We start from the raw sequence: 144,179 nt of genomic DNA on the forward strand, positions 1-144,179 counted from the left end.
CGACAGAAACATCAGTCCTACAAAATGTGCTGCAATTCGGCCGAATCCCTAGATTAATGGCAGGTTTGCTGCACCCATTCTATTAACTGTGATGACTCAAGTTGGTAAAGTTACATAGTGTGTCAGCTTCACTGAAACTGATAAGGACCCAAATGTTGAGTCATAAAAATCACTTAAGTTAAAGATACTCAGAGTCTATGCGTTTACCTGAATTCTAATTGCGGTTTCCATAATGGAAGCCCCTGTGCCCCTCCAGTCCCCTAGTTCAGGCAGGATAGAGGGAGGGGGATGCTGACGTGTGGGGAGGAGGTGACTGAGATCTAGGCCAGTATTAGATGTGTGTGAGGCTTCCCAGGGAAAGCAGATAGCTCTCTGAGCAAAGGGGAGTCATAGGCGACTCTCTCTCTCTCCTTCCCTCTTTTCCCTGCAGCAGGCTTTGCTTCCTTTTTGCTTCTTTACCAATTCCAACTTCTCCTCAATCACAACTGCTAAACCCACCCAAAACAACCCTTTTCATTCAATCGACCTAAAGAGATTCTTGTCAGAAGAAAAGGAGCAGGAGTAGAAAGTAGCTTCCTTTCTCTTAAAGGGCTAGCGCAGTTCTACTTCCCCGATCACACTAGCCCATTGACAAGAAATCTACTTTTGGAATATGTTCACTTCCTTTCCATTCAGTGCCGACAGCACGTTTCGCTGACAAGGCACTCGTTTCCTTAACTCCTTAAAAAACTCAAGAGCTAACGCCCCCGCCTCTATTCAATGGTTTGCTCCTGTTTCACCAAGACTGGTCCTTAGGGAGCTAACCGGAGAGAAAGCGCAATACAGAGCGTTGGTTTGGCAGTGACACATTCGGTGGGGGAAATCTGCCACTCAGACCTGTGTAGGAAAGCACTTTTCTGAGTGAGTGAACTCGCTAGTTTGTACGAACTGACTCTGGACTCGTGATGGTTCTCCCGTCACTTTGCCTTGTAGTAGCGGCGGCGCTGGTGATAGCGTGTGAGACTGCGCCTGAGCAAGTAAGTGACTGTGTCCAACCAGTGCGTAACTGCCTGCTGAAACTTATCCTAGGGCACATAGGGAAATACACCTTCAAATGTATAGTTATCATTAACGTCTATGATGAATGTGTAATAGATAAATGAATACACTTTGGGGTGTATCATAGGTATAGTAAGTGCAATGCCTCTTGCTTTTTTTTTTTTTTTTTGAATTCTAAAAATAATTATGTAAGGCAATTCTCTATAAAATGAGTGGCTTAAAGGAATACTGTCATGGAAAACCATGTTTTTTTTTTTTTCAAAACCAGTTAATAGTGCTGCTGCACTGAAATCCATTTTTAAAAAGAGCAAACAGATTGTTTTATATTAAATTTTAAAATCTGACATGGGCCTAGACATATTGTCAGTTTCCCAGCTTCCCCCAGCCATGTGACTTGTGCTCTGATAAACTTCAGTCCCTCTTTACTGCTGTACTGCAAGTTGGAGTGATATCATCCCCCTCCCTTTCCCCCCCCAGCAGCCAAACAAAAGAACAATGGGAAGGTAACCAGATAGCAGCTCCCTTACACAAGACAACAGCTCCCTGGTAGATCTAAGAACAGCACTCAATAGTAAAAGCCAAGTATGAGGTATGAGACCTGTTGTCTAGAATGTTGGGGACCTGGGGTTTTTTGGATAAGGGGTCTTAATTTGGATCTCCATACCTTAAGTCCACTAAGAAAAAAATTAAAAATCAATAGGATAGTTTTGCCCCTCATAAGGATTAATTATAGTTCAGTTGGGAACAAGTATTGTTTTTTTATTGCAGAGAAAAATAAATACTTTTTTTTAAAATTGCCTCATTAATTAAAAGGGAGTCTATTGAAGATGATATTGCTGTAATTTGGAGTTTTCTGTATAATGGAACCTATATCTGTACTTGAAGGCACAGGGATGTCCTTCGTGGGTTGATGAGCCAGTCACAGGCCCTGAATAAATGTAAACACATAAATACATATTATTAATATGAATTTAGAGAAGGGGTCAAATAGAGTCCAAACAATTGCATTTATTTCAGCCCTAAGGAAGGCTCTGCACAGACACAAATATTCACAAATATCACCATTGATGTGAACCTTAGTCAGTGCTATGGTAAAAACTAGCAAGTTCATTGAATTCATGGCTCATATAACCTGTGTGTTGATAATATTATGTCAAGCAATATCCACATGTGTATACTGTATGTCACTACCTGTATCAGAGATTATAACTGCAAAGACAGTACCTTTAGAGATAAAAGGCAAATGGCAGTTTTCTCTTGTAATGCCCCTGAACAGGGCAGCCCATTGGTATTTCAGGGGTTAAGCAATATGACATTTCCCTTGCTTCCTTTAAATGTATGTTTTGTCTACCGCAAAGCCAGCATTCCATCCATTTGCTGTGTAATGACTTTGCTGCAGCACAGAATTTTCAAGAGTTAGCAGATGACAGGACCTTAATGTAAGGGTTAGCACATTGCTATGCTTATGTGTAAATACAAAGGAGGGCAGCAGCGATTGTTACAAGTGTCAGCGATAGGTTGTGGCCCGTTAGCTTGACAGACTGGAGGAAAACGGTCCCACTGTTTGACAATTCTGACAGTTATGGCTGGATTCTATGAGTGGTGTAGGGGGAAAAATCTCTGGATTTTATCTTAAACTCTCCTTGCAGTTGGTTGGGGAAACTAAAGAAAGACCCAATGATAAATGAAGTCAAGGTAATAGAATCCAGACCAGATTCTCCAGTATTAGACTTACACCTGATTCTAATTTTCCTGCCTAAATGCTTTTGTGACATTCTTTATTACTCTCCAACTGCTATCAACATTCAAAGGCTTGCCACAGAGTACAGTCTTCTTTCCTCTATAACTGAATGCCTTGTTTCCCTGTTGAACAAAAATAGACCCAGACCTGCTCTTAGAAAACTGAGGCTTTACAGGCCTTTTTGGAAATAAAATCAAACTTCTGTCCTAGTACAGTATGGCACCTGTTATCCAGAATACTCGGTAACTGGGGTTTTCTGGAAAATGGGTCTTCTATAATTTGGGTCTCCATACTTTAGGGGGCCCATTTACTTAGCTCGTGAAGGAATAGAGGAAAAATTGTTTGAATTTCGTATGGTCGAATATGGCTACTTCGACCTTCGACTACGACCTTCAACTTCAAATTGAACGATTTGAAATAAAAATCGTTTGACTATTCGACCATTCGATAGTCGAAGTACTGTCTCTTTAAAAAATTCTTCGACCCCCTAGTTCACCACCTAAAACCTACCGAGGCCAATGTTAGCCAATGGGGAAGGTCCCCATAGGCTTCCTAACAATTTTCTGATCGAAGGAATATCCTTCGTTCGATGGATTAAAATCCTTGAATCGTTCGATCGAACGATTATTCCTTTGATCGTTTGATCGTAGGAATAGCGGTAAATCCTTCGACTTCGATATTTGAAGTCGAAGGATTTTACTTCGCCGGTCAAATATCGAGGGTTAATTAACCCTCGATATTCGACCCTAGGTAAATGTGCCCCTAAGTCTACTAAACATAATTTAAACATTCAATAATTCCAATGCGATCACCTTGCCTCCAAAAAGGATTCATTAGATTTTACTTAGAACCAAGTACTGTTTTATTATTTACAGAGAAAAAGAAAATCATTTTTAAAAATGTGAATTATTTGCTTAAAATGAAGTGTATATGGGAGATATCCTTCCTGTAATTTGGTACTTTCTGGATAACAGGTTTCTAGATAATGAATCCTATACACAGGGCCGCTCCGGCCATGAGGCAAGGTGAGAATCTTGCCTCAGGCGGCACGGATCGGCCAGTTACCAGGGGCGGCAAAAAGCCGCCTCTGGTAACTTTAAGAGCCGAATTTCCGTTTTTTAAAACGGAAATTCGGCTCTTCTAGCGCAGCGAGCGCAATAGCGCTCACTGAGGGGCGGCATTGGGGCTGCTGCCTCAGGCGGCAGCAGCCCCTGAAACGTGCCTGCCTATACATTTACTGATAAAGAAGTAGGTAAGGAGTGGTATGGAGCAGGGAGCTGGATCCGGGAGCTAGTCAATTGTTGCTGTACTGCAACACCAAGAATCTATGCTGTATATAGTTCATCATGTCCCTTTATGCCAAATAGCTAAATTGTAGCTAGGAGCAGTGGTTCAGGCCTCCCATAATTGGTAAAGGCCCCCCTACTTCCAAAACAAAATAACCATTTTGATAATAAACCATGTTGCATCATTTATGCCATAATTCTAAGAAAATCTGGAACAGCATATAATCTATCAATGAAACACACATCCTAATTAGCCTTTAGGTTTGTCTACCAGAAATGACTACGGCACCGAAGAAACATTTGTCCCTTAATCACCCAATTGACTTCTCTCTGGGCTTCATATCAACAGCTATATTTGCTTTAGCTCATGCACATAGTTCAAATTGCAGTTAACTTTCAGTACTTTGTAGACAAAACCATTACAACCTACAGTAAATGTCTTTTAGATTTATTAATTTTTTAAATTATTTAAGTTTTTGATTCTTTTGATATTCAGGTTTGAATATTGATTGCTCTCTTTTTTTAGATTCATTATGTCTCATGCAAATGTAATGCATTGTGCAAAGTGTAATTTTCAATATAAAGTCAAGTGCAAGTCACATGGTGTCCACTTCAACCAACTCTGTGTATCAAAAGTGTAGAATTTTCAGACACAGGTCGCGGAGTCTTTATCCACAAGTTTTCTCTAAAGTGTGTCCACTGTATCCTGCTCGGATTCAGCAATACTGATGCAAAATAGCTGCTCCCCACTAGTGTCCTGAAGTTGCTAGAAGCATGTAGTTACCTCCATCTGCAAGATACTAAAACATAATTTAAACTTTCATGTTACAATGAATACAGCAGAGAAGACCCTTTAGCCTGCATCCAGAGGTATAATGCTGCAAGTTAGAACTTGAGAAGTCATAATTATATATTCATGGCCTTGTTGTGCCCTCCAATAAGTTGCACTGGATGCGATTCATTAACCTTCAGAAATGTATGTTTCTTCATACACAAACCATACCTCCCAACTTTTTTGCGGAACAGTTCCGATTTTGACAGCTCAACCCGCAGTCCTGGATTGTTACGGAAATGTCCTGACTTTCTCTTTGATCTCGTGCATTGAACAGCCAGAAAAAAATACAAAGTTTCTAAAACTTAATTGACTTTTGTCAGAGAGCCCAGAATATGTGGCAGGTGCACTTAGATACATTACAATTTAAGATAAGCAAAGAAATAATTGTAACAATTTAAGATAAACTGGTCTCTTGGAAAAACTGTGACTTGCAATTTAAAGAGCAATTTCAACTTCATTGGCAAAAATGTAATAACATAAAACCTGACCCTAAAGCCCCTAGAAATGTGTTCAAACTTTACTTAACTGCCACATTTTGTAAAATGCACATGGTAATTAGAGGGTGTCACCATAAAATGGGCATGGCCAAACATTTTTCGGCGACAAAACATTTTGTCCCTCTTTCTATTTACAAAATGTTGGGAGGTATGCATTAGTGTCTGAAAACATTGTCAGAGCCTATTTCCAGTGACCTTTGAATAAACAGGATATGATTGTTTTTTCTGCAGAACCTGTAGCACCCACAGGAATATTTGCTTAATTAATCATAGGGTGTTGCTGGATTTTGTGGCACAACCTGGGCTTTTACTCTTTATCATTAAAGCATTTGGACTATTGGTAATAACAGTATATGTGTATAAGCACAGACCATACAATGTGCATCACTGTAAAGAACATAAACCCATCACACTGAGAAAAACTAACTGGCTACTGTGTTTTTTTTCAGGCTGGAAATGTAGAACTCACCCATATAGGTAAGATCATTACATGTTTTAAAAAAAATCTTTTGTGCAAATATATATATATATATATATATGTGCAACATATAAATCAGAAAAGGTCTGTTTCACAGTCTGTTGCTAAAGTAACTGTAGAGAAATGCAATATACTGTGTATAGAAAAAGACATACAGCAAGGCCTTTCATGAGCATGGTACATTCGCTATAAATGATGCATTGACCTTTTCTTTTATTAAATGACTTAATACATTTACAAGTACTTTGAATGAATGTCTAAACATTTTTCAATAGTTATGTCTAAGCCATGAATTTTTTCCTATGTGCTGCGTAATGCTAATTCTAATAGTGGGCCCTTTTGGGGTCAGTGTGTTTTTAGTTCTCTGTGGTGTGGCACACATCTAGCAGTACAGCAATGCTGTAGGTAAATATTTGTTAAAAAAAATACAGCCATTGATACAACAGGCATTACTGTGTGTGTATGTGTAGCTGTAAAATTCTGGGGGTGAGGGGTTTGCTTTATAAAAGTCATATCATAGTACTGAGTAGTTCCACATTCCAAACTGTTTTAACCTTAATGGGTTCCTTTAACCATAATGACTTGTATCTGATTCTGTTATGGGCAATCTAAGGTGGCGTAAATACAGGAATAATTAGCAGTTCTTTTTTACAAATAAAATATATACAGAAACCTAAAAGAAAACAACAAAGCTTTATAAATAACACCTTTATAAATACTCTCCCTATTGTTTTCTCTCCACCTCCTCCATAGGAAAAACATTAAAAGGGGCTGTTTACCTTTAAATTAACTTTGACTGTAATGTGGACATTAAGGTTGTTATTTACTAAAACTCAGAATTTTCTCATTATTTTATTAAAACAAAGTCAGCCAAACCCCCGTAGAAAAACTTTTTTTGGATTATCACTAATTATTCGGATTATCGTACGAAACCCATCACAGATCATGTCTTCCAACTGTAAAAGGGACATCTGCCATTGACTTCTACATGACCTTTAACAAACAAGGGAAAGTTGTGCTCACCACTAATTTTTAAAACCATTAGGCGGGGGTGCAATGAGGCTGTGACAACAAAATACATGTGGTCAAATACAAGAGGTCCTCTGCACCCATTATCAATATATTTAAGACATTTTGTGCATACAGCTACTAAAAATGCCTTACCCTTAAAACAAAAATGTATAATAAAGATGAATAGAATTCTTAATGAATCAGATGAAAATTGAGAGTAGGACTGGCCAGATATGCAATGACTTTGACATAGTTGGCAAGCTTAGATTATTGCAATATATGGACAAACAATTAGGCATTTTTTAGTAGCTGTATGCACAAAATGTCTTAGATATATTGATAATGGACCTCTTGTATTTGTCTTCTACATGACCTTGACAGGTTTGAAATGAAGTTTTTCCAGCGTAGCCTAACATTAATCTATGTGGACCTATAACAGTCATCTGTTATAGATCCACATAGATTGATGTTTGGCTACGCTGGTTAAAAGCTAAATTATAAAGATTGTCTCCAGGTTTTCAGCATAAGTTGCAACAATACAATTTTGTTAAAATCTTTGTATTTGTATAATGAAAGTATAAACATAGGCGGAGGGTGAGTTTTGTGTTTGGGAAGGCTTAAGTTCACCATACTCTGGCAGATTTAACACTAATGTCAGATGTGGTAGATTAGATGCTGCTAAAAAAATTGAACCCTCACAACTACCTCTCGCACCTCCCACTGACTTCACTGGAAACTGTGCAGAAGCACAGGTGGAAGTGCTTTTCCAACCCAAACTGCTCAGGATGTGTTTACATTTATTTAATTTTCCTCATCCATTATAAAGGGGTTATATTTTTCATATGGTGCCCTGTTTTAAAAGGAAGGGGCTTTTTCATTACAATTTATAAACTGAAAATGTGCTGTAGACACTGGTTGGTTTATATGCCTGGTGGAATTTTCGATTGAAGCATGCTGTTCTACAATGGTTAGCTTAAATGAGTTTTAGTTACTTTTAAACAGAGGAGGCAAAGGGCACTGACACCCCAGGCACATTATAAAGAATAAGATGTGGTGCATATTAATAAAACAAGTGTGTTATATACAGTAAAACCCAGTGAATATTGGCACACCAAGAGCTGTACATAAATGTAGTCAGGCCCGAATTGGGATTCAAAATAGCCTCTAGTGTCCAAACAGTCAATCCCACAGCCAATTTATTAGTAACTGACTAAGGGAACTTACAGCAGCCCCTCCACAGTTTGCAAGTTAAGGTCTGACTTTAAGGCAGTGGTTATTGATATCTACAGTGGGTACTGACACACATTTAGGCTAACACCTCACACTGTAACATTGCCAAAGAAACACAATACTGATTTTTTTCCAATATATTTTTTTTCAAACAAAGCTTTACACTTTCCCTTGTACAAAGGACACACACAAAGGGCACATTTATTGCCCCTTTTGCTCTCCCATACCATACCTCCTTTCATTTAATTTACTCTTACTTCTATTACCCACTCACACCACAATATCTTTTTTCTTTTACATATTTTCTGTAATTTGCTCCCCTGATCATATTTTCTATACCCACTGACTGTTTTCACTGTTGCATTTCATTCTCTTTGTACCTACTGCAAAGTGTGTGTGAGTGTTTCATGTATCCCTCATTCTTCTTTGGGCAGAATATGAAAGCCCCTATTCTACATACCTCTCTTGCAATGCTTTTGTATTTATTTAGGTCACCTTTAGTCCTGTGTTAACCTTTCCAACTAAGTATATGCCAGATATACAGCTTAAACAAAGCTCCAAACAAATCAGTGTTTGTGGGAGAGGGGATAAAAAGAAGATAAAGGCTGCACCACACCAAAGATTCACTTAGTGAGGAGGAACACAGGCAAAAGATTATCTATCTTTCTAAAGCTGGCCATAAACGCAAAGATCTGATCATACAAATCGACGATTCGTACGATTTTCGGACCGTGTGTGGAGAGTCCCGACATTATACATCCAGCGGAAATCAGTCGTTTGGTCGATTGGACAGGTTAAAAGATTTCTGTCGGCTGTGGGTAATATCTCTGCGTGTATTGCCGATCTTACAATTTTCAGAGGGAGTCTGTCACCAGCTTTGGTCGCACAAAACTTTCGTATGATTGCTGTCAGGGGCAGAACATCAGCTGATCTGTTCTTTTGTACTTTATTTGATCGGAATGGTTAGTGGCAGGTCGGGAGATGGGAAAGTCCGATCGTTCAATGATGCGTACGATCGGATCTTTGCGTCTATGGCCAGCTTTACAAGTCTTCACTGCCGAAGTGCCTTCAATTCCTGTAATCTCCCCAGCCCCGCCTACTTCTGTGCACTTGATTAGTCAATTCCGCTGACTGCAAAGAACGCTGCCCTGTGACTGGAAAAGCTTAAAGCAGAAAGATCCAATCAGAATGCAGCTGATTACAAAAGTACCGGGCTTTGCATAAATGAGAAGTTTGCCGCGACTATACTGTTTAAAGTGTTTTAAGTACTAAGTAATACATTTATTAGGTGCCATCTAGGTTTGGGGAGGCTTAGCCTCTCTAAGCCTTATTGAAAACCAGCCTATGAGTACAAAGGAATGTATAGTATTTCCCATAGTTATACTCAACTTATTATTCTTTCTTTCACTTCTGTGAAAGTGTTACAGACTTGCATTGTTAGCCTTGCCTAAGTTTTTATTATTCACAGGCAGTTTTGCTTCCCTCAGCTTTTCTTATTTCCTCCCATAAACCTTCTGTAGTGTCATAAGTAAGAGTGCACCTGAAAATAACATTTTAGAACAATGTAAACAATAATGAAACAAAGCATTGAAGTTTTGAATTTCTTCAAACTGTTATGCTAGAAAAAAGCATTCTTTTTAAACAAACATTTTTATCATTTTTTGCTTAGCTTTTTCGTTTGTCATTCTGACCTCTGCCTTGTTGATAGTATAAGTAGGAGTCCAGCAAACAGATAGCAGCTGATGAATAACAGGCTGGAGGTCTGCAGAACAAAAAGTTAAATAACTTTAAAAGCCATAAAGAATAAAAAAGCGAATATAAATTGTTTTAAAATACCAATTTCTATATCACACTTAGGAAGTTATTTATGAAAGTCTAATTTTTACTGGTCGGACTTTTAAAAGGAAAAACACATTTTTTTCCGGAGAAAAAAAACCCTCAAATTTTCCGATATTATTACACTCTGATGGTGTTAAAAGTCAGAATAACCTGCAGTTGGAAGATTTCCTAATCTGCACTGGGTCCTGGGTTTCTTGCAGTGATCCAAAGATTTTGTGGCTTTCAGGTGATAATCAGAAAAAATGGTATGATTAGGATTTTTTTTAATGATTTAACCACACCATATTTTTTTCGTGAAAATTTATTTTTTATATGCTTTTTGTAGTTTGTATGTCTTTCTATTAGTAAATAAGGCCTTTCTTCTTCTACTGAGTATGTTAGTGTATGTGTTTTAACAAAAGTCAGATTACTTGAAGTTTTATATAGCAATAAATTTAAAGATTGTCATAAGGTGGCCATAAATGGGCTGATAAAAAGCTATCAATATGGTCCTTCCGGACCAAGTTGGCTGCTTATTGACCTGTCTTTGGCCTCTTCAGCAGGCCTGTCCAATCAATATCTGGGATTTTTAAACCTGTCCTATCAATATCTGGATGATTTTCGGACAGATATTGATTGGGCAGGCTTAAAACTGCAGTTGAGGCTAGGACAGCATTTGCTTATTGATGTGGTCCTCATCCCAATAGACTGCATTTACCGTTGTTGAAATTAGATCGTAAAGAAGAAAAGTATTCACATATTTTAAAACTGAAACTAGTCTTAGCAATTTAATTGTCCAAAAAATAAAATTATAGCTGTTCAAACTAGCAAGTGCAAACATAGATAAATAGGGTCAATTGCTTCTTTGCCGTCTTGCTGGAATTTGTTCAAAGAGAGGAAAGTTCAGTGGCGTAACTACCAGGTGCACCCCTGAAGAGGCCAGTCGCGATGGGGGGGGGGGTGTCATGCTGGCACTAAGCTACTATAACTTTTTCGCCTCTAGGTTCCTGTGTGTCATCATTGGTACGCATTATTCTAATGTGTGGGAATACCGGGGGCATGTCAATATATGTGGCTTCCTCAGGTGCGCACATTGATCTGGATGCTGTGGCTATGGAGCGCCAGTAGCTGTGCAGCGGAATCCCTGTTGCTGTCACTATGGGCTCTGCCAGGAATGGAGGTGTCACTTGTTACAACCAGTTGGGCGAGATCTGCTGGAGGTCAGAAGACAAGGTGACAGCAAGCAGGCAGGAGGGCACAAAATGCTGGCGGGGAAAAGTACATGTATATCTAGTCAGCTCTTCCATATGTACAAGAAAGAAAGTGATATAGAGAATGACAGAGATTACATATAGGGGCTAAATAAAAATAAAACCAACATAAAGTTCAACATAGATATCAGGTCAGGACCGGCATGGGTGGCTAAAGCAGAGGGTTGTATGGAAAGCAGTGAATGTTGTGGGCTCACAGGTGCAAAACTACAGGCAGAAACGGGCATAAGTTTCCTTATTCAGCTGCAGCCCTCGTGCAGTTGGGTACATACAACAGAACCGCCTGCCCTCTAATCCATGTCTATTGAATAAAGCACTTTGATGGCCACAGGCTAGTCTTTTGTTTGTTGGGGAAGGTCAGGGGTGTTTTTGCCAAAAAGCAAGTTGAGAAACTTTATTAGGTAATGCTAGGAAACACATTTCCATTTTTTAGAGGGGATCTCCGCTTTAAAAAAACTGTCTTTTTTTATTTCAGTTCTGTTCTAAAGGGATTCTGCCATGATTTTTATGATGTAGTTTTTATTTCTAAATTACACTGTTTACACTGCAATTAATTCACTCTACAATATAAAATGTCATTCTTGAACCAACAAGAGTATTTTTTAGTTGTAATATTGGTGTGTAGGTGCATCTCAGGTCATTTTGCTTGGTCATTTGCTTTCAGAAAGAGCCAGAACTGCTTTCTGGCAGCTTGTTGTTTCTCCTACTCAATGTGTCTCAGTGGGACCTGCATTTTACTATTGAGTGCTGTTCTTAAGCTGGCCATAGACGCAAAGATCCGATCGTACGAATCGTGGATTCGTACGAATTTCGGACCATGTGTGGAGAGTCCCGACATTTTTCGTCCGTCGGAGATCGGTCGTTTGGTCGATCGGACAGGTTAGAAAATTTCTGTCGCCTGCCGATAATATCTCTGCGTGTATTGCCGATCGTACGATTTTCAGAGGGAGACTGTCACTAGTTTTGTCAGACATAAGTATCATACGATTGCTTTCAGGGGCAGAACATTGGGTGATCTGTTCTATTTGATCGGAATGGTAAAGACTTTGATCTGAATGGTTAGTGGAGGGTCGGGAGATGGGAAAGTCCGATCGTACGTTGATTCGTACGATCGGATCTTTGCGTCTATGGCCAGCTTTAGATCTACCAGGCAGCTGTTATCTTTTGTTAGGGAGCTGTTATCTGATTACCTTCCCATTGTTCTGTGGTTAGGCTGCTGTGGGGGGGGGGGGGTCATATGACTCCAACCAGCAGTAAACAGTGTCTAAAGTTTATCAGAGCACAAGTCACATGACTGGGGCATCTGGGAAACTGACAATGTGTCTAAGCCCCATGTCAGATTTCAAAATTAATTATAAAAAAAATGTGTTTGCTCTTTTGAGAAACTGATTTCAGTGTAGAATTCTGCTGGAGCAGCACTATTAACTGATGCGTTTTGGAAAAAATTCCCACAACAGTATCCCTTTAAGCCAGTAATGGTTGTGGTCCAGCCTAGGGCTAAGGGGGGCCCAGTTGTAAGTTTCCACACCAGGGCCCTTGGGTGTCTAGTTACGCAACCACAGACACCTTTTACCATACAGTCTGCTGTCACTAGTTTAACTAGAAAATAAATTTTCTTGAAATATGATTTAAAGGGTTTTAGTATGATGTAGAGAGTAATATTCTGACAATTTACAATTGGTTTTCATTTTTTATTATTTAAGGTTTTTGAGTTATCTGCTTTTTATTCAGCAGCTCTTCAATTTGCATTATAAACAATCTGGGAGGGTCCAAATTACCCTAGCAACCATGCATTGATTTGAACAAGAGACAGGAAAATGAATAGGATAGGACCTTAAAACAAGAAATTAAAATTTAGCAATAACAATACATTTGTAGCCTTACAGGGCATTGGCTTTTTTTATGGAGTCAGCAACTCCCATTTGAAAGCTGTAAAGTGTCAGAAAAAAGGCAAATAATTAGAAAACTGTACAAAATAAATTATGAAAACCTAAGCAAAAGTTGCTAAGAATTGGCCCTCAATGGCAGTTGTCCCGTTTACAATTGGAAGATATCATGATCTGCGCTGAGTTTCGTTCAATAAACCGGAGAATTTGAGAATTCACTATATAAACAACTGTTCTACAAACTGTGGGTTATATGCTTGATATGGCTTGTACACCCTGCATTACAGAAGGGTTTCTTGTAATACCCTACAGTAGACTTTATACTACACAGTACAATAGCGTTTTTTAAAAGTACTACTTTGCAACTTTGTGTTATAAAATAGCCACACGTGCACATGGTATTTTATTAAAATTCCCTAGTTGGGTTCTATGAGTCATGTGACAGAAATGACATCAGAACTCACCATTTATAAGGATATAATTTACAGGATATTCATGGCTTTTGTGTATTATAAGTGGATAATATCCTGTCTGGTTTGCATCAGATGCCATACGCATCACCAGGTTTTAAAAATATACACTGGTTAAAATTTTGACCTTAAATATTTGTAAATTATTATCATAGAGGACATTACGGGGCTGCATAGGGAACATACTAGGTAATAACAGGTAGTTCTCAGGGCTGGAATTAGGGGTAGGCAGAATAGGCACGTATCTAGAGTGCAAGAGTAGTGGACGATGCTAGGGACATACCTCTTCTGTTGCCTATACCTAGTCTGGGCCATTGTTCTTTGCTGTTTGCTGGGCCACAGTTTGTAACTGTTTCATTTCTAATTTGAAAAGCACTTTTATTATACAGCTTTTTTATATCTAGATAACAGGGCCCCTTTAGGCTAAGGCCACACTAGGCGATAGCGCCGCGATTTGACTCGCGGCGACTTTTCGCCGCGACTTTTAATCCGCAATCGCTGGGGAAACTTTTGCGCTGGCGTCTATGGGAATCGCGACAAATCGCCAGCGTAAAAACACACGCGGCGATCTTTTTTCTATTGTCGCTCGAAATCGCCTAGCGAGGCAATTTCGAGCGACAGTAGAGAAAAGATCGCCCCAGCGATTGCTTAAAAGTCGCCGCGAGTCAAATCGCCTAGTGTGGCCTTAGCCTTAAGGAAACTGTATCTTGTAATAGAAATGTTTATCATTCCAGATTACAAAAAAAGAAAGACTGTGTTTAACCTGCAAAAAGTTAATTTGAAGGTGAACTTTACCTTCCTTACCTATAGAAGTGGCATTCCAGGTAAAGACTGGTTTCCAGTCATACCAGTATCTTAAAACTCTGAAATCCTTTTATATTGTAAGGAGCCAACTTCTATAAAAAGCCAGCATTTAATAAAGGTTAATAAAATTGTATTATTTATAAATGCAGTGTTAATAAATAAGCCCTGTATGTGTCCATTGTGACTGTAGTCACTGGCTAGACATTTATCTGATCCTAAGAGCAATGATACATGGTGCTATTTGACAATACTGAAAGCTGTCTCTTTCTAAAATACTCACATTGCAGACATTTTTGATTGATTTTAGTGGACACAATTTTCAGCATTGTCTATGGCAGGGTATTTTCTAGCATTATGCAGCTGAGACAAAATGAGAGCAACATATAGCACCATGTGTCATTGCCCTTATAATTCACTTGAACATGTGCATTTGATTAGGCTCCACACATAATATTGAACCTGTGCAGTTGCCCATTGGCAGCCTAAAAAATTTGGTGTTGAGAATATTCAGCAAATATTCCCTCTTTTCAAATACACATTCTTAGGCTATTATTTTGTTATACAGCCTGGCTGCTCTTTGATGTTGCTGAAAAACCAAGAACCCATTATCTCCAGGGAACATACACATTAATTAGGGTTGCAACCTCACCCCTTTAAAACCGAACACATATGGAATACACAGCCTGCATGGCTAATTAGCAATTCAAACCAGTGCTAAGCACCCTGTTCTCGGTTCTTGCTTCTGCCTTAACAGCCACCTTTCACCTCGGGAGGAGCCCTCGGCTAATCGGATGCCGCCAGGTCTTCTTAAGAGAGGTGCCAAAGGGTTCTGTACAAGCAAAGGGGCACGATGGTAAAGCACAAGTCTTTTGGGCAGAAGGTGCAGTCGAATCAGGCCAGGTCGGGGCAGGCAGAGTACAAGCGGAGTCAGACAGGCAAGGGTAAAACCAGGAGATCAATCAGAAGAGATTCGGATATAGAAGAGTCAGGCAGGGTCAGGATTTCAGAAGTCAGGATTGTCAGTAGCAGGCAGGGGTCACAACAGTTAATCAGATCACAGGATACAGAAGCTTAAACAGCACGGAGGCACCAGGACTCACAAGGAAGAAATCTATAAAGGGCAAAGACAAAATACAATTTGTCCCTTTAAATATGTTTAAATTTCGCACTATTGCACCTATAAAGGAGAAGGCACGCTGTGCACGCCCATAGGAACCGCCGCATCAGAGGAGGAAAAGCCCACTAGGCCCGCCAGCCCACTAGGCCACCAGGGTGAGTAATCCTCACATGGGGCAGACGGGCAGATATGGGGAGATTTAGTCGCCTGGCGACTAATCGCCTCTTCTGCGGAGTGACAATCTCCCCGAACTGCCTTTCTGTCTGCCTGTTGAATGAAGAATCGCCTGCGCTAATGCACTCGCGGCGCTTCGATTTCCGAAGTTGCCTCACAAGGAAACTTCAGATAACTTTGGAAATCGAAGCGCCACAAGTGCATTAGCGCAGGTGATTCTTCATTCAAGGAGACTCATGGCTGCACATTAACCGTTTCAGTCTGCAGCATGCATCTAAATGAATTGCTAATTAGCCATGCAGGCTGTGTATTCCATAAGTGTTTGGTTTTAAAGGGGTGAGGTGGCAGCCCTAACATTAACTGTCCAGATGTTTATTTTGACCAGTAAGCCCACAGAGACTAACAAAAATAACAAATACATCAGTCCTGTAGTCCTGTCCTTTACCCCTTTCTGCAGTTTGGCAAAGATTGCCATTTATGAATTTGTTGACTATTCTCTATCTTACCTGGTGCTTGACTCACTGTCGCTCAACTTTGTTTGGTGATCTGTTATATCTATGATTGTGCTGCTCTTTTGCGCCGCATGCTTTACCACTGTCACCCAGTTACACCCAATAATCTGTGTCGGACTCATGCTGCTAAACATTTGGCCTATTTCATGATCATTCTTTGTTTCTAAATAAAGGCTAAATAGATGGAATAATAGATTATAGTATTATAGTATGTAAAGAAATGAGACTAGGAGAATAGCGGTTGAGTGAGGAGAGGAAGAATAATAGTACTGAGAGTGGGCCACTGATCTAAGGTCTTTTGGTGGGCCCCTAGTCATAGGTTTTTGGGTGGGCCCCTGTTGTCCCAGTCCGACAATGCCAATACTGGTGTTGGCTAGTACTTAGATATGAATCAGCCCCATCAATTCTTCCCACATAGTTCTCAGACTACCTGAAAATTTCAGTTTGCCAACACAGTATTGTACTATTAGTACTATTCTCAACTGGGAGGTACAGTCATTACACTACAACAGAATCTTTAATTGACTTACGGGGGAATGTAATAAAAATCGCTAACGGAAAAACTATTCGCAATGCGAAAAGTTATGCCTTTGCGCGAACAAATTTTGCTTTGTGCGAATTTAATATAGCTTTTGCGAGCCCGGAAACTGTTTAGCGACCACTTCCGACAGTGAAAGACCGTTTGCGAATTTTATAGTTTGCGCCAATGCGCAGTCAATGTAATAAAACTTCTTACTGAAAAAGTCGTTATGTTTGCTCCAAAAGATTACGACACCTTCAAGCACTTCTTATGAGTGCGCAATTAAAATTCGCAATGCGCAATTAAAATTCGCAATGCAATAACAGTTTAAGGAACAATATTACATTGCGAGATGTGGATTTTTAGTCTTATTGGTGCAAATTGTTTTGCACTTTGCGACTTTTATTACATTCCCCTGTTAATCTTGTATATTTTCATGTTAACTTATTAGTGATTTCTTTGTGTTTCTCATCATTTTTTATTAGATTTTTTTTTATCATACACATACTGTACAGTATAATGAACAAGAGTATGCATTTTGAAATTTTGACTTTGGAAAGTTTGTATTTCCCTACCAGATATTTCTCTCTGTCTCTCTTTTTATTTAAACATAATTGTGGAATTACACATAGAGACCTTTTCCTACAGAGGTCCCTGTCACTGAATAGACTTCATTGTAACTCAAGACTCTCTTTTTTTCTCACTCTCTTCACATTCATGTTTATTTATAAGTATATTAGATATAAATGATGCTTATTGGCCTTAGTTAACCTACCCATTCCCCCTGTGAAGCCAGATGTGGTTTACTCAAGTCCAAGATGGAAAATACTGAATTCCTCATCTTTAATTAAAAAAGGAATATGTAGCTACAGTAACATGTCATATATGTGTCAGAGCCATGTCATGTTGCAGTTAGGTTCACTGAACGATCGAAACATTAACTAAATAAACCTTTTTATGCAGTTCCATGAGTGCACCATTTTTTTCTTTATGGCAACAGGGCCATCATATTTGACTGACATGGAATATTCTTGCTGATTTTTGAGTTTACCTGTAAAATCCAAGTAGCATTATGTCCGACAGTGTGTTTTTTGCAATTTTCTTTTCTTTCTTCTTAATAAAGATATAGCAAGACCAGTAACTCTTTATCATTCTCATTTGCCTTTTATCATTCACTTCAGTAGCAATTTAAATTCACTTGTATAGATTTAAATATGTAGTATATTGTGTAAACTTTTAGTACACTTTATTATGGGTACCAAATACACATTTTATTTGCCTCTATAAATTAGTGGTCCTCGCAAACAACCCGTAATCTGAATAAAGAGTCATAGATCTGCTTGTTGGGTAGATTATTGGCCAAATTGCCCACTACAGTTTCAAATTTGATTGTTTAATGGAGAACAATCAGATCAGGCAAGAGATTACACTTCCCAAATAACTCATCTGTGAATAGCTTTTCCTACATGTCCAATTAGAATTTGGTTCATTTGGACACACTGGTAAAATTGTAGGTTCTTTTGGCAGAAAATGGGTTTATTTAATTCTGCATCCGCTATATGAAGCACACAGTATATTGATGTTTAGTAGATATATTTGTGAGCATTAACCAGATATGAAATTTAGACTCAAGCTAACAAATAAGCATTTGTATTTTTTGCCCTCAGACTTATTAAAAGGAAAAATAGGAGAATATGAAGTTATAACACCCGTGAGCACTGATGCCGAGGGACGTCATATGTCTAACATTGTTTCAGTCAACCACAAGAAAAGGTTTACAAGAGATGCTTCCCAAGTGCAACACACAATTTATTTCAATGTCACTGCTTTTGGAAGAGATTTTCACCTTAAACTGAGACCAAATACAAAACTCATAGCCCCAGGAGCTGTTGTAGAATGGCATGAAGACCCAGCAAATTTCAGTAATGGATCCCATACTGGGAATCAGACCCCCGATTATTATACCACACAGCAAACATGGAGAAAGGAATCTTTATGGACTAATTGTGCTTATGTTGGAGAAATAACTGACAGTCCAGGGGCTTTAGTTGCTCTTAGCAACTGTGATGGTCTGGTAAGATGTTTTCATTACACAAATTTTTAATGCTCAATTTTCTTTCTTTACCTGTACTTGCATAGATATGCATAGTATTGTTATTGTTTAACATACACCGAATATTTCACCACAACAGAAGCAGACATGACTACATTTACTAATTTTCTAATGGTGTCACTAGTGAGTAAGTTAGGCATAGATACTGGTGAACTCAACTTACAAAAATGTCTTAAACACTGCCTCTCTGGGAAATTTTGGGTAACCTCATCTGTTACAATAGTTTGCTTTCTATCATTTAGCTCAGTGGAAATAAAGAAGCCAAGCTTTACATTTTGCTTAGAGGACATAGTGTGTTAAATGCGTCGTGACTCAGGATTAACGGAAGAAACTGTGTTATCTAAAGTCATCATGTTCACAATAGTGAATGCTTTAATTAGATGGGATGCTGTGATGCAATTTTCTGTGTTAAATGGGATAAGCGGGATATATGGGTTTAGTAATTCTATGTAAAAATGACAAACCAAAGTGGCTTCATCTGTAGTTGCTCTACTTTCCAGCAGACTCTAACATATTATCACAGGTTAAAAAATACCTGAAGCACTAGCCTACAATTTCCAAGACTAGGTTATTAAAGCATCACTGCTAAATTAAGAGAGAACAAGGAGAACATCATTAAGGGAGTTATTTAATAAAGTATGAATGCTAAAAACTCAAAAAAAACTAAATTTTTTGAGATTTCTTATACCACGAGGCTACAAAAAGTCAGAATCTAAAAATCCTCCATCTCAGAACTTCTGAGGTTGTATATAAGTCAAGGGGAGTAGTCCCTATCCTATTTGGTAGTTTCTGTGGTTTGTGCTGGAATTAGCCTGAAAAAAATAAATAATACATCCAAAAAATTCAGGCTTTTCAAGAAATCAAAAAAAAATTACAATTTGGGTTTTCACTCAATTTTATTGAGTTTTCCCCCGATCCGATTAAATCAAGGTTTTTTAATAATAAATAAGGTCAAATAGATTCTAGTTTGGTCTGACTTTTTAAAATCTAATAATCAGAAAAATTCAGATTTTGATAAATAACCCCCCCATGTGTATTCATATATGGGGTGCTTTTGATGCTAAGATAGGGGAGCTAATATAGTTCACTAGCTCTCTTCTTCTAACTGCAAGCTTTAGGCTGGGTACCTATGCAGAATTGCAGCCAAAAACTTACAGCAGCTTGCCACTTGGTGTGAACAGGGTGCTGAAAGCTGCTTAAATGCCCATATTTGAAACTTCCAAAACTGGCTTTTAGGAGGAGGCTCGATAGTATTGGGAGGTCCTACCCTTCCATAGCTACACTTCCTTGCTCTTTGTGCTGTGGTGAATTGATGCATGAAACCTATATCTACTAGATCCAAACATCTAAAAGGCACTTATTTTTCCTTCTGATAGTTCACGTTTTAGTAATAATGGCAAGCAATTATTGTTATCTTAAAATGTTACCTAACAACAAAGTGACTGTCATGGCACTGAGATCAGTCTCACAGGAAAATAATTTTGCATAATAAAATAAATATGGGCTGCCTAGTTTGGATAGGGAGTGGAAAATTAGTTTTAGGGAAGATACAAGCTCTTTTAACTAGGAAAGTATGATTCCTAGTCCAGCACTCGTTTGCTTCCTTTAGGAGACAGTATGACTCATTTATGAATCTTATTGCACCAGTGAAGTAACCAATTGGCCAATAGATTTAAACAATCCCATATCTGCTGCTACTTTGTAAATGGTCTTCCTTTGATATGTTTCTGTGTTTTTTGCATGCCATTATATTTGTATTTAGAACAAAATGCTGCAGAGTATCCTCATGAAGTATCATGCAGAGTATCCTTTCCACAAAACACACACACACACACACACACACACACACACACACACACACACACACACACACACACACACACACACACACACACACACACACACACACACACACACACACACACATAATGTGTGTAATAATTAAAATGTTACTTGATTTATCCACCTCTAGTTATAAACAAATATATTGTGGCATACTTATCATATCTGTCTCACTTATACAAAGAGCGTGCAGCTGTAACAATAGGATTCATCAGTACTTATTCACTTCTGTTATTTGTGCCTTTGAGAAAATAAGTTTTAGATTGGGTATGTGCATCAGTAGGACCATCCTGTGAGCACTGAGCATCTTATGATTCATAGCCACTATGGTTCGGCAGGAGGATATTGGATAAACTGAAACTAATACCTGGATATCTGTTGCATCATACATCCATTTTTGATTTACTATTGTTGCTTTTGAAAAGCAACTTCCAGTTAGGTATAGATACATTTTTACATTATATGAAGGTAACCATATGTATATGCAATTTACATGCATTTTGCATGTAATTAAAATATCGTCAGGTGTATTTAGCCCAAATACACAAGTTATGAAAAGGAGCCTAATTTATATATCTGTAAAACATGCTAACCTTAAAGGAGAATTCAACCGTTACCTAAAAAAACCCTACCCCACATAAACCCACCTCCCTCCTCCCCCCAAGCCTAGCTGCCCCCCCCGGGGAACTGCCCCATACTTTATACTTACCCCTCGGTGCAGATTCAGCCATCTTCCGGGTCTTAGGTAAGCTTAGTGGGGTTTTTTTTTGCTAAACGGTTAAATTCTCCTTTAAAGGGGTAGTTCACCCTCCAGCAACTTTTTTCAACGGCATTCTATTATTTTTATTTTGCCATTTTTCCAAAATTTCAATAAAGGAAAAGCATCTGAAAAAATCCTTTGTTTCTGGTGAACTATCTAAAAACAACTATATATATATATATATATATATATTCTATACATTTCAATGTTTCTTTTATAATTATGTAAAAAAGATCATTCAGAAACCAGCAGACTCCATAGGAAAAGCTCCACCATTTAGCATTACATGTCTCTATTTTTTAATCAGACCAGAGGATAACTGAATGTACAAAGCTTAGAAGCACAGGCTGAAAAAAAATGTTTTATTGATGATAATTTCCCTTTCAACAGCAATATTTAAAAATGTGCTCAGTGCAATTTCCATGGGAGACAAATGGGGGCCCTTTAAATTACAAAAAGGTACTGTCTAGCTCAAGGTTTTTTGCTGAAATCAAATGTAAATCAGTGCCAAGTATCCTGGAAGACACTTTGGCCTGAATTTGTATGCCACACTAAACAGTATGTCTGCACAACAGCAGGGGCAGGCAAGTATTTACTCTGGTAACCCCGCGGTCTACCAGGATAAACACGTTGCATTCCCAAATACACACTGCTTGAAAACTCACATATGCTACAAATACTAATTCAATCAGAGCTGTAGAAAAAGTAACACAACAACAGCTGTTTTGTGTTCATTTAGTTACAGTAGAAACTCCCTTTCCCACATCTGAAAATACACTGGAAACTAAACTTCTTCATTGGCTCTTATTAAAGAAGACTTTATGTGAAACTGCCCATGCTCTTTTTGCTTCTTAACCAGGGGCGTAACTACAGAGGAAGCAGACCCTGCGGCTGCAGGGGGGCCCATAAGGTATAGGGGGGCCCCACGAGGCCCTAATTAATGAACAATTTCAACATATATTGGTAAAACAGGACAACCTCTGGATATGTTGGGGGCCCTAAGATGAATTTGCTGTGGGACCCAGTAACATCTAGTTACACCACTTCTCTTAATCTTTCATTTAGAGCAAATCTTACTAATTCAGTGTGACAGTATATTTACAGTAATTATCATTATTTGATTTCTGTAATTTTCCTATGCACTTTACGGCCTGTAGCATTCACTAGGGTAAAGGATATATATATATATATATATATATATATATATATATATATATATACATATATATAATCCTTATTTTTATATTTAATAATAATATTATTATTATTATATTTAAGTACGATTTCCTTTTTCTCTGTAATAATAAAACAGTACCTGGTACTTTGGTACTTAAAGTGGACCTGTCATCCAGACACAAAAAGCTGTATAATAAAAGTCCTTTTCAAATTAAACATGAAATCCAATTTCTATTTTTTATCAAAGCATTCATAGATTTTGTAAGCTCATTTATCTCAGCTGTCAATCAAGTATTGTCTGCCCCTTCTCTATGCCTTAGGCCATGTATTGGGCCCTTAATGCATAATGGAGACAAACCGGTTTTGTAATTGAGCTATCTATCTGGTATACAGTTTCTATGTGTCTTAGCACAACCAGAAAGACCATGCTAGAGATTAATAAGGTGGTTCACCTTCAGGTTAACTTTTAGTATGTTACAGAATGGCCAATTCTAAACAACTTTTTAAATGGTCTTTATTATTTATTTTGTATAGTTTAGGAATTATTGCCTTCTTCTCCTGACTCATTGTAGCTTTCAAAAGGAGGTCACTGACCCCTTCTAAAAACAAATGCTCTGTAAAGCTACAAATTTATTGTTATTGGTACTTTTTATTACTCATCTTTCCTTTTCATATTCTGTATTCTCATTCAAAACAAAGCATGGTTGCCTGGGTAATTTGTGTCACATCATGGATAAACACTAGTGTCCCAGTGCCACTGGCAGCCATGCACACCCAAGCCATCACACTGCCTCTGCCGTTTTACAGATGATGTGGTATGCTTTGGATCATGAGCTGTTCCTTCTCCATACTTTATTTTTGCCATCATTCTGGTAGAGGTTGATCCTGGTTTCATCTGTCCAAAGAATGTTTTTCCAGAACTGTGCTGGCTTTTTTAGATGTTTTTTTTTTTAGCAAAGTCCAAAGTCCTGAGGCTTATGAGTGGCTTGCACCTTGCAGTGCACCCTCTGTATTTACTTTCATGCAGCCTTCTCTTTATGGTAGACGTGGATATCTACAGTATATGCCTACCTCCGTAGGTTCACTTGTTTGGCTGTTGTGAAGGGGTTTCTCTTCACCATGGAAATAATTCTGCGATCATCCACCACTGTTGTCTTCCATAAACGTCCAGGTCTTTTTGCTTTGCTGAGTTCACCAGTGCTTTCTTTCTTTCTCAGGATATACCAAACTGTAGATTTTGCCACTCCTAATATTGTAGCAATTTCTCAGATGGGTTTTTTTCTGTTTTTGCAGCTCAAGCATGGCTTGTTTCACCTGCATGGAGAGCTCCTTTGACCGCATGTTGTCTGTTCAGAGCAAAATCTTTCATGTACAAGCACCCCCCCTCAAATCAACTCCAGGGATAGACATAGCAAAGGAATTGCCCACACCTGGCCATAAAATAGCATTTGAGTCAATTGTCCAATTACTTTTGAACCCCTTGTCCAATTACTTTTGAGCCCCTGAAATTAAGTGATTGTTTTAAAAAAAGGCTTTAGTTCCTCATATTTTTATGCAATCTTTTTGTTCAACCCACTAACCCCATTAAAGCTGAAAGTCTGCAGTTCAACTGCATCTGAGTTGTTTCATTTAAAATTCAATGTGATAATCTACAGAACCAAAATTAGAAAAAAAAAGTTGTCTGTCCAAATGTTTATGGACCTAACTGTATATATACCAACCCTAGGTCGTTCCTCGAATCTTAGTTATTCATGTCCCCTAATCTTTCAATTACTGTCATATATGTGTGAGTGTGCAAGGTCTGTGTCTACTCATTCATATCTCAGTCACTAGTCAATAAATCACTGTTTATGAATGGCATACTGTGTAATAATTTCTTAATTACATAGCAATTTGTAGCAAGCAGATGATGAATTGGAGCATTAACAGCAAAGCTCCTGCAAGAGTTGATGTTTGCTCTTCAATCTGAATCATAGCTTTACAACCTCTAAAAAAGACTTCAAACAATGAATTCAATAACTCTAACCAGCAGGGTGCTTAGGCATCTTCAAAGCACCCAATAAAACTTAATTGTGCCTTTCTCTAAAATATACACTCCTCCATTTTAGGGGGTAATCCAACTATATGAATACTCGGACATGCTCTTCCAATTGCAAGTGAAAACAACATACACATGGAAAGAAAACGTTAATCGTTTCAGTAAATTCTTAGTTCCAAGTATCCAAAGTGTCAAAATTTACCAGACTAAAATGCAGTCTTTTAAATAATGTCAATGGCCATTAAATTATATGTTTCTTTTGTCTATGTCTTCCCACTGCAAGCAGCCATATGGTACTCAACTTAAATTCTTAGCTGAGCATGTGAGTTTCACAGACACTTTCCAAGATGGTAACCCCTGTGACAAGTTTGAAGTCCTGGATCATTGCTGCTATTAAGAAGCTGAAACTTTAGACTGGTGCAATAAGTTCAGTATATAAAATATGGAATTTTTAGCCATTTTTATTTTTAGGGTTTAGTTATCCTTTAAGTGCTGTATGTGCAGTTTATATGATTTAGTAAATTAATACATATCTTATACAGGTATGTATATGGTTTATACTGTAAATTTTAAAATTAATAACTTAAATGTCAGTCAGTCATACAAAAGAGCTAGCAAAAAAGGTTTAGATTCATAATTTTATTCTAACCAGCTGTGGGGACAACTGGGCATTTGTTTTATGTGTTGTATAGAAGATTCAGTTATAGCTACAAACTCTGTCTTTGTACTGGCAAACTTGCTTTAATTTGTGCTAATTTTCTAATAACATTTTACATAGCAACACAGCAGCAATTTATGTTGTATTCAGTAAATAATTTACAGACATTTGATGCATGTGAACTGATAAATGTGTCATTAAATGGATTAATGAGTCACTGGTTTTAGTGATCGAAATGAAAAAAAACCCCACAATAACTCCTTATTCATAAAACCTAGGATCCAGGCATTATAGACGATTGGATAGATAGCTCACATAATAAAATGTTGCTAGATGTTTTTTTTTATTTATTTAAGAGTTCTTGTAATATCAAAATAGTTCCCTTTTTGGTCATAATTACATCAAGAAAAGCCATCTTAATAAAAGCTATTGGTATAGAAACTCCTTTGCTAATTAAGGTTTTGGCAATTATTGGACAGAGTCTAATGTTGAGAGTGGTGCCAAAGTAATAATCTTTGGTATTCTCAAAGAAAAAATGACGTTTTTAATTTTAATGAGACGTTAATCTCTATAAACAAGCCCCCTTTTCTTTTAACAGGGTCTGGCTTAGCACTTAATTAAAACATACTTATAGCTCCTACTTTAATATACTTTCTTTTATCTTAAGATTTGCTTTAATGCAAGTGAAAAATAAATAGGTAACAAGCACTGAAAAACTATTTTCGGGGACACTTTTGGTTTAGAAGAATTTCTAAAAAAGGAGCCCTATATAATGAGCCAACTGGGCATAATTAGACTATAATATTGTATGATAAAAACCCCTTAATGACTGCAACTTACAGAGTGAAAGGAGAGCTCCTTTTTGGTTATAAGAAAAGTTTTGTTAATTTGTCTCAGTTTAAACATGAAAGATTTCTAAAATGTTTCTGTAACTGTCACAACTAAGGACTATCTCTGGAAATTGAGGACTGACTTGGCAATTAGGAATATGTACAACACAGTAGAAAACATTTATTGACTAAAGTTGTATATAGAGTAAAGCAACTTAACAAATATTTATTTTACTATTTGTTTTAATGGTTTATGTTGGAAGTTGCCCCCATTCCAATCAAAATACAGGAGAAATAATGTGAGCTGAACTAGACTTCTTGGAAATTGGAAAAAAAAGATGTCTGTCTGTTTATGCACTTTGTGCTGGCAGTCATAAAGGAGCCTTTTAGCTTTTTATTAAAGATGTTTAACAATGCCAAAATGCAAAAAAGGCTCATATATGACAGCAGGTACGATATGCAAAGTGTAATATTAGATACAATGCAACATTTTTCTTTACCCATAAACAGTACTCTTTCCCTCAATTCCAGCAAGTGTTTAATTGGCAAGTGCTGAGTTGTGCTCATAGAAATAGCGTCCAGAACACCAAAATTAATGTAACTGCTGGTATGCAGCTTACCAAATCAGACACATACAAAGTTGTCAGAGTGAGTCATTTTCAGCACTCTGCGCTAAATTAGATTTTTTGTGTGCTTCACTGGACGCAAGTATGCTTTGTCTGTTCATACAACCTACATAGAGAACACTGAAATTGCTACCAGCTTTAAGGCGGTGGTAAATCCAGAGTTTCACTGCATCAAAAGTCTAATTTCAGAAGAACTAGGCATGATGTGCTGGTGTATAGGGAAATGCAAGAAACAGCTTTGTAATTGGGAGCCTACTGAATCAGGAATAGTAAAAACAAACTATAACTCTACTGTAACTATACAGGGAGGATATACATTGGCCAGCCTCAGGGTTATTTGACTGAATGAATGGGCAACGGTGGATGATTTTGGTATACAAACAGTTGACCTAAATGTATTGATCCAAATTTGTGCATTCAAACTTTGTTACCCGTACAGCCTGTACAGAGAAGCACATGTATAGATTATTTTATCTGGAATGCTTGCAACATGGGGTTTTCCAATGGAGGCTTTATTTGGTATATAGATCCCCATACCTTAAGTCTGCTAAAAATAATTTAAATGTTAAAGGAACAGTAACACCAAAAAATGTAAGTGTTTTAAAGTAATGAAAATATCATGTGGTGTTGCCCTTCACTGGTAAAACTGATGTGTTTGTTTCAGAAACACTACTATAGTTCATATAAACAAGCTGCTGGGGAATGGCGGAAATTGAAAAATGGCTATATGGCACAGGTTAACTGATGGATAACAGATAACACCATTAGACAGACAGAGTTTATATGCTATCTGATGTGTAACCTGAGCCTTTTCTCCTTCGAATGGCTGCCCCCATTGCTACACAGCAGCTTATTTATATAAACAATAGTAGCGTTTCTGAAGCAAACACAGCAGTTTTAACAGTGCAGGGAAACACTGCATTATATTTTCATTACTTCAAACAATTTTATTTTTTGATGTTACTGTTCCTTTAAATAAACCCAGTAGAATTGCTTTCACACCGATATGGATTTGTGCAGTTAGCATCAAGTACAAGGACTGTTTAATTATTACAGAAAAAAAAAATGGAAATCATTGTTAAAAATTAGAATGATTTGCTTAGCATAGAGTAGACTCTGTGGGAGATAACCTTCATGTAATTTCAAGCTTTCTGGATAATGGGTTTCTGTTTAAGGGATTCCATACCTGTACAATAAAACAATGCCATAATAATACTGAGGTTTCTGACAATTTTATTATATATTATCTAACCTTATTTTAGTATAATATGTCTAGAATGCTTGCAACCTGGGGTTTTCCAATGGAGGCTTTATTTTGTATATGGATCTCCATACCTTAAATTAAATTTTTTATGCCACACTGTTTTTTTTTTAAAACTGATGCTAATTGCACTGTTTTTGAATTAATAAATAATGTCCTTTTGTGTACAATATATTGTTAGTTAGTCCCTAAGCTCAGGTAACTGACAGCAGCACAGATCATGTGCAAAGAATCAGCATAAAAGAAAATGGGGAGCTAGTGGGGCATCTTTGTAGGAACAGATCTTCACTGGTATAGGGCTGTAGTTGCCTTGGGCTGGTACAGAAGCCCAAAACCAAAAGTACAACATTTCTGCCCTAAATCTTTAGTTAAACTTTGGTAAGTCATAATAAGTAAGTAAGTCCAGGAAAGAAGAGGGACTTTAAGCCCTACAATCATTTCACAATAGAACAAGGAGGGGGTTACATAATAATCTATGGAATTAAGTATTAACTTTTTAATTTTTTTTATTTAATTATTTTATTTGTCACTGAGAAATGCAATTGTATTCATCTTTTGTATATATGATTTGGAATTTTTAGTGATTTGGGGTCTGTGCTGTGTAGTGTCTATGTCTAGCCTCTTAGCTGCCAATCGCTCCCTCTATGCTTTTCTGCTCCCTACTGGATTTGCATATTGATTGACAGCCTGAGCTTGCTCTTCATTGGTAGGTAGACTATTTTGCAAGGTGTCCATAAATGAACCGTTTAGTGCTCAGGATAAGAAGGCATTAAGAACTAGAGAGGTACATTTCCTGAAGAAAATGTGAGTGGTGCTTGCCGTGGCAAAACTCAGGCTGTTGTTGCTTTTTTCCATACAAGTCCTGTGAGTGCAGGACTTGTATGGAAACTCCGAGTTAACTCGGAGTTTCATGACCTGTATAAAAGCACTCGGCCTTCGGCCTCGTGTTTTTATATGGTCATGAAACTCCTCGGTAACTTATAATATCCTTATATTTCACAAAAGGGGGTACTTTATTCACTATATATTATACACTTTAGGAGATATAATTCACTGCAAGTGCAGAATGCTGTTGTTGAATACACTGATAAGCAAAATGGGTGCGCCATTTAATAGATTGGTATGTGTGGTTTAGTGACATCAGAACTATGGACAGCAACATACTGTAGGGTTATTGACTTAACAGTGGGTTTAAAAGTAACACCCGAAAAATCATTCACTGCTGCCTTCTTGGTGCACCAGCTACTACACTTTCTTCCAGTGAAGTCTTTTAAGTGGTTTATAAAAACCTGTTTATATTACACAAAATGTGAAATTTGAACACAAGATTTCTGTTTAGTATGAAAATGGATTTTTGTTGAGTAATGAAAGGTTTATTTTTGGAGTAACAATAGTTACCTTTTTATCTCAGTTTTAAATACATTATATCTAATAAGAAACCCAGGTCAAAGAACTGGCTGCTAATAAACCTAGATCTTTATTATATAATATGTTACCTATTATGTTACTAGTTGATATTGTAGATCTCTCTGTGAAATGTATTCACACTCAATTTACCAATATCATTCCCTCCTGCCTTATACCATAAATTATCTTAGAAGGCAAACTTTATATTTTGATTATGTTTTGAGGTAATCTAGATTAGTGTAGCAGTATGTTGCATGCCTTTAAAAAATTTATTTAATAACTAATCAGGTTCATAATCTGTCATTAGAGTTTTCTAGCCCACTTGTTCAGTCAAACTTTCTGGAAAATGTTCTTATCTAACATAAATGTGGCACAGGTGTGGGATCCGTTATCCAGAAAACCATTATCCAGAAAGCTCCAAATTACAGAAAGACTTTCCCATAGACTCCATTTTATCTAGATATTCCAAAAATTGTATTTTCTTTTGTGTAAAATAAATGGCGAATTTATGAAGGAGTGTCACGACATGTGAACTCCAGATTATCCACCATTATTTTACACTGCTCCAGACCTTTGTAAGTAAGTTGCTCAAAGAAAAATTACACTATTTTTATGGTTACATAGTTAGTTACATAGTTAAATTGGGTTGAAAAAAGACAAAGTCCATCAAGTTCAACCCCTCCAAATGAAAACCCAGCATCCATACATACACCCCTCCCTACTTTTAATTAAATTCTATATACCCATACCTATACTAACTATAGAGCTTAGTATCAAAATAGCCTTTGATATTATGTCTGTCCAAAAAATCATCCAAGCCATTCTTAAAGGCATTAACTGAATCAGCCATCACAACATCACCCGGCAGTGCGAGATGTTCATTTGTTGCAAATTATTCCACTGTTTTTTATACCACATAATAAATCTACCCCTTGGAGGGTGATTTATCAATGTTGGAATTAGAATTTTTGCCACAATTCAAATTTTTTTAGCACAAAAACTCACACATTTGAAATATATATTTACAAAACTTTGAATGTTTGGCATTTATTAATGGAGAAGGAAAGGCTTTGTGCACATGGGGTTGCCAAATGTTACACACCCTCAAGTGATTGTACTGACTTATCTGAAACCCCGGGCCGGAGCTCTTTTCAGCAGAAAACTGCATTGGCCCAGGTTATATCAATGAGCACCACAGAACGATCCTCTTCTGCCTTCCTCTTTCTTTGGTGGCTGCGCATGTGCAGTAGAACGAAAAGCCGAACTTTAACTAAAAAGTCGGCTATTTCATTCAACTGCTCAAGTGTTTGCCCCGGGAAATTTGAAGAAAGAAGAAGCCAGAAGAGGTTCGCTCCATGGTGCTCACTGGTAAAACCCCCATCCGGTGCAGTTTTCTGATAGGAGCACCGTCCCGGGGTTTCAGGTAAGTCAATACAATCACTTGGGGTGCCTAACATTTGGAACCCCCAAGTGCATGAAGCCTTTCCTTCTCCTTTAAGCACAAAAAATGCAAAGACTGCGCCAGAAGTTGCTCAAAAAAAAAGCATGTAACAAAATGACGCCATTTTATGCCATTTATTGCTCAGTGATAACCTAGGGATGTGTGCCGAATTATTCCATCAATTTTTACAACAACTTAATAAATCTGTCCCATGGGGGGTGGATGTTCGAATTTTAATTTTTGCCACAATTCAAATTTAATTTTTATTTAATAAATACCAAGCATTAAAGTTTTTGAAAATATATTTCGAATTTGAGTTGTGCCACAAAAAAACTTGAAAACTCGAATATAAAACTCCGGCATCCAAAAGCTTGGTGGTTTATGTTGAAGTCAATGGGAATTGCCCTAGGCTCAATTCAATTTTTGAGTTTTTTTAGAGTTTTTTTAACCAAGGTAGGTCTTTCAAGAAATGGATATCTTAATGATTGTTATGACAGAGAAATTAATACTATTTGAATTGAATCAGTGGGTGGCATCTGCATTACAGTTAGTTTGTGGAATCGAATGCATTCCAAATGCATGTGTTTTACCTGCACATACTTTTTTTAAAATAACTTTAATTTACTGTTTAGAAGTGTTCCGCGTATGTCTCTTTTGCTCCCATCATGCAACTCTGGAACATGCAGTTTAACTCTAGATACAGTAAAGTACTGCACTGAATAAACAAGGCAGATCAAAAAGTCATTACTGAATGTGTCTTCTGTGTTTCGCTCCTTCAAAATACACTTTCATATTCAGTCTAAGCACTACAGTCAATAGGAACTTTGATTCAGGTTATAAGGATTAACCTGTTAAGAGACTATTTCATTTACCTGTTTACATCTGTACATCTACAGTATGTCCCTGTACATTAAAATAATACTAGGGCTCACTGTTTTAATGCTCAATCTAGCCTTTCATAGCAGCAATCTAAAGGTTATGTTTAAAAGCATAGAACTTATGCATGCTATATTTTTGCTGCAAAGATAGAAACCTTAATTTGTCTCTACACTGAGAAGGTGCTTGACAAAGGGGTACAACCCCGAAACGTTGCTTTATCTGCAAATAAACACGCACAGGCTTGTCACTGCTTGCACCAGCCTTTGAGTGATAGTGAATCTTTCTGGAATCGTCCTATTTGGAGGGTGCCGATCCATCAACGTGCTCCAGGTGTCCATTATAGAATGCCAGGGTGTGCGAGCGGTGCCTCTTATGCTCAACCCCAGTACCATTATGTAGTCTCTAGTGCATATATTGTCTCTATTCTTTATCACATAATTTAAAATATATATTGCAGAATTCATAGCAAAATACAATATAATTTATATAACTGTTTTTAAATTGTTTATCTTATATTTATCTTATACTTGAGTCTCAATGTCTATTGAAAGTGCTTACAGGCTGATTAAATCAGTTGTCAAATAGCTTTATGTGCCTAAGCCCCAAATGATTGGTATATAATGGCATCATATTTTTGTTTAGTTTTCTATATTAGATGATCTGCATCTAAATTGCCTTTGATTTAAACGTGCATACTTAAACTGAAATATTGTAGTCTAGTTATTGACTCAATAAATGTTTGATTCCTTGTTTGCTGCTATTAAGCATTAATGTTTTTAAACTTAATGAGGACTTGTCATATCTAAATCCATCCATGGAAAGGATCAAATGCTAATGAAGTATGCAATTTCTAAAATGCTAAATTTATTAGAAAACTGCAATTTAAATTATCTATGCGCAGAGATTTTCCATTTCCTTCCCCAATGACATGCTAATGCCACTCCACCACTTTGCACCCACGTATTTGTATATCATGTTACACAGAGTTTTGGCTTGTAGTTCGGTAATGTTAAAGTGACAGTGGATAATGAAAGCTGTAAACCACTGCCACTTGAGATGCATGCACTATAAATATGCCTAGTTAACCATGTAAAAGGGCAGTTGCTGTCTCCCCCCTACAACCAATATGCTAAGTGGGAATATTTGTTCAAAATGTTGGAGGAGATCTTATACCAGGCACTGGCATGGAATAAGCACAAAAGATCACTTGATGGCAATTTTTTTCACAAATGAAAAGATTAATTAGATTCTGTTATTGAGAACATCACAAATTTGAATATATATCTTATGACAAAGAAGCAACAGATGTAAAGAAAACAGGCTGAGCGATCCACTGGTACATGTCATAATGTACTTCCACATTTCTGAGTTTAGAATTATGATGTTAAACTATTCCTTGGCAGCTGGTCTAGAGAAAATAATCTACAAAACACCATATCTGTTAAATAAAAAGCTAAACTTTGTTGTTTTTATGAAATATTTGAAAATAATTTCAAAGTTTTCATTTTACACAATACACCATTATTCATCTTACATTCTCACTTACAAACAACAAAATATCCTGAATATGAACAACAATGTTCTTTTAAACAGTTTAATGACCGGTATGAGAATAAAAAGTATGTACCACCACCCAACAGTATAAAAACCCCATAAAACCATATAGTTAGTACACATTCCTACAAATCCACTGTGCGTTATGTGCATGTGTTAGTACTGTATGTATGCAATCCCCATAATCACTACAAATTAATGTGTGTGTAAATATAAGTGTGTGTTAGTAAGCCTTAAGGCTGAGTCCCTTGGCCACTGTTCTTGGTGCCACTCGGGGACCCATTTCAACAAACTGGGAATGTCTAATTGAGGAACAGATCTAGCTACTGTTTTGGAGCCAGGATAATTGTTTTTTCCTTTCAAACAGATCATAGATTTAAGGTGTATTTTTTAGCTTTCCTGCTTGTTAAAGTTAGAGCACAGTTTAAGTTATTAATACATTCACAAATACTATGTAAAAATATATAAAACTGATCACTGTCATATCTAATTTTAATTCAAAAATAGTTGTGACTATTATATTTTGTTCTTTGAAAGCACTGCTCATTGGACTAGCATTCTAAGAATCTGTTCTTGTAATATAAATATATATGTTGAGCAATCAAAGCTACTGGAAATAGAAACCTGTGACAGTATGAAATGTGTATGTTGACTGTGTGCACCCTCAAGGGGATTTTTGCCAAAAGTATCAACTGTGGTCCAAAGAGTTTCTACTGTTTTGGTTAAAAAAGGAAAAATTAGAAGAAGAAAACTGAAATGCAGATAACTATGACACAGCCATTGAACTAAGTACATCTTAGAGAAACAGTGAGGGTGAAAGGTGCTATGTTTAAGCAGAATTTTAAGCTTTTAGATGAAGCAGTACCTTTTGAATGAAAGCTCATTTATTCTGACTCCTTAAGAAGTTAAGACAAGAAAACTGTCTCTAAAACCTGCCCCCAATCACTTCAGCTGAGTCCCATATGTTTGCCTTGGCAGGCAGTGCTGTCTGCTTGGCTAGCATTAATGCTGGGATATTAAATTGATGGAACACAGAGCTCTTGATCCTTTTCATTGGGGCTTCTATTTAGTTAATGGTAGGCTAGAGTTCTGTCAGCCACCTGCAATTGTCCAAGTATTAAAAACTAAGTTAAGAAGGGTGAAAGAAAGTAGATGAGAGGAAAATTTCTCAAAACATTTCCAAATTGATGAGACAGATGCTCCTTCCTTTTCGTTATGTGTCTTTAGGGTGGCGTTACAGTGTTACAATAACATCTTTCTTATAATAGTTCCAGGAACAATGCTAGGAGCAAAAATGATGATGTGAAATGCCATACATTAAGCATTTGTATTATTGCAATTGTGTTTATTTTTACTTAAAGGAAAACTATACCCCCCCAAACAATGTAGGTCTCTATAAAAAGATATTGCATAAAACAGCTCATATGTAAAATCTTGCTTCATGTAAATAAACCATTTTCATAATAATATACTTTTCTAGTAGTATGTGCCATTGGGTAATCATAAATAGAAAATTGCCATTTTAAAAAATAAGAACCGCCCCCTGGGATCGTAGGATTCACTGTACTCACAAACATACCAACAAACCATACATGTTAGGTCACATGAGCCAATTAACAGACAGAGTTGTGTCTTCACACTTCTTCCTGTTACAGTTAGAGTTGTAGTATATCTGGTCAGATGATCTCTGAGACAGCACACAGACCATCACGAAATGGTGGCTCAAGGCAAGAGATGTAAAAGGGCAATATTTACTTAAATATATATTCCAGTTTGGTAAGATTCTTTAATATGCCACTTAATATGATATGAACTATCTGTTGCTTAAGTGTTCATTTTGGGGGTATAGTTTTCCTTTAATGTGCACCTTAAATCTGATATGGTGATTTTAAATGTAAAGTAAAGACTGGGGTTTTACTTGTAATCATATATCTCATATGGATTTCTGTTTGCTCATTAATTACATCTTCATAACTTTATATCTATAATCACATCGTTATATGTAAAATGGATGTGGTTTTATCTAATTGCAGAGACTCTTCATCCCTGTGGTAGTTCTATGACTATGATCACCCCACTGCACAGAGTTGCAAGGGAGCCCTGCACCTAACACCTGTCCTTTGTGTATTGAGCTCATGCATGCTCTCATTTGCACAATTAAACTTGCACACAGTTGAAGTGTTTGTATCTGGTCATGTCTTGCCCCTTGCTGTCCCTTTTGTGACTATCCACTATTTGCACTTGGAATATTTTCAACAATATTTGGCAGTGGGTTATTCTGGGTAATTCTATAAAAAATATTGCTTTATGCTCTGAACAAACATTGCTTTGAAAATATGGCAGAAGCACCATTTATAAGGATATAGTTTACAGCCTTTACAGGTTGCAGGAGAAGTAAAGCCTAACTAAAAAAAGGCTAAACATTATGTTTTGGGCTTCTGTACCAGCCCAAGACAAACACAGCCCTTTAGCAGGGAAGGTCTGTACCTCCAAATTTGCCCCAGTAGCTCCCCATCTTCTCTTCTGCTGATTCGATGCACATGCTCTGTGCTTCTGTCACTTACTGAGCTTAGGGACCGACTCACAATGTACTGTATATACAGAATATAAATGTCACAATATAAGGCTGATTAGTAATTAATAAAGATATTTATATTATTTTATCAACCAGTGCTACTAGCATCAGAATTTAATAATCAACCTTGTAGCATCAGCTTATATTACAGGCCAACCCTGTTTTCTTTTTGATAATTTGTGATGACCCCTAAGCTTAGCTTCTCAACAGCTGCTCAGAGCCCACTGAGCTTCTGTGTTGCATGCACTTTCCAAGATGGTGGCACCCTGTAAATAAGTTTGAAATCCTCAATCATTACTGCTATTGACAGGCTGAAACTTTAGGCTTGTACAACAAGTTCAGTATGTAAAAAATGGCATTTTAACCATATTCCTTTTTATTGTTTAGTTCTTCAAGTTCTCCTTCAAATACTTTTTCTATTGAAGGGCAAATTCCACTGTAGTTAAAAGCAACATGGATACCTTTGTTGCTCCAAAATCATTGGTTAAGAATCTCTGCTGCAGTTGATGCTTAAAGGATGATTAACAACGTGGCCTCCTCCAGAGGTCATCCAACCAAACTGCACCACTGGGTGTTGCTGTCCTTGGTTTTAGAAAGTAGAGTAGCACAGCAGGGTTGGTAGGCATCATCTCATGCTCTTATCTCCTAACAGTAACATGACTTCAACTGCAAATGGTTCTATGTTGGTGATCTAGTAGGGACCTATGTATTACACAGGATTTTTTTTTATAGCTTTAAAGATATTATTATTGTGCTTTCTAATGTAACCTATTTTTTTCCAGACTGCTAGACAACTCAACCTTGCTGTTTGTCAGTAGCACATTGCAAAAATCTCTAACTGCTGTCAGAAAGTTAAACCAGATTAAATCTGCCAGTGGCTCATAGTGTTTGTGCTGGCATTTGAGAAAAAGTTTAATATCAAGGAAAGGAAATATGCAAAAAAGCCAGTGTAACTCAAAGAAAGAATATGTTTTTTTACATGGTACAAAACATATTCTGCAGATCACGGTGTCCACATATTCCCAGGGTTGTACAGTATCTTCCATAAGGCACACGAGGGCCTGTGCCTAGGATGGCAAGGTTTAGATGGCAGCACAGCAAGGAGCTTTTTTCTTTGTTTTATTCCTTTTTTTGGAGTGCATATGGGCACTGGATTTATATCCTAAAATGGGTGGAAAACTAAGGGGGGTAGGGGTTGGAGGTTCCAGCCATTCTGGGCTAGTATGCACATTGGTTTGTTTACTTAAGTTCTGCCCCGCTTGAAATCGGCTAGATGCAAGATAATATCATTTGAGATGAAAAGGCTACTGTATCGCTACAGGAGTTCTGGGGGTATTTATATGTGAAATAGCCTCTGTGCCATCCTATGGAATTAGGGTATTTATACATGAAATAGCCATCTGTGCCATCCTGCTATGAGTTCTGGGGTATTTACACATGAAATCGCCTCTGTGCCAATCTGCTTTGAGTTCTGAGGTATTTATGCATTAAAATGCCTCTGTGCCATTGTCTCCAAAAGTGTGTGTACACCCTAATTCTTTTCTTTCACATTTTCATTCTGAAACTTGACTGACTGTAGGTTCATAGCAAAAACAATGTCAAATCTGGGGACGGGTATCATCAATCAAGAGGGCAGCAGAAACTGTAAATACAGCCCTGCATATTCCCTGTTAATGCATAATAAAATCAAATAGCTTTTGCAGACAATGGCTTGAACCTGCCAAGGTACAATATTAATTTGTTAGCATGGTAACCATTGGTGCAAAGTTTATTTTGCTAAGACGAATGACATGCAATATACTGGCAGAAACTGTGTGCAAGGCTACAGCCTGGAAAGGTGACCATGAGGCAGTGTCTTTTTCCAGATTCCAGATTCAGAAAGGCTCAGGATAACACTACAGAAAATAATAAAGTCCATAGTAGCTACAGTTGGGCAAATTACATAACATATAAGAAATGTTCAACTCATAAAAAAGGAGCAAATGATGGAAACAGATGACTTTATTATTTCACTGAAGGCTTAGTCATACTGTTAGGCTAGTTGACCTTAAAGCAACTTTTCGAATGAACTAGGCAAAACATGTGGTTTGGCACTCAAGTAAACAAAATATTATTATTGCGAGTGTAGCATCCTGTGAAAACTAAATGAGAGGAATATTAACCATGTCCTTCCCAGGTGAAATTGTATTAATTGTTTGCTGGTGGTATAATTAAGAATTAAGAGTTATTGCTCACATATGCAGATTGCAGTGTTTGATTGTTTTCTCAGATTAGATAAAAGTCTGTAATCAGAATTTTACATTTTTAAAACATAGTATAAAACCCAGTAAAAAAGGAGTATGAAAGATAGACTTCTTTTGCAGCTAAGTGGTATTCACCAAACAGCTTATCTCGGTAACAAAATTGGTCCTCTTTAGCTTTTTGAACTTTTGTCATTTAAACCTTCTTGTGAAACCAGTAGCCTTCCTCTCTGCTAAATTCAGCACCTATAACTCTAGTCAAGTGGAAAAACAGAGACACGACATGGGCACAATTCATTAGTTTTTTTCTGCAGAGGAGCTTTTATAAAAACAAGGCCACTTAACACATTCTGTGGATAAGAGTTTGGGGGCATGCCATAGGGCTGCAAGTGTAGAGCAATGCTGGTTTTACTTCCTAATGAAGCAATACATTAATAATTACATTGACCAGGTTTTAGGGCCAGTAGCACACAAACACTACAGCAGTGCTCATATGGAGAACCACAGCATCTTATTTGGGAGATTTAGTTCTCCCTGGGCATGCTTAGTTGTGGCCAGTTCCAATCTCTCTTAAACCTTTATGGGTCTGTGATTTAGGTTCTGGAATTGACACTATTGAGGGATATGAATTAGTAAATGTTTGAAGGTGTGTGTAATGGAGTATGAATTTCCCCATTTCTTCCTAAGAGCACAGCAAAGGTCAAAACACCTTGTGTGCCAAAGACTTGGCATAACACGCCGCAGTATATTCCCTAGAATACTGTTCATTACAATGGAAAAGGGGTGTGTCATGTTGCACTGTTAAAGACCACATTGTCTGTATATTTTCAAGGATAACCGTGCCACATTAAATGATGGTAATAATCAAATTAGGATAATGGCTTGGCAAGCAACAGCAGAAACAAGTTTAAAGTAGAAATATTTTACTTTTACTATAGGCTGGAATGATAAGAACACAGGAAGATGAATATTTTATTGAACCACTGGAACGAGGCAAACAGAAGCATGAGGAAAACGGCAGATTGCACGTAGTGTACAAAAGATCCACAGCAAAGCAGATTCCTACTGATGACTCTCACAGTTCCTCAGGTAAGTGCAAATAGGCAACCCAAACTTAATTACAGCTGCAACATAATTCTGGTAAGAGCATTCCTACTAGCACTTCATCACACATTTGGTTGTCATCTAGAATACATATAATGCTGTCTAGGTATTCAGAGATAGAGAAAACATGTTTAAAGGGAATGTCAAGCAAACAAGCAGTCAGCACAACAGTTATCACTTCTTTGAAAGGATAGTGCACGTTCTTCAATGGCCACTTTACACTGACGTCACAAAACAGCACCACAGAGTATTCTTCTTATTTAAAATGCTTTATTAGTGCTTTAGGGTATCACAGCAATGTTTCAGGCAGACCAAGCAGCTTGATAAAAGGCTGCATGGCCTGAAACGTTGCTGTGATGCCCTAAAGCACTAATAAAGGCTTTTTAAAGAAGAATACTCTGTGGTGCTGTTATAAATGGTCCAACACAAAAAAATGTATATATAACTTCTAAGCCGCTTTGCAATATACATTAATTTCAAATTTTCTATATATTTTTTTTTTTTTTAAAGTCATTTATATACTGTATGTATTGCTATTGATGTAAGACAAGGCAGCTCATTAACAGACCTGTCTTTGCCAGGGAAACAGGACTTTTGCAACATTGTTTAAAAAGTAACAACCAAGAGTAGCAGTCGTTTTTTACTAATAATTGTAAAAACACTGACAATTTTTAATAAATGATATTGTAAGGTTGCTTAGACATATGTTATTAGGCAAGTTTTTATTTTGGGGTTGATTTGCCCTGTAATGCTTTGGTGATTGTTGTATTAAACCAAGAAGTCAGAGTCGAGTGTAACCACAGTGGCCAAGACTCATTGGAAAATCATTTTGTATCATCTGGGCTGCAATTCCTTGAGACAAAGTAATGTTACTGTGCATTGATGCTTTCTGAATTGCTTAACTACAGCTCTCATCATCCTGGACATCCACAGAAGGGGACAAGAGGGGGCAGTTGCCCCCCCCCCCCCCGGAAAAATTCAGTTGCCAAATAAACTTGCCTTTAGCTGCGTGCCGGCCCAGCCTATAACCCCATCCGTCACTGCTGCTCCAGACTGAGAACTTAGGAGGGCGAAGTGGCAGCAGCACTGACAGGGTGCAGAGGAGGAAAGGGCCCGCCAAAGCACAAACTACCTGCCTATGATATGAGGGCAGGCAGCGGGGACAACATGTTGGCATATCCTAGTGGGAGCTGGGAGGCCAGGGAGGGTGCCGCAGCCGCTGCAGGGTCCTAGAGTTCTCTGAGATGTGGATACAGTTTATTGTCCCCACCTCTGCAGTCCAGCGGGCCTGCGGGGACTCGTGCTAAGGCTGTGACCAAGTAAGTGCACGGGGGACATAAAGCGGCTGGAAAAACGCAGCCTGACACTGAACCTTGGATGTGATTCGCATTGTTGTGTGTAGGATTGTTGTGGGATGATACTTTTTACTGCTAGCTTTTTTGCCCCCCCCCCCCCTTGGAAAATTTTCTGTGGACGTCCATGCTCATCATGCATTAATCCTTGATAATATGTTTAAGAATATCTGATGCTGTAACTCAGTTATGTTTGGATTCAGCAGCACTGCTGAAGGATCTCATTTGGATAACAGCACATGGGACATTTGTAACCCAGACACTTCTCCCCCCAGAAAATACCCTTCTATAGAAAACCATTGTAATCTCAAGCATGTCATTAAAACACAGTCACTAGCACAGTTGAGCATTTTCATAGTGTGTACTATAGATTTTTTTTACATGCTTGGGGCAAAAGTAGTATTTTTGAGTGTTTTGCAACTTTTAAAGCATTTTAATGCTCCTTGTGTGCCATTGCTGATAAGGACAACCTGACATACCTCTGCAAAAGCAGTTTACTAGAACTGCATTATGCATTAATGTTGCATTTGTATGCACTCATATTCACTTGTCAATCATTTGTCAGCTGATTGCACATATGCTTTTGCCATTGTCATATACATGAATGGGTGGGGATTTCCAATGCTTTGCAAAATTGCAACAAATCTCTCTAAATTGCCTTGGGTGCTAGTGCCCAAAAGGGCCAAAAAGGGCTATAATTCTCTGCAATTATTTTTTATGCCATTAATTGTATTTCAGTGAACATAAATATACCAATAGCTGATTTTTAGAAATAACATAAAACATCAGACAGGTGTTTACATTGTGTATATATCAACAGACACAAAAAACAGGGCTTATATAAATTGAATATTACCCAGAAACCTCCAAAATAGAATAATTCTTTTTTCAAAAATTCCCATTAAATTTTGTTTCTCTATAATAATAAGCACCTTTTTATTGATATTAAACAAGATTGTACAGCAGAAAGGTATAATGCTAATTGCAAATAGTTTTGTTATGTGTTATCATAAGGGGCAAAATTTATACAGGTATGCAATCCATTATCCGGAAACCTGTCATCCAAATAGACTCCATTTTACCCAGATAATCCAATTTTTTTAAAGGGATTTCCTTTTTCTCTCTAATAATAAGGCAGTACCTTGTGTTTTATCCAAAAAAAGATATAATTAATCCTTATTGGAAGGAAAACTACCCTATTGGGCTTATTTAATGATTAAAGCATTTTCTAACAGATTTAAGGAATGAAGATCCAAATTACAGAAAGACCCGGAAAACACTTTGTCCTGAGCATTCTGGATAACAGATCCCTTACCAGTACATAAAGTTTGACATGGAGTAGGAATGCAACTATTTTGTAGAGGTTTCTTATGCATTGTTTTGCATTCCACTTACAATGTTTTATATTAAAGGAAAGAAAAGCCTTTCCAACCTGGTTTATTCCACTCATAAAGCAGGTGCAGCTAAAGTAATTTTTTTATAAAATGTTCCTCCCCAACTTACATTTGCTTGTCCAAGAATCCTTTCCATAAGTCTATAGCGTGCCACCATATTACACAGAATTAATATGGCCAATGAGCGGTCTCAAAGCACTCTTCTGCACATGCACCAATACTCTGATAGGATCTAATACGCATGAGTCTGGTCTTGCTCTATCTCAGACTCTGCTGGATTATAGGTTATTCGCAAGAAGAAGTCAGTGGTTTCTTGTTTTTCAGTGTACTGTTGCAGGCAAATGACAGTGTGGAGTTGATTAGACCACAACACTTATGTTAATGCTTTTTTTTAGAAAGCTATATGTTTCATAGACTTTCTTAGTCCTTTAACTGTCATTAGGGATGTCGCGGACTGTTCGCCGGCGAACATGTTCGCGCGAACATCGACCGTTCGCGTCCGCCGAATGTTCGCGAACGTAACGCAACGTTCGCCAATTTGGGTTCGCCTTAGCTGGCACTTTTTTTTGCCATTTCTCCCCCAGACCAGCAGATACATGGCAGCCAATCAGGAAGCTCTCCCTCCTGGACCACCCCCACACCCCCTGGACCACTCCCCTTCCATATATAAACTGAAGCCCTGCAGCGTTTTTTCATTCTGCCTGTCTGTGCTTGGAAGAGCTAGTGTAGGGAGAGAGCTGTTAGTGATTTGAGGGACAGTTGATAGTAACTTTGCTGGCTAGTAATCTACTTGATACTGCTCTGTATTGTAGGGACAGAACTCTGCAGGGATTTGAGGGACATTTTAGGTTAGGTAGCTTTGCTGGCTAGTAATCTACCTTCTACTGCAGTGCTCTGTATGTAGCTGCTGTGGGCAGCTGTCTGTCCTGCTGCTGATCTCTCATCTGCATCTGTTCTTCAAACCACTGCCACCTAGCTGTGTGAGCTTTTTCACATTCTGTCTAAATATCAATAATAATACCGTCTCCAGAAACACCACCTGAGTGACGTTTTCCAAGCAGCAATAATATATTCCGTATCCACTGCTGTAGTGTATACGTTGACCTTGCAGGCATTATTTGCCCAGTGTGTTCTTCAAACCACTGCCACCTAGCTGTGTGAGCTTTTTCACATTCTGTCTAAATATCAATAATAATACCGTCTCCAGAAACACCACCTGAGTGACGTAGTGTGATTTCTGCCCTTTACAGCACAAAACGCAGCGCTGTGTCAACAATGGATTTTTTAGAAACATATTTGCCCTTGATCCCCCTCTGGCATGCCACTGTCCAGGTCGTTGCACCCTTTAAACAACTTTAAAATCATTTTTCTGGCCAGAAATGTCTTTTCTAGCTTTTAAAATTCGCCTTCCCATTGAAGTCTATGGGGTTCGCAACGTTCGCGAACCGTTCGCATTTTTGTCCGGACGTTCGCGAACACGTTCGCGAACATTTTTTCCGACGTTTGTTTTTCCTTGTTTGTTATCCACCATTTATTCCCTGTTTGTTATAACTAAGGTAAAGCACTGCATATCTTGTCGGCGCTATATAAATAAATGATGATGATGATGATATGTCACCCCAAGTCTACTTGTCAGAACTACCAGCCATAGTTAAAGGGGACCCATCACCCAAACAAATTATTCAAAATCCTATTTTATCATTAGTCAAGCAAAATGAACTTTAATTACACTATATAAATTATTTGAATCTTGTTTCCTTCAGTCTAAGATTTCAAAAGTATAACAAGCAGGCAGCAGCCATTTTGTGCATGCTGTTATTAAGGCAAGCCTTGCATCATCTCAGAATCTTGTTTGTGCAGCAGAATGGGGGACCCGATGTCCATCCCCATGCCCTGGCTACACAATTAAATGGTAAAGAGAACGGGGGGAATATGTGGAGAGCAGTGACATCTAAGAAGTGCTGAATAGAAAGTGAAAGTAATTGTATGCCCTGCCTCTATGCCCAGGTCATAGACGAGTGGCAGACAATATTTGATTGACAGCTGAGATTTTTAAATGAGCTTACAACAGCTATGAATGCTTTAATAAAAATTGAATTTCATTTTTAATTTGAAAAGGACTTTTATTATACAGATTTTTGTGTCTGGATGACAGGTCCACTTTAACGCAAGATAAAGTCACTAAACAGTTTGCCTAGGGTGATAATGTCCCTTTACAAAATAGGAAAATCCCCAAATCAAATAGAATATTTTTGCATTGTCAATATTACGTTAAAATACACAGAGTTGTTTTCCTTACTTATTTAGGGATTACATTGTTAAAATGCATAGCACAAATTTCTATACCAATAGATTTATGAAAAAAAGGGCGTTCAGTGTCGAGTGCAGTAATAAATGGGATTGACTTACCCAGGAGAAAGGGAGGTCCAGGTGCTCAAGCCCCAGACCCACAGCTCGGGGAGGCAATTTGTTGCAAATAGATAATAGTAAAGGGCTGGCAAATACCAGACCACTACAAATTGATGTATCAATAAAGGTTTTATTGTAGCAAAAACATCACAGCAAAGCCTTAGGGGCACTTAGGCTGAACAAGCACTGGAACATGTCATATTTAAATGAAAAAGGACCAATCAAACACATGTATTTAACCGCCAATCCAAAGTGAGGGCAGTAGTTGGAAATGGACCACTCAAGAACATTTTTAGAAAGGCCAATCCAGAACATGGTTACAGATTATACCCATCAAATAGTTTACACATAAACTTTCAAATACAAAGGTTAAAAAATATATAGAAACATTTTTGCCAAAAGATAAAAAGCAGTTAAATAGTAGCAATATATTTTAATTTATTTTAAATTGGGTGACAAAGTTCAAGTATTAAGTAGGTATACAGAATGAACATTTATTCTTTGATATTTTTAAATATGATATTTTTAAACAAAGCAAGAAACGTTATATTCCAGATTCATGCCAAATGGCTGTCTGGTTTCTAAAAAGAATATCCAATTTGCTTCTTGTTTTAGAAGCTTGTTTAAGGCCAGGGAAAACCTAGGTGGATATTTGTTCATAGTTATTATTTCTCAGCAAAGTAAGGTCTTTATCACATGACACTTCCATTTGGGATTTTCATTTCCTCTATGAGCTGCATGCTTGTGTTTTGTGTGAGGTTGTCATGACGCTAGATACTGGTGTCTTTGTCACAGGTGGGAATTATGCACAAGTGATGGATGATTCTGGTGTTGTTCCTGGTTGCTTGGGAATGCAAGATTTTGGAGCAGACGCTAAAACAATATAATTGCTGGGCTACTAATGAATCCCGTGGGATATCAGAGGTTCTTTGTTAGCTACATGCATTAACTTCAAACGAATTGGTGACCTTGCCTTTTTAGAGTAGATTCCTTTCTGACCTAACGTGTTCTTATGAGCAATACCAGAACTATTGGAAGAATAGCACAGATTGTTCCTTTTAAGAAGAACTCTTGAAATACTTATTACATGCCCAACAATCCATTAATATTGTTAGGCTTATAGAAAAGAATAAAGTTTACCTTAAGAAGGAAATCAGAACAGATTTTATAGGGAACTTAGCAGTATATGAATGTATCAGCAGTTTGTACTTGCTATACGTTATATTCTATACAGTTATAAAACCTATGCTTACACTGTGTACATATTCTTAAAGTAGCTCAGGTTAATCAATCTTAATTCTGAAGCAAATGTGTATTACAGGGTTGAAGATGTTGTGCGGACTTGAAGGGCCTTATTTATCAAAATCTGAGTATTTAAAATAAAGTATAAGTTGGACCAAACTAGAATCCATGATTGGACCTTATTTATTATTAAAAAAAAAACGTTTTTTTAAATTTTTTCAGATCGGGTAAAAACTTGGGTAAAAACTCAGTTTTTCTTGCTTTTCCTGAAAAGTCTGTATTATTTTTGCTTGAAAGGTCAGAAATAGTCAGATTTTCGGGCTAATTCCGGTGCAGACCAAAGAAACTTCCAAATAGGATAGGGACCTCTCCCATTGATTTATATACAACCTTGGCAGGCCTATTTTTGGATTCTGGGGCAAATTCACGAAGATCCGAAATTGCGCCGGCGACAGCTTCGCCACACTCAGCCGCACTTGCGAAGTTTCGCCAGTGCTACGCAAATTCACTAAAATGCGAAGTTGCGCTCAGGGAGGCGAATGGTAGCGAAGTTGCGCTAGTGTTAATTCGTCAAGCAAAGCAAAGTTACGTTAGCAATGCCTAATTTGCATACGGCGCCAAGTTAAAGTACAATGGACATATATGTAGCACCAAATACATTACACTACACAAGCTGGGAAAGCTTCATAAAATAAAAGAGTTGTTATTTTGCCCTATACATGTGCCCACTGTATAGTTTAGGTGCCATATGTAAAAAAAAATTTACAATCTTTTTCAGCCTATCGCCCTTTAAAAAGGAAAAGACGCCAGCGTTTTTTGGGACTTAGAAAAAATTTCAACTTTTTTTGAAGCAATCCCTATCTACTCTATTGCACTTCGCCTGGTCTCAGGTGGCGAAGGCAAGTCTGGCGCAAGAGGTAACGTTCAGTAAAATGCGCAAGTTAGTGAATTAGCGTAGTTACGTCCCATTCACCATAGCGCAACTTCGCCTGGCGTAAGGGTGCGAAGTAGCGCTAGAGCAGGTCCACTCGCTAGCGAATTTACACCATCGCCCGTTAGTAAATCGGCGAAGAAACAAAATGACATCACGCTGGCAAATTTGCGCTAGCGTTAGCCGCTTCTCGCTTTAGTGAATTTGCCCCTCTGACTTTTTCCATCCTTGGGGTATAATAAATCTAGAAAAAGATTTTTTTTCCACTAAAAATTCAGATTTTATAGTTAAAAAAATATATATTTTTTGAGTTGTTTGGACTCGGACGTTAATAACCCCGAACTGTAGAGGGGCCCTTAGCAAGGCATAACCCCCAAGCTTTTGTCAGCCTTCACTTAAATGTGCTGCACCACTTATTTCTGCATGAGTGCTCTGTGCATGCTTTTTCCAGCAATGGTTTATATTCCTGTGAGTAAAAGCATTAGTTAACTGATTCAATGGGATGTGATGGAAAACAATGAAGTTCAACACATGGCACATACTTTACAATTAGTCTTAATATTTATTTACGGTTGAGAGTTGCCTTACTACTCTACCTGCTCCAATGGGGGTCACTGACCCTGCAGCCAAACAAAAATATTTATTTGAAGGCTAACATTTTATTACTTCCCCCTTTTATTCCCCTTCCAGTAGTTATTCCAGGCTCTCATTCAAACCACTGCCTGGAAAATTAGACCCTAGCAATATGTGAAAATATGAATATGAATTTCCCATTAGTTAAAAAATGTATAACTTATCCACACAAAATAGAGAAATAAAAAACAGTCAGCAGATCCATAACTACCAGTAATTAATAAATGCAACTGATCAATACTGTTTGTTACTAATGGGAAATGCTTACACTGCCCCCCATAGTTTTATACATTTTACATTTTAAAAAGGTCCTTTTCCTAATGCTAAATTTTCTACAATGCCCATTTCCATCACCCTTCATTTCCCTCTAGATTAATGAGAGAAATGTTAGTTTTAAAAGCATTTACCAGTGGGGGCCAGGCTCACTAATGGAGAAGGGGAGCACACAGTAATATATATCTACACATATATCTATATCTCTTCTGTTTCCAGAGAAACCAGTAAGGGGACTGAAGCACACAGACACATAGGGGGTTATTTATCAAAGTCCAAATCTCAATATTTTCTGAAAGAAACTCAGACAAAAATCTGCATGGGTTTTTTGAGCTTATTTATTAATACACTTTCCCGAAAATTTTGTTTCGGGAAAAAATCACGAAAAGTCAGATTTTCACGGTTTTTCTGGATTTTTCATCAGATTTTCACGATTTTTTTGGATTATTCACCTGATAACTCAGAATTTTGCCTGAAAACTCAGAAAACTTTGGGGTATTGCTAAAAACCCAGAGCACATCTCAAAACTTCTGAGATGCCGGATTTTCAGATTCTGACTTTTCCATCCTCGGGGTTTAATAAATTCCGAAAAATTCGTGATTTTTTTTAAAAGTCAGATTTTATAAAAAAAAAATCACAAATTTTTTGTGATTTTTGCATTCGGAGTTTAGTAAATAACCCCCATAGAGTTGTAAAGACACTTGTAATGCACAGAAGATCATCTGGCTAAGTTCAGTCATGAGAGGGTGAATGAAGCATCTTTATGAATAAGCTGTCTGTTTAAAGTGATACTGAAACCAATGCATTAATTTTACTGCATACAAGTGGCTGCTATGTAAATGCTTTTAAAACTAACATTTTTCTCATTAATCTAAAGGGAAATGAAGGGTGATGAAAATGGGCATCCTAAGGTATAGTACATTTTGGCAGGTTAAAATAGATTTAAAAGGTTGAACTTGATGGGAGTGTGTCTTTTTTCAACCTAACTTACTATGTTACTATGTAACTAGATTCATTAGCTTTTTCGAGAGCCAATTCGATAAAACCATATGATTCAAATAAACTCAGCTTTTTGGAGTTTTTAGTTTGTAAAAATTTGAGGTTTTTTGGATCCGATTTTTACGCTACTTACAGGAAAACATCATGATTTTTTGTATTTAAATATAATGTATAATGTTAATAGATCAACATTTTAAACCAGTCAAAGACACTTGCTGTATGATATTCAAAGTGACACAGGGCAACGAGACCCCTTTATTTATTACACTGAATGGTGTTTTACTGCAACATATTGCTTCATTTGGATATGATATATCTGCTTCATATGTATATGAATAAACTATTCTTTATTTATACACGTCATTTATTTTATATTTGTATTTATTTGATTTATTGATCATACTGCATACAAGTGGCTGCTATGTAAATGCTTTTAAAACTAACATTTTTCTCATTAATCTAAAGGGAAATGAAGGGTGATGAAAATGGGCATCCTAAGGTATAGTACATTTTGGCAGGTTAAAATAGATTTAAAAGGTTGAACTTGATGGGAGTGTGTCTTTTTTCAACCTAACTTACTATGTTACTATGAATGGTGTTTTACTGCAACATATTGCTTCATTTGTATATGATATATCTGCTTCATATGTATATGAATAAACTATTCTTTATTTATACACGTCATTTATTTTATATTTGTATTTATTTGATTTATTGATCATATTAAAATGTGATCTAGACTTGGTTTCTAGATTGCTGTAAAACTCTCATCTGCTGTTTATCATATACGCACTGTCAGAACTCCCCAGAATTTCCTGGCCTTCCTCTGAAACCCATGTTGTAGGCCATGCTGTTTCTTTCTTTGGAGCCTATTACCATCAAAGCCCCTCATATTTGAAATCACCAATCTATATCTAAGCATCCTAGTAGAATGTTACCAGCCTCTGGCCAACACCTGTTTTAAAGGGGTTGTTCACCTTCCAAAACACTTTTTTCAGTTGAACTGTTTTCAGATTGTTCACCATAAACAAAGACTTTTTACAATTGCTTTCCAACTTTTATTTTTACAGAAGAGCACTGGGGCCAATACAAAAAATTCTGACGATTTATGACTTTTAAAACTCATAATTATGACTTTAAAAAGTTGAAATTATGACTTTTAATCTCATATTTATGAATTTTAAACTCATGATTATAACTTTAAAAGTCGAAATTATGACTTTTAATCTCATAATTATGACTTTAAAAGTCAAAATTATGAAATTTAATCTCATAATTATGACTTTAAAAAGTCGAAATTATGACTTTTAGGGGCAGATTTATCAAGGGTCGAAATGAAAATTTGAAGTAAATATTTTTTTTTATTTTTGTGTACTTCAAACTCCAGCTTCCAAATCAAAATTTGATAAAAAGGCCCACATAACACAGAAACCCCTAATATACCCATCACAGTTTCCTGTTTCTTCAAAAAGTATGAATAAATGCCATTTTCTCTGCTGCAATCCAGCTGTTTAACAGTTCTTCTCTTTCTGCATCATTTGAAATCCTGGCAGGGAAGGACAAACTAAAACACTTACGGTATGTTACAAATTGTAACAACTTCTCCACAGCTTACAGACAACATGCAGGAACTACATAACCAACAATACATTGCACTATGATGTTCTTTTACATGTACAGGGAATTTTGGGTTTTGGAGGATGCAGGCTAAGAACAGATGGCTGTTGTGCAAAGTAACAGTAGCCAGGCAACTCAGCAAAGTAGTCAGAAAGATCATCAGCAGAAAAGCAGGGGGCTAAGCTTAGGGAACTGTCAAAAACTATTAAAAATCATGAAAAGTCTGCATATTTTTTAACTGATGTATATTGCATAGTTGATTGAAATTATGTTTACTTTTCGAAAAGCTATAACAGTTATGTTTTTAATGTTCGTGTCTAGTGCCTCAGCTCAATAATCCAGAACTTTCTTCATTGTTACAATGTGCTACATTTAGTTGATACAATTAGTTGATACAATTAGCTGATACATTTCTCAGTAGTATCAGTGGAATATTAGCAACTATTGTATCAATTCTAACAGCTGTCTTTAATGAAACTGAGATTCAGCTCAGCAGGGACAAAGATAACAAATTTATTGACTAAATTTATAAATTTTTAGAGCTGCAAATCTACCCTGCGCTCCTATAACACCAGCCTCTTCCAAGCCAAACATACTTTACTTCACTCATTAACTCCCTTTCTAAAAAAAACAGCACAACTTTTCTCCACCTTTAACACTCTCCTTTCCCCTTCTCCACCCCTCCATGCACATCTGTCTCTGCTCAAGATATTGCTGAGCACTTCAAAAACAAAATTGACACTATCAGAAGGGACATTACACTACTCAACCCCCCTACACTTCCACCACCCTTCCTCCACACTCCCCAGTCTCTCCTGTGCTCCACCCCTGTCACTGATGAGGAAGTCTTAAAGCTTTTGGCCTCTTTTCACCTCACCACCTGCCCGCTTGATCCGATTCCCTCAAAACTTCTCCGCAATACCAATCCTTGTCTAATCAAAGCCTTAACTCACTAATTTTAATCTTTCGCTCTCAACTGGACTGTTTCCTTCTCGACTAAAACATGCTCTTGTCACCCCCATTCTGAAAAAACCCTCTCTTGATCCTTCCAATCTTGACAACCTACGACCTATCTCTCTACTAACTTTCATCTCTAAACTACTTGAGTGCCTAGTCTACAACCGACTAACCTCATTCCTCTCAGACAATAACGTGCTGGACCCCCTACAATCTGGTTTTAAGCCACAACACTCCACGGAAACTGCCCTGACTCGACTAACTAATGACCTTTTAACCGCTAAAGCCAACAATCATTTCTCACTACTAATACTGCTTGATCTCTCAGCCGCATTTGACACTGTAGATCATCCTCTCCTCCTCCAGTCCCTCCATTGGCTTGGCCTTTGTGACACAGCCCTGTCCTGGTTCTCTTCTTACATCACCAATCTTTCCTTCAGTATCTCCTACAAGGGTGTAGCATCTTCTCCCCTACCTCTTTCTGTTGGGGTTCCTCAAGGCTCTGTCCTGGGACCATTACTATTCTCCCTCTATACTTCCTCCCTCTGCAAATTAATCAACTCGTATGGTTTTCCACTACCACCTCTATGCTGACGATACTCAGATCTATCTCTCATCTCCTGATCTAACTCGCATCTCCTCCTGCTATCTCTACCTGGATGTCGCAACGCTACCTTAAATAAAAACCTCTCTAAAACTGAAATGGTTCTCTTTCCTCCAACCAGTAACATCCCGGAAGTATCCATCATATCTAACAATTCCACTATCACCCCCTCTCCCCAGGCCCGCTGCCTTGGGGTTATCCTAGATTTTGCCCTGTCATTCACTCCTCATATCCAGTCACTTATTAAATGTTGCATTGCTGGTATTTTACCTACACAGCCAGTAAAATTGATAGTTAACCAGTGAAGTTATAAGGGAAGAGATATAACATAGATAAGAAGGCAGATATATTTTTCCCAGGAACAGGTGTCAGCCAAAGCATTATATGAGCAGAAACTGGATTCATACTTGTTATGTATTTCTCTACTGTTTCTAAAGATCTATGTAAAAGGCTTTATACTATAGTGGTTTAAGGTATTTTGGAATATTGTAGTGGGTTTGGAGGTACATTGCCATGACTATAGTTTAGAAATTCTGCCAGTTTTACCAGAACAGTTACAACAGATTGACTTAAAATGTAATAATCTTTAATCCTAATGCTTAGTATGACACAATGCTGCAGGTTGTTTTCTTCTATACTGAATAGGAGGAAGGCTTCTGTAATAAATACAGTCAACTTCAGAAGTCTGAGCTATTTCTAAGTATTTCAGTGGCTGTATTATTATACTGTGTATTATATCAAGCAGGGACCTAAGCAATGCTGAAAGCTTGCATTTTATAATCTACTACATTTTCCAGCACCAGATATCACTGACCCTAAATATTCTGGTTTTGATATGCGACACTACAACACTCATTATTCAAAAAATCAACTCTTGCTGGGCACATTGATGTAGCATTTATGGTGCAGTGTTTACATTAATAAGCATGTGTCATAGGGAGTCATTTGTGAGTGGCAGGCATTTCTCTTAATGGACACCTGAAAAACTAAACAGATTCACTCCCTAAAGCACAAATTTCTAAGTTATGAGTCACTACATTTGCTAAAGCATTAGGAGATTAGGTTTAGCTTGACCTTTAGTCAGCAGTTATAAGTATTCTCACGGCAAAACTAGGACTTGAAGCATATATCAAGATACAATTATAGATCAGCACCACAGGCTATGTTAATATTCAGTGCAGTCACCAAAGTGTTACAACACTAATCTGTATGTGTCTTGAACCATAGAAAGTCTATGCACAGATTTTTCGTGTGTGTTCTAAAGTGCTATAGTGATTTCTACAAAGTGCTATCTTCGAAATAAAATGACGTCAGTCAAACACAGTGCTTGTAGTGCTTGCTGCAAAGATAAAATTAAAATAATGTGCAATGGTGTTTTCTTCAATCAGTATAACTCCGCATGTGGCTTCTCCACTCTCTGGTGGGACTGGCAATTTACAAGATTCCTGTTTTCAAAACAGCATATTAATATCAACTCCAGAGTATTCATTTTTCTGTAAATACATGAAAAAGCAGGGACAGCGCCCATAGTGTAATTTGCCTTTATTTTTTGAAATGTTTTAAAAAATTTACTTACATAAGTCACACTTCTGAGCACATATCAAACAATCCAGTCTTAAAGTGCAGATCATGGAAGTGAACCTTTACAATACAAAGAGATGGGTTTTGATTAGGGATGCACCGAATCCACTATTTTGGATTCGGTCGAAAACCCGAATCCTTTGTGAAAGATTCGGCCGAATACCGAACCAAATCCGAACCCTAATTTGCATATGCAAATTAGGGGTGGGAAGGGGAACATTTTTTAACTTCCTCGTGTTGTGATGAAAAGTCACGCGATTTCCCTCCCCACCCCTAATTTGCATATGCAAATTAGGATTCGGTTCGGCCGGGCAGAAGGATTCGGACGAATCCGAATCCTGCTGAAAAAGGCTGAATTCCAACCTGAATCCTGGATTCGGCGCATCCCTAGTTTTGATCTCTTGATTTGATTTGAACAATATATGGACAAAACAAAACAGGACACTATCTGGCTTTTCATTTGGGAGCAGGGTCTTTCTGGGGTGTTTGTTTCATCTATTTCGGGAGCAGGGTTGTGGCCAATGCAGGGACAATGCAGGGACAGTATAAATAATGTTATGTTTACCTTATGCATTTTAAAACTGTTTTATTTATTTTTATGAGTACTTTGGCAGGTTGCTATTGGTTATTACTTCTTCTTTGCTGTTTTTGTAGTGAGTTCAGACATTTACAGTACTTCCTTTTAACACAAGATGACCAAAGCTGACAGTTTGTAGTTGTGTTATGGGTTAAGCAAATAGTAACCTTTGTTAATAAAAGGGACAATGGTGACAATCAATTATAGGGCAATTGCACAAAGAACCATAAAGATCAGTAATAATGACTGCAACTTCAGTTGTCAATCCCATCTGTTTTAATGCCCTTAGCTGCTAGCATGAATGGATTTACCTTTACCTGCACAGTAAATCCAAAATAGAGGGACAAGTGAACAAGAAAATGGCTTGTTAGGTTAAAGAATTTCTTTCCAAAGTCCTTACAGTTCTCCTTTGACCCGGCCCGTACAGAACTCGATCCCCTCAAGTTTATACTTTATTAAGTCAGCACTAAAAAAAGCTCAGGATATTGAGCACGTACCAAATCAGGCAATATGTATGGGGATAAAAAGGAAAAAGAGAAAAAAAAAACAACAATATATAGTGTAGTATTTCTCTTAGTGTTGCAGTTTCACAACATCATTCACTCTCATATTCCATCCTTTATTAGCCCAGAGTGTGTTTAAATTAAAATTCACAGTCCTTATCAGGGCTGTATTTAGATCCAATTCCGCCCTAGGACCTAAACACACCCTACGTTGTGCAAACTGACGTAACGCGTCATGTATGCTGATGTCACTCAACGTATTCAGCGGAAGTGACGTCAGTGCGCTGTGCACGTGACGTCACTTCCGCATTCTTCCTTGGCCCCACTACCCCTCACCCTCTCAGCTCCGTCAATGGATTTCACCGAGAGGGTTTTAAAAAAATAAAACAAAAATGAAAAATTGGCCCCCCTGATCCTTATAGGCACCACCTGTATAGTTAGTACTGATCGGTACTCACAAAGATTCCTATTAAGGGCTCTTACACATGAGCGTTCTGACCTGCGCTCCCCTGCGTTCCGTTTTTTGGCGTTCAGCCGCAGGGGAGCGCAGGAATAGACGCAAGTCATTATTTGAAATGGGGCTGTACTCACTAAGGCGCGTGTAGGCGCCGAACGCAGGTTCAGACGCAACATACTGCATTTTACCTGCGTTCGGCGCCTACACGAGCCTGAGTGAGTACAGCCCCATTTCAAATAATGACATGCGTCTATTCCTGTGCTCCCCTGCGGCTGAACGCCAAAAAACGGAACGCAGGGGAGCGCAGGTCAGAACGCTCATGTGTAAGAGCCCTTAATCTGCACACATCAATTTTTTGGTGTAATTTTTCCTGTCGCTGTTTGCCTTTGAGACGCAATCGGTTAATGATTAGGTTGTGAATAGAAGGATTGCACCTTAGTAGTGAGCACACACAACTAATAAATAGTGCCTGTTTCGATAATTTTTTTTTTTTAAAAAAAATGAATTCATCCTTTTAAATTTCAAATTGAATTAAAGAACACAAAATATAATTTTTTCTCCTTTTTTTTAGCGCTGACCCAGTAATTTTTTAGACTTTATGAAGAACATGGCTTGGTCAGGGTATGGTATGGACTAATAAATATCAAGTGATAAAGGGTATTGAACCCGAAACATGTTGTGTTTACCACTGCCTGGAATAAAAAGTTGTTTGCAGTAATACTGCTGGAGTTCCTCTTCCTTCTCCTATACTTGGATCTTTTGCAGCAGTTGCAGCACAGAGCAACTATTAAGGGATTGGACGCATACCATTTGGAAAAGCTGTGCTAACCACCATCCCCCTCTATTTGGTGCAGTTCAATAAATATTAACTTGCACTCTTCCATATCACAAGTCATCTAGGGTTGGGCAGCCTGAATGGGGCAGCCTAAATTTTAGTTTTCCCAAAGCAACAGACTGCTTTATCTATAACTACCATTACACTGCCAGTCTTTTATAGAATTCTACAGCAGGCATTGTTTGAAAATAATGTAACTGCTATCTTGTTATCAGTGAATGATGTGAAATATATCTCCTTTTGACTAGATATACTATAGGCCCAGTTAAATTAAATCTGTGCATTTTGTTAATGCTGTATGTTTCTTGTGGTACACCTGTTTCATGCAAAGCAAATAAAGCCATTTTTACATGCAGACCTCCTCACACTTAAAGGACAAAACTTCACATGGGGACTTGGCAGAATGGTTTTGGTTACAACAGACCTAACAGAAAAAGGGCTTATTGTACTTTGTTGGCTAGCAGAACTTGGGAGCTAGAGAGAATATGTTAAGTTAGAATGGAGAACATACTAACCTAATATATTACTGAATTAAAAATGATTAACAGTCAATAATCATGCAGTAGAGTGGTTCAGAAGTGATCAAGACTCCAGTCATTAACCACTTTATTGTAACAATACCCTCCTCTGTTGCACTTTTTTCTTTATGAGGACATAACTGATGAAGAAGGTAACCTGTGCTGTTAGGAACAAGTAAACCTGGGTCAAACCTTGTAGTTCTACTTTAACTTTTACTTTATACAGAAACCCCCAGATCCCAGGCATTCTGGATAACAGCATATTATATTATCTGGACACACTCACAGGCTCTTATAGAATAATGTATGCTATACCGAGGAGGCTGTATACGATCTGACCATTCAGCTGAGGGCTCACAGGGTGCATGGTCCATCTGCTACAAAAATTAGGGAGAGGGAAGATGCACTCCTGTCCTCTCCTGTGTGTAGCTCCATTGATAGACACATCGTCAGCCTGAGTGCAGCTACACAGAGTGATCAACTTGACATTTAACCGAAAATAAATGCTGTACAGGTGTTTGAGTGACGAATTGTAAAACCACTTACTGGCTTCCTTATATGAGTACCGCAACCCACTTTAACCTTGCCGTGAGCTTTGCTGTTATGCACAGTGAATTCTATTTCATAAGGTGAATGTAACAAAACATTTATGCTACAGGAGTTCTTTGTTTTAGTAACCATTGATAAATCTGCCAGAATCTAAAAGCCAATGTTTTACTAGAGGCTATTATTTTTTATTTTGTATGGCATCCTGGCACTTCATTGAGATCATTATGGAATCCCATCCACTTTTTGGGTTGTTGTCGCTGCAGGTGCAGCTAAAGGCCATATGCATAGAAAATACCTTATTTAAACTTAAGAATCCTACAGGGTTGGAACTGAACAATTAAGGCCTATTACAGTATGTTCTTATTCATATGTCCAAGTTAATGATTAACTCTGTGTGGTACACTGGAATGGAATGATCCATTGTAGAAACAAGAGCAGTTTATGAGTCATCCCACCCTTGGGAACGCATTAAATGTACCTTTTGTTTTGGTACCACATTTCACTTAAAGTATTTCCCACACTATTATGTGCATTAGGTTGTCTTTTGGGAATTTTGGGAGTAGCTGACCCGCTTTATACATCTTACTCCACATACTTTGAAGGCATCTTTCCTTTTAATTAACGCTGTTAGCTTATTTTAGCTTTCATAGCTACTGAAGCTTTCAGGGAACTTGATTACAACCTAATACTTTAGTTCTTTAGTTTCAGGAGCTCCAGTGATGTTTGTTTAGCAAAACTGGTTCTGTGACTGAGTTTCAACTGACTTCTAGGACATTAAAACTCAGATTTCTATTTTACCCCTCTGAAACCTGAAAACAGATGTGAACTGAAGTTATTTCTTGAATGATAAAACCTTTTTTTTTCTTAATCAAATCCATTATTTGTACTGTTTCAGCAATGGTGCCAAGGGTATATCATGAATATTGTAAAATAATGAAATTCACAAGAAGTAAACTTTCTGCATATATGACGAAGATTCCTGTGCGGAATCGAAACGTTGGTCCACCAAAATAAACCTATATAAATTGAATTGACTGTCTAAGCTTGATTGTATTTGGAGTGCCGTCATCGAAGGAAAGATTTGCATATTTAACAGACTGGCACCCAGCCTTTGGATCCTTTTTGGTTGTGCGTTCCTGTCCATTTGGTATATACACCGGGGGGGGCTGAAAATCATAAATCCACAGTTGTGCCAAAGACAAAGGCATGTGTATATATATGTATATATATATATATATATATATATATATATATATATATATATATATATATATATATATATATATATATATATATATATATATATATATATATACACATGCCTTTGTCTTTGGCACAACTGTGGATTTATGATTTTCAGCCCCCCCCCGGTGAGGAGCTTACAGTGCCCCCGCCATTTATATTAGTCAATAGCAATGATTATATTAAATATGCAGTTTTTATTTTTGAAGTAAGAATAACATATATGGAAGAGAAAATTAGATGATGGAAAAACTAATTAAACAATGGTTGAGTAATTTGATCATTTGTATTAATTAAGTTCTGAAGAAACATGAATATATACATGATCATTGGAATTAGCCTATTGCCTTTTGGGACTCCATGCTAATAGTAGGCCTGTTATCTAGATAACTAGGGCCCAATTTATCATATCCATGTGCAGTTCTATTTGACAAAATAGATCGCTGCCAGAGGGAAAAGGGAGGGGTCAGAAGGGAAAGGAGAAAAATGGAACAGCTAAAACAAAGAAAACGTAAGAGAACACAGAAAAACATAGACAAGCATAAAATAGGGTAGCTGAAGAAAAAATTTAAAAGGACAATAGCATGGGGCAAGGGAAGAAGGAATCAGCAAAAAAGAAGAGTGAAAGCATAAAATTAAAGCTGTGAAAGCATGCTGAAAGCAGATAAGGCAATAAATTGGGCAAAGTATTCATGGAGTATTGGAACCAAGTACAACCAAGCAAAAAATCATAACAGGTGAGTAGGAGGTAAAAAGGGGGAGAAGTGGGTATGAGAAAATAGAAGGAAAGGAGATACTATGACTTGAGAGAACTAAAGAAAAGAGCAGAGGGCTAGAATGGGAGGGCATGAGACAAAGTGTGCATAAAGTGAAGTGAATAGGCACAGATGCAATTCCATGTATAATACCTAGGGATGGGTGAATTTTTTCGCCTTGTTTCGCAGCGGAAATGACACCCATAGACTTATATGGTGTTGTGCGTCAAAAAAAAAAGACGCGCATCAGGATGACACAGAGGCAATTCTATGTGCAATACCACCAGAATTCATAGCAGGGTGGCGCAGAGGCAATTCCACGTATAATACCCCACAGAATTCATAGCAGGATGCCACAAAGGCAGTTCCATGTATAATACCCCCAAAAGTCATAGCAGGATGGCACAGAGGCAATTCCATTTATAATACCCCCCCAGAATTCATAGCAGGATAGCACAGAGGCAATTCCACTTATAATAATCCCCCAAATTCATAGCAGAATGACACAGAGTCACAAATGATACCAACTGAACAGTTATTTTATACAACAGCCTCAGCACATTTTCACAAATAATGGCAGAAAACAAGGAAAGATCTAAGGCTAGAGTTCTTACTGTTATTCTCCTTCTTTGGGAGGAGGAGAGAATCTGAAAAGTAGACAGACATACATTTCTGCATGAAAATTCTTCCTGCACCTCATCAACAGGACCCCTTCTGTGGGCGGGAAGATTAAATTACCAAATCAGTGAAATTATATGCAGCTGTTTAGCTATTCTTCCTAAAGGCACCTGATGACCCTGCAATGCGGGGGTGGACCCGGGGGCCCTTCAGAACTCGCATTGCAGGGTCTGCAGGGGCCTTAGTTACACCACTGGGTCTTTAGGTAGTCTGTAACTTAGGTATTATCTGTCAAAGGTTTGCTCCTGGTATATATTCTGGATGTTTTTATTCCAACTACTCCAAATTACTCTCACACTTCAAAAAAATTATAAAATTGTGTGTTTTGTTTGAATATTATGTGGAGATTGTATTGTGCACTAGGGCAGGAACTGATGTGAATGATAACCAGCCCATGCAAAGTGCTGCATACAGTTGTTAAAAAATCATCTTGGCTATTGTCAAAAGCTGCATTAATCTATTATTTATTCTTTGGAGACTTAAAGGGTTATTTAATTGCACCAGTTGTTTAGCCATTTACTGCTTCTGTTAAAGGTAGGTTATTTATGCTGTTTACCATTAATAGAAATAATGCAAATTATGTTAGTTTGTGTATTAATATAGTAATATAACAATGTACAGGCATTGTGAACCAAATAGTACCTGAGGCAGAGAAAAATAAAGTGGTTTAATCAGGGTCACAAGGCACTGTCATGGAAACTTAACTTAGGTTCCATTAAATAATTGTTTTACAGAAGTATTCACACACACACAAGAAATGTGTGTGCTCTTCGAGCAAGAATTCTTCCACACAGGCATAAGGCTATTAGCTACTGTCTTTATTATTTACTGAACTCATAAACACCCTATGCACTTTTACCCTCTCTTGTGGAAATCCCTGTTTAAAAACCCTTAATGAATTTTAAAGCCTGCAGGAATGATAAACAATGGTACACCATTTCAGCATGCTTTTAGTATGTATAAAAATAGATCTACATTATAGACCTTGCAGATTAATAATAGTGCCTTGTGGGTTCTTTAGTTAATCTGAAATGTGCATCAAATGATTTGTAAAAATAATAGTTACATAACTTAATATGTCGTAACAGAACAGCAGTCCAGTTATCTGACTAAGCTTTCTAGAAAGTATATTTTATTTGGACATTCTTGCATTATGACTGCTTTTATGCACAGTAAAACCATATTTTTTGTCATAAGGTCTGATATAATTACTTGCAGGGAATGTATTGTCCAGAACTTTTCTGATGTAATGTATACCACATTACTCCCATTTCCTTATACTACAGTATAGTGTTGTAATGGCTAAACACTTCCATATAAAGGAATATTTCTGGCACTGAAATAACAGCATACGTTCTCCATTATTTAATAAAAGGTACAGCATTTGCCTATCTTTACATATTTCTTCCTTAGAGAAGAACTCCATATAAAAATGGTGTTTAGCCATACAGTTGAACTGAAGTTGGTACACCCTGAGCAGTGTTGCTTCACACAGCTGCTTCATGACAATAATGTGTGTGTATTAAGAGACCAAAGTGATTTTAATTATTTTCCCCCTCTTGCTTCAAGGTCAGTAAGTTTCTCTATAAGTGATCTCATAACCACAAAATGTTCTCTTTAATGTGTAAAAAATGACATTTTGAAACTGTAGTTACAGTGTGTTGCCTTTGCTTATCATTTATGTTTGAACTACTTATTAGAAAACCACAAAAGCTGCCATATTCAGACATTCTCATATGGCTTCTTTCTCGGCACAAAATATCTGACGTTGGTTCCGGCAGTTAAAAATATTTCATAAAGATTTAAGATTTCAAGAATTACATATACGAATTGCTTTTTAATAAGACTGATGATACACTGTTTGCCAATTTGCTTCTATTACCTGAATATATATCCAAGCCCTTAAAATATATCCAGCACACTGCATACTGTATATTTTGTACACGAGAGCCACTAGAAAAAACAAACTTGCACTGTAGATATAATGGTTCTATTCAGAACTTCCAATGAACTAAACACCTGTAAATGTTCAGTCATGTATAAGCCAAGAATTTAAAGAGCATCCTTGATTCGATTCTCCGAATGCCATCTGGAATCGCTTTCCCATCAAACATGAAAAATGTGTTATTGCTAAGCTTTGCATTCAATGCGTAATAATTAGTGTGTAAAGTGGTACTTCTAGTGTACAACATCACTTTGTAAGTTAACATAACTACAGAAAACATATACTTATCCATAACAATATGTGTTTAACCTGTTAAATACCAAATCCAATTTTTGTATTTTTTTCATATGCATGTATAACTTCTAAAATGATTCAGCACAGGCTGTATAATAAGATGGCATGTCTGAAATGGAAATGCTGTTCACTATAAGTATCTTTATATCTTTAAAAAAAGTGGAGAAGATGGGGGGATCTTTGAAAAGCAATCTTCATTGTTTGTCTTGGTCAAAAGCAACCAATGAGATGTTTACTTTCATTGTTGAAGGTTTCCTAGATCTGTTGTTTGGATGGGATGGAGCCAACGTTTCGGCTCCACACAGGAGCCTTCGTCAGGGAACTGACGAAGGCTCCTGTGTGGAGCCGAAACGTTGGATTTCAATAAAACCTCCACTATTTGATTATTCAAGCATCGTGTACTTTCCTTGGAGTGCTGTCAACTATTGCATTTTTGTATTTTTGACTTACGGACTAGCACCCAGGTTTTCTCACTATTATGGGAGTGCGTTCCATTCTGCTTGCTATATATATATATATATATATATATATATATATATCAATAAAGACCAGCATCACTAGGGGTTTCTTTCAGAAACAACGTGTTATATTGTATGCATAACCTGGTTAAGCATACAATAATACGTTTTTTTCTGTTGCTATATTAACTTATAATAAAGGGATCATCAGCAGGCCCAAAAGGGTTACTGCTTGGTATGGAAGAATCAAGGAAAATCCCTATCTGCTAGTGAACAGGCCCCATAATAGAAATGTTAATACGCACAAGGCTTATTATCTATGAAAAATGCAGAAAACATAATAATAGTAAAAGCAGTAAAACAAAGATTATCAGGCCAAGTAGATCATACTTTATTATTTTTGCATTTTTATACCTGAAATGGGGCCAGTATTAGCAATATTTTCTAAAAGTATAACTGAAAACAGAATTGTAGTAATGAGACCCAGACATCATAAATTACACAAGTAATGTGCATTATTCATTGCCAGAGAATTGTGGAATGAAGTATTGAAATTGTTTGAAATTGCATTGAAACCCATGTATAATAGCCAAAGTTCAGTTCCTGACCCTGCAAGTGCTTTTGAGCCTAAAACTGAGACTGAAGGGCATTATTATAATAACTTAAGTATTGCACCTACAAATTCTGCTAATTGACTGCCTTTTCCAGAACAGATGGGAGGTATACCCACAGAAACCAAGCAGATATAAATATCCCTGTGTGCGTATTGGGAAAACTGGCCCATTTACTGTACTGTCATTTACATAATCGTTTTCTGGTAAAATTGACGGTTGGTGCTGAGAACTTTTGTACACTTGCATACAATTTGTGACTCCGGTACACACATCAGATTGTGGAGATGTGTGTGCATACACATATTAGTGCACAGCAGGCTGCAAGAAATGAGGTAAAACATTGGTCTTCAAATTACATCTTCTAGGCTTCTTACACTTTCCAGCTTTATTTTCTTGCAGTATAGTTTCTATACTAAACATACCAGTTCCCACCAAAAGAGTCTGAATTGTACTCATTTTAAGTTTTTTAGCACCAGGGGTAACCACAAATAGTTGTGACGACTATGCTATTCATAACAGCAGGTTTATTACATGATGACAGCATATTTCCATCGCATGTTTCTTTACTCGACCTGCTAGATCAACCACTGAGAACCAATTTTAGAACAAGACCTAGCATATGAATTTATCACCTACATGCTAACACAGTGTTCTCACTTTTAAGTTAAAATGTTGAGGTAGGACTGTAACATTGTGGCATGTCTGGTGTTTTACCCACAGTAACCATATTGCTGTTTTAAAAAAACTTTTTTTTATGTGGAAAACCAATAGCTAATGTTTTTTTTTTCAAAGAATTTCAAAGAACATTCCTGCTGAAATACAGTAGCTTTTACTGTAAGTTATGTGTATACCATTCACATGCAAATACACACACACACACACTTCTCTAAATGTGCAGTTACAACTGCGGATAATTTGTTCATTATTTAAGCATTTATTTCTTTATTTATCAAATGAAGTTGGGAATTGATCTCAGATTCACAGATTTCTACGCTTTCTCACCGGTTTGCATTAGATGAAGGGATTTATGAAACAGCATCCACATTGTGTAGCATGTATCATTATTATTTTATTTTTACTGCATATTCATATTCTGCCATCACTATTTACAGTTAGGTCCATAAATATTTGGACAGAGACAACTTTTTTTTTTCTAATTTTGGTCCTGTACATTACCACAATGAATTTTAAATGAAACAACTCAGATGCAGTTGAACTGCAGACTTTCAGCTTTAATTCAGTGGGTTGAACAAAAAGATTGCATAAAAATGTAAGGAACTAAAGCCTTTTTTTAACACAATCACTTCATTTTAGGGGCTCAAAAGTAATTGGACAAATTCAAAAACTGGAAAAAAAAATGTTCATTTCTAATACTTGGTTGAAAACCCTTTGCTGGATTTGACAGCCTGAAGTCTTGAACTCATGGACATCACCAGATTCTAAATTTCTTCCTTTTTAATGCTGTGCCAGGCTTTTACTGCAGTGGCTTTCAGTTGCTGTTTGTTTGTGGGCCTTTCTGTCCGAAGTTTAGTCTTCAACAAGTGAAATGCATGCCCAGTTGGGTTCAGATCAGGCGACTGACTTGGCCATTAAAGAATATTCCACTTATTTGCTTTAATAAACTCCTGTACAAAGGGGGGTTGTGGAAGCACTCCTAATGCTTAGTAAAAATGTATTAAAGTATAAGGGAAGTGCTACTGACTTGCCCAAATTGATCAGTGCACATTCCCTGGGCCCCTGTCCAAGAAATTCAGTATATATGCTAATGCATGTGTTCACAAAGACAGGGGGTTTTAGTTACAAAGTTATTATCATAAAGTTGATAAGCCACCATACCACTTCAAGGTAAACCCCACACGGTGGTCCCTAACTTGTTTACCTCTGGTCATAGTATAAAGGATCTTGTGCCTCTCTGCATAGTAGCATTAATTGAAGTAAATGTCTGCTGAACCTTGGTTTCAGTCTGAAGGCTAGATCCTCCCCCGTTGCTCACTTGCAGCTTTTAAGAGAGAGTGGTTGCCCAAACCAACACCCATTTTTTTTTAAAAAAAATGTAATATAAAAATAGTGAAGGCAAAGTAAAATTATATATGTATAAATATATATATATATATATATATATATATATATATATATATATATATATATATATACCGTATATACTCGAGTATAAGCCGATCCGAGTATAAGCCGAGGTACCTAATTTTACCTACGAAAACTGGGAAAACTTATTGACTCTAGTATAAGCCTAGACACAACTACAGCCCTGTCTCCCAGCAGCGCACCTTCCGCCAAAGAGACTCCCCCAGCGATCGACCGGACTTCTTTGCAAAGTTGATGGTGACAGAGAATTGTGCAGAGAGTGCTGTGTGTCATAAAACCATCACTGATCTTTCGTATAACCAACAGATGGCGCTGTGTGATATTGCCATCACTGTTAATCCTTTATTCAACCAACAGATGGCGCTGTGTGATATTGCAGTCACTGTTATTCTTTGATACAACCAACAGATGGCGCTGTGTGATATTGCAGTCACTGTTATTCTTTGATACAACCAACAGATGGCGCTGTGTGATATTGCAGTCACTGTTATTCTTTGATATAACCAACAGATGGCGCTGTGTGATATTGCAGTCACTGTTATTCTTTGATACAACCAACAGATGGCGCTGTGTGATATTGCAGTTACTGTTATTCTTTGATATAACCAACAGATGGCGCTGTGTGATATTGCAGTCACTGTTATTCTTTGATACAACCAACAGATGGCGCTGTGTGATATTGCAGTCACTGTTATTCTTTGATATAACCAACAGAGGGCGCACTGTTATTCTTTCATAAAACCAACAGAGGGCATTGTGGGATATTGCAGTCTCTCCCCAAGTGAACTGTTGGTATAGGAATGATTAAAAGTGACTGCAATCTCGGCTACTGCCCGCTGACCCGAGTATAAGCCGAGGTAGACTTTTTCAGCACATTTTGGATGCTGAAAAACTCGGCTTATACTCGAGTATATACGGTATATATATATATATATATGATGTGTTTGTGAACACATGCTCTAGCATATATACTGAATTACTTGGACAGGGGCCCAGGGAATGTGCACTTCTCTTACACTTTAATTCATTTTTACTAAGCATTGTCTCATTGTCAAATATTTATGGACCTAACTGTATTGTACTGGGAAGAACACAATGCCTTCAACCCTTGTGTAGGCAGAAGGTAGGCAGAAAATATAGACTATGGTAGATCAGTCCAGCACAAGGTACAGAGTAAATTAAAAAAGCTTAAAAAAGGAAAAAGTCTCCACTTGATACTGATACTCTCTGCAGTTCCTCTGCTGGGTCACAAATAATTCCACATCACACTGGGCTGTGCCAAAGGCTACAAAGAGAGGGAAAACAAATACCACTCCTGGTCCAATACATTGGATTTTATGAAGAAAATTGAAGACATCAGTGTTCCAGTACACAAATAGTAAACTGTGAAGAAATAAAATAGCAAAAGTGCATATATGCATAAATGAACCTTATGGGGCACATTTACTAAGGGTCGAATATCGAGAGTTAATAAACCCTTGAATTTGACTCTCGAAGTGAAATCCTTCGAATTTGAATATCAAATTTGAAGGATTTTAGCGCAAATCCTATGATCGAACGATCAAATAAAAGTAAAAATAAAATAAAAGAACGATAAAATCCTTAGAACGATTTTAATCGATCGAAGAATTTTTCTTCGATCAAAAAAAGCTTAGAAAAGTGATGGGGAAGGTCCCCATAGGCTAACATTGTACCTCGGTAGGTTTAAACTGCCAAAGTATGTAGTCGAAGATTTTTTTAAAGAGACAGTACTTCGACTATCGAATGGCCGAATAGGCGTAGTAGCCTATTCGATGGTCGAAGTACCCAAAAAAAAACTTTGAAATTCAAAGTTTTTTTCATTCAAATCCTTCACTCGAGCTTATTAAATGTGCCCCTATATGTTCCAACAAACAAATAGTTAAAAGATAGTGTTTCTTTTCTAAACCACCAGATCAGTTAGTATAATACTCCCAATGGAAACTGCATGCAAGGAAATCCAGGTGGAGTCTCCTGATTTTTGTTTGTGCATCAGAAATGCTTACTTACAGACCTCTAGCAACGGGCAAGCAAATGAGGCCAATCCTAACAGCAGGTGTCAAAACTACTCTTCTATAAAAAGTATTGAACAGCAAGGGCAGTGTCCATAGTATAATTTGTTTTTATTTATATTTAGGGGATTATTAATTAAAGGTTAGATTTTTTCTGGTTGGAGTTTTAAAGGGGAAAACACAATTCTTTTGGAGGAAAAATAAAAACGAAACTATAACATTTTCATGATTTATTAAACCCTGATACTGCTAAGTCCAAATAAAAAAGTACTTCATCTCAAACCTGCCAAGGTCTGGAAGATATCTTGATCTGCACTGCCAAATAATTTGTGGTTTTTGGGCATTAAATCAGAAAAAAATTGTACGATTTAGATTTTATCGAGTTTTTCCCACACCAAAATTTTTTGAGAGGATTTATTGAAAAATACAGTAAAAATGTGCACAGAAATCTGGTCAAAGTGGTTGTAAATACATGTCAATCAGGAACCTTTTAGAAGATGGTGGGTACACTCAGACGCACTCGGATTTCCGGAGTTCATCTACGCCCTTTTGGGGCCCTGGGCTTTTTGCTGCAGAACCACAGAGGTAACAACAAGTCCAAAATGAGGTACCGCCAAGGATAAGGCATAAACGTAGTCGAAGGTCAGGCAAAGGGATCCAGACAGGTGGCAGGAATCGAAGTCAAAGTCAGGCAGGAGTCAAAAAACAGGAATTTAAACAGAATATAAACGCTTTGGCAGAATCAGAAAAACTGAAGCCAACTTGGGCACTGTCAAAATGGAGGACTGGGCATTTGGCACCAAAAAAAAAAATTCATATTCAGCGCCAAATCATGACGTCACAACACTCTGCGTCATGACGCTCTGCATCAAGCGCGAGCATCACTTAGCCCCTGTACCCGGAAGAAAGGGACGAGAAAAATCTCCGTTGCGTTTTACAGTGGTTTTAAAAAAATAGTGAGAAATTTTCGGATTTATATATCAAAAGTTTGGAAGCAAGGGCCCTGTTAAACTCCTTTTAATTCATTATTAATACTTGTCTTCACATCTTGAATGTATATGGCATAAAGCTAAACAGTATCTCATTTTTCTTTTTAGAGGCAGACTTTGCTGGGCTTGATAATGTGGACAGCATATATAGTAATATTGAAAAGCAAGTAAATGAAACTTTTAGACGACGTAGACATGCTGGTGAAAATGATTACAACATTGAAGTACTTCTGGGAGTGGATGATTCGGTTGTCAGGTTTCATGGAAAAGAGCATGTTCAAAACTACCTGCTTACCTTGATGAACATTGTGAGTTATTTGGTTTAAAATATTGTTTTAAATTAATGTGGCATATGCCGATGCTTAGTTAAACTGCTGTTTTTTTGCAGTTTGATCTTTACCCTCAGGAATTGTAATTAAATTAAACTATAATTAAAATTAAAAGAACAAGAAATGTATAAAAATGTGAGATTAGAACTCACCACAGAAAAATGTATTCCTTTGGGATTTTCAGAAGAGTTCACCATTTGATACATTTTTCTGTGATGAGCTTTAAAGGGGTGGTACCTTTTCCAATGACTTTCTATTTTCTATGTGTGACAGTTTTTCTAATATTAAAGTGTAAAGTGTAATTTTTCACCTTCTGAAGCAGCTCTGGGAGAGGGGGTCGCCGACCCTGTAAACTGTTCTAAATGTATCCTTTTAATTGATGCATTTCTTATCCTTGTCCCTGCTGAGCAGAATCTCTTGAGTTTTATTATAGTCAGCTGTTAGAATTGATACAATAATTGCTAATACTCCAGAGATGCTTCTCAGAAATGTATCAACTAAATTTTGCAAAATTGTAACAGTGTAAAGTCTGCACCTGAATTACTGAGCTGCCAGACTCAAACACCAGAGACAGGAATATTCAACTTTAAACTTAGATTTTGGAAAAACAGTAAAAAATAAATAATGGAAAGCAATTGAAAAAAGTCTTTATTTCTCGGGAACAATTTAAAAATAGCTGAATTGTAAAAAGTGATTGGAAGGTGAACAACCCCTTTAATCTGTTCCTTAGTTTTTGGTTGTTATACCCAGTTGTAAGATAGGACTCCTTAACTTTTATTTTTCCGAAATACCTAACATACATACATACATACAACAACACACGAAAATGCAGCTCATCCCTTTCTATTGGGTACAGGAGGTGCTGCTTGATATACATACTACACAACTTAACCCCAGCACTCATATATGTTGTGCTGACATGGAGTTGTACAGGGAAAACACTGTTTGGTTGATCATGAGCTTTTCTTTCTTTTTACACTATTTATTAATATAAGGACATGCATCATACCCCTAAAAAAGTGTGTGCCTGGTTAAAGGTATAGTATGATCTATTATACACACTGACATTTTCTATTAAATTTAACACCATTATATTAAAATAATATTGTGAAAGGTCACTAAAATATGTTTTGCGCCAACATTTTTAATTTTTTCTTGTACTTCCAATAGATTTCTATGTTTTAAGATTGTTAGTAAATAAGCCCCAATCTTTTTTTTTTGTCATGAGTTATGTAAACGTTGGCCACTATTCTGACTAGTCTGAAAAGTCACTTTGTTCCAACATTATCCAAGTAGAAACTCATGTACTCATGAAACTTTGTCTTTTATAGAGCTCTCTCTTCAAGTTAAGCATTTTGATCCCTCTCTAATGGCCAGAGTAAACATGCTGCAGCGTTTCCATTACATTGTAATAGTTTGTTTCCAAATACGATTTTAATGTCCTTACTTGCTTGTACATTTAAGTAATGATTGGATTCAACCTTCCAAGTATAATTGCTCAAGTGAAATCTTCTTTGCAGAGATTTGAAAGTATTATGATTTACATGATTATATATTGTACAGGTATTAGATCCATTATCCATAAACTAGTTATTCAAAAATCTCTGAATTACAGGAAGGCTGTCTCCCATAGACTGACTCCATTTCATCCAAATAATCCAAATTTTTAAAAATGATTTCCTTTTTCTCTTTAATAATAAAACAGTACCTTATACTTGATCCAACCTAAGATATAATTAATCCTTATTGGAAGCAAAACCAGCCTATTGGGTTTATTTAACATTTACATGAGTATTCTGGATAACAGGTCCCATACCTGTACAATGAAATAAATGAATATCAAATGAACATGCAGTTAAAGTCCCATATAATGTCTGCGCTAAAATTGTCTGTGAGTGTAGATATGCTGTTTCCCATTCAAAAATAGCCTCTTCAATTACACACACATACACACATTTATATATATTATACACCTATGTATAATATTTTATGTTGTATATTATACATTTTTATATATGCAGTATCAGATTACATTTTCTTTTCTTTTGCTCAGGTAAATGAAATTTACCATGATGATTCAATTGGGGTCCACATCAATATAGTTTTGGTCCGTATGATAATGTTGGGTTATGCAAAGGTAAGAAATTCCTTTTTTATTTGAAGAGCTGAGAAATTTAAAGGGATATTGTCATGGGAAAACATGTTTTTTTTCAAAATGCATCAGTTCATAGAGCTGCTCCAGCAGAATTCTGAAATCCATTTTTCAAAAGAGCAAACAGATTTTGATCTAATTTTGAAATCTGGCATAGGGCTAGACATATTGTCAGTTTCCCAGCTGCCCCCAGTCATGTGACTTGTGCTTCAGTCCCTCTTTACTGCTGTACTGCAAGTTGGAGTGATATCACCCCCCCCCCTGTTGCCGGTAGATCTAAGAACAGCACTTTAAAAAGTAAAAGCCAAGTCCCACTGAGACTGATTCAGTTACATTAAGTAGGAGAAATAACAGCCTGCCAGAAAGTAGTTCCATCCTAAAGTGCAGGCACAAGTCACATGACTGGGGCAGCTGGGAAACTGACAATATGTCTAGCCCCATGTCAGATTTCAAAATTGAATATAAAAAAAAATCTGTTTGCTCTTTTGAGAAATGGATTACAGTGCAGAATTCTGCTGGAGCAGCACTATTAACAGATTTTTTTTCCCATGACAGTATCCCTTTAAAATGGCCAATAAAACAGTAAACTGAATTTGCACACAGCTTGTAGAATACCATTATGTAGTTCGAGTAATAGGTTCATAGCCTATGCTGTTTGAATACTTGTGTTTTGTAAAGCAGGCGTAGTAATGTATAAGAAAATGGACTTTTATTTGTTAAGGCAGCTACATCATTCAGTGAATACTGACTGCATGCACAGAACCTTGCAAGTTTCAGTTATGACAGGTTGTAATTAGAGATGTACATGTGACTAACAAATTACAATGGCCTCATTAATAAGGTTTAGGTCATACAACTTCCGAGTTATACTTATTAAGGAGGCAATATTCCCAATGAGGCCTTGGGATAGTATACTCAAACAAAATAAACACATACCAATTCAAGTTAATAGGTTAGCAATGACAAGGAAGGAAGCAATTTATTTATAGATAACCTAATTTTTTGTGTTTTTTTTGTTGTTACTGTAAAGGTGGGTAATTGTGTATGTAGATAATAAAAATGAGCAGTGTGGCACTAGGACCCAGTTCTGATTGCAATTAAGCACAAAGCTGAATGTAATAGTCGGAAACTTAGAATATTTGTTTGTGTTAATGTGTTAGTTTGTGTAAAGGGATTTAAACTCTGGGGTGTATTGTCCAGCTATATGGCACTGCAAATAAATCATTTGCTGTAGCTGTACTGGGAAAGTATTAAAAATGCAGATGGAGGTCTTACTGATCCATTTGTAAAGAAGTCCCAGTGGCTGACAAAATAGCTGCATAGGTGGGTGCACATGGACAAGCTGATAAGGTCTTGTTTGGAGATGCACATGGATGCCCAAATTACACAGATCTGATTTATTTTTTAACATCATTATTGATTGAATGATTCTACTGAATTTATCTCAATATTTTCTGCCACAAACTCAGATGAAATCCGCTTTGGGTTTTTACGCTTATTTATGATTACATTTTCCCGAAAATTTGCATACAGGAAAAAATCTGATTTTCATGATTTTTCAGATTTTTTCATCCAATTTTCACGAATTTCACCATTTTTTCGGAATTTTCACCCGAAAACTTCAGGGTATTGCACGGAACCCAGCGCACATCAAAAAATCATTGGGACTTCTCCCATTGACTTATATGCAACCTTGACAGTTCTAAGATGCGGATTTTCAGATTCTGACTTTTTCATCCTCAGGGTTTAATAAATTCCGAAAAAGTCCAATTTTATAAAAAAAAAAAACATTGAATTCTTCGTGATTTTTGCATTCGCAGTTTAGTAAATAACCCCCTAAATGTGAAGTAATAGAAGCGTAAAACACAAAAGCATTGTATTGTATCTCATTTATAATATTATGTCTTACTGTCCACCTTACTTTTTTCAAGTCTATTAGCTTGATTGAAAGGGGCAGCCCATCAAGGAGTTTAGATAATGTGTGCCGCTGGGCAAACCAACAACAGAAGGCAGATCCCAACCATTCTGAACATCATGATCACGCCATTTTTCTGACCAGACAAGATTTTGGCCCAGCTGGAATGCAAGGTAGTGTATCAAAATTAGTGTGCAATAGGTAGCAGCAACAGTGTAGCAGACAGGCAGGCAGAACAACCAGCTAAAAAGCTGAAGAGTTATTGTAACAGGTTAAACAAACAGCATCTCTGTACTATCCCCACTAATAAACTCTTTTACATACATATACCTGAAACATGCCTTTCAACGTAATTCAGTTTCAAATTTACATAAGTACTACTTTTTCCACAGAATTTGCATGTCATTTTTTAACCTCCACTAGAGAAAAGCTCTTATTTTAATTGTAAGCCATCACCATTACTACTACACACCTATTAGACTGCACAAGGTGTTTCCAGACAAGTCCATGTGATGTCCCCAATTTGGATTTTGGGCTTGTCCCAGGGTTGAAAAAATCTACATGAAAGTGGTAAATAGTTTGAGTGACCATCTTGCCTTGCCTCAAGTCAACTTTCTTGAAATGTGCCTACTGGGTCTCATTTATGAGGTCCCTCGTTTTCTTACTGGTTGGATTAAGTCAACTATATACTTTAAATTAACTTTTAGTATTAATAGCAACTTTGCAGTTGGTCTTCATTATTTATTGTTTTTAGCTTCTGAATTTTTTGTCATCTTTTGCCTTATCCCAGCTTTCAAATGACACTGACCCCAGAAGCCAAAATAAACTATTTCAGTTTAAGGCATCAATGTTATTTTTATCCTATCATCTATCGATCTATCTATCTATCTATCTATCTATCTATCTATCTATCTATCTATCTATCTATCTATCTATCATCTATTATCTATCTATCTATCTATCTATCTATCTATCTATCTATCTATCTATCTATCTATCCATCTAACTATCATCTATCTATCTATTATCTATCATCTATCTATCCATCTATCATCTATCTATTCAATGTATCTATCTAATCCTATTTTTCCTCTGCTATTCATATTTCAGTGTCTCATTAAAACCACTGCCTGGTTGCTAGGGTCTTATTTACCATAGCAACCAGGTAGTGGTTTGAATTAGAAACTGCAATGTAGCTGCTGAAATAGCAAACTGGAGAGCTGATGAACACAAAACTAAATAACTGAAAAACCTCAAAAAATAAAAAATGAAGACCAATATCAGGTTGTCACAGAATATCAATGCCTACGTCATATTAAAAGTTAAGACAGTAGCTGTTTAATTGCTGTCAATATGTTATCTCTGCACCTTTACCATTCCGAATATTTGTATAGCTTTACAGTTACCCTCATGATTTTATGACAATGATATGGTGTAACTTGTGACATTATTATTCCCTATCTGTTTAAAAAAAAAATTGCTACAGGGATCTGTACACATTATTCTTATTTGGGTGGCCTCCTTAGAGAAAAAAAGGATATTAAGAATTACATATTCAAAAAATAAATATATATATTGAATGGGCATATTTTCAGCCTTGTGCATATATACAGGTCTTGGAACTCAAAGGTGACTTTTAGAGGCCCATTTATAAAAGGTCAAATTTTAAATTCATGTGAATCTTTTTAATTCAAATATACTCACAATTCGACTGGGAGGTTATTTAATAAAAATCTGAATGTCTACTATTCTATTGAATGGTTCCGACTCAAAAATTCTAATTATATTCATTCATATTCAATTCATACGAATTGAGTTTTTCTCCAGAAAAAAACCCTTAAATGTCAGGAAGGCTATTAACATCTCCAAATGGCTCAATGGACCTCTGTCATTGACTTGTACATGAATTCGGCAGGTTTTAGGTGGCGAATATTCGAATTAGGACTATTTACATCTTCAAGGTGTGCTAAATCTCACATTCAAATTTACATTCGAATAGGGGAATTAAAATTCGAATGTGTAAATTTTGAAATGTAATTATATTTAATGTACCAATTCATGAGCCATTTCAATGTCATTTTTTATATAAAAATAAAAAGTAAAGCTAATAAGCCTCACAATTAATGATAACCTTACATACAGAGAAACTCTGAAAGACAACAACGCTGCAGATTTAGACAACGGCAAGGTGGATTTAGCTGTTTTGTTGTGATTTGAGATTATTATTGTGTGTGGAAGTTCTTGTATTCATAAAAACCTCTTTGATACAGGATATGCCCCAGTGACAGGCATGTGTCATCCAATGAGAAGCTGTACTCTGAATCATGAAGATGGATTTTCATCTGCTTTTGTGGTTGCACATGAAACTGGCCATGTGTAAGTTTTGCTTGCTGCCATACACATTTGTAAAAACCATGATGGCTCTGCAGATTTTCAGGAATCCATTGTGTTCTACTGATTAAAAACAATTTGCATACATTTTTCTTTACAAAAAATGGGTTGTAGACTATTATTACATATGGCAGCATTTCCATCATAATTTATCATTGAGGGTCAGTTAAAAGGATAAGCATTTGCACATTATGAATCATGTGACACGAGAGAGAAAGGATCTCCATGAATGTATCCTCTGCAAAACGATTTCCAGTTTCATAGAAGATACAAGTAGGGCAATGTTATTTCTGGGCTGCTGCTAGGTATATGGAGTTCAACTTTTCACCTTCTAGAACAGGCTTGATTCTAAGGATGTTTTTGGAATGTTGCCCATTTTGGAATATGCAATGCATCCCCAGGTTCCCCTGCTGTTATTCTTATGGAGTGCAAGGAAGAAAAGCATTTCTTTTTATTATCTGGTATTTTGTTTTTGTTAGTGCCACCTTTATTTTTCATTGGGGAAATTAGCATAAGAGAATTTGGTTGACTATGCTGAAGGGTCCTTAGGTGGTAAACAATTATCCTTTTATTTTATTTATAGAAAACTTGATGGACCCTCACCCCAGGACTTAGGAGGTTAAGGTACCAACTTTGACTCCTAAAACCACTGGCACAAAGAGGTGAGGAGTCATAGTACAGGGGTAATGTTAATTATATCTTGATATATGGAAAACCCCATACTTTGCTACTTATTATATGGGAAGGGATGCATAGGGGGCACCATTTTTTTCTCCATCCACCTAGCAGAGGGGATATTTGTATGAACCCACCCCCTTGTCATAGAAAGGAAATCAGGGAATCCCATTTCTTCTTGGTAAAAGAGGGGTTAGGTGCACTGAAGTTCATTGCACAGGGCTGTGCATTGATCCCAAAGCATTACATCACCTCTACAGTGGTATAGGACTTAGTAAAATGCATTAATTCCCTACTATAAGGATTTCTTGGAAACCCCTGGATAACATTTAATTAGTCCCCATATTGCCAGGGGGTGTGGGATTTCCACTAACTTTCTTTTTGCTGTTCTATTATTTGGATTGCTGTCATTAAGGTATTTACATTTTGGAGCACTTTTATAATAAAGTTATTTATGAGGAGCCTTTATGCTTTTATATTAATTGCAATGACATTTTAATTTCATGACAAAATCAAGAATACATCTTTGTATTAAAATGAATTACGAAGTCACACAAAGGGGGGGGGGTATTTTTTTTTAAAAATTAATATTCAACCTAACTTCCAACCACGATTTGGCTTCATTTACTAAAATATTCCAAACAAAAATTCTACATGTACATGTCTTGAATTTTTGAAAACCAACGTCAAACAACCCGAAACCCTTTAAAGATCATGAAGGCAAAAAACATCTTCCAATTGTAAAAGGGTCATCTACCATTGACTTTTAGATGACTTCGAAAGGTTTTAGCTGGAGTATTTTCAGATTTTTAGCAGCATTGGAGCATAATTAATAATAAAAATAAGTAAAAATTCACGTTATTCCCCTTAAAAACTTGACCAGAAAAATTCAAGGCTTAATAAATAGGCATCAAAGAGTTTCAGTTGGGTTAATGGAGACTTTATTTAGCAAGTTAATTTACCAATTATAAGGCAATATAATAAAATACACACCGTTTCCCCAGATCTAGTAACGCATAGTGACCAGACATGTGACCAATAAATGCACCTTGGTTGCTATTTGTTACTATATCTGTAGCAAATATTGTCACTTATTATATTATCCCTAATCAAAACTCCAGTTTTTTGAGACAGGAACAGATCAAACTGAGCAGCTGGTTTTTGCTTGCATCTGCAAATATTTGTGAAAAAGAACCTAGAAACTAGCAGTTCATGTGAAGAAGTGCAGGCCAAAAAAGTCTTTACAAAATACAAAAGATATAAAATAAAGACAGCTACAAATTGGCTGTGGAGTATCAAACTACAACGTAAATGCTTTTTAGTGCATATTGCAATGACTTTTCTTTGTGCATTTTACATATGTTTTTGTGAATTGTACATTTTGTACTCCTAAGTGAGTGAGTTAAATTTGGCGGCATATACTGTATCTTGGAAATTTAGGCTAGCACATTGCATCTTGGCTCATAGCGTCATAAATCTGCCTGGCCAGATTATAAACATACTAGGGAAAGTATATTCATCAGTATATTGCACCACCTTTCACCCCCCCCTCCCCCACCATCCCATGCATGTCTTTTCAGAATCATTCAGTATGTTGCAACCTATATCATTATCATCTTGGTATTACAAGAAAGTAAGTTTACTGGAGAAAGATGACGGGGAACTGAATGGAGAACACTGAGAGTAAGATTGTGCAACACTATTATTTATAGCTGAAAAATCTATCCTCTAAACTGTATATATTTGGATAAGTTAACCCTTACTTCAATTTAAAAGATATTAGATGTCACTGAGGAGTTACATGGCCATGTTTTATACAGGTTGTTTAGCTCTGAGGTGATTGAAGTTTTTATCAATTTTATTTGGGGGTTATTATTCATTATAATCGACATTAATCATAATGCTTATTAGTGCATCTTTTCAGTATGACATCTTTGTTGTACATTGTCTGCAACCCCTGTATTTCTTTTTCCTCTCAACAGTTATTTTCCCTTTAATTTACCTTCTTCAGTTCCTTGTCTCATTTCTTTCACCTTACCTCAATCTGTCAACTTTGTTTTCCTCTTTAGTTCAGGTGTGGCCCTTCCATCTTTAGCCAGTCATAGCCATGTTGTTAGCGACATATGAGAGGGAGAGGGGAATTGAAGGAGTGCAAGAGTGGAGGACCAGGACCCCACACACAGGAATAAAGAGGCAGAGAGATGGAAACTTTTCAACCCACACCTGCCTTAACTCACCCATTCTTAGCCTGGGCCCAACCCAACCTGAGGTTGAGAAGGGAATTCATGGGCCCGCACATCATTAGTATACACAGATAAATGCATTCAAGAAGATATATTGGGGAAACAAGGCACAGATTTACTACTGCAAAAGTGCCTTTATTCACAACATTTGTCAAGCTACACAACCTTTTTGTTTTCTAAAAAAAATTTGTGTAGCTCAAAACATGTGAATAAAGACACTTCTGCAACAGTAAATCTGCGCTTTGTTGATATCTTTCACACAATCGGGGGAATGTAATTAAAATCGCTAAAGGAAAAACTATTCGCAATACGAAAAGTTATGCCTTTGCGCGAACAAATTTTGCTTTGTGCGAATTTAATATAGCTTTTGCGAGCCCGGAAACTGTTTAGCGACCACTTCCGACAGTGAAAGACCGTTTGCGAATCTTATAGTTTGCGCCAATGTGCAGTCAATGTAATAAAACTTCTTACTGAAAAAGTCGTTATGTTTGCTCCAAAAGATTACGACACCTTCAAGCACTTCTTATGAGTGTGCAATTAGAATTCGCAATGCGCAATTAAAATTCGCAATGCAATAACAGTTTAAGGAACAATATTACATTGCGAGATGTGGATTTTTAGTCTTATTGGTGCGAATTGTTTTGCTCTTTGCGACTTTTATTACATTCCCCTGAATATCTTTTATAACTGCTTTTATGTGAATGGAAACAAGTGGGAAAATATACTCTTAATTGTTGTTGTTCTGGTAAAAGGTGACAGCCATCTACCAATGTTTTGGATTTCTTTAAATCAGAATGCATAATTTTTAGGGATATAATTTACAGTTAGCTTAATGACAAAATAAACAAACTGCAGATTAAATGTGTATATAGTGTGTGTATCATAAAGTCAAGAATAACCTATTTATAATAAATGATTATAAACATTGTTTAATTGTTTGTTGATTGTTTGTAATCAGCACTTAATGATGTTGCACTGTATATAGTGAAACCTGTGCAGAAATAATATGCCACCTTCTACAAAGTATAACAATATTCAAAACCAGATTGCTTTATCCTGACTCCATCTTTGTAATTCGAATACTTATACAAAGGAGAAGAGGAAATAAAGAACTACTATGCATTTTGTGATGCAACTTCATATATATATATATATATATATATATATATATATATATATATATATATATATACACACGCACACATACATACCTATATGGTTTTATAGTGTCTGCAGAAAAAAAGACAAGTTCTTACCAAACGATTTTGAAATATATAATCCTAGGCTGGGAATGGAACATGATGGCCAAGGAAACAGATGCGGGGATGAAACAGCTATGGGCAGTGTTATGGCTCCCCTGGTGCAGGCAGCATTTCATCGATATCATTGGTCTCGGTGCAGTGGTCAAGAACTAAAAAGATACATACAGTAAGTAAATTTGTTCTCTAGGAAGCATTTAAGTATTTTATGGTTACTTAGCTCTAAATTTCAATTAAATAATTATGCTTTCTGTCACATAAAAATAGCATGTTTAGACTGAAATATAAACAGAAATGCTGTTTATTTAGCATTGTGTATTCAGTGCCAAACAAATATAAACTAAACAAAGAATTTAGTTTGATTTAGATCCCTAGATTCTTTGACTCTTACATTCCTAGTATAAGGATGTTGTTGACTGCAAGAAATAACTTTGTAGTTGAAGATGATTACAATATGCAAATTGAAAGTAGGACCTATGTATCACAACTCTAATAGTTCCTGTTTTTGTTTTTTCAAGTAAATGTCTCAGCATCTGTCTGTCAAACAGTAAATATTATACTATTTTTAAAGGGGTTGTTCACCTTTAAATTAACTTTTAGTATGACATAGACATTGATATTTGCATTTTCGTTGATTTTTGTTCAGCAGCTCTTTAGTTTGTAACTTCAAGAGCTTTGTGGTTGCTACTTTACCTTAGCAGCCAGGCAGAGGTTTCAATGAGCTACTGGAATATGGAGAGGGACTAAAATAAAAACAAATAAAAATGAACAATAATAATAAAACAATAAATTAACAGAGCAATGTTTTTTTTCTGTTGGCAGTCAGTGACTTCCATTTGAAAACTTGAAAGATGCATAAACTATTTACATAAAAGTAAATAATGAAGACCAACTGCAAAATTGCTAGACATAGGACATGATATACTGAAAATTAACTTAAACGTGAACTACCCTCTTTAATGTTTTTTGTGTGTGTTACTGTTTTTTTCTGTTGGGTTTTTGATCTGCATAGGATTCTTGTACAAATCAGTTAAAATGTTATGAATCAAATAAGAGCAACTTTTTTCCATTTCATTGTTTAATTCATGTGATTTATTTAATTCTTCAGTTCATATGATTGCCTTCTGGACGACCCTTTTGAACATGACTGGCCTAAACTCCCTGATCTTCCTGGAATTAACTATTCTATGGATGAACAATGCAGATTCGACTTTGGTGTTGGCTACAAAATGTGCACTGCAGTATGCTACATTTTAAATATTTTCTTTATTCTCGAACCATGTCTCTTTTTATGTCTTTTTTTTGCCTCATGTACCTTGTGTGCTGTGGACCGTTAAGTCAATTTAGTTGATCACAGTTATTAAAGGAAAACTATATGTAGGTCTCTATAAAAATATATTGCATAAAACAGTTCATATGTAAAACCTGGCTTCATGTAAATAAACCATTTTCATAATAATATCCTTTTTTTGTAGTATGTGCCATTGGGTAATCCTAAATAGATAATAGCGATTGTAAAAAATAAGGGCAGCCCCCTGGGATTGTATGATTCACGGTGCATACAAACCTACCAAACAAACTATACTGTACTTGTTAGGTCACATGAGCCAATAAACAGACAGAGACCTGTCTTTTGCTTCCACACTTTTTCCTGTTACAGTTATGGGGTTATGTAATTAAAGGCACTAAGTTTGCCCAGGGGCAGTAACCTATTGCAACCAATCAGCAGGTAGAATTTCCTGGTCACATGTTTAAAAGCAAACATCTTATTGGTTGCTACTGGTTACTGCTCCTGGGCAAATTGTGCCTTTTATTACATGTGGGGGTTGGAGTTGTAATATTTCAGGTCATTTGATCTCTAAAGCAGCACACAGACCATCACAAAATGGTTGTTCAAGGCAAGAGATGTAAAAGGACAACATTTACTTAAATATATATTCCAGTTTGATATGATTCTTTAATATGCCACTTAATTTGATATAAACTATCTGTTGCTCAAGTATTCATTTTGGGGGTATAGTTTTCCTTTAAAGGAGCGTCCACCCAAAAACTGCTTTTGAAAGAAAATCTCATTTGAACAAACTTTACAATACACGTACACAAACTTTTGTGGTTTTACTGTTGTTTATAAATGTAACTCACCAACCCCGTAGCTTAGGGAGAATCTCAGTCGGGCTAAAGTCGGACCAAATGGCAAAGTAGTAGCATTTTTAACAATATAACCATAAAAATATTTTATAGTGTAGTATGAATTAAATTGAGATAATGCAGTAATTGGTAGCATCCTGGATAACAGGGTTCTGGATAAGGGATCCCATATCTGTACAAAGAATTATGTTGTTGTACCATCCATTGACTTGAGGGCAGTCATGAGAGTAAATCCATTACTGATAACAGCTTTTTAAATAAACCCTCTCCTTAATACAGTACATTCTGATGTTTAAAATATTTTATTTGATTTTCATATTAAACAAATGAATCAAAATGACAACAAATGTTATGCAGATGAAGAAAATATGTTGCAAAGGAGACAATGGCATGATAGTATCAAAACTATATCATTCATGAAAAATAACAAAAAACGAAATAAATACAGTACATTCTTTACCATGTAATTGGCACACTATGTTAAACAAAGTTGAATGTAGGAATAACTGGAGTTAATGAAGAAGTGCTTTATATACTTAAGACAATAAGGAATTAAGCCAACATGCTTTATTGACAGCTATACAGATGTTTTCCCAATATGCTAAGGAGGCCCCCAGGAGTGTCCAACCTTTCATATACACAAGTATTCAATACTGCATATTGTATACACTGATAACATGCTGTGATTAATGTATTTTTCATAGATTTCTACAAGGGTTGCTTAGGACAGGGTCATTTAAGCTTTTCCATGTTAATATATGTGTTAACATTTATGTTTTTAATAGGGATACTTTCTGGTTGTTTTCAAGAAATATTTAGTTTATTTTACTACTTTGGAACACTGAAAATTTACCTTGTGTGACAATTGTTAAATGTTACCCATTGAGTCACAGTAATGCGTTCAGTATGCATACAGAATGTAGATGAAATTAGATGCTAAAAAGTAAATTATGTCCTTTAAAACCATTTATAAATATTGCATGTCAACATTTGTTTTTGATCTTGAGCATTTTAGGTATTATTGTATCTCTACAGGTTTTCTCTAGAGCTGTACTCAGATATTTACTTTTTGTATTTTAGTTCCGAACATTTGAGCCTTGTAAACAATTGTGGTGCAACCATCCTGATAATCCCTATTTCTGTAAAACCAAGAAGGGACCCCCTCTTGATGGAACGGAATGTGCTCCTGGAAAGGTCTGTATAAATAAGAGACACTGCAAAGAACTTCTGGTTTGCCACAAAAAACATTTATGTTATTGGGCTGGCTTATTCACATAATGGCTTCCGGTAGAGTCTTGAGCAGGTACAAATGGGCAGATCCATACCCCAACTCAGGCACCCAACCCAGATCTGCCCATCCCCATACCCAAAATGGTTTAACTAGCTTTCTAATCCAAGAACAGAAAAACAGTGACAGCACCGTGAATTGGAAGTAACATAACTCCAGAGGTGGATAAACCAGGTCATGGGGAAAAAAATAATTTTTATGATCAGAGAGGTGGGACAAAAATACAGCGTGCAGAGTAGAGTACGTGCAGACCATCTGCACAGTCAGTGATCTGGTACTTCCACCGAAACTCAACTGCTTTGCAGGTATTTTGTGGGAACCAAACCCAATGCAGGTATCTAGATTCCAAAGGTGCATGTTTTAAGAACAGCAATATTTATTTTCACAATGGTTACTTTTTTAGTCAATTTTACTGGAAAAGTCTGAGGTGTTGGCTATCCTATGGGGGCTTAGAGCTATGGATGTGGGGTTCCAGCATGAAGGTCAGTTACTGTATTTCTTTAAGGTGAATGCTGCTTTGCTATATTTGATATTCTAATCATATTCTAATGATCACCACAAATGCGGTTGGATCCAGGTCTGAACCCTAACATTTGTACTTTAGAACAGGGGATCTGCAGGGGGATTCATGATTTTTATGGTATAGTTTGTATTACTAAATTTCACTGTGTACATTCATTCTATCATTTAAAATTGTATTCTTGAATAAACAAATGTATTTTTTAGTTGTAATATTGGTGTGTAGGCAAGTCATTTTGCCTGTTCATGTGCTTTCAGAAAGAGATAGCACTTCAACTTGGGTTAGCCAGACTTGGATTTTTAGCACTGAGTGCTGTTATATCTACCACTAGATATGAGAACAGCAAGCATTTTTAGCAATGCAGGTGTCAGGGAGCTGTTATCTGGTTTCCATCCCATTATTCTGCACATGGGCTGCTGGGGGGAAATGAGGGGGTGATATAAATCCAATTTACAATGCTTCAGTGAAGAGTGACTGAAATTTTTAGAGCACAAGTCACATGATTAGGAGCACCTGGGAGACTGACAACATGTCTAGCCCACATACTACTACATAAAATTTTGTATATTGTATACATTTCTTATCGTAATACAGATAATCGCTTTCTAGATAACAAATCAAAATAATAGCCAATACTCAGCTTCTATGTTGTAAAGCTGATAATCTACTGGGAAACAATTATTATTATGATCCATTGATTACACAGAGATTTACATAACATGAACATCATTTACATCTACTTCTTCCTGAGTGGCTTTTTGAGTGTAGAAGGTAGAAGCACAAGCTGATAATCCATCTACTACCTATGTATCTGTCACATTTCACAGTAACAAAATTCTATATTTACGTACTGATGGATGGAAAATAAGTCTGGATTGTATATTTAAATATAATACACAAAAGCCATGAATATCTTGTAAATTATATTCTTATAAACGGTGAGTTCTGATGACATCAGTTATAAACGGTGAGTTCTGATGTCATTTCTGTCACATGACTCACTGAAATTTGTGTATTATAATAAATAAAGTACCCCCAGTTGCAAATATTAGGATATTATAAGTTACCTCGGAGTTTCATGACCTGTATAAAAACACTCAGCCTTCGGCCTCGTACTTTCGGTAACCTCTAATATCCTTATATTTTACAATAGGGGGTACTTTATTCACTATATCTATCCTACCCCCCACATACAAACAAGCAGTAGTGTTAAAACATGATAAAATAAAAAATAATATTTTGTGTATCATCACAATATAATGTCATTATATTGCAATTCTATGTCATTATAAATGAATTGAGAACAATTGGAAAAAGGTATTATATGAAATCAAGTGATCATGTGGGGGGGGAACAAGTGATATTATAGATGCTACATAAAATATGATATTTTAAGATATGACTTTTAAAAAACTCAACGACTTCAGTAATTTAACCTTATTTTACATTATATTAGCAAACTTTTATCATTGGAACCAAAAGCTGTAAGTGAAATTAGAATATAATTAAGCAACACTATTTAATGATGCTTTATATGAGAGCAAGCCTGCTATTTATTGGTAGGCTGAATTATTGGGAAGTAGGGCAAAAATTGGCCTTTCTTATACCAGTTCTAACGTAACCTTATGTGCCCATTTTTAAATTGATACTAACACTTCAATGTGAATGATAGGAATCTTATAAATCTCACATAAAAAGACCCATGCAGCATAATTTTATGGAAAATAACCTCCTAAGTCATCCACCAGCCTAGCTATTCCTGCACCGTCCAACAAGCTTTCCTGTGATCTGTCATTCCCACTGTTTCTACTCCAGCTCATTGCAACATCAAAATACTGCCAACCCAGTTTAAATGACAGATACTTTGACTCCATAATCAAGTAGGTTGCGACATACATATTGTAAAGTAATCAGCAAGTTTTATTCTTAAATGCCAATCATAACGCTAAGAGAAAGAGAGAGAGAGAGAAAAATAGATAAATGAAATACAGTTATCCATTGTGATGTATATATGTAATAATAACCTAAAATATATATTAATGTTCTTATGTTTAGTGGTGCTACAAGGGTCACTGCATGTGGAAGACTACGAACCAAGTAAAACAAGATGGACATTGGGGATCATGGACAAAATTTGGCTCTTGTTCGAGGACTTGCGGTATAGGTGTTCGTTTCAGAACACGACAGTGTAACAACCCAATGTAAGTCGAACTGTACAAAACTGTGTGCCCAATTACATACTGATTCTTGCAGTAATCAACACACTTAATTCCCACTGCCCGTAATGGAAGATGAAAGGCGCAATTTCAGACTTTTCCAGTGGTGGAAAAATGTGATGGGCAAAAAACCTAAAAGCCACCTTGTATGCAATGCTCCCTCTAATTCCTTCTTGGTTTCTGTATGTGCGCAAAAAAAAAATGTGTGTCTGAATTTGTAAAAACTGTGTGCTCAGGTCAGATAAAATGCAAAATGTTGTGTTTTCAAACAAATTGCTTTGTGCTCCCCCACAATTTCTTCTGTGTGCTTGACTCAAAACTAGTGCACACAAGTAAAGGGGTTGTTCACTTCCAACACTTTTTTTCATTTCTGTTGATTTCAGATTGTTCACCAGAAATAAATACTCTTTTTCTAATGAATCTAAAAGGTTAATTTTTCACCTTCTGCAGTGGGGTAGGGGGGTGTAGGGGGCCCACCCTGTAAACTGTTCTAAACTTCTGTTAGAATTGATACATTAGTTGCTAATATTCCAGAGATGCAGCGGATGTGATATAGTAGAAAGTGTTTTTCTAGTTATGTGTTTGAATAGTTATAGTGTTAGATAAGCTAGTGTAGAAAACAATATATTTACATACTGGAGGATTTTTATGACATGATGTCAAGAACAACTACAGTTAAATGTTTTTTAATTCACTATCCATCAGCCATTGCCTGGCCTGAGTGTGTGCATGTGTATTTATTTATATCTGTAACTGTAATTTTTTTTGATTTTTGTCATCATTATGTACAGTAAAGCAAAGCACATATAATGGAGATAGAGTATTACTGAAAATCCACTAAGCCATAATTGGAAGCTGCTGTTCCTTTACTTGCTTTCAATACCTACCACTGACAGCAGATGGGAATAGATTTTGCATTTCATTTGAGCATTCCTTATAGTGCTACCACTATCATTCTTGGAAAAACTATGATTTTTTTCTTATTAAAAACCGAACTGGCAAGTCTGAATATTTGATTTATTTACATAATGTGCAGTGTATAAAGAAAACATGTGAGATACATTATTTTATGTTGGCCTAACTCCAACACACACAGCTGTAGCCCTGTTAATATAAATGGCTGTTTTATATATTTGGTACAGTTTGGCACAGCAAAAGACATCCAACACAAAAAGGCATCCGCAATAGTGATGTGCGAATATGTGCAGTTTCGCTTCCCCGAAAAATTAATGAAAAGGCAAAAAATTCATGAAATGTCGAAAATTTTTCGCCCATCACTAATCAGCAACTGTTGGTCATTGGTCACCTTCCTTCTCTACTGTAGTTGAAAAAGATTTTTTTTAAAATTTACTACATCTTGTAAATGTTGCTTTGTAAGGTTTTGTAATTGTCTTATTTTCCCACAAACCTCAATAGGCCAGTTAATGGTGGCCAGGACTGCTCTGGTTTGAACTATGAATATCAACTGTGTAATACTGATGAATGCCCCAAGCACTTCGAAGATTTCAGAGCCCAACAGTGTCAGCAACGAAACTCGAACTTTGAGTACCAGAATGCCAAACACCACTGGCTTCCATATGAACATCCTGATGGTAGGAAATTACAACTGACAGATAAAACTTTTTCAGTAAAAATTGTGCATCTATTATACTTTTATGTGTTATCTATCCACCCTGTAAAATAGTCTCCTATAAGCAGCAAGAGTTTTATTATGTTATATTATGTTTCATTATTAGAGTAATTAATTAAATGCTACTGAAAAATTTAATTATTATTATGGTGTTAGAAGACGCTCATAGCCTACACAGTATGATACCTGTGGCAGTATAGCTACTCTTTTGTATTATGCACAATTCTGCAAGACAATTTCATTGCAGAGACATCCTTTAAACATCTTTTGTCATTAATGTGACTGCTTCCCTTATTTGTCATGTTCATGTATTCTAAAGTAGGATTCTTTCACGAGCTTTGTTTTTCCATGTGTTCTGTATGAAACAGCCAGTAAACGATGTCAGCTCTTTTGTCAGTCTAAAGAAACTGGAAGCATTGCATCAATGAAACAGCTTGCTCATGATGGGACTCGCTGCTCCTACAAAGACCCACACAGCATCTGTGTGAGAGGAGAATGCGTTGTAAGTTTTTTCTACAATAATGCAGAAAATTATGGGATTCTTGCTAGCATAAAAAAATCAAAATGTCTATGTAATGGATATACTCTGATTGTACTCCATTGTAATATCAATCATATATTAGTGCATACGCACACACACATATATTTATATATATTGAATAAAGTAAGTGTTTTATATATATATATATATATATATATATATATATATATATATATATATATATAAAGCAATATATTGCTCTGCTTTTTTTTATGATTACTGTTAATATCCAGTTGACCCCCTGACCAAGACTTCTCTTTGTTGTATAGAAAATTTTTTTTTTATTTACGCACATTTTAATTGTGTTTTGAGATTAAATTTAATATTTCCTTTGAATTTCTCTTTAACAGAAAGTTGGGTGTGACAAGGAAATAGGTTCCAATAAGGTGGATGATAAGTGTGGTGTTTGTGGAGGAGACAATGCCCATTGTCGTACTGTAAAGGGAACATTCACAAGAACACCTAAAAAATCTGGTAATAACATACATATTTCTACATACCTAATGATGCATGTTAACAATGCGTTGTTTGAAAAACTGCCAAAAAAAATAAATATTGGGGGACATTTCTTAACATATTGCAATCAAAGACACAAATTTTTCCTGCTTATCATTTAATCAGTCAGAAAGGTTATAAATTATTTTTAGAATCATTTTATAGAATGGTTGATTCAAATACCAAAATATTTTCATTTATTTCAATGATGACTTTCCATCATGTAAAAGATATAGAAATTTTGCCAAGTTGTAGATTCTGTTGAAATCATGATTCCATCTAAGTACAGGTATGGGACCTATTATTCAGAATGCGTTTCCAGATAAGGGATCTTTCCGTAATTTGGATCACCATACCTAAAGTCTTCATTGAAACATCAAAAAACCCAATAGGATTGTTTTGCCTTCAATGAGGATTTATAATATCTTTTGTTGCGATTGAATACAAGATACTTCTTTATTATTACAGAGAAAAGGGAAATCCATTTTAAAAATTGTATTATTTGATTAAAATGGAGTCTATGAGAGATGGCCTTCCCATAATTCAGAGCTTTCTGAATAATGAGTTTCCAGATAACGGATTCAGTACCTGTACTTAAATTTAGCAATTAAAAAGTTTATTTTTTTCAGTTATGCCCAGACATTCCATTTAATGCATTCCAAGCTCTGATAGGTTAATCAATGCAAATTAAGCTGCAAATTGGTCCTCTTTTTAATCTTGGATTTCTGCATGTATCTTATGACAAACATGTTTAATTACTGAAACACAGCCATAATTAAAATATTTAATGAAAGCATACTATTAATCAGTTTTAGATAAAATACATTATGAATTCATAATTCCTGAACCTATTGTTATATATTAAATTTACATTTAGGGGCAGATTCACTAAGGGTCGAATTTCGAAGTTAAAAATACTTCGAAATTCGACCCTCGAATTGAAATCCTTCGACTTCGAATATCGAAGTCGAAGGATTTAGCGCTAATCCTGCGATCGATCGTTCAAAGGATTTTTCGTTCGATCGAAGATTAAATCCTTCGAATCGAACGATTCGAACGATTTTAATCCAACGATCGAAGGAAAATCCTTCGATCAAAAAAAGGTTAGCAAACCTATGGGGACCTTCCCCATAGGCTAACATTGACTTCGGTAGGTTTTATCTGCCGAAGTAGGGGGTCGAAGTTTTTTTTAAAGGGAAAGTACTTCGACTATCGAATGGTCGAATAGATGAACGATTTTTACTTCGATTCGTTCGATTTCGTTCGAATTCGAACGAATTTAACCAATTCGATGGTCGAAGTACCCAAAAAATACTTCGAAATTCGAATTTTTTTCATTCGAATCCTTCACTCGAAGTTAGTGAATCTGCCCCTTAAAGTCCAATATTAGTCTTGGACTAAGGCTGTCTAGCATTTTCGGTTTACCATTTGTTCCCACACGTAGCTTAAGCATCAGATTTAGCTCATGTATCCTTATAGATAGAATTTTATATTATTTGATTAAAGTTTTATTTGCATTTGTTCTTGTTTATCGATTATAAAATAGTATAGAGTCAACTAGGTTCATTTTTAAACGTAAAGCTGGTTCCTGGAAAAACCATTTGTAGAACTGAGTTGTTTGATTCCTTCTGTTAGAAATCTGAATATGACGTGTGCCACTAAAATGTTTAGCCTAATATTCTATGAAAAATTGTATTTCACGCAAGGCATAGACCTATTGAACAATTGTATTCTGATTGCTTTTACCCCTTGGTCTTTTGTTTGAATGGTATTTTTATTTACAGAAATTAGATAGTGTACTTTGCCTTATTTGAAACAGCATTTTATTCTTATTCACAGCAGTGGCACTATGAACCCAGCATCCTTCTGTACTGAAAAGAAAATGTTCCAGCTTTTTTATTTATTTATTTTTATTGTTTTACATTAGTACTGGCAGTGCACGCATTAAATAATTTAATTAACCTCTTCCTACAGGAAAACAATTAAGCAAGAGATGCCAAAAAGAATTCGAGTTGATGGAAAATGAAATCTGCAAGTATCTAATAAAAAACCTCCATCCACTACATTTTATTATCTTTTCATTGACTATTATTGTTATTATTTTACATGAGCTACGGTGACATAGACTAAAAAGGTCATTTCTGACCACAAGTGCAGTGTGCAAAGTTAAATGCAAATCACCATGGTTTTTTGTTTTTTACCCATGCTGCAGCAATTTTCCCATTATTCCACTGTACTGTACTAACCGTGTGGGTGTAGCACTTGGCAAAATTGCACCCAGTACATCAACTTCAACAATTGTATGTACTTGTAGTAGCATTAAAAGCTCAGCATTAAAATAATATTTGCACCTGACTCTTTGGAGCAGTTGTTCCTATTGACACATTCAACTGTTGGAACCCTGCAATTTTACCATATTCAGGGCAGCTCCAGGGTTTCTGCACTTGTGGGTGTGTTCATAAATGACAAAAAAGAAAAACTTACACTCGCACACCCTGGCCGTCCAAAATCAAACGAATCCCAGGTGCTCGATGATAGAGGAATTGTGTAACCTCAAAAACAGCGTAAACACAGAACACACCGGCACAGCATGGGTATTACTAGCAGGTTTAACCTTGCTCGTTTATTGTGGATGCAACGTTTCGGGGCGTGACCCCTTTCTCAAGCATGCTTGAGAAAGGGGTCACACCCCGAAATAATGTAATGCATTATTATAATAAAACCTTAAACTACCTAACATAATTCTGTACTACTTGAAGTTGCAAAATGGGATTTTTGGAAATGGGAAAATTGTAGAAAATATTCTCACAAAATAAATATTTTATTTAACAATTACGATTAATTAACAAAAATGACACCAAGATAAATGAAAAGGCCACAAAATGCTCTTATGAAATTGGCTTTTTGAATCGAGCATAGATTTTAGGTATACAAAATAGTCGATGAAAAAATAATACTTGTTGCCAGTACACTAATTAATGATGTTCTGTTTAAGGGAAAACAAGAGGAGCATTCACATTACCTAAGGGAGCTCGAAACATCACCCTGTCTGAGTCAAGGCACTCTAAAAATCTTGTGGGTAAGTGGCATCCCAGATTGCAGATAATCTGTGATGCGAATAGAGGCCAGGGGTCGAAGCTCCCACAGCAGTACCTTACAATCCTTGCTGCAAAAACAAACAAAATGTTCATTTCCCATGTCTGAACTGTGATTAAAAGAAAAAAAAAGCTTTGCTTCAACACTACTAATGTTTAATGCAGTTTTCTTATCATGGGCAGTCATGAGAAAAATGAATATTTTGTCCCATTCTGTTATTTTCCTCATCCGTTTGGAAAATAATCATTAGATTTTTAATGAGTGTATACGTTACCTTTTTTTAACTTTCTCCTGTAGGAAAGACAAGACACTGGGCCGAAGCTTGTAATAAAACAATGCTCCTAATTTTCCATTGTCTGCTCTTAACCATTTTTCCTCCCGTACCGTCTGCTATTATTTAATTCCATGCTAACCATAGCTATTATTTTCTTCTTCTCTGTTTCTTCTGTGATTACAACACATGTATAGGATACCTAAAGATGTTTGACATCCCCCCTGCTGCTAGACATGTGTTTATCCAAGAAGACGAGGCCTCTCCTCATATTCTTGGTAAGTGTTGCTCTCCTGGAGATTGGCCTCATTCCTGAAAGTTAACACAACAATATGAAGCAAAATAAATAACATACAGAATGTGATACATGGAGAAAGCAGCATTTAGTCATTGTAAAATGTATTGTAATCTGCAAATGAACATTTGCTTTCACTAACCACTTGACATGAAAAATATGCCCTATTTATGAACAGTGTTTATCTTACATTTATTTTTCCTTAAACTGGATCAGAGTGCTCTTCTAAGCACCTTTTTAAGACATGCACGTGCTGTAACTAAATACTTATTGGTATGTTGCCCATCAGGCCTCCTTACCACCCAGGCTGCTTAGTGATGCAGCTCTACTGACCTTCCTATTGTTATAGGAATACTAAATACTTGCATATATTCTCCATATCTGAGGGAGAAAGGCCTTTTAGAAAACCTTACTTTCCCCACATGCTTTAAAGATATAATGTCATGGGAAAACATGTTTTTTTTTAAATGCATCATTTAATAGTGGTGCTCCAGCAGACTTCTGCACTGAAATCTGTTTTTCAAAAGAGCAAACTGTTATTTTTATATTTAATTTTGAAATCTGACATGGGGCTAGACATATTGTCAGTTTCCCAGGTGCCCCCAGTCATGTGACGTGTGCTCTGATAAATTTCTGTCACGCATTACTGTTGCACTACAAGTCAGAATGATATCACCTCCTTCCTCCCCCCAGCAGCCCATCAGCAGAACAATAGGAATTTAACCAGATAACAGCTCCCTGGTAGATATAGGAACAGCATGTAATAGTAAAAATCCATGTCCCACTGTGACTTCTTCAGTTACATTAAAGGAACAGTAATACCAAAAAATGTAAGTATTTTAAAGGAAGGACAAAATAATGTACTGCTGTACTACACTGGTAAAACTGCAGTGTTTGCTTCTGAAACACAACTATAGTTTATTTAAACAAGCTGCTGTGTAGCCGTGGGGCAGCCATTCAAGCACATGATACACAGTAGATAACAGATACGTTCATACTACAGAGCTTATCTGTTATCTACTGTAACCTTTGCCTTTTCTGTTTTTTCAGCTGTGAATGACTGCCCCTATCGCTACACAGAAGCTTGTAGAAACTATTGTATAGTTTCTGAAGCAAACACACCAGTTTTACCAGTGCACCACTGGCTCTTTCTGAAAGCATGTGACCAGGCAAAATTACCTGAGATGGCTGCCTACACACCAATATTACAATTTAAAAAATACACTTGTTGGGTTAAATATTAAACTCGATAGAGTGAATTATTTGCAGTGTAAACAGTGTACAAGTCTCAATTGTGGGCTAAATGAAATGATCACTGTTGCCTAGTTCTTGTCCTGTCTAGCAAGCTCACCTTAGGCCATATACAATTTTCCAATACATAAGGGGACGTGCACACAGGATGGCTCTAAACGTGTTATTATGCTCCTCAGTTGACAGGATTTTCTGCTTGGTCGAATAGGTATGTAAACAAGCCTTGATCATATTTTGATCAGGAAGGGTGTCATACACAAGGCCTGCTCTGTCCACTGAGGCTGAATCAGTATCTGATTTATGCACCTATATGGGCACCTTAAGATTCAAATATCTGGCTATGGTCAACGCATATGAAAATCAATGCCTACTTTGAGTTCTGTGTGCATAAGCAATGTGCAGAGGCATGAGGGCACATATGAGAACCCATGGATTGCCAATTAACAATTGGCAACTTTTTACTATATCTATACGTATTGTAAATTAAGAATTTTGCAGGTATACAGTACATCAACACAGTATCCCGTTCTTGTCAGATCAATTTGATTTTAGGATTAATTCCCTTCTTGCACTATATGTAGTGATTGTCTCTATTAACCCAGAGAAACAGCAGAAGACCATACTGTTTTGTGCAAATGTTGGCAATAAACGGGAATTAGCATAAAAGCAATTATTTGGGCAGAGTTTTTTCTGGTGTAGCAACCAATAAGCAGTTAATATGCTGTTCTTCAAATAATGGAAACAAATGTTTGTTTACTGTTGGTTATTAAACCTGTGTAGATTATACTTGTGTTACTACATGGAGGGATTGAGTTAACAACCATTGTTAACTTTTTATTAATGGTACTGATGCACTGTAACAATTAATTTCAGCTCAGAACACAACTGTCCATATGCTTTCTCCTGGCATATGATATGAATTGGGGAATAAGGATGCGCATGAGTCAGAGTTTACCTGTAGTTAATATTGGGGTGGATCAGAAATGTAGGAAAATGATCACTAATACAGTATACTGCATCAGAATGATTGTTTATATTTTCTATAATGCATTTGCTTAGCATTTTTTAATCTGTTTTAATTGTACAAGGTTAGTAAACTGTATTTGCATATTAAGAAATGGACAGAACACACAACATAAATGTAGCATGAGGCTATAACTTTGTCTGGCTAAAGAAATAAAAGATGATGGCATCAGCAAATGACAGGTTCATACCAAATATTTTTCAAAAAGATGCTATCTTAGGTCACCTACTAGTTATGACAACTTTCAAAAATTCTGCAGGATCTGAACATAATAAAAATAACAGCCAAAAGTTTAGTCTTGTTATACATTTCTGCACATTTTCCATCAATGTCCTAGAATAGAAATGTTTTTCTGCCCTCTATAGGCTGCTCAGAAGTATGCCCTGATGCATAGTGGTTAAAATAGGTAACTATATGCATATAATATTGTAGCTATGTAAATGAAATGTAAAAGTGAAACTGAAATCTGAAATGAGGAGAATAAGTGTAGTCAAGTAAGTGTGGAGAAGCCAAGATTGATAGACAAGCAAAGAGCTATAGAAAGAAGTGGATGGGATGGGAAATAACCATGCTCCTTTTTAATCTACAGATCAAATTTGTGGCACACTGGAGAATAATTTATCAAGGGTCGAATTTCGAAGTGGAAAATACTTCGAAATTCGACCATTGAATAGAATCCTCCGACATTCGAAGTCGGAGGATTTTATTCATCGTACGATCGTACGTTTCGAATGATTTTATCGTACGATCGTACGATTTTCCTTCGAATACAAAAAACGTAGAAAAATCCTCTAGAAGGTCCCCATAGGCTAACATAGCACTTCGGCAGATTTAAGTTGGCGAAGTATCGAAGTCAAAGTTTTTTCAAAGAGACAGTATTTCGATTATCGAATGGTCAATTAGTCGAATGATTTTTACTTCGAATCGAAGTCAAAGTAAATTCGAAGTCGTAGTATCCTATTCGATGGTCGAAGTATTCAAAAAATTACTTCGAATTTTGAATTCTTTTACTTCGAAAATTCCCTTGAATTCACTTAGATCCTTGATAAATCTGCCCGTATGTGTTACTATACCAGAGAACAACATAATCCTCTTGTTCATATGCTTTCATTGTTAGAATATAGTAAAATACATTTTATGTTGTATTCATGTAATGAGGATCCATATTATAAAGTTTATTTAAAAGAGAATTTTACATCCTGTAAAATCTTGCACAGTTTATTTTGGTGTTCTTTTTACGCACCATTTTAGAATTTTTTTATGCCATACATTTTTAGCCCCCTGATTTTAGCCTCCTGAAATCCGTGGGTTATGTTAAATGTGAGGACTCTTAAAACATTTTTCTATTTTTATTTTTCTATATGCATAGCAATGGAAGTAGCTGCAGTATAGAATTTGGTTTGACAATATGTATTTTTTTCTATAGCTATTAAAAATCAGGCTACTGGACATTACATACTAAATGGAAAAGGGGAAGACGCAAAATCCCGCTCGTTTATTGACCTTGGCGTAGAGTGGGAGTACATAATTGAAGATGACATTGAAACAGTGCACACAGAGGGACCTTTGCACAATGCCATCGTGGTGCTGGTATGCTATACTATACGTACATCAAGAATTTTAGATTTTTCTTTATATTTTTACTTGAGGCAGGAATTGCGTGGGAAAGCTAATTTTGATGTCCCAGGTCTGTCATTGCCAGTGTGTTTCCCATTGTTATAAATGGGAAGCGGGAACTATTGAGCAAAACAATACTATTGCTTCAGTTCATCCCTAAGTAAGCTAAAGAGCCGTATTTTAAAATAGGCAGGTACTTAGGCAGCATCAGTCTTTTGACGGATAGGGTTACCACTATCTTATTATAAATGCATGCAGTGATTTTGCTAGAAGCTAGCTGTTTTTGTTAAGCAACAATGTGTCCTTAACTGATTTACCTGTACTAAATAATAAGATAATAGGCCAAATTAAAACTACAGTTAATTCAGTACTGGTAATCATGATTTCCAGATGGTCTCAGTGAACTTTCTTGAGTGAATTATGTATGGTGTACTTACACAGGAGAATCCTCTGATTCTAATTAATAGCTCCCAGTTACTGTATGAGACACCCTGGATAACTATATCTATAATTAAGTTTGTAGTATTGAATTTGAGTAAGGGTGTGTATTGTATCAGCTATACAAAGTTCCTTAGCTCATTACACTGTGGCTGTGTATTACGTTCTTCCTCAAAGATTCAGATAAACGTTTGAAATTACAGTTTCATAATTGCCAGAGTTCAATTATTTTCAGCATATTAAAAGAGAAAGCAGATGATTATTTAATTTCACTAGTTATATTACCCATTTGTGTTTACTATACTTGCAAAACGAGCAATCAAATGGGACAAACGGATCCACAAATAACATTTTACCGACCATCTGGGAACAATTGTCACCTATATTTTGGATGGATGACTCAATAAAAAATGTGAATTTAGTAAACTCTTACTAGCCTCCTGCTTATGAAAATTAGCGGAAAAGCACAATATTATTTTTGGAACAGTGTTTAATTCATTCATGTAAAGTTTTTGGTGATCTATTGTATTGTATGTTAATATTAATATTCACTTATGTTCTGTTTTGCCATTTATAAAGGTTATTCCTCAGGAGAATGACACAAAGTCTAGTTTAACATATAAATATATCATTCATGAAGATTCCGTTCCAACAATAAGCCACAACAATGTACTTCAAGAGGAATCAGACACCTATGAGTGGGCGTTGAAGAGCTGGTCTCAGTGCTCAAAACCATGTGGTGGAGGTAGGTTTCCTAAAACAAACAGGTAGGAGTATTAAATTGAACAAGCACATAATGCATATGCAGTTTAACTCACTCTATTCCAATCTTCAGTTTGCTTTTCTTTTTGGGGCCTACATTGCAGAGATTATTTCTAAAAGCAAATTTCATCATCTCCAAAACAGCACCTTCAACAGCTTTTCAATGTCAATTGAATTGCCACAAGGTGTCTCCAGGGCTACCTTTTCTGGGTCACCCACCCCAGGTCAGTCCCAGGCTCCACCCCAGACCCCTCGTACCCCACTGTAAAAAGGCCACACAGGACAGGAGTACTAAAACAGTAAATACACTTTTGGCAAATGGATTATAAAGCCTGCCACCACATCAATGTCAACATTTTAAGCAGGTACCTACTCTAACCTAAATTGCACTAAGAATTTGTCTGCTTCTAATGTAGAAATAAGAGTAATTTTGTTTAATCAGTTGGTCAAAATAAAAAATCTACTAGTGGCCAGGCCCCCCTACAATTTAGAAAAAAAATCATTGGTGGCCAGGGCCCCCCTACAAGTTAAACAAAAATCATTGCTGGCCACCCCCCAATAAGTTAAAAAAAAATCATTGGTGGTCATGCCCCCCCTACAAGTTAAAAAAATCATTGGTGGCCAGCCCCCCCCAACAAGTTAAAAAAAAAACATTGGTGGTCAGCCCCCCCAACAATTTAAACAAAAATCATTGGTCGTCAGGGCCCCCCCCTACAATTTAAAAAAAAATCATTGGTGGTCAGCTCCCCCTACAAAACCACAAAGATCATTGATGATCATTTTAAATGTTTCTAATTTTTTGAGAGTTGGTAGACCCAAGTGTTGTCATGATTTTCATTCTATCAAGTTTTGTGATGTTCCAGTTGAGTGTGTTCAAGTTTTTACATAAATAAGCAGACATTCGAGTTTTAAAGTTTATTCAAATTACATATTGGGTCAGTGGTTCTACAAACTTTTTCCTGTGAATTAACATTTACTGTTTACATTCTAAGTAAGGCTTATTTTAATATTCTTCCAGGCTTTCAGTACACAAAATATGGATGCCGAAGAAAAAGCGATAATAAAATGGTTCACCGCAGCTTTTGTGAAGCAAATAAGAAGCCTAAGCCAATTCGCAGAATGTGCAATCTTCAAGAATGCACCCAGCCAATGTGAGTTTTAATTCTATTTATCGCCTTTTGGTTTTTTTTTTTTGTCTAATTATACAAGGGAGTAATTAATTTGTGTAATGATTAAGAAAAGCACATTAACTGGTGAAATATAAAATTTTTGCCAGGTGATATAGCAGCAATTTAATATTTACCGGCACATTAGCTGGCGAAAAATTAAATTGCTGCTATATCACCTGGCAGAAAGGTATGTTAATACTGTTGCCAACTTTTCTGTTGTCACAAACGTTGCCACATCTCTATGCCTCACCACCTCTATGCCTGAGGCATAGAGGTGGGGCAGTCAATTAGTTTCACTTTCCATTCAGTACTTCCTAGATTCACTGCACTCCTCAAATGCCCTCTTTACTCATCATGCTCTATAATAATGTAAGGCCTTGCACATGGGCATTAGGTCTAGTGATGGGCGAATTTATTCGCCAGGCGCGAATTTCCGCGATGTGCCGCCGGCGAATAAATTCTCAAAACGAGATGCCGACGCGAAATGGCGAAATATTTGCGCAACAGCATCTATTTTTTTATGCCGGCGTCCGTTTTTGAAGCCGGTGTCCATTTTTTCGGGCGCCGGCATCCATTTTTTGCCAAAATTGCACCTGCGAAGCGAAATGCCCTAAATTCGCCCATCACTAATTAGGTCCACTATTCTGGTGCATACACAAGATTTTGTGTATGCCTCGCCTTAATAACAGTATCCACAGAATGGCTCCTGCCTGCTTACTGTGATTATATAATTCCATTGTGAGTTAAGTTTATTTTGCTCAAGTAACATGACTGAAAAATGAGTTGGAATTATTTCTTAGGGTGCAAGATGAAGTTGGTTTAAGTAATATAACAATGGAGACTCTCTGTTGGAATGTAAGTTCTTCCTGCATTCATCAAGTATCAGGAGTCAGCAGTTGTTGGAAAGTTCTTTTATTTCCAGAGGAAAATTATACAAAAAAAAAAACAGAAGAAAAGTATTTTTTCACAGAAAGCACTGTGATAACTCCATATAACAAAAATAAACAGGGTACTTTGCAACTACCCCTTTCCAGGCAGCTACCCTCTGCACTCAGACTGCTTGCTCTGAGATCAGGAGTTCTACTAACAGCATTTTGTATGTTCTTTAAGTAGGTAAGTCTGCCTTTCCCAGCAGCCCATGCTCTTAAAGACACATTCAGCTACAACAAAGTTGAAATTATTAACAAAATAATACCTTCATATACATTTTGCTTCCTATCTCCCCATAATAGGAGCTTACAATCTTATTATTCACAAAACAAACACAGGCAAAACCCCATTATCAGCATATAAGAAAAACACATTTTGCTTACATGTGACCTGCTGCAGCTTTTACCAATTGGTAATTAAGCTCAGTGCTTGCATCCTGCAAACACCCAGTGCTTAGGTTTTGCTCCCATTATACCAAATGGGAACAGACACACTTGGTAAGTAATATTTTTAATTCTTGTAATGCTGGGTAAAATGTGGAGAGCATAGTTTATTACTTTGTCTGCATAGCAAGAAAAATGGGAAGAAAAAGAGATTTGCTGGCCAGCAATAGAGAGAGAGGAAAAGCATTTATATCACACATACAGGCAGACAAAATAAACCACTGTGCATATCCTAACATACCCTCCAGCTTAAGTGGAAGCTTGTTCTTCCACAAACTCTTCCTGGACTTCAGTACCAAACCTAGATAGGTGATCAGCATTTTTATGCTGACTCCCTGGTTTGTAATTTACTGTAAACTTGTAAGGTTGTAACGCCAGGTACCATCTTGCTAAACGAGCATTGTTATTTCTCATTTGGTTCAACCAATATAATGGATGATGATCGGAAACTAAAACAAATTCCTTTCCGGTCAGATAATAACGTAAACTCTCTATGGCCCACTTAATGGCCAAACATTCCTTTTCTATAGTGGAATATTTCTGTTCTCTTGGAAACAACTTTCTGCTAATGAATAAAATTGGGTGTTCTTTCTCATCTTGAATTTGGCACAAAACAGCTCCTATACCTCTCTCTGACGCATCAACCTGCACTTGAAATGGTAGTGAGAAGTTTGGATTAGTCAAGACTGGAGCTGTGCAAAGTTTTTCTTTTAGAATTGTAAATGCTTTGTCACAATCTGGTGTCCACTCAACAACATTCCTTCGGGTCTTTTTTGTAAGATCACTAAGACAAGCTGTTAAGTCAGAGAAATTTGAGATAAAACGGCGGTAATAACCTGCTAGACCTAAAAAAGACCTAACTTCTTTTTTCGTCTTAGGAACAGGGGCTTCTTTTACTGCCTTTACCTTCGAAGTTTCTGGTTTAACTTTGCCATTACCTATCACATATCCTAGATAAGAGGTTTCTTTTTGTGCTATAGAGCATTTGGTTGGATTTATTGTAAGTCCAGCATTCGAAATGGCACAAATAACTTTCTCTAAATGGACAAGATGAGACTTCCAATCTGAGCTAAATATAATGACATCGTCAAGATAAGCAGCACAGTATGAACTGTGTGGCTTTGTCACTATATCCATTAGACGCTGAAATGTGGCTGGGGCCCCGTGTAACCCAAATGGCATACGTGTAAACTGAAATAACCCTTGGGGTGTAGCAAATGCAGTTTTCTCACGGGATTCTTTATCCAATAAAATCTGCCAGTAACCTTTTGTTAGATCAAATGTAGAGATATATTGGGCTTCACCCAGCTGGCTAATCATATTGTCAATGAGGGGCATTGGATAAGAGTCAAATTTTGAAACTTGATTAATTTTTCTGAAGTCTATGCAAAATCGCTTTTCCCCATTTTTCTTGGGTACAATGACAATCGGAGAACACCATGGGCTAGTAGATGGTTCAATGACACCTAGCTCTAACATATTTTCCAATTCTGCCTCTATTATTGGTTTAAGTTTCTCTGGTACCCTGTAGGGTTTTGATGTATTGGTTTTGCATCCCCAGTGTCAATAATGTGTTTAACTACATTAGTATGACCGGGTTTAGATACAAATGTTGCCTTGTGTTTCTTAAACAACAGATCTAAGTCTGTGTTCTGCTTAGATGTCAGTTCTGTACCCCTTTTTAGGTCTGATAATTCAGAACAATTATGGGACAAACTAGAATAAGCTTGCTCAATGACATTTGGGCAACATTCTGAGAGAATAGTGCACACACTAGAAGACCTGTCAACCCACTTTTTTAATAAATTGGCATGAAAAATTTTCTTTTGCTGTGTTCTACCAGGCATAAAAATTTCATAGTCTACTGGACCAGTCTGACGTATTATTTTAAATGGTCCTTGCCATTTAGCTAGCAACTTATTCTCAGAAGATGGTAATAAAAGTAGAACTTTGTCACCTGGTGAAAAATGTTTCTCTTTGGCATTTTTGTCATACCATTGCTTCATGTGTGACTGTGATTCAGTGAGGTTAGCTTTGGCAAATTCAGTCATCTGATTTAACCTGTCTCTCATAGAAATCACATAATCCACCAAATTCTTTTGTTGAAATTTAGGTTTCTCCCAGTTTTCCTTAATAACATCTAGTGGTCCTCTTGGCCGCCTGCCATAAAGCAGCTCAAATGGAGAGAAGCCACTGGATGCTTGAGGAACCTCCCTATATGCAAATAATAGATATGGGAGTAATTGATCCCAATGTTTTGGATCTTGACTTACAAACTTCCTGAGCATTTTTTTTAGCGTTTGATTAAAACGCTCAACCAGACCATCAGTTTGTGGATGGTATGGAGAGGTTCTTACCGCTTGTATACCCAGAAGCTGGTTTATCTGTCTCATTAGACTGGACTGGAAATTTGAACCTTGGTCTGTAAGTATAGTTTGAGGAATACCCATGTGGCTAAACAGTTTAATCAGTTCTTCTGCAATTTTCCTGGTAGTGATACTTCTCAAAGGAATAGCCTCTGGATAGCGAGTCATATAATCACTCACAACTAATATATATTGGTTTCCTTTACTGCTTTTTTGCAAAGGACCAACGATATCCATGGCTACTCTTTCAAATGGAGTATCAACCAAAGGAACTGGAACCAGTTTAGATTTTTTCCCACCTGGAGAAGAATATTGACATTCGGCACAGGATTCACAGAAAGTAGCCACATCTGAATGTATATTTGGCCAAAAAAAACGATTTAATATTCTGGCCACCATTTTCTTTCTACCCAAATGGCCTGCTAATGGTATAGAATGAGCTATTTCCATAATTGGCTCTCTGTACTCTGAAGGTACCACTAATTGCCATACTTGTTCTTTAGTTTGGGGGTGTTCACACACACGATATAATGTACCATTTTTTAATTGGAAACAAGGAAAATGTTCAAGTTTGTTTCTCCCTTCATTTGCCTCAGTGAACAGTGGGCAAAGGGTGATATCTTGCAATTGCTTAGTAGAAATATCCACCTCCCACTTCAGAGATTTAAATGGTTCCCCTTGTAGAACAGAATTTGAATTTTGAGACCTCCAATTTTCACAGGCAAGCCTCTTTTCCCTTCTAGAAAGGTGACCTTTACCTGTACCCTGAAACACATCTTTTTCAAAAGGAAATATTTCACCCAAGTTTTCAGCTGTAGTCTGGCTTTTAACTTGAGACCTTGTTGACACAGCAGACACCTTACTGTCCCTGTTCAATATATCACTGAAACCAGGTGTATCTTGCCCCAAAATAACAGGGTAAGGTAAGTTAGGTACTATGCCCATCTCCAACGACACCCGTGTATTGGCTATTTCCACAGGTAGTACTGTCTTAGGGTATATTTTTGTGTCCCCGTGAACACACTTCAAAGGTAACTGACCAGTGACATTTGGGGAAGCTAGCAAATTGGACCGAATTAAAGATTGTTGGCTCCCTGTATCAACTAAAGCTTTTACAGTTTGGGAGTTGATTTTGACAGGTTGTAAATAATCATTCACCACACCAACACAATTTGTAACAGTCTCCTTGCCAGACTTTACCCTCTTACTTAAACAGTCTTTGGCTAAATGTCCCACTTTATGACACAAGAAACAGATAACATCTTTAGTGTGACCTTTGTTTTTTAAAGTGTCTTGTCTGGGTTTATCACCACTGCCAACAACTGGAGTAGCTCTTACCATATGCATCTTACGTGATAGTCCTTTTCTTGCGAGTAAATAATTCTCTGCCAATATCACAGCCTGGTCACCGCTCTCTGGCTGATGCTCCTTTAGCCAAACTCTCAACGGTTCAGGAAGGATTTCTAGAAACTGTTCAAGAATAATGGTTTGCAAGACTTGTTGGACAGTCTTATTTTCTGGAACAATCCACTTTTGGCACAATTCAGTCAGACGCGTATAGGTCTCTCTGGGTCCCTCCTTTTCAATGTAGATATAGCCTCTGAACCTCTGTCGGAAGGTCTCCGTGTGAATATTATACCGCCTCAAAATGGAACTTTTGACTTTTTGATAGTCCCCAGCATCCTCAATCCTCATTTGGCTATATGCTTGCTGAGCCTTGCTGGTGAGGAAGGGTGCAAGATGAATGACCCATTGATTTTCTGGCCATTGACTTGCTTGAGCAACTCTCTCAAATACTGTCAAATATGCTTCTATGTCATCAGTCTCTGACAGTTTAGTGAGTTTTAAACTTGGCACAGGAGGCATATTATGCTGCATTGCTTGCAGTAACTTGAGAAACTGGTCATCTCTCTTTGCTCTCTCAGCTTCCTGATGCCTCAACTCATCCTTACGTTGCTGTTCCTCTTTTTCCATACGATACCTTTCTTGCTCACGATAAAATCTCTCCTCCTCCAGTCTGCGCTGGTCACCTATTTCTTGGCGCTTTACCAACCAGACTAAAAGTTCTTCCACATTTTTAGGAGTGGTCCCAGTCTCAGTTGAAATTTTAGCACCATCATCAGATATAGCGCCCTCCTCCGGAGGTTCCTCTGGGATCAAAGGTTCACGCTGCTTTGGCCTGGCTCCTGCCATCTTGGCTATTTGATGTGATCTCTCCGTCACTTTAAGACTTTTGCCAGACTGTTTCAGGAGCTCAGCTTCCTTTGCGCGTCTCCTTATGAATTCCCTTCCACGTGCTTTTACTCCTGCCATGCAGTGCTTAGTTCAACACCAAATGCAATCTCACCGCAGCCACCATATGTTGGAATGTAAGTTCTTCCTGCATTCAGCTGAGTCAGCAGTTGTTGGAAAGTTCTTTTATTTCCAGAGGAAAATTATACAAAAAAAAAAACAGAAGAAAAGTATTTTTTCACAGAAAGCACTGTGATAACTCCATATAACAAAAATAAACAGGGTACTTTGCAACTACCCCTTTCCAGGCAGCTACCCTCTGCACTCAGACTGCTTGCTCTGAGATCAGGAGTTCTACTAACAGCATTTTGTATGTTCTTTAAGTAGGTAAGTCTGCCTTTCCCAGCAGCCCATGCTCTTAAAGACACATTCAGCTACAACAAAGTTGAAATTATTAACAAAATAATACCTTCATATACATTTTGCTTCCTATCTCCCCATAATAGGAGCTTACAATCTTATTATTCACAAAACAAACACAGGCAAAACCCCATTATCAGCATATAAGAAAAACACATTTTGCTTACATGTGACCTGCTGCAGCTTTTACCAATTGGTAATTAAGCTCAGTGCTTGCATCCTGCAAACACCCAGTGCTTAGGTTTTGCTCCCATTATACCAAATGGGAACAGACACACTTGGTAAGTAATATTTTTAATTCTTGTAATGCTGGGTAAAATGTGGAGAGCATAGTTTATTACTTTGTCTGCATAGCAAGAAAAATGGGAAGAAAAAGAGATTTGCTGGCCAGCAATAGAGAGAGAGGAAAAGCATTTATATCACACATACAGGCAGACAAAATAAACCACTGTGCATATCCTAACACTCTCCACTTGTTTTTATCCTTCAGATGGATAGCAGATGCATGGGAGCACTGCACAAAAAGCTGTGGAAATTCTGGCTACCAAATTCGTTCTGTACGATGCATCCAGCCCCTTCATGATAGTACCAATCGTTCAGTTCACAGCAAGTACTGCAATGGAGATCGCCCAGAAAGCAGAAGACCTTGCAATAGAGTGCCTTGTCCAGCCCAGTGGAAAACAGGTGCATGGTCTGAGGTTAGTGATATAATCTTATATCCTGTAAATGAGTTAACACACATATTGGTTCAGACAGGATCATTTATTATTGTGGCACTTCCACTCTTTCCCTTTGCTGCCTGAATGAAAAGAAAATATCTGTTTTGGTAGAAATAACAGTTCACCAGAATTTATGGACAACACTCCATATGGTTAAAATGCCTTTATTCATTTGTTTGTCCCAGACCAGCTTTCCTGGTCTAGTGTATGACCTGCGGAGTACACACAGTGGGGTGTGCATCCAGGGCCGGATTTCACGGGCAGGCACCCAGAGGCCATGAGGTCCTAGTGCCTGCCCGCACTACCTCCACCAGTGCGAGGAGCACAGAGGGGGAGCCAGAGCACTGGGGTGCTACGTGTCCCCAGTGCTTCCAAGAAAGCGGCCGGAGTGGTATGCCGCCCCTATTACTTTGCCGCCCTAGGCCTGTGCGCACCCAATATAAAGGAACCCAGTGTGGTGATGACTTCCAGCCATAATACTGGTGGAAGTATCAGGCATTTTTGAACCAACAAATACTCTTTTATTAGGAAATGCACCCCAGCTTAGCCGACCTAGAAGCGCAGAAGAGCTTTGTACCAAACACTAGCCGATAACTTTAAGCGGTGGCTCCCTATTCTTAGTGTATCACACTGGACTGTACCTTTCTGCCTTGCAAAGCCTTTGCTGTCACAAGCATATGTTTGCTTATGGTTATGGGTATCTTGGCATTAATGTGCCCTTATTCTAATTAAACTTTTACATGCTAATTTATTTTCAGAGGTGCCCTGACACTGTACAAGATAGCTATCTGTGTGCATTGGTCCCCTAATTCTAAGGACTGCTTTAAATGATATCACTACATGTAAACATATGTTTAAAGTCAAGTAATCATTGATAAAATAAGATAGATCTACATTTGGCAATGTCATCTTAATAATAAGTGCAGTTGAACCACTGTTTTGCAATCAATTTAATTCCTGTTTAGAGATCTGTATGTAATGTTTTCCTATTATCTTACAATTGGTGTCTGATGCTGTGTTTATTGATTCAGTTACAAAATAATTCAGTTGTAGTTTTTGACAAATATTATTCTCCACTTATAAAAAGAAAATTGATGCCCTATCTGCCTGGTTTGAGTTATTATATATTATAGTTATTATAAATATAATTCACTTTTATCTTGTTTTGTTTTTTTTTACATAAGTTCCTAATGTTACTGAAACATTGCTTACATTACGATATTGCCAAATGCATTTCATTTGAAGAGTACTATCAGTTCTATTTCTAAATAGGTTTATATTTTATTATGGAAAATCGGACTGATTTTTTCCATTAGATGCATCATTATTTGCTTATATCTAGTTCATACTGCACATTCTGATGCAAAATTCAGTTTACATAAAGGGGGTTATTTATTAAGCGCCAAATTATTCTATTCAGACTTTTAAAAAGTCAGATGAAAAAGTATTTCTGCCAAGAACATGTAAAAGGCAATGCCAGATGTCATATTAACAATTGGAGATCTTCTGAGTTGTGCTTCGTTTTTTAAAAAAACACGTAGCTTGTGTGGATTTGGTCAGAGTGGTTTGCAGAAAAAAGTGAAAAAAAATCGTAATTTAATAAATAACCCCTCTATTAAGGTAGAAAAACTTAAAAGTAAAAATTTGGCTTCTAAAAGTTTGCAAATTCATGTAGAAGTAAATGGAAGCTTCAAAGTTTAAACTATTTATTCAATTCAAGGTTTTTGAATTCTATTGAGCTTGTAAACTCACATGTATGGGACCTGTTGCAGGTATGGGACCTGGGATTTTCCAGATAACAGATCTTTCTGTAATTTGGTCAACTAGAAAATCATGTAAACATTAGATAAACCCAATAGGCTGGTTTGCCTCCAATAAGGATTAATTATATCTTAGTTTGGCTCACGAACAAGGGAAATACTTTTTAAAATTTGGATTATTTGGATAAAATAAGTCTATGGGAGACTGCCTTTCTGTGATTTAGAGCTTTCTCTATAACGGGTTTCCGGATAACAGATCCCATACCTGTATTCTGTTTTTTTCACAATTTCATTCAATTGAGTTTTTAATATTCAGATTTTTTTAAACATTCAAGTTTTTTTAAATGTGAGTTTATTAAAAGTAGAAGAAACTACAATTACTCAAATTCAAATTGTTATAAATAGGCCTCTGTGTCTTCCTTATAATATCAATATATGGTTTCATAGCATCTCCCACTCTTCTAGTGGCACAACCATTGCTATTAGACTTTATAATTTCAGAATCCACTTTGGGTCACTATGTATGGTAATATTGAAGAATCCTGGACCACTAATCTCTAGGATGGAAAGGAGAATACTTATTGGCAGTAAATGATTCCTTTGCAATATTGTTGTTGAAAAATCAACATGAACACAAATTACTGTGATTTAGCTCATTAACTCTGGGCCCAAGGCCTAGTACCCTGTACACTGTATGCATTTTGGAAATGCACTCAAACTACAGATGTAGCAATACATTTTAGAGACATTTTATCTCATATAACATTTTGGACCTTCCCTCCAAAGTCCTCCCAGATCTGTGCCATTGTTTTCTCTCCAAAAAAAGATATATACTTTATTAGTATTTTTCCATTGTTTTTTCCAGCGGTGATACATTCCTGTTTATCATCACAGGAAATAATCATGATCAAAACAAATCTAGATGAAAACAAATGCACTGCAGTATAAAATGTTGTTTCTTAAATATAAGTAGGTAGCAATGAGTCTTGTTTTTTCAGATCTCCCAGATGAGTTTAGATCACAAAAACATATGGAGCAGTGTAGATTGCCAATATTAAGAAAGAGAAGGCACATCTATAAATCTTGTGTTTACATTAAGCAGTTGCTTTTTTCATTCAGTGCTCCGTGACATGCGGCGAAGGGATCGAAGTGAGACAAGTTCTGTGTCGAGCTAGTGATCAGTGTGACGGAGAGAAACCAGAGTCTATGAGGGATTGTAAACTGACTCCTTGCAGTGGTATGTGTGGCCCTCCATTAAAGTCTGGCTACTGTGTCTGTTTACCTATATTTTTGTTTAAAAAGTATCTGAACTGAGATTAACTGGCCCCTGCATTGTTCACACTTCAGATTCAGGCTGTAAAAGCTCTGCATTGTTCGCACCTATACTGTCTATGCGTGCCATATTCTGCCCGCCCGACTATGCATGTATGTGCCATAGTCTGCTTGCCCTTCTCTGCCAGTGTGTGCCATATTCTGTCTGGCCTACTCTGCCTGTGTGTGCCATATTCTGCTGCCGTATGTTGCCTGTGTGTGCCATACTCAGCCAGTGGAAGGTAAATCTGGTTGGGGTTTGTTAGCATTTGGAAATACTTGTTAGAGGGTCCCCACTGTGTTTTTTGTTTTGGGGTTTGCTGTGCTATCCACATGAGAGGATGAGGCATATGGATTTAAGTCTTAATATGACTTAATTAACTTTTTTCCACATATGAGTTATGGGTGATATTTCTGCACTGAGCACCAACCATTTGTCTTGTTGATGTGCTACCACCATTAATGTGGGTATCGTCCTAACAGTTCTTTCTGTAATATGGGTGTGGTTTAGAGTGGATTGGTCAACAATGGCTTCCATTATCGGTCCTCCACCACTCTACTACCACTCCCACAGAGAGGTTACTTAGAAGTTGTGTTTGTATCCTAGTTAGAAATGCAAAGTGCAATGTAAAGGATCCATTATTCGGAAACCTGTTACAAAAAAAAAAACAGACAGAAGGGCAATCTCCCATAGACTCCATTTTAATCAAATAATTAAAATTTTAAAATGATTTTCTTTTTATTTGTAATAATAGAACAGTACCTTGTACCTAGCTAAGATATAATTAATCCTTATTTATTAATCAATAAATTAATGTTTCAAGTAGTTTTAATTATACTTAATGTACGGAGATGCAAATTACAGAAAAAAACATAAATGCTAACTCATTAAAGGAACAGTTCAGTATAAAAATAAAAATCTGAGCAAATAGGCAAAATAAATATGGTTAATTAGCTAAAAATGTAATGTATAAAGGCTGGCGTGACTGGATGTCTAACATAGAACAGAACATAACTTCCTGCTTTACAGTTCTCCAACTCTAAGTTAGTCAGCAATTTTATGGGGGGCCACATGGGGCATAACTGGTCAGTGAGTTTGAAATTGATCCTTGGCATGCAGCTCAAATTAAAAGGCAATCAGTTATTAAACATATGGCCCCCCATTAAGTCACTGATTGGTTGCTGCAAAGCAGAAATTAGTGTTCTGGCTATTATGCTAAACATCCGGCCACTCCAGCCTTTATACATTACATGTATTGCCTAACCAACTATTTTGGAAACATTTTATATTTTGCACAGCCTATTTACCAAGTTTTTATTTTTATACTGAACAATTCCTTTAGGGCAATTGTAAGCCTTCATAAACCCATCCTCCATACCAGACTGGCATATGTTTTGCCACTGGATTTCACAGACAGAAAGTATCTGGTGGTGGGCTAAGGGCTTTCAAGTTGCAGCCCTAGGCATGGGTTGCCTATTTAAAAAATACAGTTTAGAGTTTGGGGGTTCTTATGAGCTGGGACCTTAAATGAGAACTAAACCCCCCCCCAAACAAAAGCTCCATCCACTGGCCTCTATTGACTCCCACCCTGCAGAGTCAATTGCACGGAAACACATCCCTTTTTGTAAACCTGACATATAGATGCACAGTACCACTGTGACGTTCACAGGAGCCTTCTTCTGTATATTCAGATTTTCTATTATTGGTTTGCAGGTTTCAATTTCAATTTGAAAGGAAAGCCTATTCTCCCTTGGTGATTTTGATACAGATAAAGGGTCAAAACAGTGGTGTACCAAGCTGACACCAGGTCCCACACAGCAGAAAAAACACCAACTTACCCAACCCCATGCACACGTCAATGGTGCTGGTGCACATCAAATTGCTGCAGGGGCCCATAAGTTTCCAGGCAAGAGAGCTGCTATAGAGGAAGCAGACCCTGGGGGGTCCTTTATAGTTATACCACTGAGACAATAATTGGATTTAATTTTCTCTGCTAAGAGGGCCACAATTCCTCCATAATTTATGTTAATTGATTACATATGTGAGTGAAAAGAACACACTAATGTATTAACAGCCACTAGATGGCAGCAGCACAATATTTTTCTTAGCTTTAAGGAAGTTGAATTTGTCTTGACATTACGGCAAGAGACGCAGTGTGCAAATTGCTAAACCTGTCTGCAATTGTCCTTTTTTTGTACTCTGCATTCTGCTTTTTAGTAATGACTGCAAGTCTCTGTACGCCACCACTTCCCCTCCAAACACAGCCTGGACTAAGTTAGTGCTGTAATGATTATGTGCGGGAGGGGGGATGTGCGTAAGTGATGCACTATAAGAGGGCATACACTTTTATAACACCCAATTTTCTACTGGAAGAACATTTTCACCCTCTTCATAATACCGAACTGACAGAGAGAATACAGAATGGAAGAATATGGTGCCTGTGAACTCTGCTGCACAACTTGTTTTGTTTATGACAGATTCACATATACTCTAGGGACACTTTTCATTGTGATAGATGTTGTGGCGAGGGAGCTTGAAGGGGGGCAATGGAGGCAAGTGGACAGGGGCTGAGGTTTGGGGAGAGTTCACTTAGCTCTGCTAGGTACAGCAGTCCAATGAAGAGGCAATTTGCACAGCACATTGTTAGAGTTTGGTCTGCTACATTATGTGTAATGACTCATATAATATAATTATTGCATTTGTGTTGTAGATGAACCATGCCTTGGAGACAAATCTATATTTTGTCAAATGGAGGTACTTGCTCGATATTGCTCCTTACCAGGATACAACAAACTTTGCTGTGAATCCTGTAGCAAGCGTGGCACCCAACAACCACCTTATTTTATTGAAGCTGCCGAAACTGAAGATGAACTCTTTTTTGACCCTAGCGATTTGTCCATGGCTGGCATGTCTCCGACAGTTTTAGCACCTCTTGACACAGATGCTACATCTGAAAATAAGAAAGCTCTTGCTGAAAGTGATTCCGATCTAAGCATTTTATCTATACCAGAGAGAAGGCCAAAATTGTCAGATCAAGCCCAGAGAAGATCACATTTAGCTGCAGGCAAGAACCTTGCTAGTATTGTAGGTGTAGCACCACCTACTCCAAATAGCAACATCCATATATATAGACCTTCCATGCAAGACATGGACACAGGTCATCTTAGCTCTCTAGACGGAACCTCAAGGAGGAATGATAAATCCTCTGAGAAAAGACATTCTTTGCAGTCATCTACCACGGAGCGATGAAGCTTTAAAATCGAAGACTATATTAAAAACTATTTCCTAGGGCACCCTGGTGCATTATGCTTGTAAGTGGAACTTTCTACAGATCAACAACTCATTTTAACTGTATATAACTGGACATACAAGTGCTGGTTCACTTATGAGCTGATTTAATTCTCTATTCATTCTTTGCATTCCGGTTAACTTGAATGAAGGAAAACACCAAAGATTCTCCAAAAGGATAACCTCATTTAATTATTTTTCTCATTTCTTACTTCATAGGAAATGCTCAAAACGGATTTTGCATAGCATCATGAGCATTCTTTCTCTGAAAAAAATATATGTACACCTTTATTAGAATTGTTCAAAGTATACAAAAAAAACTTTCAAGATGGCTAACTAGACCTATTGAAATGGCATCTGAAAGATATATGTTACAAAATCAGTGTTATTTGTTTGGTTACATTATTGTTTACCAGCGTAATTTCTGGGTGCTAACAGGAGCTTGTCAGTGCAAGTAGTATACAAAAACACAGTTATTCAGCAATACAGCAAAGTGGTTAATTTCTGCTGGCATTGTAAGCCTTTGGAGAACTATGTAACAACTGAACCTAGTGGCAATTAAGTGGCACATAATGCCTTGTTTATTAGGCTGCTTTAGTTGTCGTTTTTAGGACAATTTAGTGTTAATTTTTGTATACAAATAAAAATGGTGGTGGCAGACAAAACATAATGAAAAGAAAGCACTTTCAACTCCAAAAAGTCAATGAAGGAAATACTAATATACTAAAAAAAAGTGACTCAGGAGCTATTTAAATTAAAAATAAATATATATGTTCCAATGGAAAAAAATATACAGGTGAATGTAGACATTGCTAGAGAAATTTCCCTTATGCCAAAGGAAATGCGAAAGTTTAGAATTGAATCATGCAATAATATGTTTTCATAAATAAAGATGTGCTTTCTAAATGCTGTCCTTATCCATCTTTCACACAGCCCGAGAGCATGAAAACAGTACGTAGGTATATGGAAACTTTAGGTGGACTTTCTTTATTCAGTGCTGATCAAAGATAGGAGAGAGATATTTATTTTAACATAAGTCGCCTCATTTTTCACAACCACAATGCATCTGACTGCAATAATATACAAGTGATTTATAATACAAATACGCCAGTTTATAACTGTAAAGTACTTGTATATAGAATATAAAACAGAAGGTATTTATTAAAAAGTTGATTTTTCTTGATAGAATCAATGCATTGAATATACACAGTTATACCATTTGTCATTTCTTCTGTTACATATTTATGCAAATGCATCACAGTATGGAAATGTAAGTACAAAGTCAATATGAAATTTAGGATACAACCAAAACTTTTTAAGTTTTTTTAAAATAAAAGCTATACAGTTAGCTTAGATAGTTAACAAATGACTTGCAATCTTTTTTTCAACAAAAATTGCATGCAATAACCCCATACAACATTACACATGAATTATGTGTATTCAACATATATAGAATTAGGATTATGGAATTTTGAAAAATGAGAGAAAACATAGGAAGAATATAAAATTCACTTAAACAAACAAGTAAAATTAGATTTTTGATTAGATCTTCAGAAACGAATGGGTTTTCCGTGTAATAATTTGTTATACACTAACCTTGCCATAAAATATTGACTTGACGCTGAAGAAGATCTGTTGCCAAGCAGCAAGGCTTTGGAAGGTCCAAACATAAGTAGATTTTTTAATAGTTTATTTTGACAACCCCCAATCCACAAACAGATTGTCTTTCTAGAATAGAGATGACAAAATTGCCCCTTCCACTGTTTATACATTTAATTTATCTCCTATGTAAATTGAAACACTGTATAAAAAAATGGGATTATGCCAAAATATTGGAGGTAGGGATGATGGCCTTACCCTAGAATCTGCCATTAAGAGTTTTTATTATTTTTGTTTTTTGTTCATGCTTTGTATCATTTAGGTGTAGATATTCCTAATGCAGGATTCTTTTTAATTTGTATCATTCAAAACTTTCTTGCTATTAAGTGTACACTACTGATGCCGTTTGTTGTAATGGGGAGCAATAAAAGCTTTTTACAAATATTTTCTGGCTGCATGTGTTATAATTCCATAAAAAAAATTTTTTAGAAGCAGTTGAAATTGTTTTGGAAAGGGGTAAGTTGTAGCAAGGTGCATTTTGAGATTCATTAAAAATGTTCTTTTTTAAAATCTTTTTTTGTTATTGTTTTTATTTGTTCTACCAAAAAAAATGAACCAGTGTAAACAGTCAGTTTGTAAATACAAAAAAAAGAAATTCATGGATTGCATGGGAAACAGTATGGTTCCAGCAGCAAGGGGTATAAAAAACAAAGTTATACTAAAATAAAGTGTCTCAAGGTATTTTCTAATTCTATAATTTTTAAGTGTGTATTCTCTCACTTAATAAATTAATCTTATCAACAGGAGGGACTTATCAACCTAAACCAACCAGATTGCAAATGGCATAATGGTCTTGACTAAAAGAGTATAATAATCGTCTTTGCATTAAATAATAATTCTCTACATGACTTGGTTCTACATGACTTGGTTTGTTACGCAAGGTTTGAGTATCTGTCCCCCAAGAAACAAGCTTTTGGTAAGTGTGCGGTTATCCGCCAGGTAAGTGGCTACTTTTTCTCTAAAATGAGAAAATCTTATTATTTAGTTTTGATTTATTTTCAAGGGGAAGAAAAGCCCTTAAAACATCAACTATTCAGTATTAAATTATTAAATATGCAGTGCTATTATATTTAGGAATTTTTGCTTAATAAAAATCTTTTTCTTTGACAGCTGTTACTTTGTTTATTGACTTGGCAGTAGTGGGAAGGAGGCCTTCCTATAAAGGGGTTAAATCCCTACATGAATAATCAAAAGCCTGATGGATAGGTTGTTATTAATACCACCTCTGCCAGGTTACTGTAATTGGTTATGGGGTCTATTGAAAAACATTTCAGAATATTCATCCCAAAGTGTTTGGGCAAAAAATTATATTTCTTTTAATTATTTTTTTTAATTCAATTTTTCCTTCCACTTCATACTTGTTTATTAACATAAACAAGTATTGCGAATAAGGAGGTAATTGACGTTAATATAAGTAAGTTTTTAGGCAGAAAAAATTATGTTTGGATTCTCTGGTAAGCCTGATGAATGAGAAGGTGCCATAGGGGCAAATTCACTAACCTCTGGAAATACGCCAGCGACAGCTTAGCTCACATTGCCACACTTCACCAGGCGAAAATTCGCCAGGACAACGCAAATTCACCAAAATGCTAAGTTGCGTCCAGGGTGCCGAACAATGGCGAAGTTTCGCTAGCGTTAATTCGGCAAGCAAAGCGAAGTTGCGCTAGCGTTGGCTAATTTGCATACGGTGGGAAGTTAAATTTCAATTAACGTATTACATAACACATTACACTACAAAAGCCTGGGAAACCTTAATAAAAGAAAATATAGTTGTTATAATGCCCTACACATGTGCCCAGTGTATAGTTTATGTGCCATATGTAAGGAAATGTAGGGGGGAAGCCGGGTACCCTAAAAAAAATTACGATCTTTTGCAGCCTATCACCCTGAAAAACGGAAAAGTCGCCAGCGTTTTTTGGGACTTGAGGAACTCCTATCTACTCTATTGCACTTTGCCTGGTCTAGGGTGGGGAAAGGCAAGTCTGCCGCAAGAGTTACGTTCATTAAAATCCACATCTCAGTGAATTTGCTTAGTTACGTCCATTCGCCAGAGCGAAAATTTGCCTGCCGTTAAAGTGTGAAGTAGCGCTAGAGTCTATTTCCTTCGCTAGCAATTTTTCGCCAGCGTTAGTCACTTCGCCCTTTAGTAAATTTGCCCCCATAGTCTCTTATTCTAGATTTTCAAATGTTGAGTGGGGATATATATAAATAACATATAGTTAGGAGCTCTTGCATGACAACTTGTTTAAACAAATGTGTAAGACATTTTTAAAGCTATATATTCATGCTGTTGACTCTATGACCCATTTTGGACATTTTAGGGTGAGATTTCAACATTTTAATAAAATGAGGTTGCCATGCTTGGGGATATCTTATTAATGCTAACTGGACCCTTATGGAACCTAAACTAAATCAACAAAAACCTCCACTCTATATTCCTATCAGTTAGTATATGAGTATATAGTTAATCCATGCTTAGTGATATCATTTCTGTCACACAACTCATCGAAACTTGTGTATTATAATAAATAAAAATGTGTATTATAATAAAGTACCCCCTATTGTAAAGTAAAAATTTGCAGATAGAAAAATGCAGAATTTCACTGTGAATCCATGGCAGGCGACTACTCCTCTGTGACTTATAACATCCTTATATTTTACAATAGGTGGTACATTATTTACTATAATTACTACAGTACAAAACATCTGCATTAAAGTTCTGCATTGCCTTAATGTAGCAATAGAAAACCAGGATTATAAATTTAATGGACAGACTTGGTTCTTTAATCATAGGGGTATATAATTTAGCCAGTAAAATCTTTTAAAAATGTTGAAATGTTGAACAGGGTTATAGTATTTGTGTGCCACACTTCAAAAAATACATAATCAGTACATTAATGCTTACTTATTTGAATCCCATTTGGTAGTTACCAATTATGCATGAATCAGCATCCCGGCTTTCTCTCCTTGAGCACAATATCTTATAGGAATTTAGCTATAAAATTCAGCTTTGATAATGTAATTTACAAATTTAGGTCAACGAAAAACAGAGTCCTAAGTCACTAAGCCTAAAAGCTCTCTGTATTTTGAGATAGAAATATATTTTTCTCACAGCTTATACCATCACTTTGATTAGCATACTTATTACGCTGTATTTATGACTAACTTTTTACTAGTTTTTATGACTAACACCCAAATAACAAAACTGTTAAAATTATGCGCAAACTAAAAGATTTTAGCTTTCATGGTATGTATTATATAAAAAGAGTTTTATGCAAAGGAGCATAGTTGGAAAGAACATCGGTTTATCTCTGGATCATTAAACCTTGATGGCTCTTCATTCTGTGCTTCAGCTATCAGGATTTCTTATATATATATATATATATATATATATATATATATATATATATATATATATATATATATATATATATATATATATATAAAACAAGTCACTTGGAGCTCCTTTATTACTTTGTTAAAACATACAGTAGAGTTGTATTGCAGTAACACAGAGTATCCTCTATGTAGGAAATGCCATTTGAACAGACTGATAGCTCCTCATCTTATTGGATGGTTGCAAGTTTCTTTTAGTCCGATCTGGCAGGTAGGATAACCAGACTTATTTTGTTTTATTGATATCACTTACATTATAATCATATCTGGGCAAATTATATAACCAGGAATATCAAGACAGCTCTTCTTAATTTGTCTCTCGAAGTGCCCTCAGCAAGGGAGCTATGGAAAGCCTTGGGAAACCAATGGACGAACCCTGACAAAAGGGATCCTCCATAGCTATGAGGTAAAGAAGACTCTAAAGATTCTTGCCCCTTTGTCTCACTGAATTGAATCTGGCCCTTTGTGTCTTATGGCCAAGGACAAAGAAGGGGCCATCCCTAGCTTTGGCAAAAGAGGATCTGAAGACTTGTGGCCATGGAATTAAAGAATGTAGAGCCTTTTTCTTTTAAGGATGTGTTTTTTGTCCACTTTAATGCATGTGATTTGCTTCTGCACTCACTTAGAGCTTTCAATTAAAAAAAAAAAAGATATTAGTCTAAGATTGCAATGATGAGACTTGGATTATTCAACAAGTCTCCTAGTGACATGACACCCATTTTCCCAGCTGTTCGACATATTTTATTGTTTTTACTTTTAATAGAAAATGTGATGTGTGGAACTGGACTGAACATTACTTCAGAAATTACTATTACTTGCGTTTGCAAACAGGGACGAATACACATTTTTATCATGAATATCAAAGGCGTACTGTGGCTCATCTTTGCAAACAGAAAGAGACAAAGCAGGTTTGGTTCATTAGAGCCCAAAATGATACATTAATAAGAAAAAAGAACGTTTTACAGATCATGCTGTTTACAGTAATTTACTTTGTTTACAGGCACATATTTTAAATCTGCAATTTATATTTATGCGTACAGTATTCTAACGCTTTATACATCAGGTGTTTTTGCACTGAAGCTTTAATGGATTTTCCATTAGCGTGGGAAGTAAGAAACACCAATTGTCCCATGGGAACTTATTGTATTCAACTTTTCACATAGTTTTTTTTCTTGCCAATTACTTACTACAATTGGTAGCAAGTTAGTATTCAATTAGTATTCAATTATTTATTCACCATGTAACAAGAAAACCTTTATTACAGCCAATCTAGCATCTAGTTTCTGAAAGAATATTGTCTTCCTGAAAGTTGAAAGTATGCTGGCTTTTTTTTGTTGTTGTAGGTAAAGGCATAAGTTTTCATTCATGGGAGTGAAATCTGTACTTTCAGTGCACTGCATGAGATGAATGAATAACTGTATTAATCGATGCCTTTTTATTACCAGTACATTTATATTCTACACTTATATAGTGTTTAGCATGCATACACAGAAGACAAAATTTAAAAAATTGAAAAGTAATCTAGAGGCAACGAATGACAGATGACACTGGTAATATATGCTTATACAGGTATGGGATCCGTTATCCGGAAAGCCACGAATTAAGGAAAGGCCTTCTCCCATAGACTTAATTTTAACCAAATAATCCCAATTTTTAAAAATGATTGCCTTTTCCTCTGTAAAAATAAAACAGTACATTGTTGATCCCAAGTAAGATATAGTAAGATAGTGCTACGCAATATGTTGGTGCTATATAAATACATGTTTAATAATATAAGGAATCCTTATTAAAAGCAAAGCCAGTCTATTTGGTTTATTTAATGCTTACATGATTTTCTAGTAGACTTATGGTATGAAGATCCAAATTATGGGAAGATCAATTATCTGGAAAACCCCAGGTCCAGAGCATTTTGGATAAAAGGTCCCATACCTGTACTACCACAGCAAGTTTAAAGAATATGTGCACAGTTGCCATAGAAAGGGCTTCTTTATAAACAAACACTTGACCTATTTCCTATAAAAAATTCTATTAGCTCTAATAGTTGACAAAGTAAAGACATTCCAAATCCTCCTCAAAATGGCAAAATCTATTTACTGTATACTGTATGTACATATGTACTTCAGGCATGTACGTTTTGCTCTTACATTGCATTAGATCCCCAGCACATTTCATCTGCAGAATCATATCTACCCAACTCCATACTGTACTAATACCCTTATTTGGAGTAATAGCCTTATATACTGACCTGTGCCTATACTCATCAAATAGAAATGACGGGAAGGTCATCTCCCACAGCAGCTGATTTAAGCAAATAATTCTAATCTGACAGGATTTCAAACATGCCTGATTCATATATGGCTGATTTCCAACTAGACATTGATCAGACTGGCCCCATACACAGACCAATAAGCTGCCAACTTGGTCTGGAGGAACTGGGTTGACAAATTTTATTGGCCCATGTATGACCTACAATGGAACTCCACTAACACTAAGGGGGAAATTTACTAAAGGGCGAAGTGGCTAACGCGGTCAAAAATTCATTTCGCCAAGGAGATAGACTCTGGCGCAACTTTGCACTCTAATACCAGGTAAATTTTCTCTTTGGCGAAAGAGCGTTACTATGCAAATTCACTACGTTTTTGATTTTACTGACCGTTACCTCTATCGGCAGACTTGCCTTTGCCACCTCAGACCAGATGAAGTGCAATAGAGTAGATAGGAGTTCCTCAAAAAAAAGTTGAAAATTTTTCTAAGTTCCAAAAAACGCTAGCGTCTTTTCCTTTTTACAGGGTGATAGACTGAAAAAGATTGAAACTTTTTTTGGGGTACCCTCCTTCCCCCCTACATTTGATAACATATGGCACATAAACTAAACTGTGGGCACATGTGTAGGGCAATATAACACCTCTATATAATTTTATTTAAGGTTCCCTGGCCTTGTGTAGTGTACTGTTTTTGCTGCAGCATATACGTCCATTGTACTTTAACTGCACACCGTATGCAAATTAGCTAACGCTAGTGTAACTTCGAACTGCAGAGCGTATTTTCGCTAGCATAACTTGGCCAGCGTTCATTACCATCGAACCTTTACCCTTTGGATCTTCGTGAATTAGCGTTGTCCAGGCGAATTTACGCCTGGCGAAGTGTTGCGATGTGCTCAAAACCAGCACTGGCAAATTTTTGCCGGTTAGTGAATTTGCCCCTAAATATCTAGCTATAAGGCTCTGCTGGGGCTTGTACCCAGGACCTCCTGACTTTTGGCTGCTCACCTTAACCACTGGGCCATGAGAGCAGCCAGCATCTGCTTGTCTCCCTTTCAACTATTTCCCTGGCTGTGTTGTATCACTCCAGCAGCCTTATTGGTTGGGTGGGGTCAGACAGTCAGGGCTGACTCTGCCCAAAAGAAGCCTGGCCCTTCTTATGGCCGGTGCCTGAGCATTGACCTTTTTTCCGGAGCACTTGTTTCTAGTTTTGTTCCTGGCTCTTGCTTCTGCTCCTGCTCTTATCCTGCATCCACACCTGTTCTTGTCCTGCTCTTGTTCTGTTCCTGATCCTAGTCATGCACTTGTTTACTCTTGCTCCAGCCTTGCTTCTGTTTCCTATTCCATTCCTGCATATTTTTAAGTCTTTGCCCACTCTGTCCTTTCCTCCTGCTCCACTACAGTCACAGATTCTGCAGCTGCTCTGTTCCTGATCCTATTTCTCTTTGTCCCTTGTCATCCTGTTCTCCCTTTTTGTCTCCTGTGAGCACAATTACTCTTGGCCTGAAGGATAGGCTGTATAAGCCCATCTGTTGCGGTCCTGAAACATTTGAGAATATATGGATTCCCTAGCTTATCATCAAGACATACTATTATTCTTGCAGGTGGCTTACAAACGTTGCTCTGTTTTATTTTTAATACTGTTATGTGAAAATAACAAAGAAGTTACAGTATCTCTAAAAATACAATATAATAATGAAGACCAACTGAAAAGTTGCTTAGAATTAGCTATTCTATAATATACTAAAGTTAACTTTACTAAAAAAAATATTGAAATATTAAATAAACTCAATAGATTGTTTTACCTACATTAAGGATTAACGAGTACAAGGTACTGGTTTATTATTACAGAGAAAGAAGAAATCATTTTTAAAACTTTGATTAAAATGGAGTCTATGGGTGATGACCTTCCCATCATTTGGAGCTTTCTGGATAACCGATTATATACAGTACCTGTATCCATCCTGTTTCCATTCTCTGCTGTTTGTTGATTTCTATATCTATTATCTGCAAACCCATTATTCAGAAAGCTTCGAATTACGGGAAGGCCATCAACCATAGACTGCATTTTAATGAAATAATTAATTTGCTTTTTCTCTGTAATAATAAGACAGTAGCTTGTACTTGATCCTAAAATATAGTTTATCCTTATTAGAGGCAAAATAATCCCGTTGGGTTTATTCATGTTTTAATGACTTTTCGAGGTATGGAGACCAAATTATAAAAAAATCTCTTATCTGGAAAACCCCAGGTACTGAGAATTCTGGACGACAGTTTTCATGCCTGTACTGATTCCTTCAGTTGTAGACCCAGTCATTCTCTTAATTACTAAGGGAACATTGATGCCACTTCTAAGCAATTGACTTTGTAATCCAAAGTGAAATGTTCAGTTCAGTGTTTAATCTCTTAGGATCTTAAACTCGATTGATTGATTGATTTAAACTCTAGCGTGGCTTTATAGATCATCAGCTGCACATTTGGTTCTACGAGCTGAACGTCTAATGTGATTAAATTTTAAATCCAGACTGCTTTCATTTAAAATTTGCTTACATTTATTGAATGAATGGACTGGAGATAAAACAGTAGATTCATAGTTTTCTTGGTATCCTTTTTGCCTTTAGGTGTTCACCAAGGGCAGACTTGTGAAGTGCAAAGTTTAATTCATGTTTTTAATAACCCTTCAAGTTTTTTTTCCAGAACACTGTCCAGCTGGGATTGGAGTGACAGTTCCTGCTGTACTGAGGATTTTGTATCTTTGTTCCTTAGAAAAACCAAATGCATTTGGCCATTTTTTTTTGCTTTGAGGTTTGCTTATATCATCAAACAGCATATTTTGCTATAGAGCTTGAGCTGCTCAGATGAAATACACCATACTGAGAGCAACTAATCTAAAACAGTGCACACCTCCAATTTGTCTCAAATCTTCATTACATAAATAATTCAAATATACTGAACATCAGCATCTGAATATTATCAGTGACAAATAGTAATCAGCAATACAAGCATGAGCTTCAGACATTACCATAGTTTACACAATGGATATGCATCTAAAAAATGATACTGATGCTTTGGTGAAGTACCGACATGCTTTTCTTGGCACTCAATGGGTCTTTGATGGCATGCAGTCAGGTAATGATAACAGTAGAATAGTACAGAAGCTAATGTGTACTGGTGTACAAACTTGTTAAGCCGGAACCTAAGATTAAGTTGCTTGTGCAGATCTGACTCTTCCGTAAAGCAACAGAGCCCAGCTATTCTCGGTTTTCACAATGCCCTTTTGGGGCCCCAGAACTTTCTACTGCAGTTCTAGCTGGGAACCTACCAACTTCACACTGCAGAAATTCCTAAAGCGAGGTACAGGCAAGGGTTAAGCTAAGAGGAGTCAAAAACAGGTAGAGGTCTGGACAGGTGGCAAGTTTCAAGTCAAAGGGCAGGCCAAGGTCAAAAACCAGGAACGAAATACACGGTAGGGCTTGAGCAGGAGATAACCAGAAGCCAGCTTGGGAAAGGAATGAATGAGTGATCAGGTTTAAATAGCGAGATTTGGTGCCAAAGGACAGGAAATAGGAAGTAAGGGCAAATTTGATCATATCCCAAAACAAAGATGGCAGCACCAGCATAAAAATGCGAATCCGCACATGTTATGACGTTATTGCGCACGTCCATACACACGTGGTGACAAGCATAGTGTCTTTTTGCATGTGCACATGAGTACAGAGGAGTGCGCCCGCTGGCCAGAGTGCAATGAGAGCGCACCGGTCTGTATATGTAACTCTATTTCTGGTGCTCATTCATTGCAAATGGTAGGGATTTTAATTTTTGTATCCACTACACCTCACGTTTACATAATAACAGCTCTTGGGGGCATATTTATTATGCTATGTAAAAAACAGCGTTTCTTAGTGTAGGGACCCCTACTGGGTAATCTGCCCTGCAGCTTTAAGGCCCCCACCTTTTTTCTTAGAGTGATCTGCCAGGAGAGAATGACACTCCCCTGCTACACTGCTATATAGTGTGTGTAGGGAGTGGCCACTTCCTCTTTGGCCTGTGGATGGTGATCCAGCTGGGTGTGCTCAGGGGAGCCTGGGCACAGCTAGGCCCAGAAAGGCCCATGTGCTTTGGAAGAAGAAGTCGGGGACCAGGTAACCCCGTGAATGAGGAATAGTTGCACTAGGGCAGACTTGTTATAGTCTCTCTAGGAGAGAAAGGCAGAGAGGTGAGAGAGAAAGAGCAGCTGAAGCGCCAACAAGGATTTGCAGTAAGGGAGTAGCTTCCCAGAGGCTTTATGTGTTGCCTCCAGTCAGGGACCTCAGTGAAGAGGGACTGTAGGGTAGAAGCTGCTTTCCTGACAACTTCCAGGAGGGAATGTGTGTGAATACTGCAAATGCCTAATGGAGACCTTTCCTCTGTGAGAAATGCCTAATGCCTGCAGCTCTGTGTGAGAAATGTGCTATTGCCTCAGCTCCTGTGTGAGTACTAAACCTGTGGTCACTTGCCTCGTGCATAGTTAAATAAACCGTTTTCTGTTTTACTGCAAGAACCTCCTGGCGCCCATCTTTTGTTGTATGCACAGTAGCCTGGGGGGATGTAGTTGCACTACACCATAGAGGGAACACTTCCACATGGCGAAGGCCCTGACCCTGTTGTGTGAAGTCGCGTGTAACCCATGCTTCTACTGCTAGCTGGACAGTTTAACTATTTGTGTGCTATGCAGCCCAAATAGGTGTTACATTAGTATCTTACAGGGTTTGGAATTGTGCTGTGATACCTGGAATCTGTATTATTAATAATGATGGTCAGCTCTGTGATGTCATTTAGTGTATAACCCTTTAAAAAGTTGCTGTATTTTAAACGTGTGAACGTTATGTACTCATAGCTGGACAAATGTGCTTGGAAGCACCAAAACACAGATTTGACTTGAGTAAATTTTTTCTATAATTTAAATTGCATTACCATTTGTCAGTTGTTATGTCCATAGGGCTTATCTTTTGCTATTCACTACTATTTGTTAAAAGCAGCACCTTCTTTTTACTTTTACCTCCCATGGGGGTTGACTATGTTGTAGATGGGGACAAAAGGGGGTTGATTTTGATCTATTGTTTTATATATCTATGTTAGGGACATCTCTTCACATTACTCTTAGCTAACTTTATTATTTTTTAATGGGAAATCCAACCAAACAGCCAAAAGTGGGGTCTTAATCCAAAAAGTCTGAAAACCTTTGTAAGCTACAGTGCTATAACATTTTCAGAAAGATAAAAGAAGCATATGTCTCATGTTTGGATATGTTTATTCCTCTGCCACAAACTTACATGAATCTTTTCTCCAATGTAATCTTTTCTGAAATTTTGCCTGTGCCACGTGCAAGTTTAGGAAAACAGCGGGAGTTTAGGGAGCTAAATGCGTGGCTCAAGTCTTGGTGCAGGAAGGAAGGGTTTGGGTTCCTAGAGCACTGGGCTGACTTTTCGTGGGGTACAACCTATACAGCCGTGACGGTTTGCACCTCAATGGAAGGGGGTCCGCGGTGCTAGGGGAAAGAATGGCTAAGAGGTTGGAGGAGTGTTTAAACTAGGCAAGGAGGGGGGGGTGGGTGAGATAAAGGATTATGGGGAAGCTAGTGTAGACGGGGCAGTGGGGTTAGTAAGGGGTCATAGGGGAGGAGTGAGGGGGGCATACAGTTTACCAGCTAAGGAGGTCCCTCTGTTACAAGGAAAACAGAATAATACTAACTTAACGTATAATTCTTCACTAAGTAATGCACATTTCAAAAGTAAAAGTAGTAACCTCCGCTGTATGCTGGCAAATGCACGGAGTTTGTCAGGTAAAATGGGAGACCTAGAATTAATTGCATGCTCTAAAAATTATGATTTAATTGGTATCACTGAGACCTGGTGGGATGAAACATGTGACTGGATTGTGAATTTAAATGGTTACACCCTTTTTAGGAGGGATAGAGGGATTAAAAAGGGTGGAGGAGTGTGTTTGTATGTTAAGACTGAATTAAATCCGGAAAAGAAGAGTCCCCTCGCACACCCTGGCCTTCAGGAACTCTGCCAGGTATGTCCTGTTACCTTTGATCCTATATATGTGTTTTATTGTTTCAGATAACCAAGACTTGCAGTTTCCAGGACCTTCCTGTAGGGTCAGACTTTCCTTTTGCAATCCCCTCCTGTAGGGTAAGAGAGAAATAAGCAACATTGTTATTTTTGTTAAGATATTACATTGTAGTTTACTATGTTGCTAATTTTTGTAACAACCTGTCTCCCACAGCAAGTAAAATCTGCTGTCTTAGAGCAAACACTTTTTTTGATACATTTTTACAGATTAATATTCACTGTTAATGCTATTTAAATCAATGTAAAGACCTTTTATAAAGTTTTTTATATATAATGGTTGTGAAGTTCTCCTTATGACTTTTGAAACTTTTTATAGCAAATTTTATCACATTTTGTATTAGGAGTGGATTAGTGAAATTGGCGGTTTGTTAACCGCCTTCTTTTCTCGTTGCTTTTTTCTAAGTGTGATGTCACATGAGTAATCAATTATGTAAATTTTGTAATTGACCAATCACTTTGAATGTTTGGTGTTAAATTGTTGTTCACTGCCTCACTTTGACATGCTTGACAAAGGGGACCACCCCGAAACGTTGCATCGTGTGCAAATAAATCTTCGCAAGGGTTTTCCCTGCTTGATCGTGCCATTGCCTTTCTTTCTTATAAGACTGAATTAAAGTTATGCGCTAAAGAAATAAAAATAGCTGGCACTGGTGAGGGTGTAGAATCACTCTGGGTAGAGATTTCGACTGGGCAAAAGGTATCAAAAAGAATTATCATTGGTGTATGCTATAAACCACCTCGTATAAGTGTCGAGTATGAAGCCCAGCTACTCTTGCAGATACAAGCGGCTTCACAGCTGGGTCAAGTTGTTGCTATGGGTGACTTCAATTATCCAGACATTGACTGGGGTAATGGGGTTGCTAAGACAGAAAAAGCTAGTAGGTTTGTAAATATGCTGAATGACAACTTTTTATTCCAGCTCGTTCAAGAACCTACTAGGAATAACTCTCTTTTGGACCTTGTAATAACTAACAATACTGAACTCTCTAACATTTGTGTGGGTGAGCATTTAGGGAATAGTGATCATAACATGGTCTCCTTTGAGATTCTGTTGCAGAAGCAATTCTATAAGGGAGTAACTAAAACACTAAATTTCAGACGTTCAAACTTTGACAGTATAAGGGCATCTCTGCAACATATTAAGTGGGAAATGCTTTTCACAGGGTTAAACACAGAACAAAAATGGGAAGTCTTTAAAATGCTGCTAAATAAATATACTTGTCAGTATATTCCACTTGTAAGCAAGGAACGTCGTTGCAAAGCAAAACCTTTTTGGTTCAATAGAAGCGTTGGTGTTGAGGTGGGTAAGAAAAGACGTGCTTTTAAGGCTTTCAAGTTAGCTGGTACAGCCGAAACATTTATAAGGTACAAGGAGGCCAATAAATCATGCAAAGAAGCTATAAGGCAAGCTAAAATTGCTATAGAAAAGGATATTGCAGCAAGCAGTAAAAAAAATCCAAAATTATTTTTTAAATATGTCAATAGTAAAAAAATGAAGCAGGAAGGGGTGGGACCCTTACTATCAGAGGGTCTGAACTCGTATTTTTCATCTGTCTACACAAATGAAGAACCAGTAAGTGAAGGTTTCCTTCTTAACACTCCCAATTCTAGTAATACAACTAATGATGCATGGTTCACACATGAAGAAATTCAAAAGAGACTTGAACATGTTAAGATTAACAAAGGTCCAGGGCCAGATGGTATTCATCCCAGGGTAATTAGCGAGCTTAGCTCTGTGATTGCCAAACCTCTTTACTTAATTTTTCAGGATTCATTGAGATCTGGCATAGTGCCGAGAGACTGGCGAATTGCTAATGTGGTGCCTCTATTCAAAAAAGGATCCCGTTCTCAGCCTCAAAACTATAGGCCAGTTAGTCTGACGTCAGTATTAGGAAAGCTTTTCGAAGGGTTAATAAAGGATAAGATACTGGACTTCATAGCAAATCATAATACTATGAGTTTGTGCCAGCATGGTTTTATGCGTAATAGATCTTGCCAGACTAACTTAATTTCTTTTTACGAGAATGTAAGTAGAGACCTCGATTCTGGGATGGCAGTGGATGTGATTTACTTAGACTTTGCTAAAGCATTTGATACAGTGCCACACAAAAGGTTACTGGTTAAATTAAGGAATGTTGGCCTGGAACATAGTATTTGTACCTGGATAGAGAACTGGCTAAAAGATAGACTACAAAGAGTGGTGGTAAATGGAACATTTTCTAATTGGACCAGTGTTGTTAGTGGAGTACCGCAGGGCTCTGTACTAGGTCCCTTGCTTTTCAACTTGTTTATTAATGACCTGGAGGTGGGCATTGAAAGTACTGTTTCTATTTTTGCAGATGATACTAAATTGTGCAGAACTATAGGTTCCATGCAGGATGCTGCCACTTTGCAAAGTGATCTGTCTAAACTGGAAAACTGGGCAGAAAACTGGAAAATGAGGTTCAATGTTGATAAATGCAAGGTTATGCACTTTGGCAAAAATAATATAAATGCAAGTTATACACTAAATGGCAATGTGTTGGGAGTTTCCTTAAATGAAAAGGATCTAGGGGTCTTTGTAGATAACACGTTGTCTAATTCTGGGCAGTGTCATTCTGTGACTACTAAAGCAAATAAAGTTCTGTCTTGCATAAAAAAGGGCATTAACTCAAGGATGAAAACATAATTATGCCTCTTTATAGGTCCCTGGTAAGGCCTCATCTGGAGTATGCAGTTCAGTTTTGGACTCCAGTCCTTAAGAGGGATATAAATGAGCTGGAGAGAGTGCAGAGACGTGCAACTAAATTGGTTAGAGGGACGGAAGACTTAAATTATGAGGGTAGACTGTCAAGGTTGGGGTTGTTTTCTCTGGAAAAAAGGCGCTTGCGAGGGGACATGATTACACTTTACAAGTACATTAGAGGACATTATAGACAAATGGCAGGGGACCTTTTTACCCATAAAGTGGATCACAGTACCAGAGGCCACCCCTTTAGACTAGAAGAAAAGAACTTTCATTTGAAGCAACGTAGAGGGTTCTTCACAGTCAGGACAGTGAGGTTGTGGAATGCACTGCCGGGTGATGTTGTGATGGCTGATTCAGTTAATGCCTTTAAGAATGGCTTGGATGATTTTTTGGACAGACATAATATTAAAGGCTATTGTGATACTAAACTCTATAGTTAATATAGGTATGGGTATATAGAATTTTAATTAAAAGTAGGGAGGGGTGTGGGTATGGATGCTGGGTTTTCATTTGGAGGGGTTGAACTTGATGGACTTTGTCTTTTTTCAACCCAATTTAACTATGTAACTATGTAACTATGTAAATTGAAAATAAGCTGTGATAGTGTTAGAGCAGGCAGGATCTAAGATTTATTTTAAGATCAGTGTGAGTTTTTTTCAGCGACATTTATACAATCCTTCATAACTAATTAGTAGTGTTAGCGAGAGATCAGAAGTGGGTGCAGGTGTAATACTTACAAGTTAAGTATCTGTACACACTGTGTTCATGAACTTATAAAAGGACATACTGGTGGGCAACATTTATCCATATTTAATTTCAAAAGCATTCCAAGTCAAAGTAGTCATCTAATAAGCTTAAAAGCTGAATGGCTGCTGAGACTTAGTACTGTACATTCAACCCTCAGAGATTAATTCAGGTGCTAAATATGGATTCCATCCTGTTGATAGTATAGAACTAAGGTTAATTGAGTTGAATATAATATCACTGTATATACAGTATATATATATATATATATATATATATATATATATATATATATATATATATATATATTTAAGCTGGCCAACTATGTCAAAGTCATCCCATCTCTCCATATCTGGCCAGTTCTACGCTCAAATTGTATCTGATTCATTAAGAATTCTATTGCTTCATTATACATTTTACAAAGGGACTAAGTTTTACCTGCAACTTACTTGCTGCTTTCAAAGGAAAACTCCCAAACTTGGTTGCCCTTTTATTAGCCACCAATGGGATCACCTGGGAACGGTGGGGGCTACAACTATATGTATTTATTTAATCATTATAAATATATATTTCATTTCAATGAAGCAATAATGGTGCAGCGTAGTAAATGGAGGTATTTGGCATCAGAAGAATGCACCTTTTATTAAACTCCCTGTTTAAGAAAATACCTTTCATTGGCTAATTTAGCAGATTATAAAGTTTTATTAAATTCCCTGTTTAAGAAGATCTTTCATTGGCTAATTTAGCATATTCTAAAATACAAGCTGTCAGGATTTCTTAGGTCATTCTTTCAGGCATGGTATTACGTTCTGTGGCTAATCAAGAAATCCATGCCTTTGCTTCTCTAGAGAGTACATTTGAATGTTAGAGAGACATTAGAGCACTGACTGCCCAGACTACTATCAACTGTATATTTCCATAGATTTCATGACATTCTGGGCATGGGATATCTAATAAGACACTGTGTAAATAACAACATAGTACAGTATCTATTAACAGATATCCGGAAGGAGAATCACTGTATAAATGCTAAATTAGATATTACTACCTTCCTGCTTGAAATACGTTTTTCTTAGCGCACATGTAAACTGACCTTTAGTCCGAGAACACTAACAAGGCAATTTGCAATTCAAGTAGTGTTCAAGTCATTTTGTATTTATGCTTTTGGAAAACAAGAAAATAAATAAGAAGGAAACAGTTGAAATGAGCAGCTGGAAGGACTGTAAGTTATAGCTTACAGTAGCTCTACTATAAGGGAAAAAATAACAACAGCAACAAAATGATTATACATATTTTACTGATTTCCATTATCTGGAAACCCCTTATCCAGAAAGCTCCAAATTAGGGAAAGGCCGCCTCCCATAGACTCCATTTTATCCAGATAATCCACATTTTTAAAAATGATTTCCTTTATCTCTGTAAAAATAAAACAGTACCTTGTATTTAATCCAAACTAGGATATAATTAATCATTACTCAAAGCAAAAGCAGCCTATTGGGCTTATCGAATCTTTACATGATTTTCTAGCAAACTTAAGGTGTAAATATCCAAATTACAGAAATATCCGATATTTGGAGAAACCCCAGGTCCCGAATATTCTATATAACAGGTACCATATCTGTATATAATTTTTATATTTTGTTGTTCCCTGAATAACATTTTTTGAATTAAATGTTAAATTTTAATATGATGCTCATTGCCTAAATACCGTAACCACGCATATCGCTAATACATTTTTTGAGGATGGTGTCACGTCTGGCGTTTGCCTTTAATATTTATGAGCAAATCTATTGCATTTTACTGATGCAGTGGGAGGCCTGGAATTACAGGAATTACCGGCAGCTCCAGGGTTCCTGTGCATCAATAAGCATGTTTGTGCGCAATTATTCATGACAAACAAACTGGTGCAACAATGTATAAGTGTAGGGAATGTTATTAATGTTATTATTTTAGCATTTTAGACAAACCACACCTGCACTTGAGCTCATGAATTGAGCCCCAATGTTTGAAGCACTACATGTCAACACCAAACATGGATCCTAGCTTTCAAGCATGGTTGCTCATTGAGGCAACCATGAGCATCATTGAGCGCGGTCCTAGCGCCCGCCCGCACTACCACACGCTGGCGCTTTTGCCGGAGCACTGGGGAGCACAGGCTCCCCACAGAGCGGCTGGGCATGCCACCCCCAAAAATGTGCCGCCCTACCCCCCTAGCCACAAATCCGGGCCTGTCATTGAGGCAACCTGAACATATTCAAGACATTTTACATGTGGATGCAAAGGCAGCATTCCTTCACCTACAATAACCTAAAACAAAGGATGACTTACAAGAACATTTCTTTTTTTTTAATGGCCAGAGCCTCAATCCACCTGAGATGCAATGGTTTGCACTAAAGGAGAATTCAACCCTTTAAGAAAAAAAGCCCATACCCCCCCGCCTCCTCCCCCCAGCCTTACTGCCCCCCCCCCCAGGGAAATGCCCCATACTTTATACTTACCCCTCGGCACAGATTCTGGCATCAGAGTTCCAAGCAGCCATCTTCCAGGTCTTCGTGTCTTCTTCGAGAGCTTCGGCAATTTTCGTGCGTTTAGGCGCATGTGCAGTTGTCGCAAACCAGCAAATTGCTAAAACTGCACATGCACCAACATGCCGATCTCCCACTCAGCTGGGGCATCTTTGGAGACACAGATCTTTACTGCTCTGTGTTTTGCCTTGGACTAATACAGAAGCACAAAACATAATATACAACATTTCTAGCCCACTTCTTTAGTTAAGCTTTAGTTCTCTTTTAAGCAAGATGTATTTGTGTTTGTATTATTCTGATTAGTAATGACATTACTGTAGTAGTTATTAAAAGGTCTATTAAAAGGTTTACTAACTATTTTATGCAGCTGAAGTCATAAAGCCACAGTGTAAACCCTTGTTCAACATGAGTTTAATGAATAGCGCTTGTGCTGAACAGTGCAATTAAGTGACATAAAGTGCTGAAAGTCAAATATAGCCTGAGCAATGTAAAATGTATATTATTTTGTATAAAACTCACTGGGACATTAAGTCCCTTACAACAGAATACAAAGCGTAGGCGCATAGTCATCGCATTATGACACCTCAATTAAGTAATGTAATAATGAGAAAGTTCATATGCTGTGGGCTTCATTTATAGGGGTAATATATGTAATAGCATATAAAATAATATAAATAACATTGATTGAAATATGGATGCCTTCTATTGTTTGTAGACTTACTGTACATTAAGGCCAAGCTTTATATAAAGCTAACAATGACTAATTTTGCTTCATAAAATGCTAAGAATTCAGTTAAACTGAAAGGAATATAATCTTTCTGTGTGTATTGTATCCAGGGCTAGAACTAGGGGTAGGCAGAGTAGGCACAGCTGGTAGCAAAGCTGGGGGGGCGCCAAAACGTACCTGCTCAGTCGCCTACCCCATGTCCGGTCCCATCTCTAACCGCCGCTTCTATTCTTTGTGTAAATGTGTTTTTGCGCATGCACACGCAGCTTCGCGCATGCTCGCTGGAGCCGACCAGGTTGCCTAGGGCATCTGGTCAGGTTGGCCCGGCTCTGGTTGTATCTACCCTCTTGTCAAATGGCCATGAATTCTGGGGACCTTTTTAGTTTTTAGATTTGTCATTTCATCATACTTATCCTTCTACCTGTTCTACTCTGCTATATAAAGACATTTTCATCTGTTACCTTAATATGCTCCAACTGTTCAGTCTCCAATCTATTGTGTTTAGTAGGACTAAAGATATCATTTATGCATGACTTAGGGTGAAGGAATTTCTAGCAATGATGCATAATATTGGAAATATTAACCAAATGTGTATATAAATATTAAAATATTTAGATATTCACCAAAACGATATATTAAAACATGTCAAAGGTAATTTAAAGGAAAGCCCTGGAGCTATAAGTGGCTGCATGACAAGGGATCCGAATGAGCAGCAGCCAAATTATACTGGTCTAGGTTAGATATGGGCAGAATCAAGTGTTTAGGTGAGATGGAATTCATTAAAGCAGGAGATGGCCGGGAGACACTGCAGATGCAGGTCCAGTAGCAGAGCTGCTGAACTTCTCTCATGTTGGCGGCACAGCATAGTAGTGATCTCTTGTTAAATTCTGGCTTTAGAATATTGCCTTGGGTAAAGCTGGCAATGTCCTATTTATTTCATAAAATGTGAATAAATGCTGTGGCCATTTTACACCCATCTCTGTCTCCTGGTTTCATTAAGGTATGTAATAATGGGGTTCAGTGGGATAGCTCAAGATGAAGGGTCAAATTGAGGAGTCCCCTTGTCAAGAGTATTACCCAGCATGTCTGTGCCCATGATTCCTCAGATTAGCTTTATTCTCTTACATTTGCATTTTTGCTTTGTGTGTGCTGGGGTTGTATGCTGGTCTCTCGCTTAAGAGGTTAAATTGAATGGATTCATAGATGTATTGTGTACAATGTTAGCTATAACTTTTACAGGCACACCCTTTATAACAATATGTACAAGGAGCAATGAGCCTCTTGTTTTCACTACAAGATCATTGAGGCTGTGTTCATGTTGCGAATATGGGTAAGAAGCAGAGGGGGCCCTGGCCCCAGCAAAAAGTCTGTATTCCAGCATCTGCCTAATCCTTCCCTTCTGGGGAGATCATCCCTGTCAATTGATCTAGATTATAGAAAAGTGCTTTCTACAGACTTATGTATTGGAACAGAGTGCAGCTCTTTCAGCATTGGGCATGCAGTGTGATTGGACTGAAGATTCAAGTGTCAATGTCCAATTGGGCTGCACACTATACTTGAGTACAAATGTTTTTGTTCTAGTAACTGATTTTCTGAGCTTTTGTAAAGCCTGTGGTCCAAAATGTTAAAATAACATGTTACAGGGGGGGAAGAGAACAAAGAGTAACTGTAAAACAGAAAAATGGTAAGCAAAAGAAGAAAATGGTGTTGCAGAAGGAAAGACAATAAAATATACATAAGTTGTATGGGCAAGAAAATTTAGGGGAATGATATATAAATTCTATTTTTTTCTGGGGGTGGGTGACAGAAAGCCAAAATTAGACAAGGGGGAGGAAGTGGGATAAAATGGAAGGAGCTATGGAAATGGGGAGGAAAAAAACAAATGGAGTAGTGGTGATAGACATATAGTGGGATACCACAAGAGAAATGAAATAAGAGAAGGGGAAAACACAAGAGGAAAAGCACAGAGTGGCTTAGTGTGTGAAAGAAAGAAGAATCAAATGGGGGGAGGCTAATGTAATCTCAATCTGCCCCTAACTAGTTTATCGTGTCTCCTTTTATTCACATTTTTAGTCTCATAATCTAATATTTTTTTTACATAGTTAGATCAGGTTGAAAAAAATACCAAAGTTCATCAAGTTCAACCCCTCCAGATGAAACCCAGAATCCATACATACACATAAACTGTATATACTCATATACTAAGTTTAGATTTTAGTATCACAATAGCCTTGGATATTATGTCTGTCAAAGAAATCATCCAAGCCTCTTAAATACATTCAGCCATCACAACATCACCCGGCAGTGCTTCAAATGAAAGTTCTTTTCCTCTAGTCTGAAGGGGTGGCCTCTGGTGCTGTGATCTTCTTTATGGTTAAAAATGTCCCCTGCTATTTGTCTATAATGTTCTCTAATATATTTGTAGACCTTGACAGTCTACCCTCATAAGTCTTCAATCCCTCTAACCAGTTTAGTTGCACATCTCTGCTCTGCTCTCCTGCTTATTTATATCCCTCTTAAGGACTGGAGTCCAAAACTGCACTGCATACTCAAGATGATGCCTTACCACTGACCTATAAAGAGGCAAAATTAGGTTTTCATCCCTTGGGTTTGTGCTTTTTTTATGCAAAACAGTACTTTTTTTTTTGCTTTAGTAGCCACAGAATGACACTGCCCAGAATTAGACAACTTGTTATCCACAAAAGCCCCTAGATCCTTCTCAGTTAAGGAAACTCCCAACACACTGCTTAACGAGAAAATGCTAATCAGTTCACCCTTTGGCCAATGTGTACTGGCAAGAAATGCATCTACCTGTATAGTTACCTTTCCTGTCAGTACACACTGACCACAGGGTGCATAGGAGCAGATTGACATTTTCTCCTCTTGTAGAAAACACTTGATGTGATATTGGCTTGTGAGAACAAGGGCAAATAAGAGAAACAGATAATAGAAAGACAAGGGTTTATATGAGAGTAGAGAAGAAGAATACAACATACTATAAAATTAAAAAATATTAATTTAAAGAAAATTTAAAAATAGAAGGAAAAAGCAAAGGTATAAGAAAAGATTAGAGAATTAAATGGAAATGGTAGAGGCAATTGAATAACAGCAGGTGAACTCCATTAATACATGTAAGATAGCATTGATAATTGGTAATTGTAGACTCTGCTTCAGCTCTCTTCAGTATTTAGGAATACTGCTGTTGCACTGATATTTTCAGCATTAGTGGTGCAGCATTGGAAAGCAGGTGCAATTGTACCATTATAATCCACATCTAACCAGCAAGAGATAACCTTATAAAGACAGGTATCTGAATTTACAACCATGCAGGGCTTTCCCTCCCACTGATTAGATAGTGCTCCAGAGCTCTAGTTCCAGATACCTTGCATATTTGTAGGGGAATGGAGTCACTAACTACCATTTCTTACTGTGCATAATGTCACACTGCATATAATTTACTTGGAATGACAGTACCCACTTTTTCATACTGTGCTAATATAGTTTGGGGTACCAGTGCCTCTCATTGTATATACCATATACCCTCCATTTAGTAAAAAGCTTTTTCTTCTGCTTCACAGAACACAAATTGCCTTATTAGTTACTACAATATATATAAAATATACATTTTCCCAGTACTCCTGCACAATAATTGGCACAAACCAAATAGCATGGAGCTCAACTTTTGTGTAAAGGTTGGCAAATCACAAAGCCATGTACATTAATGGTGTCATTTCCAGCATTCTAATGCCTGTGGCACTGGAAACAGTTTTATTGGGAAATTAATTTGGTTGTGTAAAAACATTCATTCCAGGGCTCCCTTGAATTCATGCGGCATGTTCTTTTTATCTTTTTATCTTGGACAAATATATACAAATATATAATTCATCAAAGCAGCCTGAATCACTGCTTTGCAAGTTGCAAGGAGTCTGTATGGACATGAAACCCTTTCATAGCAGTTATGTTTGCACAATTTTGCACTCTGCATTTGTGTTTAGGTTAGTAAAAATAAATAAATATATAAATAAAAATTGTATATATATATATATAATATGTGAGGCTTTTAGCACAATATTTTTTCAAAACATCATAACAAATATTTACATTTACTGTACAGTGACATTTATTGCTTCAATTTAATCACAAGTGTGGCAGCAAATTAACTGTCAGTTTGCAGATGTATTCATAAATGCAACTTGCTTTAGATGGCTCCGATTTATTACACAGAACCACTGAACTGTTAAAAATGACATACAAAGTATATTAGCTCAGAAGGTCAATCAATATTACACAATCAATTTTTTGGTAAAGACAATATCTCTTCTTTCATACCCAGCATAATTCTTTGGCCACTAATATTTAGAAATATTTAACTGATAATAGCTAAAATTATTTCAAGTGTGGTCGTTTTTAGAAAATAGTTTTAAAATCAAAGCTATTCATGATACGTCAAAACCCCGGCATTACGTTTTGTGTTCAATCTTATGTTCTCCAAGTTTGAAAGCTGTTCCCCCTTAATCAGAAGCTTGCAGCAGTGCACCTCTAAACCAATAATTTCACTGGGGATCAAGCATTATTTAAGCTTTCAGAACAAGAAGTCAGGGTTTTTATTCCCATGACACGACCTCTGGCTTTTGAACTTTTTCAGTTTTCAGTTTCCTCAATACTTTAAAAATCAATAGTAAGACAGCAATAAGGAAACTGGAATCCCTCATCATTTCTCTATTTTTTCTCTCTAAAAGAAAAAAAATCCATGCTTTCACCACATCAACCCTGTTCTTCATTTTTACTTGTAGACACAGGGGATTACATGTCTAAATACAATAGCCATATTTTCATATTTGGTCACATAGTGATAAATGCAAAACAATGATAGACACTGACCTCTCCTGCCTTCTGATCTTGTAAATTATGATTCTCAATTAATATTCTTATGTATATTATAGGAATTACAACTGTAGCTAGACTGAGTCTCGCCTCATTAATCCTGGGTCTATAATAATCATAGTGTCTAAAACTATAGTGTCTAAAACTCTCCAGAACAATTTTAAAAACTCAAATTGTAAAAATCCATGTACTGTATGCCTTTGGCTGGTTTTTACCATACAACCTGAACATCTGGGCAGGTATGACTAGTTAGAGGGCCATTCAGTCATTCATGATCTGATAGGCCCGTCTAAATATGGGAAATATCCCAGTGAAAGCCAATGGTGGTGAGCTCCTGCTTCCAGACTTCCTTAGGATTTTCTTTGGTGCACTGATCTTTGTTACACTTGCTATAATACTGGCAAACAGCTGAGCCACTTTACAACTGGTAAAGCAGGAAAGGTTTTAGTGCCTGTATATTTAACCTAATGCTGAACGGCTTGGGTGTTTGCCAGCATTATAGCAAGAGTGTTGATGTTCCTGCTTTTGAAATTGTCATTCACAGAGAATAATTTGCTACAGGCATATAAAAAGCTGCAAAACAACAGCAAAAGAGATGCTGGGATTTTGCTGGATGAATGCCTTGGAGATAAGAATCATCACTTTTTTCCATTTATTGATGATTATTTTTAACCTTTGTGTCAGAAAAGTGAGAATAAGGTAGGATTATAGTGTGAATTAGGCCAGCATGGAACTGGCAATCTCATTGAGATTAACCACTTACTAATTTAAAGTGGCATTTGATGACAGTTTATTCTGGGAGTCCCTGACTGCTCAGTATACAAGAAAGGCACAATGGAACAGACGGGTCACTTGGGACATTCCATGTAAAATTCTATATAAAAGGGAATATGAACTTTGCTGAATACTCCCCCTGTACTACATACTGGATGTTCCTCATTTAATTTAGATGCAAGAGGATACTTCTGGAGGATTAATGCACCTGAAGCTCACAGAGAGAAGTTAGCCTTAATCCTGAGTGTTACAAGCAGAGGATGTATTGATAAAAGTCGCTTTAGCATTTTGATTACTCTATATCATGTGACCTGTTCTGCTAAGAAATGGCATCATTAAAGAGACTTAATACATTTCACCTTGGATAGAAAGAATATCTATATACAGTCATATCAAAAAGTCATATCAATCTATATATGAGTCATATTAATATCACTTTCAACAAAACTGGTAACAGTGGTATGTCTTTTATTTCCCATTTCCCTCTGAGTACTGGGGTGTTTTCTGAACAAAGATTTGTAGTGAAGCAGTATTCAGTTGTAGGAAATTAAATCAAATGTGCAAAACTGGCTGTGCAAAAATGTGGGTACCCTTGTAATTTTGCTAATTTGAATGCAAGTAACTGCTCAATACTGATCACTGGCAACAACAAATTGTTTGGATTAGCTCGTTAAGCCTTGAGGTGTGTCCATTCATGAGAAAAGATCTCAAATTTAAGATGGCCAATTGCAAGTTGTGCTTCTGTTTGACTCTCCACTGAATAGTGACAGCATGGGATCCTCAAAGCAACTCTCAAAAGATCTGAAAACAAAGATTATTCAGTATCATGTTTTAGGGGAAGGCTACAAAAAGCTATCTCAGAGGTTTAAACTGTCAGTTTCAACTGTAAGGAATGTAATCAGGAAATGGAAGGCCATAGGCACAGTTGCTGTAAAACCCAGGTCTGGCAGGCCTATACAGGAGCGGCATATGCGGAGGATTGTGAGGATGGTTACAGGCAACTCAAAGATCCAAAGACCTGCAAGAACATCTTGCTGCAGATGGTGTATCTGTACATCGTTGTACAATTCAGCGCAATTTGCACAAAGAACATCTGTATGGCAGGGTGATGAGAAAGAAGCCCTTTCTGCACTCACGCCACAAACAGAGTCGCTTGTTGTATGCAAAAGCTCATTTAGACAAGCCACAGTCATTTTGGAACAAAGTTCTTTGGACTGATGACACAAAAATTTAGTTATTTGGTCATAACAAAAAGCGCTTTGCATGGCGGAAGAAGAACACAGCATTCCAAGAAAAACACCTATTCAGGGACTGTGGCCCTTGTTAAAGTTGAGGGTCGAATTCAACCCAATATCAACAAATTCTTCAGGATAATGTTCAAGCATCAGTCACAAAGTTGAAGTTACGCAGGAGTTGGATATTCCAACAAGACAATGACTCTAAACACTTCAAAATCTACAAAGGCATTTATGCAGCGGGAGAAGTACAATATTCTGGAATGGCCATGACAGTCCCCCGACTTGAATATCATCGAAAATCTATGGGATGATTTGAAGCAGGCTGTCCATGCTCAGCAGCCATCCAATTTAACTGAACTGGAGAGATTTTGTATGGACGAATGGTCAAAAATACTGCTATCCAGACACTCATCAAAGGCTATAGGAGGACTTTAGAGGCCTACATTTGCAAAAGGAGGCTCAACTAAGCATTGATGTAATCTCTGTTTATGCACCTGTCTAATTTTGTTATGATGCATATTGCATATTTTCTGTTAATCCAATAAACTTTATGTCACTGCTGAAATACTACTGTTTCCATAAGGCATGTTATATATTAAAAGGAAGTTGCTACTTTGAAAGCTCAGCCAATGATAAACAAAACTAAAAATAATTAAGAGGGGTTCCCAAACTTTTTCATATGACTGTATGTATATATATCTATATATCAAAACAGGGGGGTTGTGGGAGCACTCTAAAGGCTTTAAAGTATATATATATATAAGTATAATAAATGCTATTGCATATGTACCCAAATAGGGGTTATTTTGTTACAAAGTTATGATCATAAAATTGATAAGCCACCATACCACGTCAAGGTAAACCCCGAATGGCGGTCCCTAACTTGTTTTATTTTTTATGTGCATTCTAGCATTACCTGTAATCAATGTCCATTGAATGCATTGAGTGCTCCCACAACCCCCCTGTTTTGATATTGTATATTTAGCCAGGAGCTGTGGCATAGCTTCAGTGGTTGTAGCACCACATACCCCCCCTTTTAACTAGTGGTGATCCTATGCTTTTAAAATTGGGCGCTTGTTTTGGGAATATCTCTCCTTTAAAAGCCTGATTGCTGGCTGGGGAGGATTTAGCCCTCAGTGAAAAAACATCATAAAATCTTCATTTATTGAAAATAATTAAAAGCATCAATATCATAGCAGTGACTTGTACCCCTACACTTGACGCGTTTCGTGGCGTCTCGCCACTTCCTCAGAAGCATAAGGTATGCTAACCCCCACATCAGTTAATATATCACCACAAAAAGCCTCACAGACCACGCCCATAAAAACATTAACCCCGAGCAGGATTTATACATGAATAGATTAGTACCAAAACACATTGTGCATTGCATAGACCCATTTAAACTTACAATAAAGGGTTTCTGCACAGTAGTGGAATGTTACAAATTGCTACAATATATAAGTTTAGTATACAATGTTTGTTAATAGTTACATAATACTTACAAGATTTCTATACCTCAATGTAGCAGATTTAGGCTGTCAGGCATATTCTTATAGGGGTTATATTTACACTAATAGAGTGCAATATATTACATATATATAAGATAACACTTACACAGTAAGATCCCAAATATAAAATATATACTGTAAAACATATATGCACACTAAAGAAATGCACTAATTACAAAAACAAGCGAGTTCCCACTCTCTATTAAGCCCACCATAATTTTCAGTAGTTTTCAACTGGTAAATCCAGAAAGACTTGAGGTGACACAGCTTTTGATCTAAATCGCCCTTCCTCATATCATTTTGGGGTCTATCTATAATTTGAAAACTTACACATGATGCACCCTGATGTTTGTCAATCAAATGCTTCGCTATAGCTGATTTAGTATCCAAACTATTTCAATAGTCTTGCATAGATTTGATTACAGTCAGTTGTGAAAAATTCATAGTGTATTTTTGGCAGCAATCATTTCTCAGGTGTAGCAGTTACATGTTTCTGCTTCATGAGTAGTACATGTCCTTCATGAATGTCTTTCTTCCAGAAATATTCCATAAATTGACTTCTTAGTTCCCATTCTACTTCCTCCCTCTGTTGCCCCTTTTTTACCCTAAAATGGCATGATGTAGGCAGTAAATAATTTGTCATTGGTTTCCATTTTTTATTGGAAAAATTCTGAAAGGGGAGGGGATTAAAGAAACATGGAATGGGAAACCTCCACTAGTGCTGCATAGGTGTATAGTCATGTTAAAAGGAGAACTAAACCCTCCTAAACTGCAGCCCCCCTCAACAAGCCTCCACTGCACCCCCTCCCTGCTCTATACAGTATATTCCATTCAAAAGTATTCCTATACTGTGTGAATCTATTATAAACTTGCAGAGCTGCACAGTGGGGTTCACAGGCATCATCTTCTACCTGTTCTGATCCTCTGTATTCACCAAGCTTTCAGGAGCATGAGCAGTTGACGGTGCTCCTGACACACTTTCCATTGTGCATGCATGCTGGAAGAGGATTCGAACAGGCAGAAGATGGCGCCTGTGAAATCTGCTGTGCACCTTTGCATATTTATGACTGATTCACAAGTTGAATTAAATAAACTGTGCAGAGAGTTAGCAGGGAGGGAGGCTAATTGAAGGGGCTGAGGTTTAGGGAGGTTTAGTTCTCCTTTGAAACTTGCACATGGCTGCAATTGCCCTGTTTTACACCGACATACATACCACTGCAGGCAAAAGCACACTATTTGTGATACGGATATACTACTGGAAGAATCTTGAGTTGTTTGCAACTTGAATGTCTGATATGAGCCTAAATGGGCAGTTTATCCACTGCAGGGGAACTTAGGGCAAAATGCCTTTGAGTAAGAGCCTTTAGGCTGGTTCTTCAGCAAGCATAGATTACCAATGGAGCATGAGAGAATTCTTGCTCTGACAAAATGGCTTGTAAATTAGACTGATTAAAATCAACTGATATGTGCATATCCATTATTAAATATTGATTCACTGACTTCAAAGTGCAGCCTCCATCAAAATTGTATTAATGGGCCACCATAGTTGCTTAGGCCAGACCAATACTTTTTTTATTTTTTTATTTAAGTGCTATGAGTTTTAACAAACATAAATGTATAGACATGTAAAAAATGGTATTCTATGGATGATGATGGGTGTAAGCCATAAGGCTGTATATAAAACCCCCTACACTGCACTGACTCATTGCCCAACGTAGGTCTATTCTCCATAGTTGCTGGGTGTTAACCCTGTTTGTTTAGTCTGTTCTTGTCTTTGCCTGTCCCTGACCTTTCCAAGTTTGCCACCAGTCCTGACTACTGCCTGTTCCTGACTATTCCTAGAGAGAAGGTATGTTCCTTCCAGAATGCTCTATGAGATGCAGCAGTTGAGAGGAGTAACAGTGGTTGTGTTTAATTTGGCCATGTTCTCCTCCTGGGAGAGTGGTTGTGGCTGAGCTCTGTGCACAGTAAGTAGAAAGCAGTGGGCAAGGTTTACTTGTGCAGCTAAAAAAAACTTAGGGATAAACGTGTGAGTAAATGTTCATATTGCTTTGAGAGTAGGGCAAACAGTCAGCAAATGGACCAGTCTGTCTGGTTCTGTCAAAAGAACTTATAACTAATTTGCCTGTGTTGTTTGAATTGGAAACAGGCGCATATCTGCACAATATTACATTAGAGGGCATATTTATACTGTGTTAAATGAAATGTGATGTAAAAATGTGTAAAAAGCAGTATAAATAAATGTAAGAAGTCACTCTAAGAAAAAATGTGTAAATTAAAATGTTATGATGTTATTTACATGGCAAAGCGTTGTGATGTGCCGTGTATTATCCTGCCTTTTTTCACAGCATAATAAATATGCCCCTAGTTGTTGCTGTATTAACTTCTGAAAAAGGTGTTATTTGTACCTCCCCAGTATGTAACAATACATAAAAATGAATTAAATCAGTGGAAAAAGGCCTCCTTAAAGGAAAACGAAACCCTAAAGAATAGAAATGCCATATTTTATTTACAGTATTAAACTTGAACCTAAATGTTCAGCATCTCTATATTACTAATAATTGAGGCCTTCAAAGTTGTCACAAGAATTACCATCTTGGATTTTGTTAGGAGTGCCTGCGACACGTACATGTTCAGTGTGGTTTGAGCAGCTATTGAGAAGAGATTGTCATCAAATGCAAATCATCATCAAAATAAGGTTTGCCCAGCGTGTGGTCTAACCACCGATATAGAGAGATGCATTTCCTCAGAGTTCCTGTGCATGCGGTTAAACACTGATTTTGAGTTTGATTCTGAGTTTGATTCCGGTCAAGAACTAATGACTAAACTCCTTATGGTTTGCACAAGACAAAGTACTTGAACAAGTCCAATACCTCTGCAGAGCGGAAAATCAAGATACATCAACCCCCCACAATGCTATGGAATGCTTTAAAGGCTGCATCTAGGGTGGACATTATACAATTAATAAATGCAGTCAGGGCCAACACCAAACTACAGGTATGGCAAACTACGGAGTTGGTAGAAATAGCTAATGGTGGCTCATATAGCCACTCTCTCTGAGGACAACCATAACCATTAGGGCAAGCCCAAACAACACTGAAGTGTAAACTTATGACGATAACCCAAAAGAAGCTCTTGTATGCTTCTCAATGGGAATTTGAGCAGGGAGAAAAATTGGGTAAACTACTAGCTTACTTACTTAAAATGTCTGCCCCTAAGACAATACATAGGGTCAAAACTGACATGGACTCAATCCTTACAGATCCAGGATAGTTGACCAGTTTAAAGAATACTATACCAATCTCTATCACTTACAAACTATACTTCAGCCCAACTGAATGCATTTTCGGACACTATCCCACTCCCCAAATTGAATCCACCGTATACTGCTCTCCTGGACAGCCCAATAACAGCTGCAGAAATTCAGGAGGCAATTGATTCATTTGTGACCTCTAAGGCCCCTGGCCCAGATGGTCTGCGTGGAGTGGTACTATGGGACAAAAAGTGGAGAAAATGTTACATTCTTTCTGACAAAGGCTTATAACCAAGGCACCTTACGTCCCACCTTCACTAATGCTCTGATAGGTCTAATACATATTGTAAGAAGGGAAACTGTGTCTTACTTCCCTCCTCAATGTCGAAGCCAAAATATTAGCTAACGTGTTGGCTATACAGCTTAAACTGGTCATTACAAAATTAATAAATTAAGATCAGACAGGCTTTATGTCTAATTGTTCCACTGATGTGAATTTGAGGTGGCTGTACTATAATATGCAAGTCCCCCATGAAAACTCGGGATCCAAGGTAGTTGATTCCGAAAAAGCCTTTGACTCAATTGAGTGGCCTTATCTATGGGGGGGGGGGTACTTGAAGGATATGGCTTTGGTGACTGCTACATTAAATGGCTTAAACTCCTTTATAATAACCCCACAGCCCAGGTCAATGACTTTATCAATTCAGAATTTGCAATTTTGTCTATTGAGCCATTAGCCATACAGGTCAGGCCATCAACATAACCCGTTTGCTTAAAATATGGTGCCATTGAGGAAAGAATCTCATTATATGCAGATGATATGCTGCTCTATCTGGCTGACCACAGACCCTCATAAGTGGTCATATTAAACATCTTTTCTACTTTCAGCGTATATGCAGGTCTGTCATATTCCCTCTAGAACCCGATCTAGACCTCAGTTTAGTAGCTGACTGGAGATTGCAACAAGCTTTGAGTACATATGGATAAATATCCATGGATCAGTTTATATGGTATTGGGTTTCTAAATCAATAACATTTCTTGGGGACCTAGTAGAAGGATCCGAGTTTATAGATATGGTTCCCCATCAGAGAGAAACTCAATGTGAAAAGCTTACTTATGTATACAATAGATACCTACAATTATGCCACATACAGTATTTGTAGCTCAGTTTGGGGCAAACCCTCCCTTTTGGTACAACTTAGGAAGGAAGACACTTATAAGATGGTTTCAATTCTGTTGTCCTGCACTGGTAAAACTGGTGTATTTGCTTCAAAAACACTACTATAGTTTATATAAACAAGCTGCTGTGTAGCCATGGGGGCAGCCATTCGAAGCTGAAACCGGAGAAAAGGCATAGGACAGGGCTGTCCAACTGGCTGCCACAGGACCCCCCTTGTGTGGCCCCCCACATGAAAGTTTGCCTGCTGTGTCTGCTTACC

At 37.0% G+C, this 144,179-nt stretch overlaps 1 protein-coding gene across 1 annotated transcript; it reads left to right on the forward strand.

Moving 5' to 3' along the window:
* The first annotated feature begins 352 nt into the window (after nucleotides 1-352).
* Nucleotides 353-112,969, forward strand: adamts3.S (ADAM metallopeptidase with thrombospondin type 1 motif 3 S homeolog). The gene is made up of 22 exons (XM_018243456.2): nucleotides 353-1,016; nucleotides 5,847-5,874; nucleotides 18,356-18,762; nucleotides 39,027-39,177; nucleotides 67,840-68,039; nucleotides 70,114-70,197; nucleotides 72,144-72,300; nucleotides 74,398-74,503; nucleotides 78,721-78,864; nucleotides 79,804-79,936; nucleotides 81,924-82,037; nucleotides 84,707-84,852; nucleotides 86,284-86,459; nucleotides 86,866-86,999; nucleotides 87,389-87,512; nucleotides 91,098-91,178; nucleotides 94,897-95,060; nucleotides 96,105-96,270; nucleotides 97,306-97,438; nucleotides 104,338-104,545; nucleotides 107,446-107,563; nucleotides 110,349-112,969. The coding sequence occupies exons 1-22, from the start codon at nucleotides 945-947 to the stop codon at nucleotides 110,885-110,887; spliced, it is 3,585 nt and encodes a 1,194-aa protein (XP_018098945.1). The 5' UTR covers nucleotides 353-944; the 3' UTR covers nucleotides 110,888-112,969.
* Nucleotides 112,970-144,179: the final 31,210 nt, after the last annotated feature.

This window comes from Xenopus laevis, chromosome 1S (genome assembly GCF_017654675.1).
Source record: "Xenopus laevis strain J_2021 chromosome 1S, Xenopus_laevis_v10.1, whole genome shotgun sequence".
In the NCBI taxonomy this organism is placed as follows: domain Eukaryota; kingdom Metazoa; phylum Chordata; class Amphibia; order Anura; family Pipidae; genus Xenopus; species Xenopus laevis.

What these genes read in the sequence shown, in the direction of transcription:
- adamts3.S (XM_018243456.2), top strand. Translation starts at nt 945, where the DNA reads ATGGTTCTCCCGTCACTTTGCCTTGTAGTAGCGGCGGCGCTGGTGATA. An exon ending in GCTACAAAATGTGCACTGCA is followed by an intron (nt 79,937 to 81,923) that starts GTATGCTACATT and finishes TTTGTATTTTAG; the next exon opens with TTCCGAACATTTGAGCCTTG. An exon ending in AAACAGGTGCATGGTCTGAG is followed by an intron (nt 104,546 to 107,445) that starts GTTAGTGATATA and finishes TTTTTCATTCAG; the next exon opens with TGCTCCGTGACATGCGGCGA.